This window comes from Microcaecilia unicolor, chromosome 11 (assembly GCF_901765095.1).
Source record: "Microcaecilia unicolor chromosome 11, aMicUni1.1, whole genome shotgun sequence".
Taxonomy (NCBI): domain Eukaryota; kingdom Metazoa; phylum Chordata; class Amphibia; order Gymnophiona; family Siphonopidae; genus Microcaecilia; species Microcaecilia unicolor.
Window position 1 is genome coordinate 128,154,999 of NC_044041.1, and position 117,536 is coordinate 128,272,534.

Consider the following 117,536-nt stretch of genomic DNA (forward strand, 5'->3'; position numbering starts at 1 on the left):
CTCTTCTGGTTGCTTGCCAGAGTAGTGCTTAGGAAGCACCTTGTTAGTTTTGTTTCTAGCTTGCTAGAGCAGTGCTTAGGTAGCTTGTTAGTTTTGTGTTTAGCTTGTTAGTGTAGAGCTCTGCTTGTAGCTTGGTGCTTAGTAGCACCTGTGTTAGCTTTGTGTTTAGTTCCCTGCTCTGTTAGTTTAGGGCTTAGGAAGTCCCTTTCTTGAGCAGGGCTTAGGAGCTCCTGTTTAGTATAGGGCTTAGGAAGTCCTTTTGTCAGTTTACTGTTAGGAACACTCCTGCTGGTTTAGGGCTTGGGAGCACGTAGATCAGTTTAGGTTTAGGAGCACTTCTGTTTCCAGTCCTGGTCTCTGTGTCATCTGGTATCCAGTAAGTCTTGCCGGCTACTCGAACCCAGGAGCTCAACTCCTGGGGGGCTTAGTAGCTAAGTGCAGGTGAAGCTGTGTGGACCAGTCCGGTGTGCTCCAGTCCGGTGTTCCAGTCCTGTGTCCTCCAGTCCGGGGGATTCCAGTCCAGTGTTCCAGTCTGGGGGGTTCCAGTCCTGTGTCCTCCAGTCCGGGGAATTCCAGTCCAGTGTTCCAGTCCGTGTGTTCCGGCTCACTGGGCGGTGCCTGCAGTCCCTGCCGGTGTCGGTGTGCTTGCCCAGCGTTGGTTGGTGGGTTTTGCCTGCTGCTGTCGCTCCTCGTCAGCAGTCCAAGGGCTCACATTTGCTCCAGAGCCCAGCCCCGCGGGCTCTGAACCTGAGAACCTGACAGATTGCAAAGGCCATGAGCCCGGCAAGAACCCCCGCCCAGCTGACCCAGCTGGGGTCCAGCTCCGTCATTGTTCTTGATCCTTCTATGACTCTTCGTCAGTATCGTGGGAAACTTTTGTCTCATCCTGTTTTGAAGAAGACCCCTGAAGCGGCAGCTGAGAGAAAACGTGTCCGGCTGCTTGGAATCATTGAAAATCCGGTTTCAGACATTGACCCTTACATCACGCTCTCAGAGTATCGCCGCAGCCTTGTCTTGAATCCAGCTTTGTGGGATACTCCTGAAGCTGTCGCTGAGAGGAGACGTCTGGGGAATTCTACGCTATGGGCTCAGCTGGAGTCCAGTCCAGTCCCAGCAGCGCGACCAGCCAAACCTCTGAATCCAGGTCAAGCAGCGCGCCCAGCCACGCCTCTGAATCCAGTCCGAGCAGCGCGTCCAGCCAAGCTTCAGAGTCCAGTCCGAGGGACGCTTCTGACCAAGCCTCCAATGCCAGTTCAAGTGGCGCTTCCACTAAAGCTTCAGAGTCCAGTCCGTGGGACGCTGCTGACCGAGCCTCTGATTCCAGTCCGAAGGGGGGGGCTTCTCACCGAGCCTCCGTTGCCAGTCCAGGTGGCGCCTCCACGCAAGCCTCGGAGTCCAGTCTGAGAAACGCTGACTGCGCCTCCTATTCCAGTCCGAGTGGGGCTGTTAATTGAGTCTCCGAGTCCAGTCCAAGCTGTGCTTCCAGGCAAATCTCTGAGTCCCGTTCGAGTGGCGCTTCAAACCAAGCCTCCTAGTACCAGTTTGGATCCCAGTTCCAACCCAAATTTTGATCTGGATCTGCTTATGACACTCCAGGAGTACCGGGTTGCACTTTTGTCTGATCCAGCCTTGAAGGATACCCCTGAAGCTGCAGCAGAAAGGAAGCATGTCGCCTGGCTTGGGTTCGAAGAAAACCCAGTTTCTGCTATTGATCCCTCTACTAAGCTGTTCTTTTACCGCTTCCAACTCCTATCGGATCCATCCCTGCGAGATACTCCTGAGGCCCAAGCTGAAAGAAGGTGGCTTAATAGTCCCGGGCCAAGTGCCAGTCCCGGCCGAGCTGCTGAGTCCATGCTGTGGGCTGAGTCTACACCGAGTGCTGAGGCCAGCCGTGATGCTGTATCCACTCCGAGTTGCAGCAGTGGCAGCCAAGATGCTGAGTCCGGATCAAGTTGCAGCAGTGGCAGCCAAGATGCTGAGTCTGGATCGAGTTGCAGTTCCAGTCAAGATGTTGAGTCTGGAGCGAGTTGCAGTTCCAGTCAAGATGCTAAGTCGGGAGCGAGTGGTAGTTCCAGTCAAGATGCTGAGTCTGGATCGAGTTGTAGTCCCAGCCAAGATGCTGAGTACGGGTCAAGTTGGATTTCTAGTCCCAGGCAAGATGCTGAGTCCGGGTCATGTTGGAGTTCCAGTCCCAGGCAAGATGCTGAGTCTGGGTCAAGTTGGAGTTCCAGTCCCAGGCAAAGATGCTGAGTTTGGGTCAAGTTGCAGTCCCAGTCAAGAGGCTGAGTCCGGGTCAAGTTGCAGTTCCGGCCAAGATGCTGAGTCCGGAGTGAGTTCCAGTGCTAGCCGAGATGCTGAGTCTACGCTGAGTACCGAGTCCAGCCAAGATGCTGAGTCCGAATTGAGTGGCAGTTCCGGCCAAGATGCTGAGTCCGGAGCGAGTTCCAGTGCCAGCCGAGATGCTGAGTCTACGCTGAGTACCAAGTCCAACCAAGATGCTGAGTCCGGGGTGAGTTCCAGTGCCGGTCGAGATGCTGAGTCTGCACCGAGTGCAGAGTTCAGCCGAGATGCCGAATCAGAATTGAGTTATAGTCCCGGCCAAGATGCTGAGTCCGGTGAGAGTTGCCGTCCCGGTCAAGATGCTGAGTCCGGGTCAAGTTGGAGTTCCAGTTCCAGTCAAGATGCTGAGTCCGGGTCAAGTTGCAGTTCCGGCCAAGATGCTGAGTCCGGAGCGAGTTCCCATGCCAGCCGAGATGCTGAGTCTACGCTGAGTACAGAGTCCAGCCAAAAGGCTGAGTCCGAATTGAGTGGCAGTTCCGGCCAAGAGGCTGAGGCCGGATCAGGTTGCAGTCTCAGGCAAGATGCTGAGTCTACTCTGAGTTCCCACTTCAACCAAGATGTTGACCTCCTTCTGAGTTCCAGCTCCAGCCAAGAGTCAAGGTCCAGTCTGAAGTCCTGTTCGAGTTCCTGTCCGGCTTCAGATTCCAGAATGGGTGTTGGCTCTAGCCCAGTTCTGGCTGCTACAGTGGAGTGCCAGGAAGTCAAGGAAGTTGTGGACTCCTTCAGGAAATGGTTCCTGTTGAATAGAACTCCACTTGTTGCATCCAAGACTCTGATCCTGCCTAGCAGCCATCCTAAAGAGCCTCGTTTAGGGCTTAGGAAGTCCCTTTCTTGAGCAGGGCTTAGGAGCTCCTGTTTAGTATAGGGCTTAGGAAGTCCTTTTGTCAGTTTACTGTTAGGAACACTCCTGCTGGTTTAGGGCTTGGGAGCACATAGATCAGTTTAGGTTTAGGAGCACTTCTGTTTCCAGTCCTGATCCCTGTGTCATCCGGTATCCAGTAAGTCCTGCCGGCTACTCGAACCCAGGAGCTCAACTCCTGGGGGGCTTAGTAGCTAAGTGCAGGTGAAGCTGTGTGGACCAGTCCGGTGTGCTCCAGTCCGGTGTTCCAGTCCTGTGTCCTCCAGTCCGGGGGATTCCAGTCCAGTGTTCCAGTCTGGGGGGTTCCAGTCCTGTGTCCTCCAGTCCGGGGAATTCCTGTCCAGTGTTCCAGTCCGTGTGTTCCGGCTCACTGGGCGGTGCCTGCAGTCCCTGCCGGTGTCGGTGTGCTTGCCCAGTGTTGGTTGGTGGGTTTTGCCTGCTGCTGTCGCTCCTCGTCAGCAGTCCAAGGGCTCACGTTTGCTCCAGAGCCCAGCCCCGCGGGCTCTGAACCTGAGAACCTGACATTCAGTCTTTATGGAAGAAGATATAAGAGACCTACCTCTTCCAGAAATGGTTTTCAAGAATGATGATGCAGAGGAACTGAAAGAAATCTTGGTGAACCTGGAAGATGTACTGAGCCAAATCGACAAATTAAAGAGTAGTAAATCACCGGGACCAGATGGCATACATCCAAGGGTACTCAAAGAACTCAAATATGAAATTGCTGATCTGCTGTTAGTAATATGTAACCTGTCATTAAAATTGTCCATAGTACCTGAAGATTGGAGGGTGACCGCTGTAACTCCAATTTTTAAAAAGGGTTCCAGGGGTAAAGCCTGACATCAGTGCTGGGTAAAATAGTAGAAACTATTATAAAGATTAAAATTACAGAACACATAAATAAACATGGTTTAATAAGATAGAGTCAGTATGGGTTCAGCCAAGAGAAGTCTTGCCTCACCAATTTACTTCATTTCTTTGAAGGGGTAAATAAACATGTGGATAAAGGTGAGCCAGTTGATGTGGTGTGTCTAGATTTTCAGAAAGCTTTTGACAAAGTTCCTTATGAGAGGCTCCTGAGATAATTAAAGAGTCATGGGATAGGAGGCAATGTTCTAGTGTGGATTAGGAATTGGTTATTGGACAGAAAACAGAGGGTAGGTAGGGTTAAATGGTAATTTCTCTCAATGGAGAAGGGTGAATAGTGGAGTGCCGCAGGGATCAGTACTGGAACCCGTGCTATTTAACATATTTATAAACGATATGCAGAGAAGGCACCAGGAGGAAGAAAGATGGAATCTCCAAGAAGGAGCAAGTGTTAAGTGACCTGCCAAAAGTCAAAAGGCTTCAGGAGATTAAGTGCCCTGACAAAGGCAGGAAGCCAGAAGCCAGAAAAGTGGCTGGGCAGCAAAGGAAAATTATGCCTGGTCAAAGGAGTGAGTTACAACCCAAGCCCACAAGCCCCAAGAAGGAAAAGAGGACCTGTGTTGGACAACATGCACAGCCCAAGAGATGGAAGGAAGTCAACCACTAGAGGTGACTGAAGATCTGGATTGATTGTCTGCCATGGTGTCTCAACCAGGGGTAAAGGCAGAACCTCTCAAAGATCACCCGATAGAAGTTCAATACCCACCTCGGGATCTAGCTAGCAAGTTGCAGGAGGCCAACCTCTTATATTAAGATGCTGGCAGATGAATTGCAGAAAGCCACTGTGTATGTGTGCCAATTACGAGAGGAAAAGACTCTCCAACAGCAGCTGGTAGAGGTTAAAGGTTAAAGTCAAAGTGAAGGAATCGGAGAGCATGAGGGTATATTGCAGCACATGGAAGTGGAGAAAGCAGAGCTCAGGAAAGCCCTGGAACAGAAGACTGAGGAGATAAGGCAACTGAGTACCAAGTCCCTATGAAGGGACCCTGCACAGACAGGAATACAGGCAAAGCTGGAGGAGCTCCAGGCCTTGGAAATCTTCTTAAGCTACAGAGAGGTGCAGCTGGAGAAAGAGAGTGGGCACAGAGCCAGAATGCATGGCTGAGAGCCCAGCTGAAGGGTGAGACCCAGGAAGTCCTGACTCTAACTTGTGACAGAGAACAGGAGGTCACAGAGTTAAGGAGCTATCTGAATCAAAAGACTGAAGAGGTTATCCAGCTGCAGGAGCAGATAACATATGTGAAATGCTCCACTGAGACACTGCAGAAGTGGGCAGAGGGGCTGCTTGCTGGAGAAGGCAACAGAGCTCACCTGGGTTGCACAAGAGCAACGGGATAATGCCTTGCGTGAAGTCAACCAGTCACGTGAGCGGTGCAGGCAGCTGGAACTTCAGGTGGAAAAGCTGTGCTGCAAAGAAGCCCAGCATAAAGGAGAGTACCATGTGTTGGCAGTGGAGAAAGCCAGTTGTGCAAGAGCAAAGGAAGAAGTAACCCTCAGGATGCAAGAACTGCAAGGACAGTTGGAGAGCAGTATCCCAACTGATCAATTCAAAGAAATGCAGAAAGAGCTGACTGCAGAGTGGCCAAGAAAGTTAAGCTACTGGAAGTCAAGGGAAGAGCTGATACAGCAGCAGCAATCAGTCTAAGAATTGAAGAACCTTGCTAGTCCTCAGTCTGGACTGTTAACACACTATCATGCCAAAGTAGAGGCTGCAGAAGCTGAAGTACAACAGCTGCAGCAAAAGTTGGCAGCAACAGTGCTGTGGTGGCAGCATACTGAACATCAGTGGCAGCTAACAGAAGCCTTGCAAAGTTGCAAGGAGCTGAAAACAAGGACACAGGAGCTGGAGGACCTGAATGCCAGGCTCCAGAGTGAAGTGCAAAAGTTGAGCCTCTGGAAAAACGAGGGTCTGCAAGTGAGAGAGAGCAGCCCAGTATGTCAGTGCACAGCAGCACCAAGAAAAGATGGCATCGCTGGAGAGTAGAATAAAGACACTACAAGGCCAGCTGGTCCAGATGAAAGTTTCCAGGGGGGAAACCTTGAAACAGTAAGAGTATGTGGCTACCCAGCTCAAAAAAGCTTCTCAGACAAAAGTTCGTCTGGATGACCAACTGAAAGAAGGAGGAGAGCAGAAGAAAAGCAACGGATACAAAGGACTCAGGTCCTGACTCACAACAGGGAGATATCTCTCCAAATGGAAGACTTGGAGACAACTGGAAGAAGAATCAGGAATCATGGAGGGCATGGCAAATGCCTTACAGATAGCCAGCCGAGAGCTTGAGGGGGCTCATGCATAAAGTGCACTGGAGACAAAGATTAGACGCCTGGGGGCGCTAGTCCGAGCAATTTCAGAAGTGGTTCAGTGGCGATCCAGGTGTGGCAAGTGGGCCACACTGGATAGAGAGTAGCCTGACCAGTATTGAGAAGGATGGCCAGTCCAGTATCCCCGAGTAGCTGATGCTCAACCTATGAGGGTTGAGCTGAGGGGAAGGGTATGTGAAGGAGTGGATGAGATAGTGAAGAGCACTTCCTCACTGGTACAGTTCAGCCATCTTACAACAGGTAGCACTAGTCTGCTGAAGCTGAGTCAGAGGGGTGAGGCTCAGACCAGGCTGGAGTTAAATGCCCTGAGGTTGAACAGATCAGGGAAACCCCGAGTGCAGAGGACCAGGGCTGCCAAGATGGGGGGCAGGGGGGACAAAATTCCCCGGGCCCGGGCCTCCAAGGGGGATCGGCACCGGGGTCAGGCCACCGGCACTGCAGTCCCCGGTCTCACCTGCCTGCCACCTCGGCTCCGGGCCCCCTGCATTCAAAGTGGCAGTTACAGATTGCCTCCCTTCGGGCCTTCCCTCCCTGTGTCCCGCCCTCATGGAAACCGGAAGTTACATCAGATGAGGGTGGGACACAGGGAGGGAAGGAAAGGCAAGGCCAAAACTGAAGAGAGGCGATCTGCGACTGCCACTTTGAATGCAGGGGGCCCAGAGCCGAGGAGGCAGGCAGGTGAGACCAGGGACTGCAGCAGCGGGGGGAGTGACAGGGGGGCGGCAGCGGCAGGGGGAGCGATGGGGGGCGGCAGCAGCGAGGGGGGCGGAGGCGGGGCCGCCTTGCCCCGGGCCCGGCCCAGTCTCTCGGCAGCCCTGCAGATGCCTCCCAGGGTGTTTCTTTTGTTGGCAGCATTACCTGGGGAGAGCCTGAGGAAAAGAAGCAGTCCTCAACAGAGATTATTACCCTGTAATTGCCAGAAGCAGAGGCTTCAGTGAAATAGAAGTTTCCTTAGAACCAGGGGTGGCCTTACCATTAGGCCACCTGAAGCGGGGGCCTCAGGTGGCACTCTTGCGAAGTGGCATCACCTCCCACCCTTACTCCCCCAACCCCTTTTCACAAATTTACTTTTTCTTTCTTGTTTTTATACAAAGGCAGTGGCAGCAATTCCCAGAGGCTGCCCTGCCACTGGTACCAGCCCCTTCTTACTATGGCCAGCCTCCATGAAAACAAGAAGTTACATCAGAGAGGCCAGCTGCAGTAGAGAGAAGGGGCCAGGACCAGCGGCAGGGCAGCCTCTGGAAATCACTGCCGTTGCCTTTAGAAAAAACGAGAAAGAAAAGGTAAATTGGTGGAAGGGGGCTGGGGAAGGAAGGGGGGAGATGGCAGACTATGGCGGGGGATGGTGACGGTGGCAGTGACAGCTCATTCCTCGCCTCGGGGGTGGCAATGGCAGGGTGGCAGCTCATTCCTCGCCTCAGGCGGCAGATTGTCTTGGGCCGCCCCTGCTTAGAACCTAAGTTAAAAGAATGAGTTGAAAGAAAGTTTGGATATTTAAGCTGTGGTAGGGTTACCATATTTTTGTCCCCCAAAAAGGAGGACACATGCCCCGCCCCCACCACACACCCCACCCAGTCCCCTTTCACACTCTCGCTCCGCCCCGTCACATTTTCCCCTCCCCCTGTCACACACCCCGTCACCCCCCCTCCCCGTCACCCCTCTCCCCTTACCTTATTACTCAGGGCCGGTCTTAGCAAGTGCGGGGCCCTATGCAGACCAATTTGGTGGGGCCCCATCCTAGCCCTGCCCCTAGCCCCGCCCACCATAACCCCGTCCTGACCCTAGCTCCACCCCATTGATAAGATTATTTCATTTTTCAGAAAAATTTTTTATTTATGAAATTTCAAATAATGACAGAAGCTAAACTTGTACAAAAAAACTGATTGAAATAATAAGCACAATGCTATCATGAAACCATAAACAGCACTAATTCCAAGGACAGGACGAGCTACAACCTTATGCGTGGCGTGGAAAGGCAACTGTAATTACACCGGGCTCTAAAACACCAGTGCACAACCTAATGAAAAAAAAAAAACAAAAAGGGCTGCAAACTATACGTTAGCAGAATACTGCACCTTCCTTGATCACACCTGAAAAACACATGAAGGCAAAATACTGAATTGGAAAGTTACCTCAAGAAGTCAGCATGCAGCAATACTACAAAAATTGAAACTTACATGAAAAATATCACAGATGCACATTTCCAAAACCTGACATATTCCAATTAATAAATCCTGAATAAAATACTTTTTTCTACCTTTGTTGTCTGATCATTTAGTTTTTCTATTCACTTTGGTCTCAGTGTCTTCTGTTTTATGCAGTGTCTTCTTTCCATCCATGTGCATCTCCTTCCTTTGTGTTTCCTTTCCTCCATTCCTGCCCAACATCTCTCTTCCCTGCCCTCCCCCTCCTTATAAGAAAAGCTATCATACCTTGCCTTTGAATGGCACAAACTTGCTCCAGCTCCTCCACTTGACTTTATTTTAAGTCCCACTTGCACCGCCACCAGCGATGGCTCACCAGCACAAATGAACCTCCAGATCATCACTTTAATGTAAGGTTCCATTTGCAAATATCAACAAGAGTAGTATAAGACCACTTTCATTTAAAAAGGTTCCTAATTCCTTATAAGAAAAAGCTATACCTTGCCTTGAATGGCACAAACTTGCTCCAGCTCGCTTGACTTTATTTTAAGTCGCACTTGCACACAGCACGTTGCACCACCACCACCAGCGATGGCTCACCTCCTGCACAAATCATGAACCATGCCAGATCATCACTTTAATGTAAGAGTAGTAAGACCACTTTAATTTAAAAAGGTTTTATAAGAAGAAAGCCAGCCCTGGCAGCCTCATCATTCATACCTTGTCCGAATGGCACTGGGCAAACTTGCCATCTAAGTCACGGGGCCAGCTCCCAAAAACACTTTGATACGACCTTTGAGCTTGTTTTCTTTTGAGGTCCTTTAATTTTATTGTACCCCTTGAAGTAGAAAGGTCAAGCAAGAGAATGAACTAATTCTTGCTTCTATAGTATCTCTGAAATGAACTCAGAAGTGGCACACAACAATGATATACTGAGACCACATATTCAGCAAAATTATTGCAAACAATAAAAGATATCCTTTCAGTCAGCCACTCCCACTATACTTCTGGTGTTTTTCTAAATCCATGTGGAGCTATTATGATTCTGCCCTCCTGTGCTTCTCTCATCACTTATCCATTTATTCATTTCATAGACTCCATATCAACAGAATAAATAAACTAAGAATCCACCACTGTAACATCTCAGCATGCCACATAGAGGTGATAATATGTGATGGGGCATATAGCCTGTGCAGTGTGTGTGATACAAAAAAAATTTTGACTTTATCTTCTGTAGTCTCCCCAAAATCAGTGTTTAGGAATAAGCAAGTTAATATGCCAAATCTGCAGGGCTGGATCAACTATTAGGCAAGAACAGGTTTTTGCCTAGGGTGGCGGCTTCTGAGAGGCAACACAGAGAAGTGGCAGTCTAAGCAAACAGGTCCTAAAAGTGGCAGAAACTCAAAGAACTATCAGCACATTCTTTTAGCTAAGGGAAAGCCCTGAACAGGAGACTGCAAACAGGCAGAAGCATGGGCAGAGAGAAGACCTGGCTGGGTTTGACTCCAGAGACCAGAGCTAAGCTAACACACCTAAGCACACATGCAGGGTTCCAGAAACTGAACTTGATGTCTCAACCAAAATAGCATCATCATTCATACCTTCCTTGCCCGAATCAATGGGCAAACTTGCTCCAGGCGGCGGTGGTGGGTGTGGGTGCTCCAGTCCACTTGAGACTTTCTTCTTCTAGTCGCACTGCAGCACTGCACTTCGGCACTTCTTGACTCCCCAGGCCCAGCGAATCGACGATGGCTCGCATCTCGCTCACTGAGACCAAGGCTCCGACCACGCTCCAGCTCCTTTCCCTTCCCGCTCAATGACTCCCGCCCGCCCTCGCGGAAACAGGAAATACCATCGGAAGGAGGCGGGACATTGAGCGGAAGCGGAAGGGAAAAGCTGGGGTGAGCCATTCATCGTGCCTGCTGCAACCGTCTGTCTTCTGTGTCAGGGCGGGGCCGGGCCTTCGAGTTCTGCACTGTCATTGTGCTGCTGGGAGTGGGACTGGGAGGCGGGAGCTGACGGTGGGCTGTGCGGGGGGGGGCTGTGGGCACCCGTCCGGAGGCGGCGGGAGGCAGGCAGCGGAGCGAATTGGCATGCACGAGCGGGATCAGATTGATGATGTGATGATTGCAGCGAGCGGGGGTCGGAGGGAGAGGCACAGTTGAGGCACGCCACGCAGGGCCCCCTTAAGCGCGGGGCCCTATGCGGCTGCCTCAGTCGCCTCTGCCTAAGACCGGCCCAGTTACTACTGCCCTGGTGGTCTAGGAAAGAGCCCCTTCTTTCCTGTCCAGAGCGCTGCCCTGCATGCATCCTTCCTGTTTCTGATCTCGGCGCCGATTCAAAATGGCTGCCGAGAGTTGAAGTCTCGTGAGGTCACTTCAACTCTCGGCAGCCATTTTGAATTGGTGCAGAGATCAGCAACAGGAAGGATGCATGCAGGGCAGTGTTCCGGGCAGGAAAGAGGGGGCTCTTTCCTGCCCCGAAGGCGGAAGAGGTCACTAGACCACCAGGGCAGTAGTAAGTAAGGGGAGGCTAGCAATCTGCCCGTTTGTCCGGATTTCTGGACAAACGGGCAGACTGGCAAAACCCGCCCGGTAACCCTAAGCTGTGGAAGCTGGCTGAGACAAGCTGCAGAGACCCTGAATCAAGAAGGAAACATAGCATATACTGAATATGGAACCTGTCAGGGACAAGGAGAATTATGTTTGTGAGACTCTATTGAGAGTGCAAAATCTGTGAGGAAACAGACCTGTATTTCCCTTTTGTACTGTAATAAAGCTTTCTTTTGACATGGCACTCCCATCTGTCTGTATTTTGAGGATTCCATGCCTTTCCATTGGTCTCACTACCGCACACAGGAAGTTGCATAAAAAGGCGGGACCAAACCGAGAGAAGCTGAAGCACTGGGGCAGCCAGAAACCAGGAAGGGATGTCTGTGAATCTGGAGAAGGAATGCAGGAAGGGAAGGGAGAGCTGCTGGGAGAGAAGAGAGGGATAGAGAGCCGCTGGACTGCAGGGCAGGGAGCCTGTAGTGGAAAAAAATAGCTTTTTGCCTGCCAGTTTGCAAAACCGGCCAGGCCGGCTTAAGACCAGCCTGTTGGCAACCCTACTTTGAAGTTTTGACTGAAGAGGGAATCCAGCAGAGGAGGAATCAACAGGTCAGAAGCACTGGAGGATATCGTACAGGGGTTGGGGAGAACAGGCAGACCAGACCTCTGTGGAAAGAGGGACTTTGGCCACACTCTGCCCCCTTCTATGTGTCAGCAGCTGACTTGGGGCCTTTCACTAAAGTGCATTAAACAAATATACCGTGAAATAGCATGCACATTTAGCAAAATGAGCTCAGTAACAGCACACTGGCATGACAGTACATGCTAATTTGCATATAACTCGCATGCTGTGTTAGGGGGCAGGAACTGAGCAGGTTATAAGTAGAGAATAGGCATTAACTGCATATTGCAATTAGCATGGGTGCACTCCAAGAAGAAGCGTTAAGAGGGTAATCTATTTTACAAAGAAAAGCAGGCACCTTCTTTTCTTTATAGTGTAAATAGATCAAAAACATGCCTAGATTTTAGGTGTGATCACTGACGCCACCCAGAGAGCTGTGTCAATGCTTGCACCTAGATTGTTAAAGGATTCACATCTATCTATAATATTTTATAATGCACACATATAAATGTGCCCCCCTTCCACACTTTCCTCAAAGATAATCACATAAAGAGGACCTCATAAAAGTCAGTCCTATCTTTATGCTGTAACCCACAGCCAGCTAAGTGCTGAATATCGCACTTAACCAGCTCTGCATTAGCCAGTTCCACAAACCTAGAAATTTAATACTAAAGCCCGGACATGGCCCAGCATTGAATTTCCAGGCATAACACCGGCAGTGGTGGTCAGCAAAATGCTGGGCACTGCTGGCTGAATATCGACCCCTGCTGGCTTCTTATAATTTTGCCACTAAGTGTATGCAAACTTATTGCAAATAATCATAATATGTAGTAGTGACACACTCCCAGTAGTTACCGCACAGCTTGCAATAATTTGGGCTGTTATAATGTAATAAGTGCTAATTGAAAACTTTGCTTTGTGAGAAACTCAATGAATTATTTTCCCCCCTTTGGATTTAACTCACATTATTTCAGTAGCAGTTTAAAGTGAATTATATTCAGTAGCTCCCCCCCTCACCACCAAAAAAATATATTCAGCACTACTTAACCAGCCAGAACGGCTGCTGGCTGGTTAAATAGCGCTTAACCAGCTATCTGCTGATATTCAACGGGGTATAACCGGTTATCTTCCGCTGCAAACTCCCAATTAGCGGCTATCCACTGATTTTGAAAACCAGTTTATCGGCCAATGAAAACGTGGGATATCTTTGGCCAGTTTAAAGATAACCTGCAAAGTTTTCTTTAAACCGTCGAAAAATAAACCGGATATTCAATGCTGGTCATCGGAAACTGCCTGGCATTGAATATCCAGGCTCAGCACTTACCGCAGGAGTATTTCCATATCCCCAGAGGACTTGCAATCTAATTTGGTACCTGAGGCAAGGGAAGGTTAATTAGCACATTTGTGAGGGCTCCTTAAATATTTGGGCCCTAGGCAATTGCCTATTTTTGCCTAAGCATGACTCCTGCCCTGCACAGCAGAGTGGGAATTCCACAGGAGTCTGATGGAGGAACATAAGGGGAGAACAGTGGCTAAGCAGGAGCTTGAAACCAGCAGGAAAGGAGTAGAAAAATATCTATCCAGAGAGAGTGAGAAATAGTCCATTTGTGCTGATATTACCTTGGCCATGAGCCTGTAATCCCAGATGTTTGGCCTTTCTTCATGTGGCTTTCTGTTGTAGCATGGATTTTGCTGTCCTGGGAATAGCGGAAGAGCTGAGTGTCACTTTACGGACATGTTTCAGAGTCTCTCAGGGACTGGGAACATTATGTACACATTGTGTCCCTGGGGATTGAGAAAAAATAGCAGCAATAAAACAAGGGCCTCAAAGCCATAGGCATAATAAACCTGACCTCACCCCCCCCCCCCCCCCCCCCCCCCCCCCCCTGAACAGAGACTTTCCCCCATCTGGAATCAGTGTGAGTGTGTGAAGGATACCTGTCCTATCCTCAGGTTAGAATCAGTGTTTGCAAGGTAAGGGAAACCTACCCTGTCTTCAGACAGGAATCAGCATATGGAGTGTTTAAAGGAGACTTGCCCCATCCTTAGGCTGGAATGAACACATGCAGTGTGTAAAGGAGACCTTCCCTGTCTGGTTGGAATCCATGTGTGCAGTGGGTAAAGACCCATTCTGTCTTCAGATCAGGATCAGCATGTGGAATGTGTAAAGGAGACCTGCCCTGTCCTCGGATTAGAATCAGTGTTTGTAATGTGTAAAGGAAATCTGGCCTTTCCTCAAGTTGGAATCCTTGCATTGTGTGGAGACCTGCCCTTTCCTCAGATTGTAATCACTGTGCAGTGTGTAAAGTAGATCTCCCCCACCCTCAGGCTGGAATCAGAATGTGCAGTGTGTAAGCCTGCCCCATCCTCAAGTTGGAATGAAAGGGTGTGGTGTATAAAGGAGACCTGCCCCATCCTCAAGCTGGAATGAGCATGTGCAGTGTGTATAGCAGACCTGATTTTTCCTCATACCAAGATCAGCGTGTAGGATGTGTAAAGGAGACCAACTCCACTCTGTCTAAAAACCTCCAGAGGGTCTAAAAACCTCCAGAGGGAGGGGCGGCCTCCAGATGATGAGGTTTGATGGCATCACCTCATACAGTAACACAGAAGATGAAGGCAGTAAAGTACCAACAGTCCCATCCAGTCTGTCCACTTATTCCTGTCTACATGACTAAGGGTAGAGGCCACATTGCACAGGATACCGTACCTTGCTGTTCCCATTTCCCCTTCTTCTCCCCTTAACCTTTCCAAAATTTCTGATACCTTTAATTTTAAAGTAATATTTTATCGCAATATAATTAAGCTCTCAAAAGGGAGTAAATGCATTTTTATAGGAACCTCATATTTAACCATATGTGAAGCAATAGCTGAGTAAAGGTTACTGCCAAGAAAAAACATTAGCTTGTTTCCTTATTGCTATTATACAAATCATTATTATTATTATTATCCACTTTCACCTCTCATTCTGCTACACAGTCCTGTATGTCTGGTGGCATAGACAACCCACTGTGCTACTCCAGTTAAATACATCTCCAGCCACTCAATTTGTGGTCTGAGTGCTGGGGGGGGCAATTTTTACTTAACACCAGCCCAGTCACCCCCTATCTAACAGCACCTAAGCATCCCCAAACTGCAGTAAAAGGGGTCCTGCAGTAAGGCCGAAAAAAGAAATGACCATGCGGTAAGATTGCACTTACCGTGTGGCCATGTGAGGGGCGGAGCACTTACTACCACCCTTTGAGGTGGTGGTAAGGGCTCCTGCGCTAACCCAGTGGTAACCAGTTAGCATGTGGCACTGCCTGAATACCACTGGGTTAGCGCCTGCAGAAATATTTTTTGAATATTTCTGCTAGCGCCGGAAATGCCACATGCTGGGGATGGAACTACTGCCAGCCAGTGGCATAGCTACGTGGGACCATGGGGGCCTGGGCCCCCCCTCCAAATTTCCTCCGGGCTCCTGGTTTTGATGGCTGGGGTCCCCAACCCCCGCCAGCTGATGCCTTGTCCAGCGCTGGTCTCCAGCACCGCCAAGTTGCCTGCCCTGCTCTCTCTCTTCCCCCTCACGTCCTGCTCGCTCCTTTTAGTGAAATTGAGCATGCTCAGTTTCACTAAAAGGAGCGTGCAGGACGTGAGGAGGAAGAGAAATCAGGGCAGGCAACACAGTGGTGCCGGATACCGGCGCTAGAGAAGGCATCAGCTGGCGGGGTTGGGGACCCCCGCCAGCCAAGGTATTTGCTGCAGCTTGCATTTAGCAATTGGGGAAGCAGCAGGGTGGCAGGGAGGAGTGGTGGGGTGGGGAGGCAGCGGGAGGGGGCAGCGGCAGGGCGGCAGACCAAACTGTGCCCCATCACCTTGGGATCTGGCCTACTCCCACCACGAGGTCTGGGTACGCCCCTGCTGCTAGCACCCGTGTTGGGCTGGCAGTAGCTCCAGATTGGGCGTGCGGTAGCCCGCGCTGGGCTTACCATCGCTTTGTAAAAGGGCCACCTAACTTTTTGGCTGGGGAGTTCTGGCATCTGCTGTAGCTATGACCAGATTCAATTGTGGGGCCCTGTGTGGAGCAATCTGGTTCCCCCACATAAGCCTTAAAAGTTCAAATGAGGTGTAAGGGATTTATTTAAACAGAATTCTTTAATTTCTGAAAAGACAATAAAATGGTGCTATCCCTCTGAGAAGCAAAACCAAAGGGCAAAGAGGAGTGAGAGAGAGGAGATGTAAGAGCTGGCTGACAGTGTGGTGAGAAGAGGGGGAGAAGAAGAAAGAGGGAGATTATCGAGGACCAAGGCCAGAGAGAGGCAGGAGAATCGACTCCGACAGAGGCGATTACATGAGCAGTGGAGACAGCAAACTCCTGAACTCCAGCAGTGCGTGGAAAGTAAGCCTGGAACAGACCGCGGAGGTGAGTCAGAAAAACCCAGGGAGGTGACCCTTTGGAGGAATACGGTGACACTCTATCGCTTGATCACCACTTACGCCACAATACATATCAAAAGTGGCAAGTAAGAAAAAAGGGCCAAAGCCAAATCTTCACATGAAAAGATTGTTTCTTGAAGTAACATTGAAAAGAAAGTCAGAGTTGAGTCTACATTGTCTGTTTCCGTTCACATATCCAGTTCCATCAAATGTTCTAAATCAGTATTTTTCATTGTAAGACCTCTCCCAGATGTGCCTATACAAAATAATTGAGGAAATCTCCAACAGAGGGCGGCATATACCTCTCGCTAACTCATGTAAATTTTTGAAAAAAGCTTCTGGTGTTACGCCAGCTCTAAAAAAACGTGCACATGCACGTAGATGCAACCTCTAGGCTGAAAACAGGCCTATGTAATGCTAGGTCTGCACATAACAAAACCATACTAATACACGACTTAATCATTCAGTGCCTGTGTGTAATAGAATCATGGCTTTTAAAGTCAGACTTAGTGGTAGTTAGACTATGTTGCTCAAGGAATATAAATGGGAATGGTCATGCAGGTCCTACAAACGAGGAGGGGAGAGTAGTTGTTATGATTCTGTTAAAATTCCGCTAGTCAGACAGGGGAATGCTTGGAATCGCTCCTGATTGGTCCGTCAGGGGCTGAGCTGATGTCAGTCTGATCTATTTAAGCTTACCTTTCCCTACAACCCCTGCTTTGGCGTTATTCCTATTCTGCTGAAGCCTTACCTGTGCTCTGTCTGAGCTATTTGCTCTGTGCTTTCGTGGGGTTTGATTACTCCTTACCTTGCTTGCAGTTTCTGTTCCTCTGTCTCTGTTTGCCGGCTGCTTCTAGCGTGTGTCTAATTACCTTTCTACACTGCACCTGGGATTCTCTCTGTTTGGCTGTGGTGCTGTGTGGTGAGTTCCTACTTCGTTTCGTTCCAGTTTGTTTGTTTTGGTTCCCCTTCCTTCGGAGTTACCCTTTGTTGCTGTGTTTGTATTCTGATTTGTATGTCCTGCCCTTGTGGCAGGCTCAGGACCCTTTGTTTCTCTCTGTGGGGGTTGTTTGTTTGCTCTTTCCCTGTAGTCCGATTAACCTGTTGTCTGCAGTGTTCTCTGCCTCTGGCAGCTGTGTGATTTAAGCTTGCTTTAACCCTTTGTCTGCAGAGTTTTCCTGCTCCTGGCAGTTGACTGTCAGTCCTTTCTTTGCTGTAATTATCTTCTGTATTGCTGAGCACTGTTTCTTTCTGTGCTGGGGGTGTGTTAGGCACCGCACTCCATTTTGCTGACTTTTCCCTCTCCTGTCCACTGAGGGTCTCTGCTTACAGTATCTTTATTTCGCAGTCCCTCATTTCCTTTGTGTGCTGTGGAGTACTGCTTGACGTGTTTCTGTGTGTGCTTCCTTTTTTCCTTGATTGCCTAGGGCACTGCCTTGTGTTTCTTGTAGATACGTCTGTCAGTTCCATTTCCTATGTGTCCTTAGCCAGCACCGTAGGTGTGCTGGTGCCCTAGTTCCCGTGGAGACCTCCTCGGTTTTTCCTCTTTCTCCCCTCCCTACGTATGAGTCAGTTCCGGTTAGGCCATAAGGCCTGCAAGCTTGAATTCTGAGTAAATGGGTTCCCAATTGGCCGTGAGGCCCGCCTGAATTCCCTATCTTCCCTTTTCTGGAGGTGCAAGTTGGTTGCTGCATGTGTATGCAGGACTTGGTAGCTGGGGTAGTGTGTAGCACCTGCTCGGTCCACTCCGGCCTTGGCCTAACACCTATTCTAGGCCTCGGCCTGGGCTCAAGGGCTCACAACCAGACTAACAGTAGTAATATTCAATAAAAAGACACTGTCACTCAAAATACGATGCACAGGTTCATCCAAATTTGCAGAATACTTTATTATAGAATGCACACATATGGAGGGGCATAATCGAACGGGGACGACCATCTCTAAGGATGCCCATCTCTAAGGACGTCCCAGCGAAGAGGCGGGGAAACCCGTATTATCGCAACAAGATGGGCATCCATCTTTCGTTTCAATAATACAGTTGGGGACGCCCAAATCGCAAAACTTAGGTCGACCTTAGAAATGGTCGACCTAAATGTTGAGATGGTCGACCTTAGAGATGGTTATCCCCGGTTTTCGGCCATAATGGAAACCAAGGACGCCCATCTCAAAAACGACCAAATCCAAGGCATTTGGTCGTGGGAGGAGCCAGCATTCATAGTGCACAGGTCCCCCTCACATGCCAAGACACCAACCGGGCACCCTAGGGGGCACTGTAGTGGACTTCACAAATTGCTCCCAGGTGCATAGCTCCCTTACCTTTGGTGCTAAGCCCCCCAACCCCCTCCCCAAAACCCACTCCCCACAACTGTACACCACTACCATAGCCCTAAGGGGTGAAGGGGGGCACCTACATGTAGGTACAGTGGGTTTTGAAGGGCTCACATTTACCACCACAAGTGTAACAGGTAGGGAGGGGATGGGCCTGGGTCCACCTGTCTGACGTGCACTGCACCCACTAAAACTACTTCAGGGACCTGTCATGGAGCCGGGTATAGAGAGAATCCACTTACGTGGAGAACTCAGTAGATCCCACGGGGCGTGAAATGAGAATGCAAAAGGTGGGAATATGAGCAAGGCTATCCAAAGACTGAAACCAGGGTAAACTTAAAATATATGACGTTTAATAGTTTAAAACAAATAATAATAAAACAATTGTACATAGAAAATGACTCAACATAACGTTATGTTTCAGCCGGGTATGACATTTGAGGCTGGCAAAAAAAATTTTAAATATTTTTAGGGGTGGGAGGGGGTTGGTGACCACTGGGAGAGTAAGGGGAAGTCATCCCCGATTCCCTCCGGTGGTCATCTAGTCAGTTTGGGCACCCTTTTGAGGCTTGGTCGTGAAAAAAAAATGGACCAAGTAAAGTCAACCAAATGCTCATCAGGGACGTCCTTCTTTTTTCCATTATCGGCCGAGGACGCCCATGTGTTAAGCACGCCCCAGTCCCGCCTTCGCTATGCCTCCAACATGCCCCCATGAAATTTGGTCGTCCCCGCGACGGAAAGCAGTTGAGGATGCCCAAAATCAGCTTTCGATTATGCCGATTTGGGCGACCCTGTGAGAAGGACGCCAATCTTGCAATTTGTGTCAACAGATGGGCATCCTTCTCTTTCGAAAATGCCCCTGATAGCCTTCTGCTTATTCTATTGTCCACTAGGAAAAATAACCACCGACTGTTCACCATCCTTAGAATTTCTATCCACACTACTAATGAACCCCCAGAAAGTTTGCATTTTAGGCGACTTTAATGTACCAGGTGAACTTCCTATAGAGGAGTTGTCACCACAACAGAGGTCATGGAAGCTATTATTAGAACAGCTTCAATTTAAACAAATTGTGAAAAACTCTACACACACAGCAGGACATACGTTAGACCTAGTATATGTATCACCAACACTATATCAATCCATGATCGTGTCACCGATCGTCCAAGAAATTGCACGGACTGACCACCGTTTAGTAATGTTTGAACTCTCTATGAAAGACTTAAAGGGTAAAAAAGAAAGAGGAGTCAACACACTACAGACAAGGTCCAAATTTGAACTGGCAGACCTAATGACTTGTCTGGCAGGTAACCTAGCAGTCAATTTAGATAAGAGTCAAAACTGCATAGTTGAACACTGGATAAAATCACTAACAGATAAGTTAGACCAGATAGCACCAAAAAAGACAATAGAAATCAAGAGATCGGGGAGACCTACCGCTGGTTGACACCAGCACTGAAACAACTAAGGAAAGACCTAAGAACCACAGAAAGAATATGGAAGAAAACAAAAATCAATGAGGACCTGGAGACATATAGAACCAAAATGGCAGAATACAAGAAATTATGGGAAGAAGCAAGAAATACATACTTCAAAACAAGATTAAGACGTCCCTAAACAAACCCAGAGAGTTATTTCATACAGTAAACTCCTTAATCAAGGAAAAGAAGGATGAGTTAACACAGAATGTGAATCCTCACAAATATGCAAATTGGTTACATCAGAAACTGAATTCCAAAGTATCAAGTTCAGAACCTGAGAGCTTGGTTATATGCACTTCAAAACAAGAAGAAGGGAACCAAGCCTGGAACTCCTTCCGCTTGGTGGATGAGAATGTGATAGAAAAATTGGTGAAGAGCCTATCTCCAACCACAGCGCAGGCAGATCCTTGCTCTTCAGTAATACTGAGATCAATGCCAGGGATAATCTAGCAAACAAATCGCTACAAGAAGGTACTTTAGTGGACTCGCTCAAAGAGGTAACTGTTAAACCGCTACTGAAAAAAGCAACACTTGATCCAAAAATAATGAATAACTACAGACCAATCTCCGTGCTCCCATTCTTGGCAAAAATCATTGAGAAAGCGATGTTACACCAACTAGTGGAGTTTGTGGAGGAAAATCACTTGCTAAATGATTTTCAATATGGATTTAGAACCAACCATAGCGTCAAATTTTTACTGCTATCAATGCTAGATGAACAAAGGTTCAGAATGGACCAGAACACTAACTTTTGCATTATCACACTTGACATTGCATCAGCTTTCGACACCATTGACCATCAACTCCTAATTAACACGCTATCAGATTTCGGCATTGGGGGCCAAGTCTTATCCTGGTTTCTCTCGTACCTACAAAGAAGAAAATTTCATGTTAGAGTGCAGGACTCAGTGTCCAACAGCTTTTCAATCACGTGTGGCATACCACAATGTTCAGCCCCATTGGCAATACTGTTTAACTTATTTATGGTGTCTCTAGGAAATGTCTTTCAAGACTTACATATTTCATATAGAATATACACAGACGACGTCCAATTCATTATCCCTGTCACAAACCATGAGAAGGATTTATCCTTACAACTGAAGAACATTTTTGACCAAATTATTGATTGGATGAAACAGGCAAGAATGGCTCTAAATGTTGCAAAGACAGAAATAATTTATGTTGGTAAGACCCCTGAGTGGGAAGTGGGCCAATGACTCAAGAGACCAGAGCAACAGACAAATATCTGAAGCAATTTACTGAAGACTCGACGCAGATCTATGTTTCGGCCACAGGCCTGCCTCAGGAGTCTTGGTAGCTGTGTGAATGGATAAATCTCCAAAAGCTGCAGACACATTGTTTAGCTTGCTTGCTGATTTTCTTTTAAAGGTCTTTTTCAAGACCAACTATATATTACAACACTTCAAGGTACTACTACTACTGCTAATCATTTCTATAGTGCTACTAGACATACACAACTCACAATCTAAGCTTTTTTGTACCTGGGGCAATGGAGGATTAAGCAACTTGCCTAAGGTCACAAGGAGCTGCAGTGGGAATCAACCCCAGGTTGCCAGAATCAAAGTCCACTGCACTAACCATTAGGCTACTCCTCCACTCTGTCATTTCGAGATTTATCCATTCATACAGCTACCAAGATTCCTAAGGCAGGTCTGTGGCCAAAACACAGATCTGTGTTGAGTCTTCAATAAATTGCTTCAGATACTTGTCTGTTGCCCAGTCCCTGGTCTCTTGAGTCATTGGCCCACTTCCCACTGTCTTTGTACTGTTGATTCCTTGTGGGATTTTGGTGTTTGTCTACCTCTGATAGACTCTTTACCTAGGTAAGACCCCTAACCCATCTCTACCAACAATATTTGAATATCAAGGGGAGAAAGTGATCATGAAGTCCTATGTCTATAGCCTGGGAGTTTTCCTAGACACCAATTTGAAAATGCAAAAACAAATAGACCATGTGATTTCAGCTTCATTCTTTCAACTACACATGTTGAGCAAGTTGAAAGACATGGTCATACCATATGACTACCGAATGATTGTACAGAGCCTAATACTGAAATTGATTACTGTAACTCATTATTTTGGATATACCAGCATCCCGAATCCAAGCTCTACAGGTCATCCAAAATACAGCCGCATGATTGATCACTGGAATACCAAAATCCAAGCATATCACTCCAACACTAAAGAAACTGCACTGGTTTCCTGTACAATACCAGAGTGCAATTCAAGACTCTTGTACTGACACATCAACATATATTTGGGACAGTCCTGGCCTACTTCCGAACTACTATGCCATCATATAAACCGAAACAAGCGCTAAGATCCGAGACATCACATCAGCTATGTCTATCTGCCGTGAAATTATATAACTACATAGAGAAAAAAGAACGAGCCTTCTCCATCACCACTCCATCCTTGTGGAATGCCCTACCAGGATACCATGCTCTCAAGTATCCCAGTAGGGCATTCCACATGTGAAGACACTCAACAATTCAAGCAGTTACTAAAAACACATTTGTTTGTGAAAGCCTTTCCAACCACATGAGGCCCTATCTGTTTAACTCCGTTCCTAGTTTTGTGTTTCTTCTCAACCACACCCATTCTACTGATCATATTTCCTCGCCAAATAATTACAACTGCAACCCACTGAAGACTATATATGTGACTACATAGTCATATAAGTGAAGACTATGTATATGACATAGGCGACTAGGTGTTCTCTCTATATAATTGTAGCTGCCACTCAGCTAAAACTATGTATGTGATGATCAACAATTGTCACATACAGTTACAATTATATAGAGACTATGTATGTGACATCTATATAAAATTATGTATGTGAATATTGTTACCGGCCTTGGATAAAAGTGGGATATAAATGTAATAAATAAATAAATAAATTTCCCATTAGAAAGAACTTACCCCCCCCCCCCCCAGGTGCCAAGATCGCTGCTAACCTTTAGGGCCCAATATACTGCCGCTGGCATTAAACCCCAAATTTCAATGCTATGTCTGGACTCCAGCACTGAATTTCTAGGTTTCTGGAGCTGCCTAACCCATAGCCAGTTAAGTGAAATATTTAGTACTTAACTGGCTATGGGTTACCATATTTTTATTTTTATTTTTTTATTTATTGCATTTGTATCCCACATTTTCCCACCTCTTTGCAGGCTCAATGTGGCTTACAATAGATCATGAATAGGGGAAATATATTATAAAATAGACATTTAGTGTTACAGAAGGATATTGGGTAACATGAAAATGATAAAACATGATATTAGTATAACAAGCAGATATTGTAAGAGGAGGAGTTGTGTATGTTCACATTTGTTGATCTTTGTGGTATGCCTTATTAAAGAGATAGGTCTTCAGTAGTTTGCGGAAGTTAGTGGATCGTCTTTAAGTTGCGCGGCAATGCGTTCCATAACTGTGTACTCAAGTAGGTAAAGTTTGATACGTGCATTAGTTTGTATTTGAGACCTTTGCAGTTGGGGAAGTGCAGATTAAGGAATGTGCGGGATGATCTTTTAGCATTCCTGGGTGGTAAGTCGATCAGGTCTGACATGTAGGCTGGTGCATCTCCGTGAATGATTTTGTGAACTAGGGAGCAGATTTTGAACGTGATGCGTTCTTTAAGTGGGAGCCAGTGTAGTTTTTCTCGTAGGGGTTTCGCGCTTTCATATTTTGTTTTTCCGAATATGAGTCTAGCTGCAGTGTCCTGGGCTGTCTGAAGTTTCTTGATTATTTGCTCTTTACAGCCAGCGTAGAGTGCGTTGCAGTAGTCTAGATGACTGAGCACCATTGATTGTACGAGGTTACGGAAGACAGTCCTTGGGAAGAAAGGTCTTACTCTTTTTAATTTCCACATTGAGTGAAACATCTTCTTGATTGTGTTTTTCGCGTGGCTCTCAAGTGTTAGGTGTCGATCGATGGTAACTCCAATAATTTTTAGGGTGTCCAAAATTGGAAGATTCAGATTTGGTATGTTAATGGTGGTGAATTTGTTCGTATTATGTTGAGAGGTAAATATTAGGCATTGGGTTTTTTCTGCATTAAGTTTCAGCCAAAATGTATCCGCCCATGAGTGCATGATGTGGAGACTTTTGTTGATGTCATTGGAAATTTCCTTTAAATCTTGTTTAAATGGGATGTAAATCGTTACGTCGTCAGCGTATATGTATGGGTTGAGGTTTTGGTTTGATAATAGTTTGGCCCAGGGTATCATCATTAAGTTGAATAGAGTCGGTGAGAGGGGGGATCCCTGTGGCTGAAGTAATCGAGTTAGATATCACTTGGTATGATCGTGTGGTTAGGAATCCCTTGAACCAATTGAGAACGTTACCTCCAACTCCGAAGTACTCAAGGATATGTAGTAGTATTCCATGATCAACCATGTTGAAAGCGCTTGACATGTCAAATTGTAGGAGTAGTATGTTCTTTCCAGTTGCGATCATTTGTTTGAATTTAGTCATGAGAGTAACTAGTACTGTTTCAGTGCTGTGGTTAGACCGAAATCCTGATTGGGAGTCGTGAAGTATTGAGAATTTATTTAAATAGTTTGTGAGTTGTTTGGTCACCATCCCTTCTGTTAGTTTGGTAATTAAGGGAATGGATGCTACTGGCCTGTAGTTGGTTAGTTCGCTGGCACTTTTCTTTGCGTCTTTTGGTATGGGGGTAAGTAGAATGTTTCCTTTCTCCTTCGGGAAGAGTCCATTTTGTAACATATAGTTCAAATGTTTCATTATGTCTGTTATAAATTGTTGAGGAGCAAATGTCATAAGGTAGTTTGGACATGTGTCTAGTTTGCATTGAGATTTGGCAAATCTTTTGAGCGTTTGGGAGATGATTTCCTCTGATAATGTCTCGAAGTTGGTCCAGGTTCTGTCTGCTGGATATACGCCAGGGTCTGGGTCTAAACAGTCAAGGAATTCAGCATAGTCAATGGTACTGACAGGTATCTTAAGTCGCAATTGTACGATTTTCTCATTGAAGTATTTCACGAGATTATCTGCTCCTGGTGCGTCTTTGCTATTGGTTGTGACTGGTGTAATATCTATTAGTTTATTCACAAGTTGGAAGAGTTTATATGTGTCCTTGTAGTTTGGTCCAATTTCAGTTTTGTAATATAATCTTTTAGTTTGTCTTATGGTATATTTGTATTTTCTTTGGAGTTGTTTCCAGACGTAAAGTGTGGGGTCATCTTTCTTTTTATTCCATGCACGTTCTAACCTTCTAACTTGTGTTTTAAGTTTTTTCAGTTCTTCATTGAACCATGGTGTTGATTTCTTTCTATGTGAGGTTCTGGTTTGGGTTGGAGCAATAGTGTCTAGTATAGATCTGCATCTGTCGTCCCATTCTAGGAGGAATTGGATTGTATCTGCCTTTATTGTCTATTCGTTGTGATAGATCTGTTGCCAGAATATTACAGAATATAAAGAGAGGACTGACTTTTATGCAGCCCTATTTATGTGGTTAACCTGGCTAATTAAGTGCCAACTGCCCCCCCCCCCCCCCGGAACGCCCCCAAGATAGCCAGTTTTTAATTTGGCACTAACTGGTTATTTTCAGCATCACTCACCAGTTAAGTGTCACTGAAAATTAGCGGTTAGCCCCAAATAGAAGCCGTTTCTAGCCGGTTAAATTACTTTGAATATCGACCCTTTAAATTTCAGCATATGACTAGTTAAAAGTACTAACTTTAACTGTAGTATGTCTCTAATATTTCTGTCTCAAGAGTGCTGTTCTCTTTAGCCTCAGCTCCTGAGGTTGCCACCTCTGTCAACATGATGAGAGTTTTGTCAGGGCTTGCCTTCAATAGTGGATACTAGCACTGTGCCACCACCTGGTGTTCAGATGCAGTATTACACTGAATATCTATACCAAGATAGTTGTCTCCTATTACAATATTCGATAGGAGTCAAATATCCAGTGCTTTTTTTTGTAGGAAAAAAGGTACCGATACTCATACAAGGCCAACCTTAAGGGTGGGGTCACTATCTATGGCTGTGCCCGACAGTAGCCACACCCATTTTACCAGTCATGGTGCATATAAAAAAGCCACCTTTGAAAATAGTACACCAGTCTCTAGGTCCAACAAAAGAACCCCTAAGAGTGACCATAAACTAATAAAATACGTAGATAAATATCCAGCTGAAACTCCCAAAAAAACAGACTCTGGCATGCAGGACAACACCAGAAAAGCAAAAATATTTTCCCCTTGTAAATTTCAAAAACTGACATATTCCATTCACTACATTACAAATTAACAACTACAAATAAAACAAAAAATTAACACAGATACCACTCTACTTTATCTTAAAATAAAATTTAAATTTTGTTTTGTTACATTTGTACCCCACTCATGGCAGGTTCAATGCGGCTTACATGGGGCAATGGAGGGTTAAGTGACTTGCCCAGAGTCACAAGGAGCTGCCTGTGCCTGAAGAGGGAATCGAACTCAGTTCCTCAGGACCAAAGTCCACCACCCTAACCACTATTCTTTTTTCTACCTTTGTTGTCTGGCCACATACTTTTTTTCAATCGTGTTGTTTCCAGTCTCTAGTTTCTACTTTCCTGATTTTCTCTTAACTCTATTGCCAGTTTGTTTGTCATTTTTCTCTCCTCATTTTTCTTTCAGCTTTCTTCAGTTTATTTTCTGCCTCCGTCCACATTTAATTCTTTCTTACTATCCAATCTTCAATTTTCCTCTTTTGACTGTGTCTACCTACAGCTTGCCCCTTTCTCTTCCTGACTTCCATCCAGCATTTCCCCTCTCTCTTCTCCCCACTTCCATCATCTGCCCCTCTCTCTCCCCAATTCCATCCAGCTTTTGCCCCCTCTCTTCTCCAAACTTCCATCCAGCATCTTTCCACTTTCTGTCCCCATCCTTCCATCCAGGATCTCACCCTTTCTTCCTCCTTCCATCCAATGTCTCCCTCTTTCTCTCCCCTTTCCATCCAATGTCTCCCCTCTCTCTCCCCATCTTTCTATCCAGCATCCTTCTAACCCCTTTTCTGTCCATTATTCCTCCTCCCCCTCCCTTCTTCCTTCCTTTCTCTCCAGGTCTGCTGCTGCTTCTCTTGATGAGCTGCAGCAGCAGGCAATGCAAGCAGTAGCAGGTGCCAGTGAGCGCTGTTGTCTTTGTCAGCTTCCAGTTAGGGAGCAGAGGACCTGCAGAGCTGACAGCACACACCCAAGCACTGCCCCACACCTGCTACTTCTTGCTTTGCCTGCTGCTGCAGCTTGTTGGGAGAAGCAGCAGCAGACCTGGGGAGGGAGGGGATGAGTAGGCAAGGGGGAAAAAAGGTGCCAGTATGCCATACTGGCACAAAAAAGCTTCGCAAATATCGCACACATTCAACAGACAAGAGTATATTTAAAAGGAAGTTGAATGGATGAGAGGAGAGACTAGCAGCTTGATTTAAGAAACTAGTGAGTTACAATATTAAATAATGGCATGGGTGGGGGACAGAAGCTTAGCTAGGTGGGTCACCAGGAGAATGGCTGCTCCCCCAAATGGACTTCTGACTGCATCGGCGCCTACTTTTCACGCGATCTGTCACATTTAAAATACGCGCCGGCACCATCAGCAGTCTGTTCTCTGTTCCCCTGTGTCCTCACGCTTCTGGCGAGGGAGTCATGTCAAGGTCTCCTCTCTATCTCACTTAATTGACTCCCTGCGAGTCTTCTTTTGGACTTAATTTCCAAAACTATATGGATGGCTACGTTATTTCCCTCTCCTGAGCAGACCTGCGACGTGGTAGCCTTTATTCTAGAGCTCATATGCTGTGGTAAAAGCTTTGGACTCTCGTTTCATTCACCTATTGGAACAAATTTCTGGATTGGCGCAACTTACCTCTGAACACACCTGCCTGACGGGTGAGTTGGAGTGTCGGGTGTTGGACGTAGAGCACATGGTCCAGACCCAGGCTGCTGATGTGGCCTGCCTGGAAGTGCTGCTTAACACACAGCAACAAAAATTTGAAGATCTTGAGAATTGCGCTAGGAGAGAGAACCTGCGTTTTGTGAGGTTCCCGGAAATGATCCCCAAGGCTTCCCTGCTTACTACTCTGGAGACTTGGTTACGTGGAGGGGCATTTTTGAAAGGGACGTCCAAGTTGCTATTAGAGCTAAAAGAAAATCCTTCAGAAAATGGAAGAAGGAACCGACTGAAAATAATAAGAAACGGCATAAGGAATGTCAAGTCAAATGCAAAGCGCTGATAAGGAAGGCTAAGAGGGACTTCGAAACAAAATTGCGTTGGAGGGGAAAACCACATAGTAAATTTTGTTTTAGGTATATTAAAAGGAGGAAGCCGGCAAAAGAATCGGTTGGACCGCTAGATGGCCGAGGAGTAAAAGGGGCAATCAGGAAAGACAAAGCTGTAGCAGAGAGATTAAATGAATTCTTTGCTTCGGTCTTCACCGAGGAAGATTTGGATGGGATACCAGTGCCAGAAATGGTATTCGAAGCTGACGAGTCGGAGAAACTTAATGAATTCTCTGTAAACCTGGAGGATGTAATTGGGCAGTTCTACAAACTGAAGAGTAGCAAATCTCCTGGACCAGATGGTATTCATCCCAGATTACTGATAGAACTGAAAAATGAACTTGCGGAGTTATTGTTAGTAATATGTAATTTATCCTTAAAATCGAGCGTGGTACTGGAAGATTGGAGGGTGGCCAATGTAACACCGATTTTTTAAAAAGGTTCCAGAGGAGGTCTGGGAAATTATAGACCGGTGAGTCTGACATCAGTGCTGGGCAAAATGGTAGAGACTATTATAAAGAACAAAATTACAGAGCATATTCAAAATCATGGATTAATGAGACAAAGTCAACATGGATTTAGTGAAGGGAAATCTTGCCTCACCAATCTACTACATTTCTTTGAAGGGATGAACCAGTGCTTTTTTTGTGCCGGTACAAGTCGGTACAGCGTACTGGCACCTTTTTTTTGTGCGGTCCGACTCACCTGCCCGCTCCCTTCCGTTCATGCATCCAGCCGTGCTCCCTGCATTGCAAAACTTTTGTTTACCCAAAGTCACGGCGAACCGGCAGTGAAGGCAGCAGGTAGGCAGGCAGGCTCACCTCCTCGTCGCTCGCTTCGCTTCCCTTCCCTCTCAGCGTGTCCCGCCCTCCTATGATGTAATTTCCTTTCCGCGAGGGCAGGATGCGCTGAGAGGGAAGGGAAGCAAAGTGAGTGATGAGGAGGTGAGCCTGCCTGCTGGCCGCGACTTGGGTAAACAAACGTTTTGCAAGCAGGGAGCACGGCCAGGTGCACGAACAGAAGGGAGCAGGCAGGTGAGGTGGGGCTGGGGTTTGATTGATCTCAGGGGCAGGTGGAAGCTGGGGCGAGTCAATGGACATGGAAGGGAGAGGGAGGATATGGGGCAAAAGAGAATCACTGGACATGGAGGGGAAGGGAGAGAGGAGGAGAATCGCTGGACATGGAGGGGAAGGAAGAGAGGAGAGGAGAATCATTGGGAGAGGAGGACAGGGGAGAGAGGAGAATCATTCTGGACATGGATGGGATGGAATGGGATGGGATGGGAGGGCAGGGCACAGAGGAGAATTGCCGGACATGGATGGGAGAGAAAGGCAGGGAAGAGAGAATTGCTGGACATGGATAGGAGTGGAGGGCAGGGGAGAAAGGAGAATCGCTGGACATGGAAGGGATGGCAGGGCAGGGCAGGGGAGAGAGGAGAATCACTGGACATGGAGGGGAGGGCAGAGGAGAGAGGAGACATGCTGGACATGGATGGGAGGGGAGGGCAGGGGAGAGAGGAGAATCGCTGGACATGGGAGGGCAGGGGAGAGAGGAGACATGCTGGACATGGATGGGAGGGGAGGGCAGGGGAGAGAGGAGAATCACTGGACAAGGATGGGAGGGGAGGTCAGCAGATTCGCTGGAAATGGATGAAAGGGGAGGGAAGTGGAGAGAGGAGAATTGTTGGACATGGATGAGAGGGGAGGGAAGGGGAGAGAGGAGAATTGCTGGGCATGGATGGCAGGGGAGGACAGGGGATAGAGGAGAATCGCTGGGCATGGGAGGGGAGGGCAGAGGAGAGAGGAGACATGCTGGACATGGATAGAGGGGAGGGAAGACAGGAAGGAAATGCACATGGATGGGAGGGGAGGGCAGGGGAGAGAGAAGAAATACTGGAAATGGATGGAGAGGAGAACAGGAAATAGAGGAGAATTGCTGGACATGGATGGATGGAGGGGTTTGCGGGGAGAGAGGAGAAATGCTGGACTTGGATGGAGGAGAGGGGAGAGAGAATTATTGCTTTATATTGATACAGGGGAGGGAAGAGAGAGGAGAAATGCTGGACATGGATGGAGGGGAGGAGAGAGGAGAAGTGCTCGACATGGATGGAGGGGAGGAAAGAAAAAAGAAGATGCACATGGATGGAGATGAGGGAAAGGGAAAAGGGAAGAGAGGAGAAAAACTGCACATGGATGGAGAAAATAGGCAAAAGCTGGATCCACGTTATACCTACCTCCAGTCAATTCCACGGAGGAGGACCCAGCTTTTACTTATGGATGCAGGGCAAGAAATGAAGAAGAAAGGAGGAAAGTAAAGAAATAAACGGAAAGGAAGGCCTGGAAACGGAGTTAAGAGAACAGATAGAGAGCAGCAGAATCAGAGACTAGGACCAATATGCATAGAAAAACAAAGTCACCAGACAACAAAGGTAGAAAAAATCATTTTATTTTCATTTTAGTGTTTGGAATATGTCCAATTTGAGAATTTACATCTGCTGTCTTATTTTGCACTGGGTATACTGGAGCTGTAACAGCTTACAGAAATTATTTATAATGAAAAAAAATCACATTTTTTTCTCCTATACTAGTATAATATTTTCAATGATGTCTGTTTATATGCGTCATGGCTGGTATAAGGGGTATGGCTAATGTGGGTGTGGCTATCATAGGGGCAGGGCCATATGTGGTGACCCCCCCCCCCCCCCCCCCCGCCCATAATGAGTACTGGCACCTTTTTTTCTACAAAAAAGCACTGGGGTGAACAAACATGTGGATAAAGGTAAGCCGGTTGATATTGTGTATCTGGATTTTCAGAAGGCGTTTGACAAAGTACCTCATGAAAGACCCCAGAGGAAATTAGAGAGTCATGGGATAGGAGGTAGTGTTCTATTGTGGATTAAAAACTGGTTAAAAGATTAAAAAAGAGAGTAGGGTTAAATGGTCAGTATTCTCAATGGAGAAGGGTAGTTAGTGGGGTTCCCCAGGGGTCCGTGCTGGGACCGCTGCTTTTTAACATATTTATAAATGGCCTAGAGATGGGAGTAACTAGTGAGGTAATTAAATTTGCTGATGACACAAAGATATTCAAAGTTGTTAAATTGCGGGAGGATTGTGAAAAATTACAAGAGGACCTTACAAGACTGGGAGACTGGGTGTCTAAATGGCAGATGACATTTAATGTGAGCAAGTGCAAAGTGAAGCATGTGGGAAAGAGGAACCAGAATTACAGCTTCGTCATGCAAAGTTCCACGTTAGGAGTCACAGACCAAGAAAGGAATCTAGGTGTCGTCGTTGATGATACGTTGAAACCTTCTGCTCAGTGTGCTGCTGCGGCTAAGAAACAAATAGAATGTTAGGTATTATTAGGAAAGGAATGGAAAGCAAAAATGAGGATGCCTTTGTATCGGTCCATGGTGTGACCGCACCTCGAATATTGTGTTCAATTGTGATCGCCGCATCTCAAAAAAGATAAAGTGGAATTAGAAAAGGTACAGAGAAGGGCAACGAAAATGATAAAGGGGATGGGACGACTTCCCTATGAGAAAAGGCTAAAGTGGCTGGGGCTCTTCAGCTTGGAGAAAAGGTGGCTGAGGGGAGATATGATAGAGGTCTATAAAATAATAAGTGGAGTTGAACGGGTAGATGTGAAGTGTCTGTTTACGCTTTCCAAAAATACTATGACTAGGGGGCATGCGATGAAGCTATAATGTAGTAAATTTAAAACCGAGAAAAGTTTTCTTCACTCAACGTGTAATTAAACTCTGGAATTAGTTTCCGGAGAATGTGGTACAGGCGGTTAGCTTAGCGGAGTTTAAAAAAGGTTTGTATGGCTTCCTGAAGAAAAAGTCCATAGACCATTATTAAATGGACTTGGGGAAAATTCACTATTTCTGGGATAAGCAGTATAGAATGTTTTGTACTTTTTGGGGGGATCTTGCCAGTTATTTGTGACCTGGATTGGCCACTGTTGGAAACAGGATGCTGGGCATGATGGACCTTTGGTCTTTCCCAGTATGGCAATACTTATGTAACTCATCACTGTTCTGTTTGGCTGGAGACCAGTAGCCAGTTCAACAAACACAGGAAAGTCCACTGTTCTTATAGGCCATATTCACTGAACAGGAAAATTTTAAGATGAGATGATCCACTGTTTGCATGACGAGGTTTGAAATAACCAAATCCTGTTCCCGGTTTTGCTATTTCATTTGATTTATTGAGAAATCGTCATTTACATCTTGCTTCTGCTTTTCCTTTTAACTGCATGCATCGGATGTAACTTAGTAAAAGTAGTAAACATTGGCAAAATTATTACTTAAGTAAAAGATACAAATGTTATCCTGTACTTCTTTGCAAGTAAAAGTTACCAAAGTAGCAGTTACAAAAACAGGGGGGGGGGGGGGGGGGGGAACTCGCTTGAAGACAACCACAGTAATGTCACCAAAAGCAAGCGTATATCTTGATATGCATTAACACACCATTGAAAGCTTATCGGCAGGCTCGTTATATGAATCGAGACCTATTGTTTGCACCTAAGTCAGTGGAAGGGGAAGACAAGATGGTGTGTGTAATGCGTCACACAGAGGGGGGTGAATAGTTGGCAAATATATTACATAGACACTGGGCACTTTAAATGTGGACATTGTATGATGTGTGACATCACCAGTCTGTTTTTTCTAGCAAAAAAAGGTGCCAGTACTCAAATGCCAGGTCACCCTTCAGGGGTGGGGTGATCACTGAGGGACACACCCCACAATAGCCAGGCCGCCTGCAACCAGTCATAGAATCAATGACAAGGCAGAATTGGTGTGCAGAACCTGAGTTCTTTAATTATAACTTGGGGACCATGGGTCAATTTTAGCAGACAATGGAAAAGGTGCCGGTACTCAGTACCCCCAAGTACCCCCTCAAAAAAAGCCCTGGACATCACCATACTACTACTACTACTACTACTACTACTTAGCATTTCTATAGCGCTGCCAGGGTTACGCAGCGCTGTACAAGTTTAAACATAGGGAAGGACAGTCCCTGCTCAAGAGAGCTTACAATCTAAAGGTAAAAACTATGTAGTCAATGTAGGTATCAGGAATGGGAAGATGGTTAGGCACCAAAAGCAAGAGAGAAGAGATGGGCCTTGAGTAAGGACTTGAAAATGGGCAGCGAGGGCGCATGGCGTATGGGCTCAGGAAGTCTGTTCCAGGCATAAGGTGATGCGAGGCAGAAGGGGCGGAGTCTGGAGTTAGCGGTGGTGGAGAAGGGTACAGAAAGGAGTGATTTGTCCTGAGAGCGGAGGTTACGGGTGGGAACATATGGGGAGAGGAGGGTAGAGAGGTAATGGGGGGCTGCAGATTGAGTGCACTTGAAGGTCAATAGGAGAAGCTTGAACTGTATACGGTAGCGGATCGGGAGCCAGTGAAGCGACTTGAGGAGAGGGACTAATCCAGTTGACCAGAGAATTTACCATTCCATGCGGTACACAGATTGTAGAACATCTTGTGTGGTTTATGCATTGCGTTGCCCATGTCCCAAATTGTATATTGGCAAAACCACCAGACCATTACACATTCGGATCAACGAACACAGACATAGCGTGGTACACCAGAGCACGGGGGCACCGTTGGTCTCTCATTGTACACAATGCTTCTATACGTTGGAAGACTTCTCTGTCAGAGTGATTGACAGCGTGATCCCCAAATTACATGGGGGGAGGACATAAACAGGAGGTTGATCCAGCTTGAGCAACGATGGACATTCCGTTTAAAGTCTACTGAACCGCATGGGCTCAATTCAAAAATTGACTGGACTGCTTTTTTCTGATGGAGTACAGTCATGGGGATACTGACAGTGAGACTTGTTTGTATTGGACTTTTTTGTTCGTCAGTTGTTTTCATGCACACTTTTGATTTTATCGATTCTTTCTCTGGATGAAGTATGGGATTGGAACATTAGGTTGTTCATTAAGTGATCCAGCAGCTGTCATACGGCTGTCAGTTTTCTGACAGGCTCTCCAGCGCGTCTGCATAGACGTCGCTGGCGTGATTTGCCCGTTGTCAAGATCAGCTGTTGGCGACCTGACAGACTTCCCAGTGCTCATGTGTGGGCGTCTAATATATCACTGCTGCCATTTTTTGCTTATTTTGTGCACTTGATTATCAACGGATGCATGTTCTGTCCAGGTCAGTTACTATTGCCGCTTTTCTTTCTTCTTTTTCTGGTTGCTATTGTGGGCACCATGCGAGAGGTTAAGGGGACATTATATGCAATTTTTTTGTTCCCCTGCAGCGCCACTGTGGATTTCGAACTTGCATCAATGAGACTGGTATCCTGTGTCCCCTGAAGAAGCCTTTTGCTGAAACGGGTCCGTCGGGTTTGGATGCCATTCGTGACTACCAGATGCAGTCAAGCACAGTCAGTTAAGTCAAGTTGAATTCGGATTTCAGCATATTAACTACCGTTGGACAGTGGGAGCGCTGGTTACTTTACCATAAGCTTTTGATTTGATTTTTTGGATATTTGTGTATTGCATAAAGAAAAAAATATAAAAAGCTAAATTATTTTTTGCACAAGCTTTTTGGTTGGCTGGGGGTTTTTTGACCGATGATTATACAGTAACGCACTGTAACCAGGATGTACTGCTGAGTCTTGGAGTGGCAGGTTATTACCTTCTGAGGTCTTTTCCCCCTGTTTTGATTTTTTTACCTTTCAATGGTGTGTTAATGCATAGCAAGGTATACGCTCGTTTTTGGTGACATTACAAGTAAAAGTTACACAACTTTTACTTAAGTACACTAACTAGTTACATTTACTTAGTTACTATCCAACACTGATATTCATCTGGTTTAAAAGGGCAGGAGAGGCTCCGTTAACCATTACACTGATGCTCATTGAATGTTTTGTAACCAAGGTTTGCTTATGTGTGTGGGTATATATATATATATATATATATATATATATATATATATATATATACACGCACACACACATAATTGCATACCAACTATGAAAACAGCATTAATGATGGATAAACTCAGGTGATGGTAAAGTTGGCAACAAAAATACATCAATTCTTAAAGTCTCATTCATGTTTAATGCTAATTTCCATTCACATGTATATTTATTTGGCTTAGGTCACATTTCTACTGTATGAGTGTGTGTGTCTCTCTCTCTCTTTCTCTCATATAATGTGTGTGTAGTGTAATGGTTGGCGCTCATTGAATGAAAATATTTTGTAAATTATACATTCATTTATGCTGTTTCCATAGCCGAGTGCATATTGAGCCACAAATACATAGACACATATATCGTTGTTATGTGAGAAAAAGTACTTTTTAAATCAGGGTTTTGCCATATTTGCACAAAGTGCTTGCTGCTCCCATGTTTGTTTTAAACATTTTTTCTTGCTTTGTGACTTTAGATATTGATTGCTGGTGTTCCCACGACAATTGATTGCTGTTCGTGTGTAGAACTGTTGCATTGTTACTTGCTCAATAAAGTCTGACACAGTCAGTGATACCAGGAAGTGCTGATAAAAGAGCAGCTTGAAACATGTTGTTGAGTAAGTTTAGTGTAGCATAAAGATAACAAATATTTGATTTATAAGAACATAAGTATTACCATACTGGGACAGACCAAAGGTCCAACATGCTCACTATCCTATTTCCAACAGTGGCCAATCCAGGTCACAAGTACCTGGCAAGATCCCAAAACAATACAATACATTTTATGCTGCTCATTGTTACTATTATTTTCTATTTGTAATTTATACACAACAGTTGAACAGCATATTGTTCCTTTTTATACTTTAATAAAAAGATTTAAATATAAAATCACAAATGTTCGAGGCTTCTGCAGATGAGAACAGAGCCCACAGGGATGGGGCAGGGATGGGGACAGAACCTGCAGGGATGGGGTCGGAGACAGAGACAGGGCCTGCGGGGACGGGGTGGGGATGGAGACAGAACCCACAGGGATGGGGCGGGAACGGGGGACACATTTTATCCCCATGTCATTCTCTACTTCCAGCTGCTGTCCAATACCCAGACATTGAACACCAGAACCTGGATGTGGCCCCCCTACTATTAAAAAAAACACACACACACACAATAGCCAGCGTTTAAGAAAATATTGACCGCTTTAGGTTAAGTATTCTCCCCTTACATTTTTTTCTTGATATTTAAAAACTTAAGAGAATCAAAAGCCAGAATATTTGTAAGATGAAGAAATATGTGCCAATGAGTTTATGCTTCATGCAGGGGCATTAATGAAAGCACCAGAGGATTAGAAATCCCTTCCATTTGAGCAGAGCGCAGTCTTCAAACTTACTGACTTTTAGGAAATGAGTATTAACATTTTTATTTCCTTGATGTTATTGAATAATTGTTGGGAAGGTAATAAGGGAATTGGGGAGGATTTCAAGTATTTATTTATTTATTTGTTACATTTGTACCTAGGTAACACAAAATAGAGGGAATCACACTGCTGAATTATAGACAATAACAATCAACAAACAGCGGATATCATGTAACAATTGTGAAACAATGAGGAGGAGAGGACCTCAGACAAGAACCACCTTTTCAATCACTTAGATGATATTGGTGTGGTCACAATCATATAATCATAGATCCTTTACCATCCTCCTCCCTCAATCTACATTCGTGTGCTTGTACTCTGTCCTAATGCTATCGCAACATTATCAAAAAGTTTCGCACACTTTCTCGGCAGCTTTAGTGGCGTGCCGGGTGCCCACCACAGTTTGGTGCTACAGGGTGCTCTTCCCCTGACGAAGCCCCAAGCGGCGAAACGGGACCATGGGGGAGCCCCGAGTTGGAGCAGCGATAAGCTAAGTAGCTGTGGGGTCTGATACTTTTTGATAATGTTTGCGATAGCCAGCATTAGGACAGATTACAAGCACACGAATGTAGATTGAGGGAGGAGGATGGTAAAGGACCTATGATTATATGATTGTGACCACACCAATATCATCTAAGTGACTGAAAAGTGTACCCTCCATTTCCCACCTTTTTGCAGGCTCAATGTGGCTTACATAGTACCATGAGGCAGTAGCTACCTCCGGTGGTGAAGCAAATAAAGTCATGTTATAGTCAGTGAGATAAATATATTACAGATACAGTAGGGAATCGTAGAGAAGAGGAGTTATATAAAGTTCATTATACATTTTTGTTTCTTTGTGTTGCTGGGTTAAGGCATTTAAGTTCGGTCAGTAGGGTATGCCTTTTTGAACAAGTTGGTCTTTAGTTATTTCCAGAAGTTGAGGTGGTCATACGTTGTCTTTACGGCTCTTGGGAGTGCATTCCAGAATTGCGTGCTTATATAGGAGAAACTGGATCCATAAATTGATTTGTACTTAAGTCCTTTGCAACTAGGGTGGTGAAGATTTAAGTATGTTCGTAATGATCTGGCTGAGTTTCTGGTTGGCAGGTCTATGAGGTCATACATATATCCCGGGGCATCGCCATAATCTTGTGGACCAGGGTGCAGATTTTGAAAGTAATACGTTCTTTGATTGGGAGCCAATGTAGTTTTTCTAGAAGGGGTTTGGCACTTTCGAATCGCAATTTTCCAAATATAAGCCTGGCTGTTGTGTTTTGAGCGGTCTGTAGCTTCTTTATGAGTTGGTCTTTGCATCCCGCATAAATTCCGTTGCAGTAGTCAGCATGGCTTAGTACCATTGATTGTATCAGGTTGTGGAACATTGCCCTAGGGAAGAATGGTTTTACGCGTTTGAGTTTCCACATTGAGTGGAACATTTTCTTGATCGTACAGTTAACTTGGCTCTTGAATGTAAGGTTCCTGTCGATTGTGACACCAAGGATTTTCAGGTTATCTGAGTTAGGCAGGGTGTAATCTGGGGTGATTAAGTTTGTAGGTATTCTCATGTAGTATTGGGATGAGAGGATAAGGCAATGTGTTTTTTTCTGTATTGAGTTTTAGTTGGAATGCATTTGCCCATGAGTTCATGGTGTGCAAGCCGAGGTTGATTTCGTTGGTGATTTCTGCCAAATCATGTTTGAAAGGAATGTATATTGTAACGTTATCTGCATAGATGAATGGGTTGAGGCCCTAGATAGATAAGGACTTGGCTAGTGGGGTCATCATTAGGTTGAAAACGATCAGTGAAAGTGGTGATCCTTGAGGTACTCCACAGTCTGCTTTCCACAGCGATGATATAGTTGAATTTGATTTCACTTGGTATGTTCTGATGGTTATAGTTAATATTCAGTGTGGTTTAATTGGGCAGGAGACTCCTGCTGGATCAAACAATGCAGACTGGGCTGGGGGCAGATATTCAGCAGCATTTAATGGGAGAGTGCTGCTAAATAACCTTCTCCGATAGCTGTGGCATTCATCACTTAGTGCCACAGCACAGCTGGGAGTTATCCAGGTCCTGCCAATATTCAGTGGTGATACTGGACCTCCAGCCCTTTAGGGAGGTCAGGTTTGCCTCTGTTCAGGGAGGTCAGGGGAGGGGGATGGGGAGTGCTAGACCACTAGGGGGGTATCAGGTGCTGTGTGGGTGCCCGGGGTGTTGGGTGTTGTGTCAGGGGAGTTGGGGAGCACTAGATCACCAGGGGGTGTTGGGCACTGTGTCGAGGTGGAATGGGGCTCTCCAATCCTGTTTGACAGGTCGGGGCTTTTTTTTTTTTTACAGCCCCGACCTGTCAAACTACTACTGCAGAAAGATTGTGCCTTGGGCATCCTCCTGCAGAAGTACCCTATGATCAGAGGTAATAGCGTGCCTAAATTTGCATGCTATTAGCTCTCATCATAGGGGCATTAATACCCCGCGCTGTTCCAGTGCTAATTTTAGAGTGCTTTTTAGAACAGCATGGAGCTTCTGATCATCAGCCAATTAATGTATTATCCACAATGATACCAAGATCTAATTTTTTTTTTTTTTTTTGGGGGGGGGGAAGGGGTGGTAATTCCTAGCTCCACAGCAATTTGTACCTGTACTTTGAATTATTTTTTCCTACATGCATTACTTTGTATTTGCCCATAATAAATTTGCTTGTGAGGTAGGTGGTATATTTAATTAATAAACGATAAGCAATACTAAAACGGTCAGTGGTTTTTATCATAAAGCAAATGGAGACAGATTTAAAGATCTCAATATGTATTCTTTGGCAGACAAGACAGGAGGGGAAGATAAGAGACTTTTATTTTCTATTTTGTAATGTATGTGGAGTGTTTGGCCTTGTTGACTGTGATCTTTAATTTTTTATGGCGTTCCTTTCCCTATTTTATAAATTTTTATTCTAAACCACTTTGGTCACTTATGAAAAGTGGTATATCAAGACAATTGAAACTATTAAAGACCCGTGTGGCACAAATGCATAGGAGGCAAGTCTCTTTCAATAGAAATGAAGCTCTGGAACGAGGGGGCATAAGATGAAGGTGAAAGGGGATAGACTCAGAAGTAACTTGAGGAAACACTTCTTCACAAAAAGGTTGGTGAATTCATGGAATGGCATTCTCATGGAGGTGGTGGAGACAAAGACTGTATCTGAATTCAAGCAAGCTTGGGCCATGTACATAGGATCTCTAAGGGCTCCTTTTATAAAACTGCACTAGCGATTCTGGCGCAGCATATGCGACAAAGCCCATTACGTTCCTATGGGCTTCATCACATTTGCTGCACCAGAATTGCTAGCGCGGCTTTGTAAAAGAAGCCCTAAGGGAGGGCAAGGGGTAGTAGATGTTATGGATGGGCAGATTGGATAGGCCATATGGTCTTTATCTGCCTTTATTTTTTTCTGTTTCTATGTAAGGTTCTTCTGCAAGTCCTCACAATCTTGTCATTTTAATGATTTGAAATAACTTTGTCTCATCTGCAGATTTGATTACCTCATTCATATCTGCAGATCATGGCTGAATATATGAAACACCACCAATTCCAGTACAGACCTTGTGGTACTACAGCAGGAATTCTCAGCCCCGTCCTTGGGATATACCCAGCTGGTCAGGTTTTCAGGAGATTTTACATCTATTTTTCTAAAATCAATGTTCATGCTGCACATAAATGTCCATTTTTTTCATGTATTTTAGAACAGGCTGTATGTCAGCAGATCTTGTTCTAAGATACTAGTAGAACTTAAGATGGCCCAACATGGATGTCTAAATTCCAGTTCTATGTACTTTCAAAAATGCTGCTTCATGTCAACCCTCTTATCATTATCTACTTCTGTTTTAAAAGAATAGTGAGACTTGCCTTTTTCATGCCAATTCATTCCCATTAAGCCTCGCCTGTGTATATTGTCAGCAATTTTGCTCTTTACTTTTGTTGCCTCATCCTTGGGCTGGAATTGGCTCACTTAACATGTAAAGGGGACGGACCTCCCTTATTCTCAGGCTGAGACCACTCACCTGCCTAATCTTGATCAGGTATCCTCTCAGCTGGAAGATACCTGCCTCTTGTGCTAATGCACTTCCAGAGCTGATTATAGTACCTGGATGACAACATTATTGACACAGACAGATCCCAAGGATGTGCTGAAACCCATCACGGCACACAGCTTATAGACTGCTGGAGGGGCTAATGTCTGATTCAGGAAAGGGAAAAGAGGTTGCGTGGTTGGCACTGCCTCCCTGTTATATTCTGGATGCTGCATATGAGCAGTGATGAGAGGATTGACAAATTACAGTCCTATCCTATGGTACCTGTTACTGGGCCCCCCCTCCCCCCTCCCCCAAACACCCAGCTCTACCAATTACCAGCACTTCCACACTCAAAAGCACAACCCAGGTACTACGGTAATTTATTAAAGGTCATTGAAGAGAGAAGTGGAGGAGTGGCCTAGTGGTTAGGGTGGTGGACTTTGGTCCTGGGGAACTGAGGAACTGAGTTCAAGATTGCCAAGTGGGCGGTTTTACTGCCCAATTGGGCGGGTTTTCGCCAGCGGCGGCGGGAAAATTTCACGGGATGCGGTTTTTTGGGCGGTTTTCCCGTCGCCGCTGTGCGAGTCCAGCGGTTTTTTCCAGGGCTTCTATTGGTCCAATTCAGTCCAAGAGAAGCTTTTCCGGGGCTTCTAGTGGTCCAAATTGGACCAATAGAAGCCTTTTAGGGGCGGGGCTGACGTCAGGGATGACGTAGGGGCAGGGCTAGTGACATGGGAGGCGGGGTTCAGTGACACAGAAGACGGGGATTGGGTACGGGCGGGTTTACTGCTGTTTTGGGCTGGGAAAATTTTTCCCAGCTGGCAACCCTGCGTGAGTTCAATTCCCACTTCAGGCACAGGCAGCTCCTTGTGACTCTGGGCAAGTCACTTAACCCTCCATTGCCCCATGTAAGCCGCATTGAGCCTGCCATGAGTGGGAAAGCGCGGGGTACAAATGTAACAAAAAAAAAAGTAATGGTACCATCATGTGGTAAAGAGGAGAAAACACCTGGACAGTTAAGTAGGAGAAGCTTGCATTTAAATCATCATCCTCTCTTTCCCCTGCCCTTCCCTTCCCTCCCCTCCCTCTGTCCTTTCTTACTCTTGATTGCCTGGTGTGTTTCCTAACTTTCCTATTGGAATAGTGTAGTTGTTTTTCTATTCTATTACTTGGTGTCTTTAGTCTGTAAACCATCCCGTTCTGCAAGTCAGCTTGCGTGGTATAGCAAGTTTTTAATAAACTATAAGCGATCTAGTCAAGATTTCTGGTTAGCCCCATGCTAGAAGTAAAAGCACACTAACGCAAGCCCTTTGAAGACCACAACTGGGATGAACATTGATTTAGCAGCAAGAAAGGTATCAAACTTTGGAGTAATTCGTATCTCAGGCTGGCTTTGTGCCAGGGCACTGCATGATGGCAGCAGGAACACCAGAGAGGACCCTTCCTTCTGGCAGCAGATCATGTTCACTGCAAAGCAGAAAATGAGTTTAAAAATAAAACTTCAGATAAAGGCTGTGTGTGGCAGGACACAGTGGCCCTGTAATGGCTATCCCACAATGGATCTATCTGTCTGCACGGCTTCACTGCATAAAAGTAGGCTTGAACTCTTCAATCCACCCTCTCATGCCTCTCTGACAGACATAGTAGATTTCTATTTTATTAATAATATTATTATTAATTCCAAGCATTGCATAATATGTATTAAGTCTTTTGGTAATGTAGAAATCATAGATCCTACAATTCAACAGCCCCGGGGGCGGGGACAAGATCATAGCTTCAAAACTGAAGTAGAGGGAAGAGGATGAGATCCTAGTCAGCAGAGATGAGATTGTGTGGTTTCTCAGCATAGAAGAAGCCCCAGCGCTGATCACCTATCTTGCAACGATGGAGTTTTTCCTTCCAGCTCTCCGCAATGTAAATGTAATCCTCCTCTGAGAACATCTGAAGAGAAGGGGAAAAAAATAAGAAAATACAGGAAAGAAACATCTACTAAATGAAGCAGTTCTGGAGCCAATTTTTCCAGCAAAGAAAACAGCTGAGAAGTGTCACCACCTCCACTGTCCTCCCCTCACTTCATAGGTAGTGGACAGCAGCCAGTAAGGACCGTTGGGCCCACCCAACTGCCTCTATACTATAATGTCCCCCCCCCCCCCCTCCTAGATCTCCTCTCATTCCTCACTCCTTACCCATATTGCCATCTTTAGTTTCTACACTTAGCCTACAGGGATGGCATCATGACTCCCGTTGCTCCTCTTTGTATGGCTAGAGAGATTCTGGGCATTTGCCACCCTCCCATAGAGGAGCAAACCACTGGTGTAGGCCTCCAACCTCACACTCCCATACCTACCAACTCTCCTGCATTCATCAGGTTTTCTCTCCTACTCCTGCAAAAGACAGTGACACTCCTGCTATGCTACAGACCCCAAATCCTTAACAAGCAAATAAGCTGTTTTTTTAGTGGTTCCATTGCCTTCCAGGCAGAGGGGGCATGCTCCCCCCCAGCAGCAGCAGCAGAGGCACCTGATCTACTGGAGCATACATATGCAGGGGCATTTTTGAAAGGGACGTCCAAGTTGCGATTTGGACATCCTTGCAAAACGGCAAAATCCAGGGGTGGGGAAACCCATATTTTCTAAACAAGATGGACATCCATCTTTTGTTTCAAAAATACCGGTAGGGACATCCAAATCCTTAAATTTGGATGTCCCTAGATTTGGTCGTCCCTAGACATGGACATTTCGGACTTTCAGCAATATTCGAAACCAAAGACGTCCATGTCAAAAACAGCCAAAAACTTTGGTCATGGGAGGAGCCAGCATTTGTAGTGCACTGGTCCCCCTGACATGCCAGGACACCAACTGGGCACCCTAGGGGGGCACTGCAGTGGACTTCATAAATTGCTCCCAGGAACATAGCTCCCTTACCTTCGGTGCTGAGCCCCCCCAAAACCCACTACCCACAACTGTACACCACTACCATAGCCCTTACGGGTGAAGGGGGGCACCTATATTTGGGTACAGTGGGTTTGTGGTGGGTTTTGGAGAGCTTGCTGCTTCCTCCACAAATGTAACAGGTGGGGGGGGGGGGGGGGTATGGGCCTGGGTCCGCCTGTCTGAAGTGCACTGCAGTACCCACTAAAACTGCTCCAGCGACCTGCATGCACTGTCATGAACCTGAGTATGACATCTAAGACTAGCACGATTTATTTTTAAAGATGTTTTTTGAGGGTGGGAGGGGGTTAGTGACTACTGGGGGAGTAAGGGAAGTCATCCCCGATTCTCTCCGGTGGTCATCTGGTCATTTTGGGCACCTTTTTGTGTCTTAGTCATAATAAAAACAGGTCCGGGTGAAAACATCCAAGTGTTCGTCAGGGACGTCCTTGTTTTTTCAAGGACGTCCAAGTCCCACCTTCACTACGCCTCTGACATACCCCGTTGAACTTTGGCAGTCCTTGTGACGGAGTGCAGTTGGAGACATCCTAAATTGGGTTTCAATTATACCGAGTTCGATGTCCCTGGGAAGCAGAGGCGTATCTGGACTCGGGCGGTGGGGGGGCACATTTTAGCCCCACCCCTGCAGCCACCAATCCCCCCCCCGCCCCCCGCCATTACCGATCCCCCCCCCCCCCAACGACTCTCTCCACCCCCCCTCCCGCCTCCAACCCTCCCCCATTGCCGTCGCTTACCTTTGCTGGCGGGGGACCCCAACCCCCCGCCAGCCGAGGTCCTCTCTTCCGTTGCAGGCTGCAAGTTGCAAAGCTTCCTGTTCTTCTGAGTCTGATGTCCTGCATGTACAACTCAGTTTCAAATTCAGAGTCTGACATCCTGCACGTTGTACGTGCAGGACGTCAGACTTAGAAGAATAGGAAGCTTTGCAACTTGCAGCCTGCAACAGAAGAGATGACCTCTGCTGGCGGGGGTTGGGGTCCCCCGCCAGCAAAGATCGGCGACAGGTTGGCTGCGGGAGGGGGAGTGGAGAGGGTCGGCGGTAGGGGGGTCTAGGCCAAAATCTGCGGGGCCCAGGCGCCTGTGGCCCCACGCAGATACGCCCCTCCTGGAGAGGAGGACATCCATCTTCCGATTTATGTCGAAAGATGGACGTCCTTTTTGGAAAATGAGCCCCACACTGTTACCCAAACCTCCACATACCGGGCATTTGCAGCAGCTGATGGGCCAAATTTTGGGTTTGTTTTTTTTTTTATTTAATTGTGCATGCAGTGAAATAGCTAAACACTGCATCTGAATTCATTTTAATGATGTGTGGTCAGGGTTTTCACACTAGTTAACACATGTACTGAAACCCCGTCTGCAGTGCTAGCTCATGGTACTGAACTGTTAAACCCATGGTAATCTTTCTGCATCAGCGCCAGAAACTTTAGTGGAAAACAGCTGAATTGTTGCTTAAGTACAATAAAGGAATAGGGAGTGTGCTGGATCTGAATACTAGTAAGACTACCCATTCCTGGGAAAGTAGCAAATTACACTGAATGGTGTGATGAATGACGTTATGCCTTAAAATGAAGTTGTATGATCACTGGGGGTTATGTTGGAATTTTCTATCATATCCCTAGTTCCTGCTATTCCTCCCCTCAGGACATTTTGAGTGCCTTCAGCTTCTCTCTGAAGGGGCAGTTCTGTAGGCCATGGACCATTCCGGGTGCCTTCCTCTGAACAACAGCCAGTGGAAGCATAGAGCTCAAGCAAAAGAGATTTGTGATTACCGTATTTTTCGGACTATAAGACGCACTTTTTTCCCCCCAAAGTTGGGAGGAAAATGGGGGGTGCGTCTTATAGTCCGAAGGTAGCAAGGTCCGATTTCAGGATCGCCCTCCCCTACTCACGTCATGCGATGTTCTCTGGTGGTCTAGTGACGTCGGGGCAGGAAAGAGCCCTCTCTTTCCTGCCCAGCGCGCTGCTCTCCGTCCTCCTGTATGCTGCCTGACTGATGGTCTCGGCGAGATTCAAAATGGCCACCGAGAATTGAAGTCTCGGCGGCCATTTTGAATCTCGCCCGTTTCATTTGTTTCGGAAACGGGCCTTTTTTACTAGTGAAGAAATGTTTATAGAAATTAGGAAAGCTAGCAAATTGGGCACAGTATAAAAATGGGTGATTTCAATTACCCCTATACTGACTGGATAAATGATACATCAGGGGGCACTTGGGAGATAAAAGTCCTAGATGCAATAAATTACTGCGTTTTGGAGCACCTGGTCCAGGAACCAACAAGAGAGGGAGCCATTTTAGATCTAGTTCTTAGTGGAATACAGGGTTATAGTATGAGAGATAAAGGTGTTGGATCCACTGGAAAACGGTGATCACAATATGATCAAGTTTGAACTATCTTGAGTGAAGCCACAAAGGAAATCTGCTATAGCAGCATTTAATTTTCAATAAAATGAGGAAAATGGTTAAAAAGAAATTAAAGAGGACCATCTGCAAAGGTTAGGACTTTAAATCAGGAATGGACATCGTTTAAAAATCTTGGAAGCCAGACCAGATGCATTCCATGTATTTACAAAGGTGGAAAGAAGAGAAAACAACAGCCAGCATAGTTAAAAGGTAAAGTGAAAGAGGTTATTAGAGCCAAAAGAATGTCCTGCAGAGAATGCAAAAAGGACCCAAATGAAGAAAATAAGATGCAACATAAGCACTGGCAAGTTAGATGCAAAGAATTGATAAAGAAGGCTAAAACATGAAGAGAACCTTGCCGCAGATGCAAAAACTCGCATTAACAACTTTTTCAGGTACATCAGAAGCAGAAAACCTGCAAGGGAATCTGTGGGAACGTTAGATCATAAAGGAGCAAGAGGAAATTACATCACTAGCAACAATGGCAGCATGATCTGCTAGCTCCGGAGCCACCCACCTTCTATTGTGTGCTTTGTGCTTCTTTTGTGGCTTGTTTTTGTGCTCTGCGGGGGTTTTGAGTATTGTTGGCAGTAGGGAGGACGACTTCACCATAAGCGGCAGCAGTGGCGTAGCCAGACTGCCAATTTTGGGTGGGCCTGAACCCAAAGTGGGTGGGCACAAAATTTTCTCTCTACCCCCCTCACACTCAGATACATTTGTCACACAGGGTAAAGTGCTGCTTTTCAGTGCATCAGATTTCAGACAATTTATTTAATAGCCTAACATCCTTTTCAGTGAGCTTTCAGAGGCCAAAACCTCCTGCCTCAGGTCAGTATAATGCTGTTACGGTATCCTCTCCTGACCTAAGGAAGGAAGTATTGGTCTCTGAAACTTCATTAACACAGGTACCATATTACTTTATCCTAAATTAAAAATACAATTATTTTCTTTACCTTTGTTGTATGGCCATTTACTTTTTCTCATTGTGTTGCTCCCAGTCTCTAGATTCTGCTTTCCTTCGTTTTCACTTAACTCTTCTGCCAGGGTTTCCTGGCCATTTGTCATTTTTCTCTCCTTTTTCTTTGCTTTCTTCAATATTTTTCTGCCTCTCTCTCTCTGTCCAGATTTAATTCATTCTTACTATCCATTCTTTAATTTCCTTCATCTACTTATGGCTTTTCATCTTTTTCTGACCCTTGTTCTCCCCATGCCCCTTCCTCTTATTCTCCAGTCTTTCACTACTCTCCTTTTCCATCCAGCAGCTCTCTTCTTTCTCTCCCCATCCTTCCAGTGTCTCCCCTCTCTCTCCCCATCCTTCCAGTAGTCTCCCCTCTTTCTTTCTGCATCCTTCCATCCAGTGTCACCGCTTTCTCTTCCCATCCTTCCACCCATCTACCCTCTCTCCTGATCCTTCCATCTAATGTCTCTCTCTCCCTCCTTCTAACCAGTGTCTATCTCTCTACCCTTTTCTGTTCAGTGTCCCTTCTCTCTCCACATCCTTCCAGTCTCTCCCCTTTCTCTCTGCATCCTTTCATCCATCTCCCCTCTCTCTCCCTATCCTTCCATCCAGTGTCTCTCTCCCTCTCCATCCGTTTTCCCTCTTTCTCTGCCATCCTTCCATCTGTATTCCCTCTTTCTCTCCCCATCCTTCCGTTTTACCTCTTTCTCCCCAGTCCCCATCCTGCCATCCGTTTTACCTCCCGATTCAGGCCAGCCAGCCCCAGCTACAAAAAGCAGCAGCGCTCAGCTGATTGAGCTGAGCGCCGCCACCAACGTTAAAGACGAGAAAAAAATGTTTTTAAAAAAAGCGCGGCACCACAGGCAGCCTCGAAGCATTGGCTGCTGGCTCTGCAGGCTCCTCCCGTCTCTTATGTCACTGCCCCTGGAGTGAAGCAGGGGCAGTGACGTAAGAGATGGGAGGAGCCTGCAGAGCCAATGCTTTGAGACTGCCTGCGGTGCTGCGCTTTTTTTTTTTTTTTTACATTTTTTCTTGTTAACGTTGGCGGCGGCGGCGCTCAGCTCAGTCGGCTGAGCGCTTCTTTTTGTAGCGCCGGCCCTGCTGCTCAACAGGAAAAGCAGCAGTGGCCGGCAATGGGACCAATGGGAGTGGGCGGGCCAGAGCTGAAATTGGGTGGGCCTGGGCCCACCCGTAGCTACGCCCCTGGGGCAATGTGGGAAGCTTAAGGGGGGCTCAGGACCCCTAATGTTTGTATGTTCAGAGCACCCCTTTGGATAATGAAACAAGGGTTACCTGTAAGATTTATTTCATCCCCCCTAACTATTTTGTGTGCTGATTTCAGCCCTGGCTTACAGGCTACAGGGTGTAATTGTGAAATAAGTAGTAGTAGTATAGTTATTTTAGGTTATCATCATTTCTATAGCGCTACAAGGCCTACACAGCACATACTCCCACACTTCCCTTATCAGACTGGGTCCAAACATGTTTATGCATCAAAGTGTGACAACTTGGGCAGTCATGGGGGCAGGGGTGGGGAAATTGGGAAGTGGTACTTTTGCAACAGAGTGTAGGTGTGCTGGAAGGAGTCTAGAGACTGTTATAGAAGTTTGCTCAAGACCAGGGAGAGGGAAAACAGAATGTGAAAGGAAAACCTGTGCATTCATGTATTTCTGCTGATATGGCTTATGTAAGGGTCGTGACCTAAGGCATGACATTATACAAACAATTTACTGATTTTATTATGTTTTTAAGAGAGAACAGAAAAGAGAGTATATTCGTTTAGATGACGTTCTTTTTATATTATTCTGCTTAGGCTTCTACTTTACAGGATAAAGAATATAATCTTTATAGAAGCTGGATTTGTTTTTCAGACAGTTTGTTAGTCATAGAGGTCAGATGGGGGTGGGGGTGGGGGTGAAGATAGCATGACAATCAGGCTCATTTTCAAAAGAGAAAAACGTCCAAAAAGTGACAAATCTGCATTTGGACATTTATCTCACACAGACATCCAAATCAGTATTTTCGAAACCTATTTTTAGACGTCTTTCTCTGAAGTCCGTCAGAAGGACATCTAAATCTCAAGGGGGCATGTCAGGGGTGTGTTCAAGGCAGGACTTGGGCGTTGCTAAGACTTAGATGTCTTTCAGCCATAATGGAACAAAACAAAAACGTCCAAGACATTTTGAGCTAGACCTGTTTTTTTATTATTTATTACATTTGTATCCCACATTTTCCCACCTATTTGCAGGCTCAATGTGGCTTACATAGTACCGTAAAAGGTGTTCGCCAACTCCGGTAGAGAACAAATACAAAGTGATGTTGTGGTAGAGTAAGGTTCATATGTTACAGACACATTAGGGAATCGTAGAGAGGAAGAGTTATGTTATGTTCATTACGAGCTTTGGTTTCTTTTTATAATGAATAGCTGCAGTGGGAATTACTTCCCCAGGATCAAAGACTGCTGCACTAACCACTAGGCTACTCCTCTACTCCACACAAGCGGTGCCCCAAATGATCAGATGACCACCTCCCCTTACTCCCCCAAATCACAAAACATTTTTCCAAACAGCATTTTCAAAAGGAAGAGAGACTTTCTTTTGTAGAAAATGACCTTTCCTGTTCTGATTTTGGACGTTTTCCAAAAATCGTCCAAATTCAGACTTAGATGTCATATCCAAAAATGCGCCTTGTGCATTTGACTTGCCCAAAGTCACAAGGAGCAGCAGCAGTGGGAATTGAACCCATGTTGCCAGGATCAAAGCCCACTGCACTAACCATTAAGCCACTCCTCCTCTGTTTTGCATGTCTGACATCCAAATCACAAAACGTCCATAGCATTTTCGAACACAAAAGATAGATGTCTTTTTCGAAAATGACCTTTCCTGTTCAGAATTTGGACGTTTTTGTAAAACAGCCAAATTCTGATTTAGATGTTCTATCGAAAATGCCCCTCTTTGTGACTCAGGAGGCGTAACTGCTATTCTAGGAATTAGGGTATGGACTGAAAATTGATAGGATAGAAGTCAGATGTCTTGGAATAAGTAGGTAGATGATTGGTTAGTGGGATAAGATGATGATTGATTTCCTGCTTATTGTGCTAAATCAAAATCGTATAAAAATGAGGGAAATTTATGTAGTGGGGGCTTCCTTGTTCCCAGGGCAGTGAACTGGAATGGAGACAAGGGAGTCTCTCTAACCATTTCTTTTCTGCATTTCAGACTTCCTATAAGCCTCTGCTTGAGCAACTATTTACTTGTTTCTAGAATAAACTTTTCACTTATAAGTATTTGTTTTATTAGTTTAAGAAAACAAACCTAAGAATGTGGATGTTCTAGCAGTAATCAGTTGGGGTTTGGCTAATGTGTGCAGACCCCAACAGCAACCTATATACAGAATCTGGGGGGAACCTGTTGCATTATTTTGGTGCACTGTTTTTTGAGTTTTTTGGCATGTACGTTTCTGGCATGTATTCAGTGTGCATAACACCATCAGTAACAAAAATACAAGGGGGAGGCAGCTAGGGCATATGCAGAGGTCCTGTCTGTGTTCATATGTGCCTCCATTGACCCTCTTCTTCTCTTATAGGTCTAAGCCCCTACCCTTCCCTAGCCCCACCAAACAGTTGAGTCACTGACCACCTATGCTGACAGGGACATTCAGGAGCGCTATTTGGAGAGTGCCTCTGAATGTCTTTACAGGCCACCTCATCACTGTGGGGATAATTCTATAAAACCATGCTTACACAGTTACATGCTAAGTACAAACATAAATTACTAGAATGGCAAATATATGCACAAATGCCAAAAATTCATCTAAGCGCTATCTGTACATAGGTATATATCATGGGATTTTTTTTTTTTTTTTTAACAGGTAGGTGTACATGTGGATGGGCATTCTTGAAAGGATCTCCAAGTCAGAATGTTCCAAACAGATGCCCATCTTGAATGTATTTTTGAACAGGATACAGCCCATTCAAAAATGCAGGAGATGGACATTCATGCACTGGAAACATCCAGCATGAACATCCTGAAATGTCCAAATTTTGAACAGGGGAAAACAAGGGACATCTGTATAGCAGCATTCTTTTAAAAAATAGCCACAGACATCCATGCAGAGGATTAGGCTAGTGGTTAGTGCAGTGAATTGTAATCCAAGGGAGCCAGGTTCAAATCCCATTTTAACTTTCTTTTTTTTTTTGCAATTGTGACCCCTCTAGGAGGAGACAAATACCTACTCTACAACAGCTGAATGTACACCACCAGTTCAATAGCCTTCAGGCTTGCAGATGACATATTTAGGTACAGCTGATATTTTTCTGTTTCTTGTGAGCCCTCCATTTAAAAAAAAAGTTGAAGCAGGATTTGAACCTGGGTCCCTTGGTGTAGAGTTCACTGCACTAACCACGAGGCTACTCCTCAGACCTGCTTCCTCTTCTGTTAAGAATGCCTGAGAACACAAGAAAGAGTGTCACTTTTGAAAGCACTATTTTGCCGGTTATCGGTTGCTTCACTCGTTCGGGACAGCATTGTGATATATCCTTTGTGTTTCCGCACTGGTTTTGGTGTCTTTATCAGACAGACTTTTACCTTAAGAGGAAAAACCTCTTTTAAAGACCACACAATACATTTGAACATTTACAGACTCCTGACGCAGGCAGTTTCACCGAAACATGGACCGAAGCCTTAAAGCAATATGTAGTAGTAAAGCTTCCCAGTGTCTCAGACATTGAATGAGCTATATTAAATAGGAAAATTACTAAGCAAAATGTAGAACAGGTTATTCAAAACTTACACAACAGCAAAACACCGGGGGAGGATGGGTTCCTGGTTGATCCGTACAAAATTCTGTACGCAGAAATCTCTCTATGCTCAAATTTGGTTATATGTAAATTGGCCTGCTTAAAGTTTAATTCCTTTCTCCTCTTTTTCCATGTAGAGAGTTCAAGAGGTCACCTTTATGTATTTATTAGGATTTATTAACTGCCTTTATGAAGAGATTCACCCAAGGCAGAGTACAGCAGGTTGAGGATTAGCATAAAACTTACAATTTTGTTAAGAACATAACAATAGTAAAAATGACCACATATAAACATAAACAGAACAAATGAGGTAAACTTGAAAACAGCACATTAAAACCTAACAGGACTACCATGAAACAGTATCAAAAATATACACACATTTAACAGCACTGAAATTCAAATAACAGAGATATAATATGACGTTAGCATAATACTAATGAAACATCTAATAAGCACATATCAAATAACAGATATGATACCGATTTTCTACAATACAGCTTATTATGTAACCAAGGGGCCAAATGCAGATATGAAGATAGGTGGTACAGAGTCAGTTGGGATAATTAGATGAGTGGCTAAACTGAAGCAATTTTACATAACTATTGATGGTTTCTAAGCTCTCAGCTTGTAACTGTTGTTCTGCCTGCTTTCATTAACTATGGGCTCTTCTAAGCATTTGAAAACAAAGAAAATTCACTCTTACAAAGCAAGAAAAAGCTTATATGTGCAAGCCCCAAAGCTATCAAAATGGTATACATTCCAGTACAGTATGTATTTTTCCATCCCTGGAAGGCTCACAAACTTGCAGACAGATGTCAGGTTTAGCTCTGGACCATCTAGAAGTCATGTCAGCTTCTTTACAAGTATGAATTAATAGAAACATACAGTTTGACCATAATGTTGCATTTGGTCAGAGTTACAGAAAGGGAGCTTTATGTTTGAAAGGTGCTAGGTTACACATGGGTCTCACCTGTTAGCATACCTCCCTTCCTTGTCCCCTTCCCCATGCACTTCACTTCTTGTGTCAACAAAAGGCACGTCACCCCTTCAAGCCACCCCTGTCCCCTAGTGGTACCTGAGTGAATTCTTCTTTTATGTCCTCTGTCCGGTGCAACTCCATGTTCAGGATGTCCACAAACTGATTGGTGCGGTCCTCGGCCCTTACGTTAATGAAGCCGGTCTGCTCTAGAAACTGGGGAAGGATGAGTGGGGAGAGGGTAGTAAAAAAGCAATGAATCAGTGAGGGCAGTGTCAGTGCTCACAAAAGCAGGAGGTGGCAAGGGCAGGTGTCATTGGCATGGCAGACATTCTTCCTACTCAAAGAATGCAAGCTAATATCATCAGAACTTTACACGCACCTTCCCATACTCCTGGGGTGTGTACAAGATATAACCTCGCTGCCTCACATACTCGGCAAAAACTTGAGACCAGGGTTTCTCCCCGCAGCAGTAATCTGTGATCAGCACCTTACCACCTGGCTTTAACCAGGACTGAGGAATGCAGCAATGAGAGGGAGAGAAAATGACATATTACTAAGGAATGACTGCAGTTTCTCATTCTCTATGGTGTTATCTCCACTTCCAAAAGTCACTCTCCGCCTCCTCCCACCCAAACTCCTGCCCTCTTTCCTCCTGGCAGAGGCCTCTCCCCACCCGGCACTCACGTAGAAGCGCTGGAAAAGAGCTGCCTTGTCAGCGATGTGCAGAATGGTGTCACGACTGTAGACCACGTCAAAGGATGCTGCAGGAAGGATGTACCTAGTGGCATCTGCAATCTCAAACTGCACCTACAGAAGAAAAGCAGGAAACTTGAGGATTAGGGCTGGGTCTGGAGGACCAGACGGACTATTCAAAGAAATCGGGCTAGCGAAATGGGCTCCACTATATCTATGGGCCTGCAGGTCCAGATGCTTTTCTTAAATAAATTGATCAGAAAAATAGGTGTGTTTATTTTGAATACAGGGTAATAGACACACACACACACAAAAAAAAAAAAAAGAGTTCAGCCCTTAAACATCCCATTTACCTGCAAACCTTTCCCCTTTTATTTAAAATTTCCCAAGGAAATTAAGTATCTGTAGCCTGAAAGCTTAGCCATCGCTGAACCAAGCATGAGGTAAATGTGTGCAAGATACTTTCCACTTTGGAAAAAAATATGGGGTAGATATTCAGCCGGCGGCAGTTAATGGTTTTATAGCCACCACCCGTGTTACCCTGGATATTCAATGCCTGGCCATGTCCAGGCACCAGCATTGGAGATGGCTGAAGGAAGATATGATAGAGGTCTATAAAATTGGAATGGAACCGGTAGACATGAATTGCTTGTGTACTCTTTCCAAAAATACTAGGAGGCACACAACCTGAGAAACTTTTTCTTCACTCAACGTGGAATTAAACTGTGGAATTCGTTGCCAGAGAATGTAGTAAAAGCGGTTAGCTTAGTAGGGTTTAAAAAAAATTTGGAATGGCTTCCTAAAGGAAAAGTCTATAGACTATTATTAAAATGGACTTAAGGAACATCCACTGCTTATTTCTAAGATAAGCAGCATAAAATGTATTGTACTTTTTTGGGATCTTACCACGTACTTGTGACCTGGATTGGCCACTGTTGGAACAGGATGCTGGACTTGATAGACCTTCGGTCTGTCCCAGTATGGCAATACTTATGTACTTATCTGGGTTTATGCAGCCATTATCTCTTATGCGGTTAAGTTCAATAGTCAGCACTTAACCGCCTAAATGGCATCACATAAAGACAGGCCCGTTTCATACGGTCCAATCTGACTGCTTAACTTAGGCAGTTAAGAACTGAATATGTGGTTAAGTGCCAATTCCACACCCGGACCACCCACAGAATAGCCAGTACTGATATTCAGCAGCATTAATTGCGGATAGCTGCGAACAATTTAAGCAGATAGGAGCATCTCCTGGCCTCTTAAATTAATTACTTTGAGTATGAACTGGTGTGTGTGTGTATATACATACATACACAAAAGAAGAAGAACAAGCCTTCGAACAAAATAAATGAAAACACAAACAGTAGAAAAGAAAATAGAGCTGTTCCGCAGCACTACATTAAGGCAGGATATCTTTAGAGTGCAAAATTGGTGCAGTTGTTTAAGTTTATTTCAAGATTTTTTATCATTATGGAATTGTGGGTATTGACTCCTGAGGTAGGCCTTACAGCCGAAACACGGCTCGTGTTGAGTCACATACCTACTACTACATTTCTGCACAGCACCATTTGTTTTGGGATTCTTTTTGTCACCGTTGCTGTGTGTGTTTCCTTTAAATACAAACACATATCTATATACATCTATCTCTATATAAACACACACATACAGGGTGAGGCAATGCAAAAATAGTCACCCCCTAGAGTTTTTTTGTCATTTTCTCAGCAACCCCTTATAAAATCTCACATTGGAATTCCATATTTGTTGTTACAGCTATATTTATGCTAAGTGGAATGACATTATCTTTAAATATAGCAAAGTTACAAACTTTTTAGCAGGACCCAGTGGCGCAGCCAAGGGTGGGCCCGGGTGGGCTCAGGCCCACCCAGTAGCAGCACACCCATGACGTGGCTGGCAGGGATCCCCATGCCCTACCAGCCAAAAACTCCCCAAAACTGTCCCTCCTGCATACCTTGTAAATAGCAGATCTTCACCTGCAGCGTGCAGCAACTGATATATGCTGTTTGCACCGGTCCTACAGCCTTCCCTCTGATATATTCCTGTCCATGCAAAAACAGGACGTTGCATCAGAGGGAAGGCTGTTGGGCCAACATGAGCAGTGTGTATTAGTTGCTGCTCGCTGCCAGTGAAAATCTGCTACTTAAAAGGTATGCGGGGGAGGAGGGATGTTTGAAAGACCATATGGCATGCAGGCAAGAGAGGGAAAGACCAAATCACTTGTGGGACAGGGCAGAGTTCTTCTGCCCACCCATGTTGGGCCCAGGCCCACACAAAATTGGGTGCCTGGCTACGCCCCTGGCAGGACCACCCAGCAATTTTCACATGTTCAAAAAATGTTTGCACTATAAAACTACAGGGGGTACCAGCTTATTGTTAATGACAACACAGTGAAGTAGACTTGTCTGGCAAGCAATGTTGGAGGCCTATCAAAAGCTCCACCCAAAGCCGCAAACAACCGCTAAACTCCAGGAAGAGCAAAGTTGCCAGGTGGGCGGTTTTACCGCCCAATTGGGCGGGTTTTCGCCAGCGGCAGTTGGAAAATTTCGCCAGCCGTGGGATGCGGTTTTTTGGGCGGTTTTCCCGTCGCCGCTGTGCGAGTTCGGCGGTTTTTTCCGGGGCTTCTATTGGTCCAATTCGGTCCAATAGAAACTTTTCCGGGGCTTCTATTGGTCCAAATTGGACCAATAGAAGCCTTTCAGGGGCGGGGTTGACGTCAGGGATGACGCAGGGGGCGGGGCTAGTGGCATGGGAGACGGGGATTGGCTACGGATGGGTTTACAGCTCGTTTCGGGCTGGGAAAATTTTTCCCAGCTGGCAACCCTGAGGAGGAGCTGCAGATGATCTGGGACAGCCTGCCACAAGGATCGATTGACAAGGCTGTTAAGAACTTCCCAAAGCGACTGAAGGCCTGTATTAAAGCTGGGGGTGGACACTGAGCATTCACAGTGACTGCAAAATTCCGACAAATTGTTAATTGTATCATTTGAATGTTATCTTACTATGTTTAGCTTGAACAGTAACGTGCAAAAATCAACACGGTCTTTAAAATCTGCCATTTTGATTGAAACCTCACCGTGTGAGATAAGCCAAATTTACTGCATTGCCTCCCTCTCCTTTCTTACCTTGTCTGTTCTGATTGCACTGTATTTTTAAAAACTGTTATATTTGATATTATTTACTGGGCACTGCATTTGAAAACTGTTATGGTTTCACAGCTAGCAAACCCACAGATCTTGCTTCTTAAGCCCTACCCCTTATCCCAAACAGCGGTGTAATAAAGTTATTTAATACAGCTTTGGAGATAAACCTAACACTCAGATACTACTTGGTTGTTTAGGCCCTCCCACCCACCCACCCCAAGGCTAACACTTACTATATAGTTCACCTAATCCACTGTTTACCTCTAGAAATTAATTCTATCCTAACTACATCTGTCTTTTTAAAAGACAATCATTTCTCACTGAAGTAACTCTCTAGCCTTCTGTTTTGGATCAGGTGCCTTTTCTGTGTCTATATTACAGGATCTCATTAAACATATACACCACTTTGTTACTCTTTTATATACCTCTAATAGAAGGATATTAATCTAACTTCTCTTTCCCTTAAAACTGTTCACAATAATAGGCAAGGCGGTATATTGAACTACACCCACAGAGCAATCTGAACAAGTTCTTAAATATAGGAGGTGAGCCTTTTTCAAATGAAGGAAAACACGAATGCGGGAGCATACGATGAAGTTAATAGGAAATAGGCTTAGGAGGAATCTAAGAAAATACTCTTCCATGGAAAGGGTGGTGGATGTGTGGAATGGCCTCCTGGTGGAGGTCGTGGAGACGGGGACTGTGTAAGAATTTAAGAAAGCGTGAGACAGGCATGTGGGATCCCAGGCCCGGTCTTAGCAAGTGCGGGGCCCTGTGCAGACCAATTTGGTGGGGCCCCATCCTAGCCCCGCCCCACCCTAGCTCCACCCCATTGATAAGGAATAAAATTGTATCCAGTGCTAATACTAGACTTCTCTGCTCATTATCTTTTAATTTGCAACATGCATGCTGACATCTGCAGGGATACCGACGAGTCTACTCCAGATCCAGCTGAAATGAGCAGGGTGAGGGGGTTCACAGGCCACCCCGAAAGCACGTGAGCCTCCCCCACTTTGCAGAGGTTCTTTCAGCTACAGCACTTACTGCAGGTAACTGCCACTAGAATGCTGATTGTAATGTTCCAGCTGTGCCAAAAAAGCATTTTCGTGCACCAAACAAGGAAAGGAAATGCCACAGAGAGGGCTCCGCTTTTTAAAACAAGGAATTCCTCCAAGGAGAGAGAAAGAGAGGCAGCGCGCGCCCTCCCACCATCTGCTCGGGTGCAGGTGCACTTGCACCATGCTGCCCGGGATCACAGGCTGCAAAAGCTGCGGCACACGTTTTATTTACCGCTTTGCAGCAGTGGTTGGTGGCTTCACTTGACATCACGAAAGGGGGCCGGCCTAGTCTTCAACTCCACCCTCAGATGGGAGAATAGGGGGCGTGACAGTCATCTCCTTCCCGCCAGTAGAAGGGTGGCAGGGTGAAGAAGTGCTATAGGGGGCGTTTTAGGACAGCCCTACAGAGAAGCACGCTGAAAGTGGGGGGTGGGGATTGCAGGGCACTGTCTTGCGCTCCATTCAATTAAAAATAAACAGTTCGCAAAGCAAAGGCAACTTGGATAGGGGTCAAGAGTATCTCAGGATTCTCCCGGAAAAGCTGAGGGCTTTGGAGGAACGCCGAGTATTCCCGTTGGCGTTTTTTAAGCCGCTGCGGGTGCGGGATGGAGCGGAGAGGAGGCAGAGTTGAGGAGCGCCGCACGGGGCCCCCTTGAGCGCGAGGCCCTATGCGGCCGCCTCGGCCTAAGACCAGCCCTGTGGGATCCCTTAGGAAAGAAAGAGTTGGTGGTCACTGAGGATGGGCAGACTGGATGGGCCTTTTGACCCCTATCTGCCATCATGTTTCTGTGTTTTTAACATAGCTTAAGATAATTAAATGTTTAATAGTATAATGACTAAATAAGTACATAAAATTTCTCAGCAAAAAAAGAAAGAAAAAAAAAAACTGTGTGCGCGCGTAGTTTTTTTTTTTTTTTTTTTTTTTTTAAGATGATTGAATCCAGAATGAACATGAAAAAAAAAAAAAAAAGAGCAAATGCAGTAGCCAAGGTTGAAGCCCAGCCAGCACTGGGTAAAATCAGAACTGGCTCAGCATATCACCAGTGACCTGCAGCTACCCGTTCAAACTTGGCTCAGTGCCTGACAACAAAATTCATGATGGCTGATGTCACAAACCAGAGACAAAATTGGGGACAGCTATTCATGGCATTAACAGCAGTTGTAAAACAAGGCCACTCCCTCCAAAGTAGAAGGCTGTGAGGTGTTGGAAGACAGGGACCACAGAGTTACCAGGGATGTGTTCTCCTGGATAGCACGCTCCATTGCTATTTCCACCATGTTGGAGGACAAGTCCACACCAAGAATCTCTGCACCATGCTCCTGCATCCAAAACAGAAGGAAAAAGGAATGAATTAGGAGACCCTGCACACAGCTTTCTCCCTCCCCTAAGACACCCCCTCGTTTGGTGCTTGTTTAGAGGGGAAATAGACATTACAAAGATTTAAACAAAGTTATTTCTTGGAAGCATAGGCAGCTCCTTGTGACTCTGGGCAAGTCACTTAACCCTCCACTGCCCCAGGTACAAATAAGTACCTGTATACAATATGTAAGCCGCATTGAGCCTGCCATGTGTGGGAAAGCGCGGGGTACAAATGTAACAAAAATAAAAAAATTTTAAAAAGCCATCAGTCTGTAAAAAGTAACATAGTAGACGACAGCAGATAAAGAACAGCATGGGAACTGCTGCTTCATACACATTACCCCCCACCCACCCCCTCCAGTTACGTCCTCTCAGAAACCCAATAAAATCATTCTGCTTAAAAGGTATTAATGCAAAAGCAAACTCATTCCAAAGGAAAGCAAGCTGTAGAATGAGGAGACATGACATCAACAAAAAGGACAGAGACTCAGTGGCAATGTCAGCAAATATTTTGTCACAGAAAGAGTGGTGGGTTCCTGGAATGCCCTTCCGGGAAAGAAGAGACAAAAAGGAGAGGGATATACATGGAGGCTATTCCAAAATGTGCAGTGCAGACATCTGTGTGCAAATCAGACTCGATGTCAAAGTACTTCAACATCAAATCTGATTTGCACACAAAGGTCTGCACTTTTGAATCTAGTTATAGCCCTTTAAAAGAAGATTGCACAAAAAAGAATAAAGAAAAAAAAACAAGAAGTTTTATTCCCTATGATGTTATCAATAGAAATCAAACAAATTAAAACATGGAAAAGAAAATAAGATGATACCTTTTTTATTGGACATAACTTAATACATTTCTTGATAGCTTTCCCTATGATGGAAACTAATCAACAGTAAAAGTCTGTACCCACTGTAACCTAGGATTTTTTAATCCAATAGGTTTCTGAGGGATTTTCTCCTTTCTAAGCGCTAAACGAGTTTGGGAAGCTCATTACCAACTAGTGTTTCTAATGAGTTTGTATAGATATACACAGAAGCCCTTTAAGTGGCAAGAGAGCAGAACCAAGTGTGGAGTGCTTCCGTTCAAACAGTGAAATTAATTTTTATGCTTCTAAGGCACGGGGAAGGTAACCTTTATGGACCAGCACTGATAACCCTAACCACCTTACTGGGCAAACTGATAGGCCATTTCAGGTGCTCCTGATCAAGACAGGATATCCTAGTGCTTGCCAGACCAATTGCAATCCCATCACCATTTAGTCTCCCATCACTTTCTTCAGAAGGGACATTCCAGGTATCCACCACTCTTTCCATGAAAAATATTGCCCAATACTGTTCTTGAATCTCCCGCCTTCCAGCTTCATATCAAAGAATTCACACGTTCCTGCAGAAAAGTCCATAAACCTTTGCTAACCATGAAGCCTTTGGAAAGCCACTGCTTATCCCCAGGAGTGAGTAACAAGGAATCAATCTACTCCTTGCGATTTGGACAGGTACTCGTGACTTAGATTGGCATTGTTGGAAATGGAATACTAGGCCCGATGGACCTTTCATCTGACCCAGTACACCAGTTTCTTATCTTCTGCAACTTCATTTTTTTTGTTATAAAGTTTGTTTCTTTTGTATTAATACCTTTCAATATTTAAATGTCTATCATATCCCTCATCTCCTCTAGGGTATACATATTTAGGTCTTCAAGTATAGACCCCACACCAGTTTGGTACTACCTCCAGCCTCTTATGTTTCAACGATTTTTATTATTGATGACAATACAATATAATAAGATTGAACAACCATCTAGCAGAGTCCCAAATACATCCACAAAATACATCTTGAGTGCTCCTATAGCATACACGATGTCATCAAATTATAATACAAGATACGGCCTCCAAAACTGAACATAATACTCAAGTGGGGCCTCACCAATGACTTGTACAGGAACATTAACTCTTTGTCCCTTCCGCTGGTTTATCTCTCTCAATGTTGCCTAAGACCTTTTTGGCTCTGGACAATGTTTTATGTTATGTCACACTGTTTTGTGACCTTGAGATCATCAGACACTATCATCCCAAAGTCTCTCTCCTGGTCTAAGTCAAAGCACTGTGTCATTGTTGTAACTAGACTAATATTAACATCTGTTCCTTAAAGTTTTATAAATCCCAAAATGCACTGGGCCAAAATGAGCACGTGGCCTATGGTCTCCTGGACCCTAGGGTCTCACCTCAGGGGACTTTGCTGAGGAAGGCTTGCAGGGCCATGGGTGCCCAACCAAACATTAAAGAAGCCCAACCAAATAATCTTTGGAGCTGGCCTCATACACACCTTTGCCATGTAGAAGTCTCCTCCACCGATCCCACAGCCCACATCAATGACCTTTTGGCCAGGCTGCAGGTTCAGCATTGCCACAAACTCCTGGAGAAAGAGACAGAACAAGACCGGGGGGTTAGTAAACAGCAGAGAGAGCAGGTCCCACTGTTTTGTCAGACAGGAAATGAGGTGCTGAAGTGTAAGAGAGGATAGACGGAGGGTTGCTACCACTTTTTGTAATCCCACCTCATGCTTTCATGGGTCTCCCTGACACTGACCCTGTGACCTGAATACCAGTGGCCGACATACCTTGGTGGTCTGCAGACCACCAGTGCTGACAAAACCATCCCCGAAGATTTTCTCATAACGCAGGATCCCATGACGGGAGTACTGTTTGTTATCCAGAAACTGCTGGAAGGTGTCATAGCCCTGATTGGCCAAGCGGTCACGAGGGATTTTCTGCAGCAGCCAACAGACCTGGTTCTGATTCTTCTTGATCTGCCAGAGACAGAATCACAAAGCACCTCAATCCTAATTGGGGTCACAGTCTCAATTCATGTTAGCCAAACAGGCTGATCCCATTGATTGCATGGACTTGTAGTTTTAATTGTCCTATGAGTCAGTGATGACAAATCAGAACTACAAATCCCTACATGCAGTGAGGCAACATCAGGATTACATCAGCCTGTTTGATTGAGATGTCATGCCATTTACATAATTCTCCCCACGCAACACCTATTTCAGCATGGAGACTCCCCTACATAGCTCTGTCCATTGTCAATTCTTCTGCCCTCCCCAACCCAATAGAATGTTCCACAAACTCATACAGTTAAGGAAGAGAAGAAGTGAAGGTCATGCAAAGATGAGAAAATATTACCAAGCTAGAAAATAGACTACAATTCTTTTCTCATTAGAGAGTTACAAGCAAAGCTGCACATAGGTGCTGTCTCTGAGTACTTCTCCAATTTGGTCTTGCCAGCTATCAGTTTTTATAATTCTTCAGTCATCATACAGCTCAAACAGTTCGTTAGCATTAGTTTCGACCACAATGTTGCTAATTATTAGTTTCGACCACTGATCAAGATTACTAGAAGGACTAAAGCTGCATCATACTGATTAGCATGTTCCATTTCAGCAGCAACCATTTATGTATGTTACAGGCCTGATAATTCTTTAGCAAACACCTTGCATGGAACATTGCTTGTAATTTGGAGAGAAAAGGAAGGAGGGAGATGGGTCGGTAATTAGAGGGACAAGTAGGGTCAAGTGAAGGCTTCTTAAGGAGAGGTGTGACCACAGCATGTTTAAAGGCAGCAGGGACAGTCGCAGTCTGCCCCTCTTCAATGACATTGAAGAGGGGCAGACTCAAGAAGAATGTCAGGAAGTATTTTTTCACGAGAGGGTGGTGGATGCTTGGAATGCCCTCCCGCGGGAGGTGGTGGAGATGAAAACGGTAACTGAATTCAAACATGCGTGGGATAAACATAAAGGAATCCTGTGCAGAAGGAAGGGATCCTAAGGAGCTTAGCCTAGAATGGGTGGCAGAGCTGGTGGTGCACCTCACTCCTACCCTGCAGCATCTCTGCTATTCCAGCATTAATATTCTTCTGCATAGCTCTGCCCATGCACCTCACTCTTGCCCTGCAAAACCCCTTGCTAGTCCAGTCTTAAAACCCTCCCATACATACATGCAGAACTCAACCAGTATACAGTGGTGGAAATAAGTATTTGATCCCTTGCTGATTTTGTAAGTTTGCCCACTGACAAAGACATGAGCAGCCCATAATTGAAGGGTAGGTTATTAGTAACAGTGAGAGATAGCACATCACAAATTAAATCCGGAAAATCACATTGTGGAAAGTATATGAATTTATTTGCATTCTGCAGAGGGAAATAAGTATTTAATCCCTCTGGCAAACAAGACCTAATACTTGGTGGCAAAACCCTTGTTGGCAAGCACAGCGGTCAGACGTCTTCTGTAGTTGATGATGAGGTTTGCACACATGTCAGGAGGAATTTTGGTCCACTCCTCTTTGCAGATCATCTCTAAATCATTAAGAGTTCTGGGCTGTCGCTTGGCAACTCGCAGCTTCAGCTCCCTCCATAAGTTTTCAATGGGATTAAGGTCTGGTGACTGGCTAGGCCACTCCATGACCCTAATGTGCTTCTTCCTGAGCCACTCCTTTGTTGCCTTGGCTGTATGTTTTGGGTCATTGTCGTGCTGGAAGACCCAGCCACGACCCATTTTTAAGGCCCTGGCGGAGGGAAGGAGGTTGTCACTCAGAATTGTACGGTACATGGCCCCATCCATTCTCCCATTGATGCGGTGAAGTAGTCCTGTGCCCTTAGCAGAGAAACACCCCCAAAACATAACATTTCCACCTCCATGCTTGACAGTGGGGACGGTGTTCTTTGGGTCATAGGCAGCATTTCTCTTCCTCCAAACACGGCGAGTTGAGTTCATGCCAAAGAGCTCAATTTTTGTCTCATCTGACCACAGCACCTTCTCCCAATCACTCTCGGCATCATCCAGGTGTTCACTGGCAAACTTCAGACGGGCCGTCACATGTGCCTTCCGGAGCAGGGGGACCTTGCGGGCACTGCAGGATTGCAATCCGTTATGTCGTAATGTGTTACCAATGGTTTTCGTGGTGACAGTGGTCCCAGCTGCCTTGAGATCATTGACAAGTTCCCCCCTTGTAGTTGTAGGCTGATTTCTAACCTTCCTCATGATCAAGGATACCCCACGAGGTGAGATTTTGCGTGGAGCCCCAGATCTTTGTCGATTGACAGTCATTTTGTACTTCTTCCATTTTCTTACTATGGCACCAACAGTTGTCTCCTTCTCGCCCAGCGTCTTACTGATGGTTTTGTAGCCCATTCCAGCCTTGTGCAGGTGTATGATCTTGTCCCTGACATCCTTAGACAGCTCCTTGCTCTTGGCCATTTTGTAGAGGTTAGAGTCTGACTGATTCACTGAGTCTGTGGACAGGTGTCTTTCATACAGGTGACCATTGCCGACAGCTGTCTGTCATGCAGGTAACGAGTTGATTTGGAGCATCTACCTGGTCTGTAGGGGCCAGATCTCTTACTGGTTGGTGGGGGATCAAATACTTATTTCCCTCTGCAGAATGCAAATAAATTCATATACTTTCCACAATGTGATTTTCCGGATTTAATTTGTGATGTGCTATCTCTCACTGTTACCAATAACCTACCCTTCAATTATGGGCTGCTCATGTCTTTGTCAGTGGGCAAACTTACAAAATCAGCAAGGGATCAAATACTTATTTCCACCACTGTACCTCACCCCGCTCTCTCCTAGTCAACATTGAGACTCTTCCCCACCCTACCCCACATACACACAGCTCTGCCAGTGCACCTCATTCTTGCTATCACACCACTCCACCAAAACAGGTGTCTACCTTAATGTATGCTTGGACAGATTTGGACAAGACAATTTCAAAGCCATTGTTTTCTCCCGTGTCAGTCATGTGCACTACAGAGGTCAGCAGGTGATTATAGTCAGCAGGTGTGCGGTACAGCGTAGGGTTGAATTGCCGCTTAGCGTCCCCTGTTCCAGAGAAGAGAAAAAGCACACCTGCTAGGAGCACTGCAGACTGCAAACTTTTACATGATCTCAGGACAGTAAAAGGTATTCATCTTCTAACATCACCTCAAAAACCTCTTGCAAGAATGTCAAAGCCTTTGGTAAGAGTATTTGGCAGGTGTGACTTTGGCACTACAGTGTTAACTAGGGTTACCATACATCCGGTTTTACCTGGACATGTCCTCTTTTTGAGGACATGGCCGGGCAACTGGGCGGGTTTTGCCAGCCTGCCCATTTGTCCGGATTTGCGAACGGGCAGGCCGGCGGGCTTAGTGGTCTCCTATCCTCCCCTCCCCATACTGTATTGCCCTGGTGCCTGCATACTGTTTCTTGCTGACTCCAGTCCCGGCGCCGATTCAAAATGGCCGCAGAGAGTTGAAGCGGCCTCACGAGACTTCTGCAGAAGTCTTGATAGGTCACTTTTGGTGGCCATTTTGAATCGGCGCCGGGACCGGAGTCAGCAAGAAACAGTCTACAGCCGTTCTGGGCAGGAAAGAGGGGGCTCTTTCCTGCTCCAAAGAGGTCACTAGACCACCAGGGCAGTACAGTAAGGTAACAGAGTGGACAACCAGGAGGGAGTGAAAAACATGAAAAAGGATCTGAGGAACCTAGAAGAATGGTCTAAGGTTTGGCAATTAAAATTCAATGCAAAGAAATGCAAAGTGATGCACTTAGGGAATAGGAATCCACGGGAGATGTATGTGTTAGGCGGTGAGAGTCTGATAGGTACGGACGGGGAGAGGGATCTTGGGGTGATAGTATCTGAGGATTTGAAGGCGATGAAACAGTGTGGCAAAGCGGTGGCCGTAGCTAGAAGGATGTTAGGCTGTATAGAGAGAGGTGTGACCAGCAGAAGAAAGGGGGTGTTGATGTCCCTGTATAAGTCGTTGGTGAGGCCCCACCTGGAGTATTGTGTTCAGTTTTGGAGGCCGTACCTTGCTAAGGATGTAAAAAGAATTGAAGCGGTGCAAAGAAAAGCTACGAGAATGGTATGGGATTTGCGTTACAAGACGTATGAGGAGAGACTTGCGGACCTAAACATGTATACTCTGGAGGAAAGGAGAAACAGGGGTGATATGATACCGACGTTCAAATATTTGAAAGGTATTAATCCGCAAACTAACCTTTTCCGGAGATGCGAAGGCAGTAGAACGAGAGGACATAAAATGAGATTGAAGGGGGGCAGACTCAAGAAAAATGTCAGGAAGTATTTTTTCAAGGAGAGAGTAGTGGATGCTTGGAATGCCCTCCCGCGGGAGGTGGTGGAAATGAAAACAGTAACGGAATTCAAACATGCGTGGGATAAACATAAAGGAATCCTGTTCAGAAGGAATGCATCTTCAGGAGCTTAGCCGAGATTGGGTGGCAGAGCCGGTGGTGGGAGGCGGGGATAGTGCTGGGCAGACTTATACGGTCTGTGCCAGAGCCGGTGGTGGGAGGCAGGACTGGTGGTTGGGAGGCAGGGATAGTGCTGGGCAGACTTATACAGTCTGTGCCCTGAAGAGGACAGGTACAAATCAAAGTAGGGTATACACAAAAAGTAGCACATATGGGTTTATCTTGTTGGGCAGACTGGATGGACCGTGCAGGTCTTTTTCTGCCGTCATCTACTATGTTACTATGTAAAAGGAGGGGAGGATAGGACACCCTTAGGGAAGGTGACGGGGGGCAGGGTGGCGGTGTGAAAGGGGTGGGCTGGTATGTGGCATGTGTCCTCTTTTTGGGGGGAGCAAATATGGTAACCCTAGTGTTAACTGTGCTCCTTGGTGTTGAACAGGGCCAGATTAGATTAACATTATATTGGGCCCTAGGCAAGGTAAAATTAGTCCTTACCTGATAATTTTCTTGCCATTAATCCAAACAGATCAATCCAGAGATGAGTGGGTTATGTCCCCATCCAACAGGTGGAGATAGAGAGAACTTCAGAGGTTTACTATATGTGGACATGTGAAGCCACCTTAACCTCAGTACTGTCGATGCCAAAGCAATGGAAGAAGAAATCTAGCATGAAAAAAACCTCTCCTGCCTCTATAAAGCCCCAGTTAGGCTGCTCCTCTTCCACCGCTCTTGCTGGAGGAAAACATTCGAAGCGGCAAACTGTAGCTTGTAGCTTGGCCTAGTGTGGTTGTTGTTGATGCTGTTTGTTTTTGTTTTGTTTTTTAAGAACCGAAACAAGTGGAAAGAAAAAACCCCTGCAAAATCAACAAAGGGTGGGCCTCTGGATTGATATGTTGGAACTAATTGAAAGAAAATTATCAGGTAAGGACTAGTTTTACCTTCCATAGCATCCCACAGATCAATCCAAAAACAAGTGGGATGTACCAAAGCAGTCCACAACTATGTCCAGACACTACAACCCCTGAAGATAGGTGCACCACGGTCTGCTAGCCCACATCAAACAACCACAGGTGCTGATGCAGAAGGTAAAAAAAAACCCAGCAGCCATTCCTGAATGACCCAGTGCTACCACAGAAGAAAGAAGCAACCCCAGGATTGAAGAGCAACAAACCCTTGACCAGACAAGTAGAAGGTCATGTGCATCCTGAAAGCACAAGGAAACAGTGGAAGAACACCCAATCCAGAATAGGGCCACGAGAAAGAGAAGGCCGAGGCCAGAGGACCACCGGTAAGGCTAGCCTGAAGCCAGTCCCAGGAAGCACCTTCCACGGCCAAATGATCCTCACAGATCCCCCACACAGGAACCAGACATGATAAACCACCTGCATGGGATCCTTGTGGCACCAAGGCCCACACAGGAAAGGCACCCAGGGCCAGACCCCACAGCAAAGGTGCAATATTAAAAACATGCCAGGCAATGGAAAGTATCCATCTGCCTTGGAGGAGCACAAGGACACAAAGACATCCAAGAATGTGAGAGAAGAGCAGGGCCTGAGCCGACAGCTTGGCATGAAGAGCCCAGAAGAGGAACCCTAAAGGAGCAGAGCTCCCCATAGGAATTCAAAAACCGATCCTTGAACCAAGAAGCAATCAGGAGTACCGGAAAACACTCAGTTCAAGACCTGCTACTGGGTGAGGGGAAAGACTTTGAGACAGACCCCACTGTCCACCCTTACTTACATACAAAATTCGGTACTACATCTGCGTCCCCGACAAGAGCCAGAGCAAGGTCCACCAGCGAGCTGCTGTAAAGCCTGCCGACACAGCAGACCATGTCAGAGCAAAGGGCAGAAGACAGAGCGAATCTTCCAGGGCGGCAACACCGGACCAAGCCAGAACCAGGGAAGTGATCCCAAGCAGCCGACCATGCGGCTGGAGTCAAGGAAGGAAACACCAACTACAGCTGCAGACAGCGTAGCTGGGCAAGAGCCTACGGCCAAAGATTGAACTAGGCCAAGCGCAACGTGTAATTAAACTCGAATTCACTGCAAAAGAATGCGGTAAAGGCAGTTAGCTTGGCGGAGTTTAAAAAAGATCTGGACGGCTTCCTAAAGGAAAAGTCCATAGACCATTATTAAATTAACTTGGGGGAAATCCACTGCCTATTTCTGGAATAAGCAGCATAAAATGTATTGAACTTTTCAGAATCTGTGACTTGGATTGGCCACTGTTGGAAACAGGGTGCTGGGCTTGATGGACCTTTGATCTGTCCCAGTGTGGCAATACTTATGTACTTATGAAGGTAGGTTTGGCTGCCGGTACCGTGGTTGGCAAAAGGCCAAACCGAAGAACCAGATTCACGGTAAGGTCAATCACGATGGCAGGGGCATAGCCAGATCTCGACGGGCGGGGGGGGGGGGGTCACATTTTAGCCTGCCTCCCCCGCTTCCATTGCCACTTTCGACCCCCCCCCTCGCCACCGCCGCTGCAAAAGTGCCTTGGCTGGCGGGGATTGCTGAACCGTTGGTCTGTCCCACGTTGGTCTCGTATTCCTCTCCTATTTTCAGTGCGCCCTGCATGCTCATTTTAATTAAACTGAGCATGTGTGGCGCCACTGAAAACAGGCGAGGCAAAACGAGACAGCAAGGGACAGACAAATGTTTCAGCTGGTGGGGGTTGGGGACCCCCACCAGCCAAACGGGGGGCCCCAGAGCCAATTTGGGGGGGGGGGGCTCTGGCCCCCGTGGCCCCTCGCAGCTAGGCCGCTGCACGATGGCAAAAGCCAGAGCTAGGCAAGAGCCCGGTAGCCGAAACCAAAGCTAGGCCAAAACTCAAAACAGAAACCGGAATTAGGCAAGACTCTACAGATGGAACTGGAGCAAGGAAGAACCACAGAGGGGGCCAAGGCTGGACAAAGCCTTCCCCCCGACCAACCGTAGCCAAGGTTAGGCCAGTCTCCATAGCTAGGCAAGGCTCTACAGACACAGCAGTAGCTAGAGACAAACCATAGGTAGGCGAGGGTCGATGGACAAAGCTCGAGCCAGGCGAGGTCCCACAGGTGGAACCGTAGCTCGACCAGGCTCCACAGCCAAAGCTAGGCAAAGCCCCATAAAACAGTAGCTAACAGGCTCAATGAGCAAGCCTTTGCATTCAGAACTGAGGACAGGTGGGGTCCTACTACCAAAGTCATAGCAAGCCAAGGCTCCACAGCTGGAGCTCATCATGGCTCAAAGCCCGGAGACAAAACAAGAACCACCCTCCGGAGACGGAGTAAGGCAGATTCCCCCCCTTGCCGGAACAAGGCTAGACTTCCAGAGACCGAGCCCCAGATATGGAGCCAGGCAAGACTTCAAAAAGAAGTAGGAAGACTCGACATCCAGAGACAGAACAAGGCCCGACGTCCAGAGGCTGAGCGAAGGTCGATGTCTGGAGACGAAGCAAGAACCGACCTCTGGAGACAGAGTAAGGTTTGACCCCACCGTGCTAAAGAAAGGCTAGACTTCCAAAGAAGGGGGAAGACTTGACGTCCAGAGACGGAACAAGGCCTGACCACTAGAAACTGAGTAATACTTGAAATTTAGGGCACAAGCCCAGATCAACGTCCAAGTCAGAGCAAGTCCCGTTGTCCCGCAACTTCCAAAAACTGAGTAAGGGTCCACATCCAGAGACTGACCCTGGGCCAAAAAGCGAAGGCTCAGAGTATTCGGCACCAGCATTCCCAACAGACCCGTCCCCAAGGTCCTGATCACTACTTGGAAAAAGATGTGTCCAGTCCTAACTGCACACCCTGGTATGTGCTAGCGGAAGCCGGGCCAACACTAGAACTTGAATCTCAGGGCGCATCCTCCCTGTCCAGGTGAAATGTGAATATGATTTCTAAGGTTTCTGCTGCTAGTCTTTGGTAGGAAAAAACTGGCCGTGGACGCAGACCAAAGCTACAAAAATGCCCCAGACTGCCATGGTCTCAAGAATGTTGACTGGCAGTAGCTGCATCCTGTCAGCAGGGAGTCTCCAGGCCTGCAATCCCTACCACTTGGTAAGGGGATTAGCAGGTCCCCACCAACTATAGGAGCAAGTAGGGAAAACGATATTCCGATGAGCCAATGATGTATGCTTGACAGGGAGGAAACCTGCAAGCCACTGACATGTCAAGGACATGGGCAAAACGATATCACTGGAAAGAGTGAATGTCATTACTAAAGAAGACATGATGTAGGAAGCACAAACAAAGCTTGCTACTGTTAATAAAAACACTACCAAACTTGCTTAGCTTCGAGACACAATCACTGCAGTTGAGATTGCACTATTTGGGAATAACCATTAAGGATCTTATGAAGGCTTACAGTGCCTTTGCTGAAGGGGGTGTGGGAATGACTGCCAAATATACAACAAATTAAACAGTAAAGAATTTATCAAGAATGCCATCTGAAAATGGGTCAGCTAGGCACCTAAAGGTAGGAGCAAGTGGATCCTTTTTGGTTCACCTAGACCTAAAGATCTTCTGATAGTTAGCCACAGGTGGGCTAGTGAGACCTTGGTCTGGGCCAGCACAGCCACATTAGCTTATGCAAAGGATGCGCCATCCACAGAACAACATCACAGTTCATACACATTTAGTTTCAATATCGGTTATGAGGTACCTCACATAGAATTGTGGATGGCAAGATTTGCGGGAAATGGATTCCAAAATCCATATCAAGAGCAGGTGAAGAAATTTAAACCTATGACCCTTCAGTCCTGGACAGAACAGAAAATTGGAACTCACTTGCTGTTGCAGAACTGAAATTTACCATCTACGAGTAGTGATCAGAGCAGAAGGAAGAATGCTAGGGCAAACTTTCCGAAGTGTCAAGAATTGCTAGTAACTTCGGTCAGAGTGCCAAACCTGAAAGCACAGGAAACAGGACCCGCCAACAGCCGTGACCCATCTGCCCACAACCTACCAACACCAAAAAACAGAGGAGGGCAAAACACCCCTGAACTGACCGACAGAACACTGACCCAACCAGCAGCCTCGCTGTGACAAAGCCGCAAATAGTGCTCCACAAGGGAGCTGCAAGACGGCGAATCAAGTGCATGCCCGGCACAACCCAAAACAAAAACTGCAGCCGAAGAGGACACTGCCGCATGCCATAACCCCCCGGGCCAAGGCAACAGAAGAGCCAGCACTCCCCCTACCCCCCAAAAAAAGTCACCGATACACAGCCAGCTGGGAAGGCAGACAAAGCGGGAATTGACAAAAGGAGCAGGCAGCGGGAGAAAACAGCAGTGAAACAGTGAGACTGATCCAACCAACTCAACACTCAGAGGAAGAAGCATCCATCAGTCAGCAGATTCAGAATAAAAAGAGAAAAAAGAAAAGAGCACAAAGACGCCCCATTGTAGGAAACATGTTTTTTTGTTTGTTTGTTTGTTTTTTTAAGAGGAAGGCGGTAGTCCAGTTCTCCTTCAGAAAGGCCACTGGTCCTAAGACCACCACAGAGGTGGGGGGAGGGGGGGGGGGAAGGACCTGGCTCCACCAGGTTTACTCCAAGAGACACATCAAGCTGTTCTCAAACTCCCATCTCAACTAAGCCTGAGGGAACAGGCTAGGAGATCAAACAAGAGCTGTACAGGAGATGTCCATCCATCTGCTGAGATAGAGAGAATACTGACGTTAAGGTAGATGCACATATCCACATATAGTAAACCTCTGAAGTTCTATCTCCACCTGCTGATGGAGGGGCAAAACTCACTCGTGTCTTGATTGATCCATGGAATGCTATGGAAACATATCTTTGTGCCCCCCCCCCCCCCCCCCCCACTTACCAGATACCGCATCCCTCACCATCTGTGACAAAACAGTGGGTTTTAAGCCTGTAAACTGTATTATTTCTTGAAGTATATTTCTCTAGTTTGGCCAGCAGGTGCTGCATGTTTTACTTTTAAAGCTGTTACAGAGAAATGACTGTTCCTTCTTTAGTTTAACACAGAGAAGTAACCTGCAGTGATGTGGCCAGCTACTTTTAAAAAGTGTTGTGCTGGGCTCCGATTGGTCCAGGAGCTCAAATTCAGTCTGGAAATATTGGATTTTTCTCCAGTCTCAGCTTGGAAGTAGAGAGAAAAAGACCTCTTTACTGAGACCCTGTGAGCAGCTACATTTCCTGTACTTCCCAGACACTATCCAAGTAGTGATAAAAATGTTTAGATGACTGATCCTTATTCAGTTACCTGTTATTTTCCATCTGTTTTTATAGTTCACTGCTAAAATTTTTTATGACAATAAACCTTTTTTAGTTTATCGACTTTGCTTGTCTGGACTGACTAATTAGGGGCTCATTTTCAACGCACTTAGCCTTCCAAAGTTCCATAGGTTTCTATGGAACTTTGGAAGGCAAAGTGCTTTGAAAATATGCCAAGAATCCTGGTGTTTTGGGTCTGTGAGTGCTTTCTAGGAACTGTGGGACCACTGGGCATGTGGCCCTAATAACCTAGAAATCACCAAGTATAACTTGAGAGCAGGTTGGGACCCAGTCGGTGGGAGGAGAGTGCTAGCGTAGAGCACATGCCCAGCTGTGCTGGGGATAAAAACTCTAAATAGCCGCAGGGTTAGCCCAATGCAAGAGGCTAGGTGTTTTGTGACACCATTATTTCATTTCTCCAGAAATAGTAGGGAAAAGTGCAAAGACTAGATGTGGTTATGATAGCAGTAATAGTTTGTGAGCGAGTATAGGGACTATGCAAGCATATGCTTTGAATAGAAAGGCTTAACGGGTAGGCAGCTGCCAAGTTACCCAATTCAAGGAGGGAAACTGAGCCAGTCCTAGATTTCTGCAACCTTATTCTGGTACATAAAGGGGCCTGAAATGCTGATGGTAGTATCAGAGACTACAAATAGAACACTGACATCTCAAGTTCAAAAACAGGACTAGCCAAAAAGTCTTCCTTCTGGAACTGGGTAACTTGGCAGACTGGCGCAGTGGGCTGAGAACCAAGCAAGCTGGGCAAGTCATTTTCACTCTCCATTGCCTCTGGTACAAACCAGAGATTCCGAGGGTAGACTGCCCAAAAGAGTGAGATTTAAGGGCAATGAGTCCAAGATATAAATAAATTTACAAATTTTTACATGCAAATAAAGGTTCACAAATTGAAAAAGCAAAATAAACAAAAAAAATTAAAAGCTAAAATATTTTAATGCTTCTGAAGGAATATAGGCAGAGTGTAGACAATATTAAGACAGTGTTCAAAGGAATTTGTCCAAGTAATTTAATAGTTTACAGAGTAAATTCCTTGAGCTGAAAATTTCTCTTCAATGAGCTTCTTTATTCCAGCCCACATTTTCAAAGGGAAGCTTTATTTATATGAGACTGTCCTCACCAGGGACACAGAAATATAAGTGCATACATTTCCTAGCTCTTCTAGTACTGTCCTACTGCTCATGTGCTAATTCAAGCACTTCCCCCTCCCCAGGTCAGCCCATCATCATATAAAATTCTGGCATATGCTGCCAGTCCTTTTCTTCAGCTGACAGCAGACCCTTCACATTTTTCCCCATTCTTCATGTCCTACTCCTTTGTAACAATCACTCCCCCCCCCCCCCCCCTCCAAAAAAAAAAAAAAAGACTCACTGGTTCTCTCCAAAGACCCTGTGCAGAAGTCACCCCATCCCCCCTCCAGCCAACACACCTATGAAAACAATTAAATTGTTTTTAAAGATCCCTCAAGAGGCAGTGTCTCATAATTTAAATCCTAAAACCCTGTCTAATGCTATGGTAAACTAAAATTATGTTAAAGTTTTTATTTATCTGCCATCATATACTGTTACCATGCCATCTCAGTAAGTTCAACACACAATCCCTCCACTTCAAAACACTGTACACAAACTTGTGCAAAGACACACTCAGAACTTTACCATACCATAATACCACTAACTTCCTGGACCCAAAGAGCTACAGCCTCATGTGTGAAAAGGCAGCACTATAAAACTATTACATCAAGCCCTAAAACACCAATACACTTGACCTAGTGAAAACAACAACAACAACAAAACAGGACTATAACCAGATCTCTACACAGATACTGCATGCTAGCCAAATACCACACCTTGGTCACACATGAAAACACATGACAACAAATATGACAAAGGAACAGAGATCATAGTAACATAGTAGATGACAGCAGAAAAAGACCTGCACAGTCCATCCAGTCTGCCCAACAAGATAAACTCATATGTGCTACTTTTTGTGTATACCTTACCTTGATTTGTATCTGCCATTTTCAGGGCACAGACCGTAGAAGTCTGCCCAGCACTAGCCCTGCCTCAAGAGATATAACGGCAAAAACTGAACTGGAAACCTCAAGAAGGCAGACTTGGCATACAGCAATACAAGAGAAACTGAAATGCAGAATATCAAAGATGCGCATTTCCAAAAGCTGATATATTCCAATTAATAAATTCAGAATAAACAGTTTTTTCCACCGTTGTCATCTCAAGTGTTTTATTTTTCTATTTACTTTGGTCCTAGCGCCTCTTTTCTGCATTTCTCTTTTTCTTGTCTTTGTGGTGTCTCCTGTCCATTTGAAATTTCTTCTCTCTCCATGTCGACCATCTTTCTTCTGCATCCTTTTCCACCCTATACAACATTGCCCCTCTGTGTTCCTATCCTCTCCCCCCACCCGTGTCCAGCATTGCCCCCGTGTTCCTATCCTTTCTCCTTCCATGCCTAGCACCTCTTCTCTGTCTCCCTGTTCCTCACCTCTCTTCCCTTCTTCCTACACCCCCCACCCTGGGACCAGTATCACTCCCTTTCTTCTCCCCCCCTCACAGTTCAGTATGGCTCCCTCCTGGGCCTCCAGTGTCTCTCCCTCTCTCTTCCATCCAGCATTTTCCCACTTTCTTCCCCTCCCCAGTATTTTTCTCTCAGCCCCCACCCCACAGCTAAGTTGTGATTGTATTACTCCGAAGTTTGCCATTTTCCGCATGCTTGTGTAGCTCACCATGACTAGGACTTTGACAATGCATCTGAGCTTTATGCCACATTTCAATGGCAACAATAATGACTGCAATTTAAACTAGCCTCTGTACTTAAGTAACAGAAATTTCTCATGTCCTTTGCACAGCTCTCATGAATGGAGTGGGAGAGGCTCTTGCTTGGAGGCAGCAGCAGACGCAGCCAAAAAGGCTACACAGAGTGAGACAGAATTTCTTGTGAACAACCTCCAGTAGCCCAAAAATAAACTGCTAGAATTTCAAATGTACTAAAATAGCCGATGGAAGCCATGTCCCCTCACCAGCTCTAAGTTCCAGGGAACTTGGCAGAGCTCCACAGCCAAGCCTGAGCTGGCTACAGCATAGTGTGGCTGTTATTTTTGGCTGAGACCATCCCTCCCCTCCCCCCCACATCTATACCTCTCCCTTCCAGTTCAGCACCCTTGTTCGGTCTCTCTCTCCCTCCATCTCCTAACACCCCGTGGAGCACAGCAGCCCTTAGTTCTCTCTACCAGAGTCAAGCACCTCTCTCTCTCGCCCACAGGTCCAGAGAGGTCCAATATTTCTCCTCTTTCCTTCTCTGCCCCCTCCCCCCTCCCCAAATGGTTCCAGCTTCTCTCCCTCCTGTCTGCTCCCCACGGCCTGCTGGTGCTGTTAATCTGCCTTGTTAGTTGCTGGTAGGAGGCACCACAGCGATTTAAAGAAGCTGCCTCGGGGCCTTGGTTCTTCCCTGTGACACATCCTGCCCATGCAGAACAGGAAGTTGTATCATAGAACCGAGGCAGCTCCTTTCAATTGCTGCAGTGCCTCTACCAGCAGTGAACAAGGCAATTTAGCAGCACCAGCAAGCTGTGGGGAGAGAAGGAGAGCTGCCAGCAGCCAGAGCAGTCTGACTCCTGAACTGACAGCAGCCTGAGACAGTGTCTGTGGGGGCTTATTAGGGGTTTGCTATGCTGTGTGCTGGGGGCTGCTGAATAAAGCTTGTGGAAGTCATTGTTGCTGCAAGGGAGGCTTAGCCTCCCCAAGCCTCTTATACAGGGTACCTATGTAAGTACCCAGAAGGATCCCAGGAGCAGCTCTGTTCCTTGTTCCTCCATGCAGAAATAATCTGTGGCTTTCCCAAGTCTGCCTGGCTAGTAATGATGTATGAACTTTTCCTCCAGGAACTTGTCTAAACCCTTTTATAACCCAGCTAACTGCCCTGACCACATCTTCCAGCAACAAAGCCTACAGCTTAATTGGGCACTGAGTGGAAAAATACTTTGAGGTTTATTTAAAACCTGCTACTTGTTTGTTCCCTATTTACTCATTTTAACCAAGATTTTATTGGCCAACTTACATACTAATATGTATATGTTAAATTATGTTCCTATGGATTTGATCCTATTTTTTAAATATTTGGCTGCTCTTGATGTCTTCTGACATTGTTGGGCCTAATATTCAAAGTGATTTAAACTGTTTTAAATTGTATATCGGGGACTAACTGGCACTTAACTGGAAAGTGCCACTAAATATTCTCCCTACCAGAGTCAAGCACCTTTCTCTCTCTTGCCCACAGGTCCAGAGGTCCAACATTTCTCCTCTTTCCTTCTCTCCCCCCCCCCCCCCCCCCCCCCCCCCAACGGTTCTAGTTTCTCTCCCTCCTGCCTGCTCCCCAGGAGCTCAGAGAGGTCCTGGAGGGACCTCTTAAAGATTTATTTAATAGATCTTTAGAAATGGGAGATGCTCCGTGGGATTGGAGACGAGCGGATGTGGTCCCTCTTCACAAAAGTGGAGACAGGGAAGAACTTTGAAAACTACAGACCGGTAAGCAGTGCTTTTTTTTGTGCCGATACAGCGTACCGGCACCTTTTTTTCTGAGGGCCGGTAGCTCCCCTACTTGTTACAGATGGACCGACAATAAAGAACAACGTAGATGCAGCAGCTCACAGGTTTGCTTGCTGTGTTTTGAGTGAACGGCGACGGCTGAGCGGGGGAGTGGAAACAGAGATTAATCGCATGTCTTCATTACTTACAGTGGACTAGATAGGCTCACTTCCACTCCACTCTCTATTTACCGAAGTTGCAGCGGCGAACCGGCGGGCAAAGGCAGTAAAGGCAGCAAGCAGGCAGGCTCACCTCCGTCCTTCGCTTCCCTGCCCTCTCAACGTTCCGCCTTCCTCTGTCATTTCCTTTCTGCGACGGCGGGATGCTAAGAGGGCAGGGAAGCGAAGGACGGAGGTGAGCTTGCCTGCTTGCTGCCTTTACTGCCACCGCCCGCCGGTTCACCGCTGCGACTTCGGTAAATAAAGAGTGGAGTGGAAGTGAGCCTATCTAGTCCACTGTAAGTAAGGAAGACATGCGATTAATCTCTGTTTCCACTCCCCCGCGCAGCCGTCGCCGTTCACTCAAAACACAGCAAGCAAACCTGTGAGCTGCTGCATCCACGTTGTCGTTCTTTATTATTTGTCCACCTGTAACAAGTCTAACATTGTTTTTGTTGGATAGGCAGTGCCTTATGAGGTGGAGGAGAAAAAACGTAATTGAATATCACTAAAACAACTTCAAAAGTTATTGTAGCTAGTACAAACAGCAATTATAAATTCTGTAGTTTGTGCTCATTTTTCTTCACTGTGCTTCTAAACAATTCAGATGGCCAGATGTCAGTGAGAATATTCTGTTTCCTGATGGGTTCATCTTAACTGGTTGTAATCTGCCTTGGGAAGCCTGGTGTTTACAAAAGACGATGGAATATATTAAAATTAAATGGAAGTAGAATTAAACTCTCCTTTCATTGGGGCACACAGAATCACATCTTCTTCTGTTTTGTAGAAGTTTACCCTGGACATGGATGGAGGGAAGAGAGGAGAGTTGCTGGACATGGATTGATAGAGGGGAGGGCAGGAGAAATGCTGGACATGGATGGAGGAGAGAGAAGACAGGAAGGAGATGCATACTGACGGAGATGAGGGAAAGGGAAAGAGTAGAAAAACAGGCAAAACCTGGATCCACTCTATACCTCCTCCAGTCAAGTTGGTGGAGGACCCAGCTTTTACCTATGGATGTAGAACAAGAAATGAAGAAGAAAGGAGGAAAGTAAAGAAATAAATGGAAAGGAATCCCTGGAAACGGAGTTAAGGGAACAGAGAGCAGCAGAATCAGAGACTGGGACCGACATGATCAAGAAATACAAAGTCACCAGAAAACAAAGGTAGAAAAAATCATTTTATTTTCATTTTAGTGTTTGGAATATGTCCAGTTTGAGAATTTACATCTGCTGTCTTATTTTGCACTGGTTATACTGGAGCTGTAACAGCTTACAGAAATTATTTATAATGAAAAAAAAATCACGTTTTTTTTTTCTTCTATACTAGTATAATACTTTCAATGATGTCTGCTTATATGCGCCATGGCTGGTACAAGGGGTGTGGCCATATGTGGCGACCCCGCTCATAATGAGTACTGGCACCTTTTTTTCTACAAAAAAAGCACTGCCGGCAAGTCTCACGTCAGTGGTAGGAAAAATAATGGAGTCGCTGCTGAAAGAAAGGATAGTTAACTTTCTAGAAGCCAGTGGGTTACAGGACCCGAGGCAACATGGCTTTACCAAAGGAAAATACTGCCAAAAGGAATCTTATTGACTTCTTTGACTGGGTGACCAAAGAACTGGATGAAGGACATGCGCTAGATGTAATCTACTTGGATTTCAACAAAGCCTATGATACAGTCCCCCACAGAAGACTCACAGGGGTGTAGCCAGACCTAGCCGGGAGCAGGGGCCACAGCCCGAGGTGGTGGGGCACTGTTTAGCCGCCCCCCCCCCCCCCCAGCCGCCACGATCCCCTTGAAACCCCCTTCCCACCACCAACCCTCCCCGCCGCCGCATTGGACCCCTCCCCCTGCCAACGATCCCCTTGAACCCCCCTCCCGCCACCAACCCTCCCCCGCCGTCCGCCCCCAATACCTTGTTTGCTGGCCAGGCCAGCCGAAGAGAGTCTTTTCAGCGCCGGAGTAGCACCTTCGTTCAAGGAACTTCCTGGTTATGATCAGCTGTTTGACTCCTTACGTCGCGTAAGGCATCAGAAACAGCTGATCATAACCAGGAAGTTCCTTGAATGAAGGCGCTACTCTGTCGCTGAAAAGACTCTCTTCGGCTGGCCCGGCCAGCAAACAAGGTATCAGCTGCGACGGCGGGGCGGGCGGCGATGGCGGGGGAGGGTTGGAGGCGGGAGGGGGGGTTCAAGGGGATCGTTGGCAGGGGGCCAGGGCCCCCTCAGGCCCCACATAGCTACGCCACTGCTCATGAATAAACTGAAAGAGTTGAACTTAGGACCAAAAGTGGTGAACTGGATAGGAAACTGGTTGACTGTCAGGTGGCAGAGGGTGGTGGTAAACTGAATCCGCTCTGAGGAAAGGAAAGTGAGCAGTGGAGTTCCTCAGGAATCGGTGATGGGGCCGATTTTATTTAATATATTTGTGGGAGATATTGCTGAAGTGTTGGAAGGAAAGATTTGCCTTTTTGCAGATGACACAAAAATAGCCAATAAAGTGGATACCCTGGAGGGAGCAGAAACAATGAGAAGAATGTTAGAAGAATGGTCAAGGGTCAATATATCAAATACTCTGGGGTATACACAATCATTCAATTTCTCAATAGATTAATTCAATAATACAGTCCAGAAACCTAAATTCTTTACTTTTTTTTTTTATATATTGTTAATATGCCAATAGTGCTCAGTGACTGGGCCACCACTCGAACTGACTGACAGTTCTAACATGTGGATAAAAGTGAGCCGGTTGATGTAGTGTATCTAGATTTTCAGAAAGCTTCTGACAAATTTCCTCATTAGAGGCTCCTGAGAAAATTAGAGTCATGGGATAGGAGGCAACATCCTTCTTTGAATTAGGAATTGGATATTTAATTTATTTATTTATTTAGGTGCATTTCTACCCCACATTTTCCCACAAGTGCAGGCGCAATGTACCTTACATGAATTCAAGAGGAAACAATACAATGCAAAGATGGCGACAGGCAGGGATATTGGACACAAAAGACTGAGGGTAGGGTTAAATGGCCATTTTTCTCAATGGAGGAGAGTGAATAGTGGAGTAGCACAGGGATCTGTGCTGGGAATGGTGCTGCTATATAACAAATTTATAAAATGATCTGAAAATCAGAATGACAAGCGAACTGATTAAATTTGCAAACGACACAAAACTACTCAAAGTTGTCAAAACACATGGGACTGCGAAAAATTGCAGGAAGAATTATTAAACTGGAAGACTGGGCATCCAAATGGCAAATTAAATTTAATGTGGACAAATGCAAAGAGATGCGTTGGGAAGAATAATCCAAATCATAGACACCCAATGTTGTGGCCCACCTTAGGAGTCAGCACTCAAGAGAAAGATCTAGGTGTCATTGGCCTTAGCCTTACAAAGTTCCATAGTAATCTATGGAACTTTGTAAGGCTAAGTGCTTTGAAAATACGCCTCATTGTAGACAATACATGTAAATCTTCTGCCCAGTGTGTGGCAGTGGCCAAAAAAGCAAACGGGATGCTAGGAATTGTTAGGAAAGGGATGAAAAATAAGACCAAAAATATTATAATGCCTCTATATCTCTCCATGGTGCAACCTCACCTTGAGTACTGTGTTCAGTTCTGGTCTCTGTATCTCAAAAAACATAGCAAAATTAGAAAAGGTTCAAAGCATTTAACTTTCAAAAATGAGACTATGATAAAATATGGTGAGAAAAAAACAACAACAAAAAAAACTCAGAGGAGCAGTTGCAAAGACCAAAAATTTATATCAGGTGTGGATGCTGTTCAAAAATACCATCCTGGAAGCCCAGGCCAAATATATTCAGTGTATTAAAAAAAAGGAGGAAGGAAGACCAAAAGACAACCGGCATGGTTAAAAAATGAGGTGAAGCAAGTTATTAGCGTTAAAAATAAAATCCTTCAGAAAATGGAAGAAGGATCCAACTGAAAATAATAATTGTGGATTAAAAACTGGTTAAAAGATAGAAAACAGAGATTAGGGTTAAATGGTCAGTATTCTCAATGGAGAAAGGTAGATAGTGGGGTTCCCAAGGGGTCTATGCTGGGACCGTTGCTTTTTAACATATTTTTAAATGATCTACAGATGGGAGTAACTAGTAAGGTAATTAAATTTGCTGACAACACAAAATTATTCAACGTTGTTACATTGCAAGAGGACTGTGAAAAATTGCAAGAGGACCTTAAGAGACTGGGAGACTGGGCATCTAAATAGAAGATGAAGTTTAATGTGAGCAAGTGCAAAGTGATGCATGTGGGAAAGAAGAACCCAAACTATAGCTATGTGATGCAAGGTTCCACAATAGGAGTCACTGACCAGAAAAGGGATCTAGGTGTCATCGTAGATGATAAGTTGCAACCCTCTGCTCAGTGTGCGGTGGCAGCTAAGGAAGCAAATAGAATGTAAAGTATTATTAGGAAAGGAATGGAAAACAAAAATGAGGACGTTGTAATGCCTTTGTATCACTCCATGGTGTGACCACACTTCAAATTGTGTGCAGTTCTGGTCACCGCATCTAAAAAGATATAGTGGAATTACAAAAAGGTACAGAGAAGGGCGATGAAAATGATAAAGGGGAAATATGATAGAGGTCTATAAAATAATGAGTAGAATGGAACGGGCAGACATGAATTGATGTGGACTCTTTCCAAAAATACTAGGACTAGGGGGCACGCAATGAAGCTACAAAGAAGTAAATTTAAAATGAACCAGAGAAAATATTTCTTCACTTAATGTGTAATTAAACTCTGGAATTCGTTGCCAGAGAATGTAATAAAAGCAGTTAGCTTAGCAAGGTTTAAAAAAAAAAAAAAAGTTTGCATAGCTTCCTAAAAGAAAAGTCCATAGTCCATTACTAAAATGGACTTGGAGAAAATCCGCTGCTTATTTCTAGGATAAGTCCAGCGGATCTCCCTACAACTGAATTGGCTCCCAATAAACAACAAGGCAGCCACACCAAATGCAATAAAACAGGTTGCAAAACATGTGCTCTAAACATAGAATCCACAAATTTTCGCCATAATGGTGTAATATATCAACTTCAACATCAAACTACATGTCGTACAACACACATTATATATTACATCATATGTCCTTGTGAGAAGGTATATATTGGCAAATCCAGAAGATCTTTAAATGCCAGAATGGTTGAGCACAGATCACGAATAGCAGCCAACACCATGGGTGCTTCACTAGTGCAACATTGTATCAGCAGACAACATGTGACAAGGCGGTGGCCGTAGCGAGAAGGTTGCTAGGCTGTATAGAGAGAGGTGTGATCAGCAGAAGAAAGGAAGTGTTGATGCCCCTGTACAAGTCGTTGGTGAGGCCCCACCTGGAGTATTGTGTTCAGTTTTGGAGGCCGTACCTTGCGAAGGATGTTAAAAAAATGGAAGCGGTGCAAAGAAAAGCTATGAGAATGGTACGGGATTTGCGTTCCAAGACGTATGAAGAGAGACTTGCTGACCTGAACATGTATACCCTGGAGGAAAGGAGGAACAGGGGTGATATGATACAGACGTTCAAATATTTGAAAGGTATTAATCCGCAAACAAATCTTTTCCGGAGATGGGAAGGCAGTAGAATGAGAGGACATGAAATGAGATTGAAGGGGGGCAGACTCAGGAAAGATGTCAGGAAGTATTTTTTCACAGAGAGGGTGGTGGACGCTTGGAATGCCCTCCCGCGGGAGGTGGTGGAGATGAAAACGGTAACGGAATTCAAACATGCATGGGATATGCATAAAGGAATACTGTGCAGTAGGATTGGATCCTCAGCAGCTTAGCCGAAATTGGGTGGTGGAGCAGGTGGGGGAAGGAGGGGTTGGTGTTTGGGAGGTGAGGATAGAGGAGGGCAGACTTATACAGTCTGTGCCAGAGCCGGTGATGGGAAATACTGCTGGGCAGACTTGTACGGTCTATGCCCTGAAAAAGGCATGTACAAATCAAGGTAAGGATACACAAATGAGTTGGGCAGACTGGATGGACTGTGCAGGTCTTTTTCTGCCGTCATCTACTATGTTACTATGTATTCTAGTGAGTCTTTAAAATGTATGGTCATCGACTGCATTATTCCTAATGCTCGAGGTGGTAATATTGATAGGCTGTTATTACAAAGGGAAATCCGCTGGATCTATCGCCTTAATACATTAGAACCCCACGGTCTTAACACATATTTACACTGGAACTGTTTCCTATAATTGCAATTACGATCAGCTGATGCAAACGTCATGCTTGGGAGGCGAAGCTTGTAAGTTTAAAAAGATAAACGCCAGCGCCATTTTCTATTGTACCTTGTCTACATCGGTTGCTGTTAAAGTGAGACCAGACGCCACATATGTATACGGTATGCAAAAATAAAGCAAAAATAAAGTAGAATTAAGTATATGTTCTCCGTGTCTTAACAGATGTATGCCAATTGCCCTTGACCAAGCAAATAACTGCAAAACAGGCTCCTGTCGGGTTGGCACCGCTACCGGGGATTTAACTAAGATTTGACAAGTGAAGTACATGGAGCACGAGAGACATCAATTGATGGATTTAAAGAATCACAAAGTGGCTCGTAGCTTCTAAGAAGATTAAGATAAGTCTCGTACATGCTTTTGCATTTTTTGATTTAAATTGACTACAACAGCATTTTAGTTCTTTAAAGATCTAGAACTCTATGGGTGCACAGAAAAAACTATTATAAAAAAAGTGATATGGACACAGTGTTATATAAAGATATGCACATTTAAAATTTAGCACTAGTAAATTCACAAGAAGCAAATATTGTGCACTACTGGAGGTCGGGGGCAGTCAATGATTACATTGTGTCACAAGTGCAGTGGCTTAATATAAGCTAGACACCTAAAAGTGCCTATATGACTATATGAGACGTCCCCTTATCAACAATATACCACTGTTGTGGCAACTTGCTCTTCCTATTTAGATTTGTGTATTTCTAGGATAAGCAGTATAAAATCTGTTTTAGTGTTCTGGATCTTGCCAGGTACTTATGACCTGGATTTGCTTCTGTTGGACCTTGAGGGATCTTTGGTCTGTCCCAGTATGGCAATGCTTATGTACTTAACAGCGAACAAAATGATAAGGGGATGGAACTCCTCATATGAGGAAACGCTAAAGAGGTTAGGCCTCTTCAGCTTAGAAAAGAGACAGCTGAAGGGGTTATCATTGAAGCCTACAAAATCCGAGTAGAACGGGTAAAAATGAATCAATTTTTCACTCTTTCAAAAAGTACAAAGACCAAGGGACACTCAATGAAATTACATGGAAATACTTTTAAAACAAATAAAAAGAAATATTTTTTCACTCAAATAATAGTTAAACTGGAACTCATTGCTGGAGGATGTACAACAGTGGTTAGTGTATCTGGGTTTAAAAAAAAGTTTGGACAAGTCTGGAGAAAAAGTCCATAGTCTGTTTTTGAAATGGACATGGGGGAAGCCACTCCTTGCCCTAGGATCAGTAGCCTGGACTGTTACTATTTGGGTTTCTGCCAGGTACTTGTGGCCTGGACTAGCCACTATTGGAAGCAGAATACTGGGCTAGATGGACCATTGGTCTGACCCAGTATGGCGATTCTTATGTTCTTACATAGTGCTACAGGTCTTTACCGCCTGTCATTTACTATGTTACGTTAGTGTAAGTGCACATGCCTAACTGCCTGACGTGTACATGTAACATGCATCATAAATGTGATTGCCATCCAGATTTCACTCGTGTGTATGCTTACCTGTATGGTATGTAAATAGACAAATAGCTTACAAAACATCATCTAGGATAGGAAAGCAAATAGAATGTTGGGTATTATTAGGAAAGGTATGGAGAACAGATGTGAGGATGTTGTAATGCCGTTGTATCGCTCCATGGTGCAACTGCACCTTGAGTATTGTGTTCAATTCTGGTCACCGCATCTCAAGAAAGATATAGTAGAATTAGAAAAGGTGCAGCGAAGGGCAACTAAAATGATAGTGGGGTTGGGACGACTTCCCTATGAAGAAAGACTAAGGCGGCTAGGGCTTTTCAGCTTGGAGAAGAGACGGCTGAGGGGAGATATGATAGAGGTATATAAAATGAGTGGAATGGAACAGGTGGATGTGACGCGTCTGTTCACGCTTTCCAAAAATACTAGGACTAGGGGGGCATGTGATGAAACTACAGTGTAGTAAATTTAAAACAAATAGGAGAAAATCTTTCTTCACCCAACACGTAATTAAACTCTGGAATTTGTTGCCGGAGAACGTAGTGAATGCGGTTAGCTTGACAGAGTTTAAAAAGGGGTTGGACGGTTTCCTAAAGGACAAGTCCATAGAGCGCTACTAAATGGACTTGGGGAAAAATCCACAATTTCGGGAATAACTTGTATAAAATGTTTGTACGTTTGGGTAGTTTGCCAGGTGCCCTTGACCTGGATTGGCCTCTGTCGGGGACAGGATGCTGGGCTCAATGGACCTTTGGTCTTTTCCCAGTATGGCATTACTTATGTAGGCAGATTTTGGGTATTTACACATTAAAGTGCAGGTGTACATGCATATATGCCGGTATTCTAACATTCTTTGTAGTAGCAATTAAGCATCATCTGATGTTAAAATCCACAATCTTTACCTTTTTTCTTAAAAGAACCTCAAGGTATTTTTATCTTTCACCTCCAAGGTTTATATACTCACTTTTTCACTGGTTCTTAATAATCACTTTTAACCAACTTTTAACAATTTTTTTTAAAGAATTTTAGTATCCATCTTTTTATGAAACTCCTTTATAACAAGTTTCATAAAAAGATGAGTACTAAAAAACTGTTAAAAGTGATTATTAAGAACCGATGAAGAAGCAAGTGTATAAATCTTGGAGGTAAATACCTCAAGTGGCACTACCAAGGTTCCTTTAAGAAAAAAAATAAAATAAAAGATATAGATTGTGGATCGTAGCATCAGGTGATGTTTAACTGCTACTACAAAGATTGTTGGGCTACCTGATATATATTATTGTCAATCAAGATCCAGGTCTTTTAACATTTACACATGTAAATGTTAGCACCTACTTTACAGAACCACTCCATTATCTGTATCAGAAATCCCTATTCAGGGACTGAGCAATGGTTCATGTTAACTCTGTGGTTCCGTTTTACATACTCTTACTGTACTGTTCCCCTTTCTCACTATTTTAAAATGGGGAACAGAAGAACTAGGTATAAACAACCTAGGGCCCACCCGTGTTAAGCTCAGGCCCTAACAAAAAAAAAAAAAAAATCAGTTCTGGCTACACCACTAGTCTGTGCAGGAATACAGAAAATCTCAGGTGCATTTTGCATCCCTTTCCACTCCTATGCCTGCCTGTAACCAGACTGGAGGTGGGGGGTGGGCACATTTACCAGCCTGCAAGGATCTTGGGAATACTCACCAGATTGGAAGCAGCAAGACTCCCTGAAGAAAAGGTAACCCCCAGGTCGTAGCCATCCCAACATCCTTTGTGCCAGCTGCAGGAGCTCCCCATCCATCAGATACATGAAGAGCCAATTAGAAAAGATGAAATCAATGCTAAAGGGAGGGACGTAAGAAAAACACAGAGAAGGATTCAGCATTAAACCTTAGCACAAAATCTTCAAGAGTAGTAACACAAAAACACCACAGTCTCTTGGTTTCTAGAGAAATCTGGGTTTAGATGGCAGTTAACACCGAGACCTGGGACTCATCTGTAAAATGCTGCTTATGACACCTCATGTCCAAATATTGAGCAGTGCTTGAAATAGCTGCAGCCATCAGAGGGCATCCAAGAGAAGCCAATGAGAAGAAGCCAATGAAGTGAACTTGGAAGCAGCAAGAACCAAGATCTCAAGGGGTAAGGACCCCTGATGACAGCCAAAGGGAAGTAGAGAGTGTGAAGTGACCCCCGACGACAGCCAGATAGGAAACAAAGAACATTTTAACATAGTAGATGATGGCAGATAGAGACCCATACAGTCCATCCAGTCTGTCCAAAGAAGATGGGCCACCTGGGGATGCTACCCATGTAAGAAAATGTTCTTGTATGGGTAGCATCCCCAGGTGGTCCATGGGAGGAATGCTGATTCAAGCTGGAGCCTGTTTCACCTGTGGTTGGGAAGCTCCAAGGTAGCCACATCGGCCTGCAGGAAGGTGATATTGCCTCTGTGACCATTCTCCTCCTTATTCTTCTCCAGGAAGCTGTACATGAAGTCCACTGCTGTCACATGGTTGGCCAGCTTGGCAAGATATCCTGTGAAGCGCCTGCCATGACATGAGGGCACAGAAGATAAAGACATGGGAAAGTGCCACCATCATACCTCAGTCATATGTGCAACAAGCCCACACCAGAGATACATAATCCATCGTGTGAGAAATAGCCAAACTACAAAATTCAGAACATGAACCTATGACGAGAAATAGTAAAACGCCAGTCTATGCTCACTTATGTAGGGTCAATGCAAGGTGGCTTTCTAATTGGTCACCCTTGCCAGCCAACTGCTCTATGACTGCTTCCTTTCCATTGCAGCTGTCTGCTTTGTGTACCTCCTTCTCCCCCCTCCAATGCAAACATTCCTCCCCGCAAACCGAAATCTCAGCAGTGGGCAAATCTCACTGCTGCTCCTTGCGACCTTAGGCACAAGTCACTTAACCTTCCACTGCCTCAGGTAGCCTCAGGTATAAACTTGAGCTGTGAGCTCTCCAGGAATAGGAAATACCTGTTTTACCTCAATGTAACACACTAAGCTTTCAATGAAAGGTGTGAGCTAAATCCAAAAATTAAATTAAAAATGTAAAATGCCAGCAGTGTCCTCTTGGTTGCATTAATTCCTTTGCAGTTCACACCCTCCCTCCTTCCTTCCTTCCTTCCTTCCCCCCCCCCCCCCCCCACAATGAGCCGAAAAGCCAGCTTAGGTTCTTACCCAATCCCCGCCCCCAGCTCCAGAATATCCTTGCCATCCATCTGGGGCAGGAGAGAGATAATTTCTGGCTTCTCCTCCTGCGACAGGGACTGGGCACTGGAGTCCAGCATCATCTCCTCCACTGTGGCATTCTGAGAGTGCTCCTCCCAGAAGCGGGTCATTGTCTGGCGGGTGGACACTGTATGAGGGGGGACAAGGGTAAGAGAAAGTTATCCAGAAACTCTTCAACCTATGAGCTAGAGTGTGTGATAGATTGCCTGACATCCTCTCTTGCACCTTGTTTTCCCATATGGGCAGCAGGGGAGGCAGCTCCCTGCACGACAAATTCAAAAGTGAAAAATCTTTCATTTGTATTTAATGCCACAGAATGGGCTGGCCCAGTGGTTCAACAACATCTGTTGACAGTACTGAGAGGAGGGGAGGCAAGCTGAAGTCTATTATTTATAATAGCTGTACATTAATTCAAGCGTGGTACAAGATTTAAATTATACACTGCACAATGTGATATCGCCATATGTTATACCCACCCTATGACATGGCTTCTGCCTTTACATTGCCTACAGAGAGAATACATGAAACAGTTCCAAAGGCTTTCTATGGAATATTCTGTAGCATCACTCTATAGGTGTAAAATTGGAGTCTATAGGGAATGGGACAGAACCCTTATACATAGGTTCCGATGGAATAAATGAGTAAAATCTGTGCTAATTTTCAGCAAGGATTTATGTTTCTCACATTTTAAAAAACATGTTAAGTAGAGGAGTGTGGTAGCCGTGTTAGTCCACTCTTAAGGTTATCAAGAGAAATCAAACAAAATAAAACATGGAAAAGAAAATAAGATACCACCTTTTTTATTGGACATAACTTAATACATTTCTTGATTAGCTTTCGAAGGTTGCCCTTCTTCCTCAGATCGGAAATGCTAGCACATTTGCTTATTTCCGATCTGAGGAAGAAGGGCAACCTTCAAAAGCTAATCAAGAAATGTATTAAGTTATGTCCAATAAAAAAGGTATCATATTTTCTTTTCCATGTTTTATTTTGTTTGATTTCTCTTAAAAACCATGTTAATGCCCAATGCAGTAAGCTAATGATATGCTAATGTGTCAGGTGCTATAAAACCCACACTAACCAAAAACCTAATAAAAGTGTGCAATAGAACATTTTTACATTGGGCTTTGTGTTTAAAGCTGTTAGTAGATTAAAAGCTTTAGTACTTTAAAAAAGAATAGAGGACTTAATGGGCCTGATGGAAAGGCCCAAACCCACCATGAGAAGACCCTTGAATCAATATTGGCCCAATAAGCCACTTTGAGAGGCCCTTCTCAGGGAAGGCTTTGGGTCCATGGTAGCCCAATGGCCCCCAAAACCAACCTCACCCACCCCTCATCATTAAAAAAAAAAAAGTTCTGGTGGCCCCCTGGACCCTCTCCCAGCACAAACTGGACTGCTACAGATCTCTCCACAGAAACTGCATGCAACAGAATACCTCACCTTTGTCATATACACAACACAAATAGACTTCCACTGAATGCAGAATAAGGGGCTCTAGATTAGAGCTCAAAATGCCCAATTAAAAATAAGATGGAGATCCAAAAAAAAAAAAAAAAGCAAACGTGAGAACTTTTGAGAAGAATGATCATCGCTCAAGGGCGACACCTAGGGGATAATTCTATAACTGTGTGCCTACCTATAGCTGCTTGGTATTTCTCTCTCTCACAAAACTCCTCCCTCCCCATCATCTCCCCCCACCCTCTCTAAAAATGCCCCCTCCCCTTACCCGGCATCTCCCCTCCCCCCACTCTCTCTCTCAAAACTCCCCCCTCCCCGGCATCTCCCCCCCACTCTCTCAAAACTCCCCCTCCCCAGCATCTCTCCCCCACTATCTCTCTCAAACTCCCCCACCCCTGCCCACCATCCGGCACCCCCCCCCCCCCCAATGTCCCCCGTAAGGCATCCCTCCCATTCTCTCTCAAAACTCCTTCTCTCCCTGTCCCCATTTGGCATCTCCCCCCATTCTCTCTCAAAACTCCCCCTCTCTCTTTTTTTTTTTAATGTTTATTTATATTTATTAAACATACACAAATCGCACATTGAAAATTTATGAACAAACAGTGTCTCCATTGCACTCTTCAATATCAACATCAATTTTGTTATGTTCCTAATATTCTATAATCCCCCCTGTTCATCCCATACCCCCTCCCCCCCCTCCCTCCCCCCCCTCCTATTAAGTGACTGTCAAGGCAGGGTCCGGCTGCGCCAACCATTCAGTATATGGGTCCCATATTCGATGATATGTCACCAGGCGACCCTGTCGCATCGCCGTTAACTTAGACATCAAGCAAATATAGTCCAATTTTCTTATAATAGTCTTAAGTCCTGGTAGAGTTTGTTGTTTCCATGCCGCTGCTAGCACCAATCTGCCAGCCACCAATATCTGAGTGGCCAGTTGATATGTATATTTTCTGGACCCCTGTGGTCGCATATGCAACAGGCAAAAGTCCATAGACATAGGAAAGTTTGATTTCGTTATACTTCCAATCAACCTCACCACTCTTGTCCAGTATTGCTGAGCGTGAGGGCAGGCCCACCATATATGAGCCATATCGCCTATCATTTCACATTGACGCCAACAGAGAGCCGACCTCCCCTTAAACATTCGAGCTAGCCTCTGTGGTGTATAGTACCAACCATACAATATTTTATAACCATTTTCTACAAGAGCATTAGAAATTGACACCTTAAGCAACGAAACAAACACTTTTTCCCACACTGGATATTCATAAGAGGTCCCCAGTATTTTCTCCCACTTATTTGTGTAGTGTAGAATTGGCTGTGTTTGCAATAGTAGTGCTTTATATAGTCTGGAGATTCCCCCTCTGCCTCCCCCTCCGGCCATAGCCTTCTCTAATTGTGTTTCCTCCAGACTCAACTCTTCCTTTGCTCTCCTCATAATGTAATCCCTTAGCTGGCTATATTGAAATGCATTAGACATTGGAATCCCGTAGTCCTCTTGTATGTCTGTAAATGTTACTATTTCCCCCTCCTCCCACAGCTGCCCCAGCTCCCTCAAGCCACTCCGCTCCCAGCTTCTGTATCGTGAATCCAAGGATCCCGGTATGAATCCTGGTGCATGGCGTATTGCAGTGTGCAAAAAATATGTGCGTCCTCGAAAAAATCGATTGCGTACATTACTCCAAGTTGTGAGCGGCCATCTAATAATCGGTGGTATTTCTTGTCTGATTATGTCTTTGATCTCTCGGTCAGTTAGCCAAGGGATAACTCGCAAGGGATGCGAGACACACCAGCTCTGCTCCATAGCCTTCCAAGCCTTCCCATTACTCTGCATCCACTCTGCTAGTATGCGAAGGTGAGCCGCCTGGTAATAGAGCATGAACGAGGGCACCCCCATGTACCCTTGGCTGATGCATCACCGACCTTCGCACCCGTGGTGGTTTTCTTTTCCAAATGAAGGAGAATACTCTACGTTGCAACCCCTTAAGAAACTTGTCAGGTATAGAAATGGGAAGCGCCATAAACAAGTATAGCATCTTCGGCAATAAGATCATTTTAATTGCATTTATCCTACCCATCCACGAAATTGTTAAGCCCTCCCATCTCTCCATTTCTAAAAATAATTCCCGTATCTTTGCAGGGAAATTGGCTGCATATAGGTCCTCAAATCTCTTTGTGATATTTACCCCTAAGTATTTAATACTTCTGGAGGCCCATTTAAAGGGAAAAGTAGCCCGTAATCGTGTCACTTGATTCAGTGGTATGGAGATATTCAGCACCTCAGATTTCTCCATATTGACCTTAAATCCGGCCACCCATCCAAAGTCCCGCAGTGCCGCCCCTATAATTGGGAATGACGTACCAGGGTCTGTTAACGTAAGGAGAATATCATCCGCAAATAATAGCACCCGTGTTTCAATGGTTCCCATTCTCAACCCGTGTATGTCAGGATGTGATCTAATGTAAGCCGCCAGGGGCTCCACGACCAATGCGAATAGGAGTGGCGATAAGGCACATCCCTGTCGCGTCCCTCTCCTTAGCAAAAACGGTGTGGACTGGCTCCCATTAACCCTCACCGAGGCCATGGGCGCTCGATATAATAGATGTATCCAATGCATGAACCCTTCCGGGATACCTACCCTCTTCAGGGTTGCAAACAAGAATGGCCAATGCACCCTGTCAAACGCCTTTTCTGCATCTAGAGAGAGGATACATAATGGTTGTTGCCTTATTTGTGCATTTTGAATAAGGTGAAGCGCTCTGCGAATATTATCAAATGTTTGTCGAGCCCGCACGAACCCCGCTTGATCTTCATGAACTAATAGTGGTAGATATTGCTGGAGACGGGATGCTAGAATTGCAGTAAAGATCTTATAGTCCACCCCCAAAAGAGAGATTGGCCTATAAGAGCCGCACATCTGTGGATCCTTGCCTGGTTTGGGGATAACTATAATATTCGCCTGATGCCATGTCTCTGGAAGAGATCTTTGTTCCCCCAGATCATTAAACACCCTTAACAGTAAGGGAGCCACCAGGGATCCAAAAGTTTTATAGAACTTATTCGTAAATCCATCAGGTCCAGGTGCCTTACTGGGTGCTAAGTCCTTTATTGCCTGCAGGACTTCTGCTAGCTCAAACGGTCTAGAAAGTTGAAGCTTAGCACCCTCCGTCAGTGTGGGGAGTATATTCCTATCCAAGAAGGCCTCTATCTCCACTTCCTCTGGACTAATATCTGGAGTATAGAGTTTTTCATAAAAGCCTTTAAAGGTTTCTTGTATGGCCTGAGAATCTGTTATGTGTTCCCCCTTATCATTCCTCAACTGGGTTACATGAGCTCTTTTTGCTTGCAATTTTAATTTATGCGCCAGTATCTTGCTGGCCTTATTGCCAAATTCAAAATGTGTCTGACGCACCTTTTGCAATTGCTCAGATAAATCCGCCAGTTGAAGCTCTCTAATCTCCTGCCTTAATTTATGCGCTTGGTCTAACAGAGTTCGCGCTGGACCTCCCTTACCCTGTCTACTGATTAATCTCTCCACCTGCGCCAATTGATTGCGCCTTGATGTTTCCATTTGGAATCTTTCCCGTCTCACATGTGTTTTCAACGCAATAAATTGGCCTCTCATCACTGCCTTAAAGCTCTCCCAAAGCACCCCTGGAGTCACTTCCCCATTATCGTTAAATTGGATATATTCTTTGATTATTTTCTCAAGTTGTAGTACATGGGTCACCTCAGCCAGCAATGCATCATCCAAGCGCCACTGTGGGGCCTCTCTTTTTCCCTCCTGCCCTTGCAAAACGAGGGTAACTGGGCTATGATCTGACCAGGTTCGTGGCTCTATGTGTTGATCTTTAACCCTGCCCATCGCTACAGCATCTCCCAGCCAAAAATCAATACGAGAGGAGGAGTTATGCACTTGGGAAAAGCATGTGTAATCTCTTTGTGTTGGGTTAGCCTGCCTCCACAGATCATTCAACTGCCATCTAGCTATAAATGTGTGAAGTAGCTCTCGTCCCTGCTTAGCATATTGAATTGATGTAGAGGAGTTATCCAAATGAGGATTAGGAGTTACATTAAAATCTCCTCCCACTAGTATAATTCCTTCCCCCTGTGCTAGTAGTATTTGATCTAATCGATGAAAAAAGTCCCCATGATCTGTATTGGGCGCATAGATATTAATTATGGTGTAAGTCCGTGTTCCCAGCTGAATAACTAATAAGATGTATCGACCTTCCTTGTCTCTACTGATCTTTTTAATCTGCCATGGCTGGGAGTCGTTAAGTGCTATCATAACCCCCCTACTCTTGGTGCCTGATCTGTTCGATGCAAAGAACACATGTGGATATTGGTGATGCCTACAGAGCCTCTCATGTTGTTTTTTTAAATGAGTCTCCTGAATCAGGGCTATATCTATTTTTAAACGGATCAACTCCTGAAATAGGAGTTGTCGTTTCATTGGCACATTTAGGCCTCTGACATTCAGGATCGCTAGTGTTATATCTTGCATTTTATCATTTCCCACGGGCACCCCGAGCCAGCCCCAGTATCTTCTCCCACCTTGTCCTTTCCTTGTATCATTCCCCTCTTCCATCTTCTCCCCCTCCTCCCACCCTCACCCTGTCCCTCCCTCCCTGCCCCCCCCCCTCCCCCAATGTTCATGTAGATCCTCTCTCATATATGAAAGAGTATCTCTTAGAGGAAGCACCTCACCTCTTCACTCACCCTCTTAATGCTACTAAACAACCTAACAATTGTTCTCCCGCTAACTGTCAACACAGAACTTTTTACCAACCGGAACCAAATTGCTCTTGCGAGCTTTACATTCTGAGTTTTCATTGGGTCAAGACCCCACACACATTAACACAGCATTTGTGCCCCCCTTACCCACAGTCATGTAAGGTGACCAGCCGACTGCTGGCGTTGCAATCTCTTCTGTCCTTTGTCTACTCGCTGCCATTTCGAGCGGGGTGCTGAGGCTCTATCACGCCTTGTTTTCCCCGGAGTTTCCGGTGGGGGCTCTTGTTGTAATTCTGGAAGAAGTAGTCTAGCCTCCGCCAGGGATCTTGCTTGGTGCATGCGGCCTTCCTTGTAGAATGCTAGTGCAAAGGGATGTTTCCAGCGATAACGAATTCCCATCTCCTGCAGCTTTTTTGTTATGGGCTTCAGCTCCGCACGGCGTTTTAAAGTGGCCAATGCCAGGTCCTGATAAATTTCCACCTGGTGTGTGTCCCATTTAACACTTTGTAGACTTCTGGCCGCCTGGAACACTTTCTCTTTTAATTTGTAATCCTGAAAGCATGCTATAATGTCTTTAGGTAGATTATTCCGGGCTGGGCCCAGCATTCTGTGAGCGCGTTGGATCACTACTGCCGATGCTTCCACTGGGCTGCCCGTCTCTTTCAGTATGGCACACACCACCTGTTGCACTACTGCCTCACTGTCCGAATATTTCGGGGTTTCAGGCACACCCCGGAAGCGCAGATTCTGCCTCCGACTTCTATTTTCTAAGTCTTCCAATTTGTCAGTCAACTGTTGCTGGTCCGTTCGGACTTCCATAAGCGCCTGATCCAGCGATCCAAGTTCCTCCGCGTGCTCCTCCACCCGGGACTCCATCTCTTCCATCCGATTCCCCAGCTCTCTAATCTCACCGCGGAGGTCGGAGCCTAACGTTTCCAGCTCCGCTCGAACCGCCTTTACATCTGCTCGAATTTCTAATAACCATTCTTTTAGCTCTCCGAGCGGGTCCGCCGCTGTTCGATCTGGGTCTTCTCCAAAGAGACAGGGGCTCTGCTGCAAATCGCCATCTAGGTGCTTGCCAGCCTGTTCAGGTTGAGTTTCCGGGCCCGCCATGCGGTTAGCTGTTTTTCCGCTTTTAAAGCCGTATTGGCTAAGTTCCGGCTGCATATTTATCGGTTCCCGGAGCGCCACCGATTCCGAATGCGTCCTGGATCAAAATCGCACCGGGAAGACACGCTCCGCGGGAGAACTCACGCTATTTTTATTGCGGTGAGCTGGAGCTAACCGTTTATGCCTCCATCTTTGTCGGTGACGTCACTTCCTCCTCCAAAACTCCCCCTCTCTCTGAAAACTCCCCTCCTGTCAATCCAGCATCTCCCCCATTCTCTCTCTAAATTACTTCCCCTCTCTCTAAATTATCCTGTCCAGCATCACCCCTCCCCCTGCCATCAATCCAGCATCTCCCCCCCTCACAAAACTCCACCATCCCCCTCCCTTCCATCCGGCATCTCCCCCTCTCTCAAACCCCTTCCCCCAGCCTCTGTCTGATGCAACTTCCTGTTCCTGTGCAGGCAGGACACAGTAGCAGAGGGAAGGTGCCAAGGCAGGCCATGAGCAGTGTATGTAACTCACTACCACTTTCAGCTACCTCTTGAGTAAAAAAAAAGTTCTAAAGTAGCTGGGGGAAGGGGGGGTTGAGAGACATGTGGAAATGCCAGACAGAGGGCATGGGATAGTAACTGAGAGGTGGAGATGCCAGATTGAAGATGGGGGGGTTGAGAGAGAGGAGATGCCAGATCAAGTGCAAAGGGGAAAGAGATGCTGAACAATGAGAGGGAAAGATAGAGATGCTAGACCTGAACCTGGAGGAAGAGAAAGATGCTGGACCCCTGGGGAGGGGGAGGAGAGATGCTGAACAATGACAGGGAAAGATAGATGCTAGACCTGAACATGGAGGAAGAGAGTGGGAGATGTTGGACCACTGGGGAGAGGAGGAGGGAAGAGATAGGTCAGACAAGGAGATGCTGAGGGTGGAAGGGAAGTGACGGCCAGATATCAGGGAAAAGGGAAACAGAAGCTGGATGGGACTCATGGGGAGAATGGGAAAGGAGCAGAAACTGGATGAGACTTGAGGGAGAGAAGAGGAACAGAACAGAAGATGGAAGGGGAGAATTGAGACAGTGATTGAGTGGAAGTGTGTTGAAGGGCAGAGCAGGGAATTATGGGTGGGAAAGACCAAGTGGGAATTTGGAGGGAATAGGAATTAATAGGGTGTTTAAATGGGCTGGTAGTATGAGAGGGTGTGAAATGGGGATAAGAACAAGGGGATGAAGCGTGGGAAGAGGTTAAGAGATTGTGTGAATTAGAAGAACAATAAAAAAATGGAGGTGCTGTGAAAGGGTATGAGCACAAAAAGGAGATGGGTCTCCAAAGGGGATGAATGAGGGTGGAAATGGGGTTAAAAAGATGGGATAGAGGGCAACAGACAGAGTGGAGAGACAGGAATGGAGCTGGTGAGGGAATCTGAGGCAGTGGATGATAGATGAGGGTTGAGAGGATAAGCATGGATACTTGAAATGGGGGACTAGGGAGTGGGTAAAAGACAGAGGGGGGCAGGAGATGGGGAAGGAGAGAGACAGAGGGGGCAATGGGAATGCTAGAGAGGAGATGAGAGGGAGATGGGGAAAGCCAGTACACAGATGAGAGGTAAAAAGAAAGAGTAAGGTCTAGAGGGTCAGAGAAAGAGGGAATGGGGGTAAAAATCATAAGAGTGGATACGGAGGCAGAGAAAATTGAAAAAAAAAAAACATTAAAAGTGACAGACAGATGCAGAGAAGGAAGGAAAGGACAAGAGAAGAGAAAAAAAATGTAGAAGACCTGACACAAAAAGTGGGGAAAAAAAAAAAAAAGATTGGAGCCAACCCAATTAGAAAAGTACCTAGACAACAAAGTTAGAAAAGAAAAACAATTATTTTTATTTTAAACTTTTTAAGGACGGTATGTGTCCACTTCGATTAATGTACATCTTTTCTATTTTTGTATCTAGAAGAGTACAGGAGAACATGCAGTTCTATTTTTTGTTTACTAGTATTGCACCATTTATAGAGTCTGGCTTTATTGGGGGGTCTCCATTTCTGTTTTTGTCTGCTTTTTTTTTTTTTTTTTTTGCAATTACCAGGTAAGGGTCTGCTCATCTTCTGCATGTGCAACAGAGGTGAAGGATTCTACTAGCACATACTGCTTGTATAGGAATCTATAACAGTCCAGCTTGTTCCAGTGTCCCAGTAGCAGGTATATTGGTGCTCTAGGGCCCAGTGAACTATTTATAGCACTGTCTTTTCATACGTGGGTTAGGGCTGTTTCCTATAAAGATTGAGTGTCTTTCTTTTTGCAGGGTCTTGTGTAATTTTGCAGTGTCTAGCCCTATTTGAAAGAGAGCCCTTGACAACAAAAATAAAAATAATTAGGACCAACAGTCTCCACATCCTGTACACTACAGTCACCACACAAACAGAAATCCATCTGCTTTAAATTGTCTGGCAGTGGAAGGAGCATGGGCTGTTCCAGAGGTGATAATCATAATTTGAATATTTTTTGTATGGAGACTTGTAAGAGTAGCAGCTCCATTCAGGGGCGGCCTAAGACAATCTGCTGCCTAAGGCGAGGAATGAGCTGCAACCCCCCCCCCCCCCCAAGGTGAGGAATGATCTGCCGCCACTGCCACCCCCCCCCCCCCTTCCTTCCCCAGCTCCCTTCCACCAAGTCACCTTTTCTTTTTTGTTTTTTCAAAAGCGGCGGCAGTGATTCCCATAGGCTGCCCTGCTGCTGGTCCTGACCCATTCTCTCTACTGCGGCCCGCCTCTCTGATGTAACCTCCTGTTTCCTTGGAGGTGGGCCACAGTAGACAGAAAGGGCCAGGACTGGTGGCAGGACAGCCTCTTAGAATCGCTGCTGCCACCTTTGAAAAAAAATGAGAAAGACCTGGTAAATTGGTGGAAAGAAAATAATGGCGGGGCAAATACCACCTCAGAAGAGTGCCACCTCAGGCCCCCGCCTCAGGTGGCCTAATGGTAGGGCCGCCTCTGGCGCCATTGCTAGGGATTATGGATTTTGTGACACAGACTCCCACATACAAGAATTTGTTAACTGATGCTATCAATTATGACAGCGGTTTTACCAGGTAGTTAAAACTGACTGGAGGGGAGGTTTCTTTGATGTCTTATATTACTAATTTAAAAGTGGGAGGAAGGAGGGGTATAATATGTGCAAAAATATTGCCTTGGCTTTCTCCCCTGTTGCCACCCCAAATATTTCTGTCTAGAGACATCACTGAATACAGCCAAAGAACCAGTGCTGAGGCAATATTTATAAGGTACCTGATCAAGGGCTTACAGGTCACACCTGTCAATTTAGCTTTATTTCAGTTTAGCAGTATAGGAAACAGGTTATAAAATCATGCATAGATCAGAACACAGGAAATAATTATTTATTCTTTCAAACTGAACTAGAACTAGGGGACAATCCATGAAAGTAACAGAGCAGATTTAAAATAAGTCTAAGGAAGTATTTTTCACTCATGTACAATCAAGTTGTAGAATTAGTTGCCAGAGGGATGTTGTCAAGGCATCTAGAATAACTGGTCTTAAGAGGGGCTTGGACAAATTCCTGAAGGAGAAAAAAAAAGGAGTCTATAAACCATTATTTGGCAAATGTTCAGCTAATTGCTGGGAATGACCTAGCAGGAGAGGCAGCACTCTTTGGGATCGTGCGAGGTGCTTCTCGGGGGCCCCACTATTAGACACAGGATGCTAGGCTAAATGGGTCTGATCTCACTTGGCTTTTCTTCTGTTCTTAGATCAAAGGCACAAGTCCACCCAGCCCAGCATTGTTTCCCACATTGACCCGCAAAGTAATACTGAAGCCACGGGCTCCTGGCTTTGAGAAGTAGTGGGGTATTAAAAGCACTGTTGTCGCTAGGTGGGGAGGGGGAATTATTTCAGGTTCTTATTGCTCCACCCAATACTTACCATCTGTCTTGTTGCCTGGTGCTTCTGACGTCATAGCGCTCTTCTGTGGAAGGATTCCAATTGCAGGAAAAAAACAAAATTCCAGCCCCCCTCCTCTCCAAAAAAATCAAAAGACGATCGTCTTTAAATTTAATAAATACCCAGCAGCAGCACAAATAAACACTTTTAAAATTAGTTTTATATGCAAAATGAATGAGGATTTACAGTGAGTGATTAATTTAAAAATATCTTATTACGGTGTGAATAGCCACCCTGGTCCTGCTGAAGCTGCGGCTGTGCTTGTTGTGACTCCTGCCCCTTGGCCTCATTCGAAATAAATAAAATACTTCTACGAGAGAGGAATCAATATATACACACACATAAGACTCACGCCTTACACCCGATTAAATGGCTCCCTCTGACGCAGCTGCCTGTCTTTGTTGACATACCCTCCCTTCTGACCCCGCCCACTTCTCGAAACAGAAATGGAGATGGGCGGGGCTACAAATCGAGCTCAGCCCCAAGCGACTTTCGATTGGTAGGAGGAGTATAGAAACAGTTTCCCGTCTCTTCCCTTATCGGGCGTACACAAGACAGAAGAGGTGGGGCATGTAAATAGAGAGGCAGAAGGGCGGCTGCCGATTGGCTCAAGAGCAGAGGCGTGACTACTTGAGATATAGGGAAATGCTGAGTGAGATTCCACGTTGCGCTCACCCGATTGAAGTTAAAGGCCCTGGCCAAAGTCTTAAAGGGGCCATTCACGTGGCTCTGAGTGCAAAGGGTCCGGGAACAACTGCCAAGTCATTCAACCCCAGGAGCATAGGTGCCAACATTTCTTTCTCTATAACATCAGCAAAATCCGTCCCTTCATCTCTGAGCACTCTACCAAAACCCTTATCCACACCTACTACTACTTAACATTTCTAGAGCGCTACTAGGGTTACGCAGCGCTGTACAAATTAACAAAAAAAAGGACAGTCCCTGTTCAATGGAGCTTACAATCTAAAGGTCGAAATGTCAAGTTGGGGCAGTCTAGGTTTCCTGAATAGAGGTGCCGAAGGCGACATTGAAGAGATGGGCTTTGAGCAAGGATTTGAAGATGGGCAGGGAGGGCACCTGGTGTATGGGCACAGGGAGTTTATTCCAAGCATGGGGTGAGGCGAGGCAGAAAGGGCGGAGCCTGGAGTTGGCGATGGTGGAGAAGGGTACTGAAAGGAGTGATTTGTCTTGAGAGCGGAGGTTACGGGTAGGAAGGTAAGGGGCGATGAGGGTAGAGAGGTAGGTGGGGGGGGCTGCAGATTGGGTGCATTTGTAGGTGAGCAGAAGCTTGAACTGTATGCGGTACCTGACCGGAAGCCAGTGAAGTGACTTGAGGAGAGGGGTGATATGAGTATATCGGTCCAGGCGGAAGATAAGACGTGCAGCAGAGTTCTGAACGGACTGAAAAGGGGATAGATGGTTAAGTGGGAGGCCAGTGAGGAGTAGGTTGCAGTAATCAAGGCGAGAGGTAATGAGAGAGTGGATGAGAGTTCGGGTGGTATGCTCAGAGAGGAAAGGGCGAATTTTGCTGATGTTATAGAGGAAGAAGCAACAGGTCTTGGCTATCTGCTGAATGTGCGCAGAGAAGGAGAGGGAGGAGTCGAAGATGACACAGAGGTTGCGGGCAGATAGGACGGGAAGGATGAGGGTGTTGTCAACTGAGATAGAGAGTGGCGGGAGAGGAGAAGTGGGTTTGGGTGGGAAGACAAGAAGCTCGGTCTTGGCCATGTTCAGTTTCAGGTGGCGGTTGGACATCCAGGCAGCAATATCACCTCCCATCTTGATCATTGTAACCTACTACTCACCGGCCTCCCTCTTAGCCATCTCTCTCCTCTTCAATCAATCCAAAACTCTGCTGCGCCACTTATTTTCCATCAAAGTCGCTATGCCCACATTAGCCTTCTCCTTAAGTCACTTCACTGGCTCCCTATCCGTTTCCATATTCTATTCAAACTTCTCCTATTAACCTATAAGTGCATTCCCTGTGCTGCTCCCCAGTTCCTCTCCACCCATCTCCCCCTACGTTCCCCCTCGAGTACTCCACTCTGTTGATAAATCTCTCTTATCCGTCCCTTTCTCCTCTACTGCTAATTCAAGACTCCATTCCTTTTATCTCGCTGCACCTCACGCCTGGAATAGACTTCCCGAGCCTGTACGTCTAGCCCCATCTTTAGCCGTTTTCAAGTCCAAACTCAAAACCCACCTCTTTACCACTGCTTTTGACTCCTAACTCACTTATCCTGTTCTTTATCCTCACCTCTTTATTCCCTTACCCTTAATTGTCCTGTCTGTTTACCTATCTTCTAGATTGTAAGCTCTTTGAGCAGGGACTGTCTTCTGTGTATGGTGTATAGTGCTGTGTATGCCTTGTAGCGCTATAGAAATAATAAGTAGATAGATTTCAACATGAAATAGCTTGACCAATATTGGGGGGTACACTGGCACCCACAGAACTGGTCTTGAAATGAGAACTGAAAACTCTGAAACTGGCTTCCTGTAGAATCTTACAGATGGTTTTAGTCAGAAGCTGCATACCTATTTTGTGCCCTCTGAGGGGCAAAAATATGTGCGAGGCTTTGGTTCAATTCCCACTCCTGGACTCAGAAGGGGATACTGTAGGGGGTAGCACAGCATTGATCTTTCTTGTTCAACTTTCTTCCATTTTTATGCCTTCTTCTCACATCTATCTAATTTTCCACCTCTTCCCTTCTCTTCCAACCATGTGCAGCATTCATTCCCCCTCCCTGATATCCATGTGCAGCATTCCCTCCCTCTTTCCTTCCTTCCTTCCTTCCTACCTTCCTTCCTTCCATGGACAGCATCCCCCCTTCCAACCATAGGCAGCACCCCTCCCCCTTTTCCTTCCATCCATGGGCATCATTCTCCCCATTCCATCCCATCTATGTGTAGCATTTCTCACATCTCTTTTGTTCATCCATGTGTGGCATTTCTTCCCTCTCCCTCCCTTTCCATCCATGTGCAGCATTTTCCCCTTCCATTCATGTGTAGCATCCCCCCCCCCCCCCCCCACACACACACACACACACACACACACTCTCCATTCCCTTCCTTTCCTTTCTTGTGCAGGATTCCCTTCCTCCCCTTCCACCCATGTGCTTCATTTCTCCCTCCGCCTTCCATTCTGTCCATGTACAGCTTCTCTTCCGTCCATGTGTGGCATTTCTCCCCTCTCAGTTCTCTTCTTTTCCATCTGTGTGCAGCATTTCTCCCCTCTTCCCTTCCTTTCCATCCAAGTGCAACATTTCCCCCATTCCTTCTCTTCTGTCCAAGTGTGGCGTTTCCTCCCTCTCTTCCCTCACTTTCAATCCATGTGCATCATTTCCCCTTCTCGCCTCCCTTTCCATCCATGTGTGGCATTTTCCCCCTCTCCCTTCCTTTCCCTTCCCATTCCCAATATTGATTAGAATTGAAGAATGCACGGTCTCAATACTATGATTGCAAAATCTGCAAGTCATCCTCGCCAATTGTTTTCCCTAGTATCCAGGCTCACCACTCTAGCTCTTAGCTTGTCCTATGATTCTATCAGGTCAAGATTTTTCCACATTCTTCTCTTCGAAAGTCCAGGCTTTACAGTCCAATTTTCTACCTTCTCCAACTCTTCTCTCCCCGACTCTTCTTAGCGCCCCCCATTCTCCTCTTTTATCTTCTCCTGGAAGTGTCTTCCCCACCTCTCTCCTCTCCTATTTCTCTCACCTGTCATTGGTCAAATTTCAATATTCCTTCTTTAAGTCAATTTGATAAAACTCCTACAACTACTACTACTACTACTACTTGACATTTCTAGAGCTCTACTAGGGTTACGCAGCGCTGTACAGTTTAACAAAAAAGGACAGTCCCTGCTCAAAGGAGCTTACAATCTAAAGGACGAAATGACAAGTTGGGGCAGTCTAGATTTCTTGAATAGAGGTATAGTGGTTAGGTGCCAAAGGCTACCTGTCCACTGGACCCTATTCCATCTCAGTGGCTCTCCCTTACTGCGCATGGTCTCAGCCCATTGGCCCGTTCTATGATCATTAATAGCCTTATCTCTGAGAGAATTCCCTCCCAGTAGAAGAATGCTTTGGTTCGCTCTCTGTTAAAAAATCGGGCACTTGATCCGGTACTCCTGAGCGATTATTGCCCTGTTTCAAATCTGCCCTTTCTGAGTAAACTCTTAGAATGCTGTGTTTTTAGACAGCTCGCACTGAGCCTGAGCCTCTCAGACTACCTTGAATCTTCAAATATGCTTCATCCTGCTTCATCCCTCTCAGTCTGGCTTTTGTCCAGGATATTCCACTGAAACAATTAATGCATCTCTGCTGAGTGATTGTCATACTGCTATAGAATAAGGTAAGGCCTTTTTATTGGTTTCATTATATTTGTTTTCTGACTTTGATTTGGTCAGTCACTTTCTCTTGTTGTCCCGTTTGTCTTCTCTAGGTCTCTCGGGTACTGTACTTCTCTGGTTTCATTCATTTTTTACTGGTTCTTCTTTTCAAGTATCCCTTCCATCGTTTCTTTCAGATTCAATCCTTAGTTGTTGTGTTCCTTAGGGTTCAGTTCTGTCTCCTCTGCTCTTCAATGTTTTTCTTAGTCCACTGGCATCTTTAATTCAAGAATTTCATGTAAAATGTTATATTTATGCTGATGATATCCTCTTAGTTTCCTCCAAGGATCCTTACCTCCCTGATCTCAGCTCTTACTACTTACTACTACTTAACATTTCTAGAGCGCTACTAGGGTTACGCAGCGCTGTACAGATTAACAAAAAAGGACAGTCCCTGCTCCAAGGAGCTTACAATCTAATGGGCGAAATGTCAAGTAGGGGCAGTCCAGTTTTCCTGAATAGAGGTATGATGGTTAGGTGCCGAAGGCGACATTGAAGAGGTGGGCTTTGAGCAAGACTTTGAAGATGGGCAGGGAGGGGGCCTGGCATATGGGCTCAGGGAGTTTATTCCAGGCATGGGGTGAGGCGAGGCAGAAAGGGCGGAGCCTGGAGTTGGCGGTGGTGGAGAAGGGTACTGACAGGAGGGATTTGTCTTGAGAACGGAGGTTACGGATAGGAATGTGAGGGGAGATGAGGGTAGAGAGGTAGGGAGGGGCTGTAGATCGAGTGCATTTGTAGGTTGAAAGGAGAAGCTTAAACTGTATGCGGTACCTAATTGGAAGCCAGTGAAGTCACTTGAGGAGAGGGGTGATATGAGTGTACGGGTTCAGGCGGAAGATAAGACGTGCAGCAGAGTTATGAATGGACTGAAGGGGGTTAGATGGCAAAGTGGGAGGCCAGTGAGGAGTAGGTTGCAGTAGTCAAGGTGAGAGGTAATGAGAGAATGGATGAGAGTTCGGGTGGTGTGCTCAGACAGGAAGGGGCGAATTTTGCTGATGTTATAGAGGAAGAAGCGACAGGTCTTGGCTATCTGCTGGATATGCGCAGAGAAGGAGAGGGAGGAGTCAAAGATGACCCCGAGGTTGCGGGCAGATGAGACGGGGACGATGAGGGTGTTATCAACAGAGATAGAGAGTGGAGGGAGAGGAGAAGTGGGTTTGGGAGGGAAGACAATAAGCTCAGTCTTGGCCATGTTCAGTTTCAAGTGGCGGTTGGATATCCAGGTCGCAATGTCAGCTAAGCAGGCCTATACTTTAGCCTGGGTTTCTGCAGTGATGTCTGGTGTGGAGAGATAAAGCTGGGTGTCATCAGCATAAAGATGATATTGGAACCCATGGGAGGAGATTAGGGAACCTAGGGAGGAGGTGTAGATTGAGAAAAGAAGGGGTCCAAGGACAGATCCCTGAGGAACTCCAACAGAGAGCGGGATGGGGGTGGAGGAAGAACCCTGAGAATGTACTCTGAAGGTACGGTGGGAGAGATAAGAGGAGAACCAGGAGAGGACAGAGCCCTGGAACCCAAGTGAGGACAGTGTGGTGAGAAGTAAGTTATGATTGACAGAGTCAAAAGCGGCGGATAGGTCGAGGAGGATAAGGATGGAGTAGTGACCTTTGGATTTGGCAAGGAACAGGTCATTGCAGACTTTAGATAGTGCCGTTTCCGTTGAGTGTAGAGGGCGAAAGTTCTTTACAAAGATGTCTCAATGCAGTTTCCTCTTGGCTTGTTTCCCATCGTCTTCACCTTAATCAGTAAAAACCGTCAGCAATCTGGCTGACTGGTCCCTGCTCTGTACCTTTTTCTACACCAGCCATTGATGGTGTTCCCTTCTGCCTAGTAGTTTCTTCGAAATGCTTTGATGTTCATTTCAATAGTGCACTAACTTTTTCTGTACATATTTCTGTTACCATCAGGAAATATTTTCATTCATTGCATCTGGTGCGCTCCCTTCATCCATTTCTCAATAGTGATAGTTGTGCTACTTTACTTTATGCACTGGTTGCTATGAAACTAGATTACTGTAATATCATCTATGCCAGTCTCCCAGACATCTCTCTCCATAAATTGCAAACTATACAGAATGCTGCCATCCGTATCCTCTCACATGCACGTCACTGTGATCATGTAACACCTTTTCTGAAAGAGCATCGTTGGCTTCCCATAAAGTATCAGATCATTCATAAAATCCTGACCATTACTTTTAAAGCCTTACATCTGGGTTCGTCCCCATATTTAGCTAGTCTCATCATTCCCTATTGTCCTGCCCAGGACCTTCGCTCTGCATTTGACTGCCGCATATCTGTACCCTCTGTTCACTGTTCCCATCTTAGCTCTATGTGTTGTGACAAAGCTAGCACTTGGGGCCACACAAAGAAGCGGCTAATCCCTGAACTACGGTTCCCAGAAGCCCTTGGTAGCAGGAGAGAGGAGGGAAGCCCCAAAAGGAATGGATTTCCAACCCCATCAGGGGGAGCAGTGGCTCAGTGCTAGGGGAGCCAGTTACTCCCTTTCCCACTAGAAGGAGAAGGGGAGGTGACACTCAGTCCCTTAGCTGCATCGCTGGTATATAATTCTCTCCAGCTGTGATAGGGGGAGAGATTTCTGGGTGGCTCCCAGCCACCAGGAAGGAGAGGAAACTGATTGAGAGAGAAGCTGCCATGGATTAGGTGGAGGACGGAAAGGGCCTGCCACTGGAGCTTCCCAGGGGGGGAAGAGTAAGCGGCCATGGAGTGTGAGAATGTAGATGTAACCCTGACCAGCACATGGAGGCAGTGTGAGAGGCCACAGTGGTGTGGTGCTATGAGGTAGGAGGAAAGCTGCCAGGCCTGTTTGGTACAGGGTCCTCCTGGGTGCTGTGAAGAGGACAGGGGCATTAAGTAGTGGTTTCCTTTGAAGAGACTGTTTGTGAAAGGGTTGAATTATTGGGATGTATAGAACAGCAGGCTGAACTTTGACTAAGCCCTTCTGAGGGAGAGGGGAAAGTAGTGTAAAGGAAGTGGGCCTGAACTGTTAAGGAATTGAATGTCGGCTGGAGTTTGGAACCTGGCCTGAACCCTGTTTGTGAACTGCATTTCAATTTTGAGAGTGGAACTGAATTGAGAATAAAGCACTTTGGTCTTAAGTCCATATGGCTGTCTGGTTCTTTGCTGGAAGCGTGTGAGCCTAACAGGGCTGCCGGCCCCAACCCAGAGTGGAGGAAGCGGACCCCTTTACAATTGGCACCCCAGATGGGACTAAACGGTGAACCACCACATGGAGGAGTCACTTGCAGTGGACCTTGGCTTCCCTTAGCAAGGCGCAGACCAGCGGTCACCCAAGGTGAGCAGTACCTAGTGGGGGCACGGCTGGATACTGGGAGCAGCTAAGGGGATCAGAAGCAAGGCCTTACAGGACCCAGGCTGTATTCGTAAAGGGGAACAGCATAAGAAAAAAAAAAGTACCGCACTTGAGTTTTTTTTTGTGTGTGTTTTGTTTTGCAGGATCCCCACCACCGAGGATGGAGCAAAAGGATTTCCTGCATGGGATGGGGGCCCAATGTCAGTAGCAACAGGAAGGCTCTCAGCAGGCTTGGCACCAGGGGGTGGAAGCTATGAAGGAGCACCTTTGGAACCCTTTTTAAAAATTGGAGTTACATTGGCCACCCTCTAATCTTCCGGTACCATGTTTGATTTTAAAGTTAATTACATATTACTAACAGTAGCTCTGTAAGTTCATTTTTCAATTCTATCCGTATTCTGGGATGTATACCAGGCAATTTGCTGGTCTTAAATTTGTCAAATTGCTCCATTACATCTTCCAGGTTTACAGAGATGTGTTTCAGTTTCTCTGTCTCATCAGCATTGATAAAGGTGAGCTGGTTGATATTGTGTATCTGAATTTTTACAAGGCATTTGACAAAATATCTGCGTGAAAGACACCTGAGGAAATTAAAAGGTCATGGGATAAGACGTAATATCCTATTGTGGACTAAAAACTGCTTAAAAGATAGAAAACAGAGTAGGGTTAAATGGTCAGGATTCTCAGAGGAGAAGAGTAGATAGTGAGGTTCCCCAGGGATCTGTGCTGGGACCGCTGCCTTTTTATATATTTATAAATGATCAAGAGATGGAAATAACTAGTGAGGTAATAAAATTTGCTGATGACACAAAGTTATTCAAAGTTGTTTAACCACAAGAGGATCTTGTGAAAAATTGCAAGAGAACCTTATGAGACTGGGCAGATGACGTTTAATGTGAGCAAGTGCAAAGTGATGCATGTGGGAAAGAGGAATCCAATCTATAGGTATGTGATGCAGGGTTCCACATTAGGAGTCACTGATCAGGAAAGGGATCTAGGTTTCATCATTGATGATACGTTGAAACCCTCTGCTCAGTGTGCAGCGGCAGCTAAGAAAGCGAATATAATGTTGGGAATTATTAGGAAAGGAATGGAAAACAAAGATTAGAATGCTATAATGCCTTTGTATTACTCCATAGTGCAACCACACCTCAAATACAGTGTGCAATTCTTGTCACCACATCTCAAAAAAGGTATAATGGAATTAGAAAAGGTATTGAGAAGGGCGACAAAAATGATAAAGGGGATGGGATGACTTCCCTATGAGGAAAGGTTAAAGCGGCTAGGGCTCTTCAACTTGGAGAAGAGACGGCTGAGGGGAGATATAATAGAGGTCTATAAAATACTGAGTGGAATGGAACGGGTAGAAGTGAATCGCTTGTTTACTCTTTCCAAAAATACTAGGACTAGGAGGCACACAATGAAGCTACTAAGTAGTAAATTTAAAACAAACCAGAGAAAATATTTCTTCACTCAACTTGTAATTAAACTCTGGAATTTGTTGCCAGGGAATGTTGTAAAAGCAGTTAGCTGAGCAGGGTTTTAAAAAGATTTGAATAATTTCTTAAAAGAAAGGTCCACCAAGGCCTCAACCCGTTCATCTATGCAGATGACGTCACAATCTGCATTCCCTTCAGTCATGACTTAACAGAAATAACCAATGAAATCAATGACGGTCTAAACATCATGAACTCCTGGGCAAACTCATTCCAACTGAAACTAAACACTGGAAAAACACACTGCCTCATCCTCTCATCTCAACAAAACAAGTACAAACCCACAACCATGAACACACCCTCCCTACCTCAGACAGCCTAAAAATACTCGGTGTCATAATCGACTGCAACCTTACCCTTGAGAACCAAGTAAATTCCGTAATAAAGAAAATGTTTTACTCAATGTGGAAACTCAAACGAATAAAACATTTCTTCCCAAGGGAAATATTTTGAAACCTAATACAATCAATGGTCCTAAGCCATATAGACTACTGCAACGGAATCTATGCAGGATGTAAAGAACAACTCACAAAAAAACTCTAGACCACCCAAAACACAGCTGCCAGGCTGATATTTCATAAAACACGCTTCGAAAGCGCCAAACCCCTCCGAGAAAAGCTACACTGGGTCCCAATCAAAGAATGAATCATCTTCAAAATCTGCACCTTGGTCCACAAAATTATCTACGGCATAGTCCCAGGATACATGACAGACCTCGTAGATCTACCAACCAGAAACAGAAACGGATCATCACGATCATACCTAAACCTACATTACCCAAATTGCAAAGGACTGAAATACAAAACAACTTATGCATCCAGCTTCTCCTACCTAAGCGCACAACTATGGAATGGGCTCCCAAAAAACTGTGAAAACAATCCATGACCCTCTAAACTTCAGGAAATCACTAAAAACCACCCTCTTCAAAAAGGCTTACCTCACCGATCCAACATAAATCCCCACATCCAGCAACACAACATAACCAATGATCATAGAAGTGGCCTAGTGGTTAGGGTGATGGACTTTGGTCCTGAGGAACTGAGTTCAATTCCCGGCACAGGCAGCTCCTTGTGACTCTGGGCAAGTCACTTAACCCTCCATTGCCTGCCGCATTGAGCCTGCCATGAGTGGGAAAAGTGCGGGGTACAAATGTAACAAAAAAAAAAAAAAACAATATCTTCATCCCTTCCATCATCACAGTGCCTCATACACACCTACCTCACTTCGACCACAATATAACCTGTATTTGTTATCAACTGACTGGCGAACGCCTTTACGGTACTATGTAAGCCACATTGAGTCTGCAAATAGGTGGGAAAATGTGGGGTACAAATGTAACAAATAAATAAGCCATTATTAAGATGGACTTGCGTAAATCTATAGCTTATCTCTAGGGTAAGCAGCATAAAGTCTGTTTTACTGTTCTAGGATCTTGCCACGTACTTGTGCCCTGGATTGGTCACTGTTGGAAACAGGATACTGGGCTTGATGGACCTTCAGTCTGTCTTAGTATAGCAATCCTTATGTTCAGGCTCCAGTTTGTAGCCAATACATCATGGGAAGGAGAGCATGGCACTTGGTTACAAAGGAAGAGGAATCTACTGGCTCTCATAAAAAATCTGCAAGATTGTTGTCTATGGAGGAGAAGGATGCCCAAGGGGCAAGGAACAAGTACCAGGACTGTGTCACTGCCCATAAACCAGACTGAACCATTCTTGTCCTCTGCTGCTTTTCTTATTTGGATTCTTTCCATATTCTTATTAATTGCTTTGCTTTTGGATATTTTTATTTGACTGGGGAGAGCCCACTAACAAGTTTTGTTTTGTTTTATCAAGCTAGGGCTCCTGCATTTTGTCTGCTTATGTCTCATGTCCAGCCCAGGCCTTGAGATTTATTCTCCTCCTTTGAGAACTGTGAGCTACATGATAGAGAGAGGAGTCCACCGACAGAGCACTGACTACATAAGCAAGAATAGGACAATCTGTTTCCTATTTATCACTATGACTATTCACAGAAAAAGGAATTAGAATTTCATACTTGACTCAATGCGAATTGATGCTTCTTTGGGTTTGTGTGGATGTTTTGTTTGAACTGCAACTGCTCTTTGCCACACCCCACCATAGGTGGTTACCTAATCTACCTAATGGCTTGCCCAGCCCTGTACCCTTTCCTCCTTAAATTCCTATCACCCCATTCCCAGTTTCTCTCCATCTCCCCCTCCTCTCCTTTGGTTTCATCTCAGTTTTCTGGGGGTACATTGTTATGGGCAGAGCGGTGGCAGGCTCCAAATGTAAGGACATTGTAGGCTTATATTCCCTGTGCCCTCTTGAGTGCTTTGCTCCCATGGGACATATTTCCACTCTAATCAGGAAGCAAAGGAAGGGGAACCACAGAGATTGGGAGTGTGTACTTACTCTGTCTCCATGCTGCTGGCCTCTACCACTGCTCAGGGTGGAGGGGAGGTGGAGGAAAGTCTGCTTTTAAACCACTGTAATTTTTAGTGCTGCATTCTGAGGATGTGTCAGTGGCAGAGATGCTAAGTTTCCCAGTTCTAGGCTGGAGATTTTTGGATAGTCCTGGATTTTCTGACCAACCAGTCCTGGTGGCATGATGAGACTTGCAACATTGATTTCAGTGGGCCGGATCAGACACTACAAACCCCACACTGCATAAATTCAAATCCAGGACTGTCCCAAAATCTCCAGCCTGGACCTGGGTAACATGGCATCTCTGCAGTGGCCATCCTACCTATCAGCTAAGCTTGGAAGAAGACATGAGGCTGAGAGAAAACCATGGTGCCCCCTGCTGCAACTGCAATGGCCACCATGTTAGATAAAAAAAAAGGAAGGAAGTGAAAATTAGGGTTACCATATGGCTCCAGAAAAAGGACACATTGATCCAGTCCCGACTGTGGTCTAATATGGTAACCCTAAATTAAAGAAAACTTTTACCCACATAACCATGGAGAATCACAGCTGCATGACACCCCAGCACAGGCAGGTTAGAAAGCACAGGGAAGGAAGGAAGCAACTGGGACAAAAAAAAAAACCATGGAGTGGAGATATGGAGTTAGCATCTCTTTAAACAGGAAGAAAAGTGGAAAATTTTTGACTCTGATTAAGCAGCCAGGAGTAGATTTCCACAGCTGCTCTATCAGCTTGTTTTTTCCCTTTAGTGTGGCAGATGCTGGATCAGGGGGTGATTACGAAATGGACTGCAGTGCAGGCTGGCAAACTCTCTCCTTTTGCTGAAGTGGTAATTAGATTGTATGTTAAGTAGAGTTGCATCATTGCAAGAGTATTCAGGGCAGGTCAAAGCACATAGCTGTTATGGAGAAACGTTGGTTAATGAATATTGGCAAGGTGCTTCTGTCTTAGTATTTTTTAAATTTTTTTATTGATGCAATGTGCTAAATGGATTGTACCTTGGCTGCTGGCCCAGCACTGGAGTAAGGGCTTCCTGTCTGACTGAAGCTGAAGAGGAGGATGCCTGAGCTGCTGTACAACCATGGCACAGTGCTCGGCATCTGATTTCAATGTGGCTGGGGGTGTAAGTCAGTGTTCATTGTTATTGGTACTGAATCAATAGTAGTCTGCACCCAATCTTAGTGAAAAATCCTCAGAGCTTGAATAGCTAATGAATTATATCAACTGATAGTCACTTAAATAGCTAATTCAATTACTCAGTTCAATAAAATGATTTTCAAATTTGTGACAACTTATCAAATAAAAGACAGAGCCACAACACAGTGAGTCTGATCTTTTTCCTCACTTGCCTTGACCTCAGTAGTACTGGTCAATGTCCATCAGGATCTAGGAGACGAGATGCTAAGGCAACGGCCTTGTTAATTTTGAGAGCTATTATCAGGCCAGTGCCATTGGTTCCCAAACCTGGTCCAGGAAGCACCCCAGCCACTCAGGTCTTCAGTATATCCATAATGAATATTCATGAGGTAGATTGCAAATTTCTCTCATGAATATTCATTGCGGGTATCCTGAAAACCTGACTGGCCGGGGTCCTTCCAGGACCGTGTTTGGGAACCACTGTCTTAGGCAAAGGAGCCAGCTTTTCTAAACAATTCAGAGATGCCAAGTTACCCAGTTCCAGGCTGGAGAGTTTTGCTCAGTCCTGGTTTTGAACTCACATCCCAAAGCAGTGTAGGATTTGTAGTGCCAGATCCTGTTCATTGAAATCAGTGCCGCATGTCCCAGGGTGGCCAGAAATCCAGGGCTGGCCTAAAAGCTCCAGTCTGGAACTAGGTAACTTGGCATCTCTAACAATTACAGCTGCTAAACACAATGGGGTCGACATTTTAAACCAGGTATCCAGTTAGCAGGGGTCAGTTAGAGGTTATTCAGAGTACTAACCAAATAGTACTGAGGTGGTCAGAGGAAATATTTTCAGGGCACTATCTGGAGAGTGCCAGGGCAGTCTGAGCATGGACAGAGCCAGAGGTTATCCAGTTAGCAGCCATAGTCAGTAGTGCTGATGATTCAGTCAACAAATTTCCAGTTTGATTCGATTTGTTCATATGAATTGGCTATTTGATTGATTTGGAGCCAACAGCCTCAGGCCTATGCTAATTTTATAATAGACAGAGTAACACAAACAGGCAGCAGCAATTGAACAAGGCCTAACTGTACCCATATTATTTTTGAAAAGTTGTTTCCTAGGTTTGGGATGGCAATGGGGGAAGGGGAAACAAGCTAGGTATGGAAGACAGTAAACCAAAATGACATTTTCCCACATTTTGCCCACTGCCACATTGCAGTCCCGCCTCCACCTCTAAAAGAGTCATAAGTCTATGCATAAAGACCCCTGCCATACCAGCCATCCAGTAAAGCTACCTTTATAACTGATAGTATCAGTCATTATTCTATATGGGAGTCTGGATTCTATACAGAATTAGAGAGAAGCTCAATATGAATCCTGCACCTCCAGTTCTGTAAGACACACTCCATATTCCTCCACAATGGAGCTAGGGTATTTCCACCACCAACTCACACTACAACATAAATCAGTGGCACATCCATTCAAGGTGCTTGTATTGTGTTTGCGTCCCCTGTCGGTCCCTCCTTTCTCCCTCCTGCCACATCTCTCCCTTCCCGGCCCGCAAAGCTCTCACAATTCCCTCCCTCCACTTGCTCCTCTGCTCCCCCTCCCCCCAGGCCTTAAAATTCCTTTCCAGTCTTCACCCGGGCAGCGCTGGTGGCAGTGGCACTCATAGGCTGCTTGTGGCCTGCAGCAGGGCTTTCTCTCTGAACCATCCTGCCTCTTCTGATGCTTCTTGTGAAGGGTGGAAGAAATGATTCAGAGAGAAAGTTCCAGTGCAGGTCACAGGCAGCCTACAAATGCCACTGCCACTCTGGCTGCCTGGGCAAAGACTGGAGGTATGTGGGGAGTGGGAGGGAGGGAATCGTGTGAGCTTTGAGGTGCCTGGAAGGGAAGGGAGATATGCAGTTGAGGGAGAAGGGAGGGAATTGCAACGAGAGATGCACCCCCTGTTGCAAATTCCTGGCTACACCACTGATATAAATATTCCGTTTGTGGTGTCATCTCAGGAACAGTATCATTCTCCTTCCTCAGCCAAACACTTGCACTCTGCTATCACTAATGACATATATGCACACATACCCACTTAAGTGTTAGTACCCTAAACATTTACACAGTGCTTTTTATATAGGAAAAAAGGTATTGGTACTCATTATGGGTGGGGTCACCATCTATGGTTCCGCCCCTATGGTAGCCACACCCCTTATACCAGCCATGGCGCATATAAACAGGTATCATTGAAAATACTATACCAGTATAGGAGAAAAAAATAACGTGATTTTGTTATTTTATTATAAATAATTTCTGTAAACTGTTACAGCTCCAGTATACCCAGTGCAAAATAAGACAGCAGCTGTAAATTCTCAAACTGGACATATTCCAAACACTAAAATGAAAATAAATGATTTTTTTTTCTACCTTTGCTGTCTGGCGACTTTGTTTTTCTGATCATGTTGGTCCCAAATCTCTGATTCAACTGCACTCTATCTGTTCCCTTAACTCCGTTTCCAGAGCTTCCTTTCCATTTATTTCTTTACTTTCCTCCTTTCTTCTTCATTTCTTGCCCTACATCCATAGGTAAAAGCTGGGTCCTCTGCGGACTTGACTGGAGGAGGTATAGAGTGGATCCAGCTTTTGCCTATTTTCTCCATCCATGTGCAGTTTTTCTCCTCTTTTCCCTTTCCCTCATCTCCGTCAGAATGCATCTCCTTCCTCTTTCTTCCCTCTCATCCATCCATGTCCAGCTTTTTTGCTTTCATCCTTCCATCCATGTCCAGCATTTCTCCCCTCTCCTCCATCCATGTTCATCTCACTTCCTCTCTCTTCCCTCCCCTCCATCTATATGCATCTCCTTCCTCTCTCTTTCCCTCTCATCCATCCATGTCCAGCTTTTTTCCTCTCCCCTCTCCTCCCCTCCATCCATGTTCATCTCACTTCTTCTCTCTTCCCTCCTCTCCATCCATGTCCAGCATTTCAACTCTCTCCCCTCCCCTCATTTTCTCTTGTTAACGCCATGCAACATAGATTATGTTGTTGACATTCCCTAGGCCTCTGCAAATGATAGCCCATCCCTAATAATTGATACAAAGTTTTAATTTGAATCCCATATAACTTCTGTTGTTAAAGCCTGTTTGGGGATTTTTTTTTGTTCTCCATCAAATTAGATCTAAGAATACCACTAATACACAGTTCCATTCCCTTGTCACTGGTTGTCTAGACTTCTGTAATTCTTTTTTAATGGTCTCCGACAACTTGCTCTTAAAAGACTCCAGTTGGTATAAAACATAGCTGTTAGACATAGCCATCCGTCAAGATCTATGAACCTCTCATTCCACTATCAGCTATAGAGTTAAATTCAAGCTGCTTGTCATGGTTGTTAAAGTCATGCGGTTAGGCTTTCCTGCATCTGTCTTCAATGCTCTTATGTCACAGGCCTCCCCTTGCCTTTTGCATTCCTGCAGCGATAGATTGCTTTAATTGTCCCCCTTAGTGGGGCCATGCTTAGTTGGCCTCCACCCACGATTCAGCTTTCTGTATTCTTGTCCCTCTCCTTGGTAACCCCCTTCCCAGTTATCTCTCCTTTGAGTCATCGGTTCCAAACTAGGCAGCTCTCAAGGCATTCTTCCAAGACTGAATTAGCCTTATGCTGGGTTTGGTGGAACACATGGATTGAGCCATTTTAATTCCCTCCTCCTTTTTCTGTTCCTTACTTAGAATTCATTGTACACAGCTTAGATAAGTTATGAACTGTGATATAGCAAGACCAGAAATAAATATGAACATAAACACTTCAAGGAGGCTACAGAAGCATATATTGAAGGTTTGTTTGAAGATGCCAACCATAGGAGCCAGCTCTGTGGGTGCCAGTGGGTGCTGAGTACCCCCAATATTGAGAAAGCTCCTTCACTGTGTCCAGGCAGGGGTAATTTAATTGTGTTTGGTACTCCCGAGCATTTTGAAATTTTGGCATCTGTGATACCAACCAGTGTGCTATTCATGCCAGGAGAGTCGCCTTCATACTAAAGATATCCAGCTGGCTCACAGGATATGGGGGAGAGAACTTAAGTTAAAGCTGATGTTGGTGATTTTGTAGTAAATTTGGGACGTCTTTGTACAAAATTGTTTAATATAAGACATTTGTTTGTTACATTTGTATCCCACATTTTCCCACCTATTTGCAGGCTCAATTTGGCTTACATTGTACCGTAGAGGCGTTCGCCATCTCCGGTAGAGAAACAAATACAAAGAGTTGTTGTGGTCGAATAAGGTTCATGTGTTATAGACACATTGGGGAATCGTAGAGAGGAAGAGTTATGCAGAGTCTATTCAGGGTCCAGTAAAGGATTTATGCTCCTAACTTTGGGGTCCCTTTACAAAGCTGCGGTAAAAAGTGACCTGTGGTAGTGTAAGCGCATCTTTTGGGTGCGTTGGGCCACTTTTTACTGTGGCTGGGAAAAAGGCCATTTTTTAATGGGCCAGGAAATGGGCGTGCGCAAAAATTAAAACTAGCATGCGCCTATTTACGGCCTGAGCCCTTACTGCTCGCCATTGACTTAGTGGTCAGGGTTCACGCACTACCTGCGTGGTAACCATGCAGTGTGAGCCAATGTGGCCACAATGCTGATTACAGCAGGATTCAGCTTGCGCCAAACTCGGAATTACTGCCAGGCACATGCACTACCCCTGTGGTACTAACAATTTGGCGCACACAACCGTGCGTTAGCCCTCCCGTGGCTTTATAAAAGGGCCCCTTTGAGAGTTATACTCATAAATTGGCCTCTTTAAAAATTGACTAGGGCTGACTGCATAAATCTTTATTCAAAATTTCACTAAACTGTTACATTTAGGAGCATAAAAATTGGGTGGCCACAGGGATGGATTTAGGGTGAGGAAAAGAAGTTAGGAGCTTAGCACTAGGCTCATAAATTAGCCTCATATGTCGAGGCAAACGAATGACAGGCCTAAATTTATGAGCATAGGGGTAGATATATTCAAAGTGATTTATATGACTAGAAATGCCATTTAAATGGCTTGTCCAGGGCTAACTGGGTCTATTCAGCAGCACATAACCAAAAAGTACTGCTGAAAATGTCCAGTTAGCACATAAGCCGCAACCAGCAATTTGGAGGACGTTCCAGGGTGGAGTCAGCACTTAGTCAGTTAAGTGCTGATTTTTACCTATCATTATGTGGTTCACCATAGTCACTTAAGTGCTGAATATTACACGTGGAGGGGCATTTTTGATATGATGTCTAAGTCCAACTTTGGATGTTTTGCTAA

At 45.4% G+C, this 117,536-nt stretch overlaps 1 protein-coding gene across 2 annotated transcripts; it reads right to left on the reverse strand.

Annotated features, from left to right (window-relative positions):
• Window positions 1-42,301: 42,301 nt before the first annotated feature.
• LOC115479952 (phosphomethylethanolamine N-methyltransferase-like) lies at window positions 42,302-99,863 on the reverse strand. 2 transcript variants are annotated; one of them, XM_030218297.1, is made up of 12 exons: window positions 99,707-99,863; window positions 88,191-88,368; window positions 87,376-87,531; window positions 86,687-86,823; window positions 64,758-64,906; window positions 61,642-61,830; window positions 61,348-61,437; window positions 58,896-58,985; window positions 53,438-53,560; window positions 53,133-53,264; window positions 52,850-52,966; window positions 42,302-42,610 (listed from the first exon to the last, which is right to left on the reverse strand). In XM_030218297.1, exons 2-12 carry the CDS (start codon window positions 88,349-88,351, stop codon window positions 42,479-42,481), a joined length of 1,476 nt encoding a protein of 491 aa, XP_030074157.1. In that variant the 5' UTR covers window positions 88,352-88,368; window positions 99,707-99,863; the 3' UTR covers window positions 42,302-42,478. The 2 variants fall into 2 exon arrangements, with proteins under 2 accessions (XP_030074157.1, XP_030074156.1); XM_030218296.1 differs by having other exon boundaries at window positions 99,471-99,862.
• Between the last annotated feature and the right edge of the window lie 17,673 nt (window positions 99,864-117,536).

Excerpts from the sequence above, each read along its gene's own strand:
- LOC115479952 (XM_030218296.1), bottom strand. The coding sequence starts at position 99,504 with ATGACGTCAGAAGCACCAGGCAACAAGACAGATG. Across the intron at positions 58,986-61,347 it reads GAGACTTCTACATGGCAAAG|GAGCATGGTGCAGAGATTCT; the intron begins GTGTGTATGAGG and ends TTTTGGATGCAG. Across the intron at positions 42,611-52,849 it reads TAAAAGAAGAATTCACTCAG|ATGTTCTCAGAGGAGGATTA; the intron begins GTACCACTAGGG and ends CCTTCTCTTCAG.